The 112,938-nt window shown below is 42.2% G+C and overlaps 6 protein-coding genes across 14 annotated transcripts; 3 read left to right on the plus strand and 3 right to left on the minus strand.

The window, feature by feature from the left end:
• Positions 1-15,686: 15,686 nt before the first annotated feature.
• Positions 15,687-37,067, plus strand: LOC115035218 (interferon alpha/beta receptor 1b-like). 2 transcript variants are annotated; one of them, XM_029492942.1, is made up of 9 exons: positions 15,687-15,926; positions 23,191-23,356; positions 23,896-24,086; positions 24,650-24,810; positions 34,186-34,339; positions 35,302-35,459; positions 35,580-35,746; positions 35,827-35,962; positions 36,067-37,067. In XM_029492942.1, the coding sequence occupies exons 1-9, from the start codon at positions 15,872-15,874 to the stop codon at positions 36,127-36,129; spliced, it is 1,251 nt and encodes a 416-aa protein (XP_029348802.1). In that variant the 5' UTR covers positions 15,687-15,871; the 3' UTR covers positions 36,130-37,067. The 2 variants fall into 2 exon arrangements, with proteins under 2 accessions (XP_029348802.1, XP_029348801.1); XM_029492941.1 differs by having other exon boundaries at positions 35,827-37,067.
• Positions 37,068-38,176: 1,109 nt separating this feature from the next.
• On the plus strand, positions 38,177-44,721 carry ifngr2 (interferon gamma receptor 2). Of its 2 annotated transcripts, XM_029529806.1 has the most exons (7): positions 38,177-38,331; positions 38,870-38,990; positions 39,692-39,861; positions 40,152-40,297; positions 42,008-42,149; positions 43,522-43,664; positions 44,118-44,721. In XM_029529806.1, the coding sequence occupies exons 1-7, from the start codon at positions 38,292-38,294 to the stop codon at positions 44,346-44,348; spliced, it is 993 nt and encodes a 330-aa protein (XP_029385666.1). In that variant the 5' UTR covers positions 38,177-38,291; the 3' UTR covers positions 44,349-44,721. The 2 variants fall into 2 exon arrangements, with proteins under 2 accessions (XP_029385666.1, XP_029385667.1); XM_029529807.1 differs by lacking the exon at positions 44,118-44,721 and having other exon boundaries at positions 42,008-42,063; positions 43,522-43,658.
• A 916-nt stretch (positions 44,722-45,637) lies between these two features.
• LOC115061471 (transmembrane protein 50B) lies at positions 45,638-50,883 on the minus strand. 2 transcript variants are annotated; one of them, XR_003842335.1, is made up of 7 exons: positions 50,450-50,883; positions 50,070-50,175; positions 49,836-49,945; positions 47,603-47,670; positions 47,216-47,308; positions 46,860-47,082; positions 45,638-46,328 (listed from the first exon to the last, which is right to left on the minus strand). XR_003842335.1 is itself a non-coding variant. In XM_029529808.1 (7 exons), exons 2-7 carry the CDS (start codon positions 50,166-50,168, stop codon positions 46,283-46,285), a joined length of 474 nt encoding a protein of 157 aa, XP_029385668.1. In that variant the 5' UTR covers positions 50,169-50,175; positions 50,450-50,881; the 3' UTR covers positions 45,646-46,282. The 2 variants fall into 2 exon arrangements, 1 of the variants encoding a protein (XP_029385668.1); XM_029529808.1 differs by having other exon boundaries at positions 45,646-46,328; positions 47,025-47,082; positions 50,450-50,881.
• An 11,700-nt stretch (positions 50,884-62,583) lies between these two features.
• On the minus strand, positions 62,584-73,079 carry rrp1 (ribosomal RNA processing 1). Of its 2 annotated transcripts, none has more exons than XM_029530924.1 (15): positions 72,902-73,079; positions 72,524-72,603; positions 72,246-72,303; positions 72,063-72,148; positions 71,607-71,668; positions 71,399-71,528; positions 68,761-68,825; positions 68,376-68,578; positions 68,164-68,276; positions 67,847-67,944; positions 67,603-67,622; positions 66,997-67,140; positions 64,914-66,055; positions 63,509-63,575; positions 62,584-62,957 (listed from the first exon to the last, which is right to left on the minus strand). In XM_029530924.1, exons 1-15 carry the CDS (start codon positions 73,026-73,028, stop codon positions 62,743-62,745), a joined length of 2,610 nt encoding a protein of 869 aa, XP_029386784.1. In that variant the 5' UTR covers positions 73,029-73,079; the 3' UTR covers positions 62,584-62,742. The 2 variants fall into 2 exon arrangements, with proteins under 2 accessions (XP_029386784.1, XP_029386783.1); XM_029530923.1 differs by having other exon boundaries at positions 72,524-72,606.
• Positions 73,080-91,130: 18,051 nt separating this feature from the next.
• Positions 91,131-95,823, minus strand: nmi (N-myc (and STAT) interactor). Its single transcript, XM_029530466.1, has 10 exons — positions 95,709-95,823; positions 95,575-95,616; positions 95,453-95,500; positions 94,676-94,834; positions 94,475-94,591; positions 94,157-94,319; positions 93,348-93,454; positions 92,436-92,622; positions 91,704-91,807; positions 91,131-91,500 (listed from the first exon to the last, which is right to left on the minus strand). The coding sequence occupies exons 2-10, from the start codon at positions 95,602-95,604 to the stop codon at positions 91,297-91,299; spliced, it is 1,119 nt and encodes a 372-aa protein (XP_029386326.1). The 5' UTR covers positions 95,605-95,616; positions 95,709-95,823; the 3' UTR covers positions 91,131-91,296.
• A 412-nt stretch (positions 95,824-96,235) lies between these two features.
• ubxn4 (UBX domain protein 4) lies at positions 96,236-110,395 on the plus strand. Of its 5 annotated transcripts, none has more exons than XM_029530881.1 (14): positions 96,236-96,457; positions 96,912-97,014; positions 97,602-97,630; positions 98,129-98,247; positions 98,819-99,011; positions 99,948-100,035; positions 100,557-100,611; positions 100,829-100,993; positions 101,919-102,046; positions 103,538-103,640; positions 104,584-104,715; positions 104,908-105,113; positions 108,983-109,038; positions 109,242-110,395. In XM_029530881.1, the coding sequence occupies exons 1-14, from the start codon at positions 96,376-96,378 to the stop codon at positions 109,445-109,447; spliced, it is 1,665 nt and encodes a 554-aa protein (XP_029386741.1). In that variant the 5' UTR covers positions 96,236-96,375; the 3' UTR covers positions 109,448-110,395. The 5 variants fall into 5 exon arrangements, with proteins under 5 accessions (XP_029386741.1, XP_029386743.1, XP_029386742.1 ...); XM_029530883.1 differs by having other exon boundaries at positions 96,237-96,457; positions 108,983-109,152; positions 109,242-109,382; XM_029530882.1 differs by having other exon boundaries at positions 96,237-96,457; positions 108,983-109,378.
• Positions 110,396-112,938: the final 2,543 nt, after the last annotated feature.

Here is a 112,938-nt window from a genome sequence, read left to right on the forward strand (position 1 = left end):
CACTTACACTTTTCTAAATTTAGGTGGTCAGGGGACAGTCACAGTTTCTATAGACCTAGACATAGAAAGAGCCACTATTATATTTGTGTTGCCTTGTGTTAAACTCTCATTGAAGACAATCTCCTCTGTTTTGAGCATTTAAAAACGGGTGAGGACCGGCATCTACACCAGGATGGCATGGCTCCGGCGCATAGTCCTCCAGCAGTGTTAGCAGTGCCATGGTGCAGCATTGTGCACAGGGCTCACCGCTGTATTTATAGGTTTACAATAATTAGACTGACATTTAGTTTGTGCAAACCCCACCACGAAAAATATTCTTTAGACTGAAGTGTGTGAGCATGGCCCTTTTCTTTATGCCTGGTTTGTTATGAAAAGTATCAAATAGAGCTGACGAGCTGAGAACAGGAAAGCAAATAGCATTGTGAATGACTTTGTTTTCCACACTTAGAATTTCATTGGCATTTAATTATGTGTTCACAGTATCACAGGAAAATAATATATTATTTACCTCTGACTTCAGTAAATAAATACCTGGCAGTCCATGTTTTGTTGAAAGCCCTGCATTCAGCATCTACCTTTCTTTTTTAGTAGACATTCTGGGGGCTAAAGTCGTCGTGTGACCTGCTTGCGACAACGTCAATTCAGTAACATGCATTGCCTTACGTACCTGTACGTGCCATAAAATAAAAACACAACTTCAAAATAAAAGCAATGTACATTCAGTCCATTCATGAGGTAAAATAAGAAAATATGTTTATTTTGTAATTTCCTATTAACCTTATGCCGGCGGGTCAGAGTCAACCAAAGGGCCGCATGAGGTCCGCGGGCTGTGAAATGCCCAGGTCTGGTCTGAAGAGATGTTTCAGAAATAATTACTCAGTCCAATGTAAGGTAACACCATTGAATTAAATCATTCTGATGATATGGCTCTAACGCATGATACGGGTTGAAATTTAATGTGTGGAGGGCAGTAATAAAAACACAATCGTCCAGTTTATCTTAAAAAAAATAACCAAATTTATGATTTTCCTGGATTCTGACTGGGCAAAGCCATTGTCAATCAACATTCCATCCAATTGGAATTTTGATGTGCATTATTGCAGTCAAAGAGTGTTTGTAGTGGTCTCTTAATCTCAGGTAAGTTATCATTTATCAACCCTTTCTGTTAGATTACTCTGAAAAACCTGGATTTCACAGATAATCGTTTGTAAATGCTTATGAAACATATGAAACCTATGTTACCTAAAGTTATTTTGTGGTGGATGTAGGTAGCTAGCTTGTAGTTAGCAGTCAACTAGCAGTAATTTTTTTTAGGTATTCAGTCTTAATGGACAACAAAAACGCATATTCCGTATAATTTGGTGGAGGATCGTCGACATCCACACTCACCCACACTTCTGTGCTCTGCGCTGACATTTTCTGGCCTCAAGCTGCATGCACATTCTCGTTAGGGTTGGAATGCTTGTTTACAATGAAGGGATCATGAAGAGATGAGGCCCCCGGATCATTAACTGGCAGGGATTTGGACAGTACTCTAATATTCAATAATCTTATTATTTAAATCCTAATGGTGGTTGTTTTCATTTCAATTTGCTTTTACCTCCACTTTTGTTTAATAGATGTATTTAATTTAAGTGGTTGGGGGACAGACACAGCTTCTGTTCAATTCTGGGTAGGCAATCACTCTGAATTAGGCGCAGAGAAGAGTGCCAGGAGTCTACCAGTTGTCTATGGAGCCCATATTGTTGTCTTGTTTGTATTGTATTGAATTGTATTTTTGTTCTTTGATGTTTATTGGATTAAACCGGGCAGCAAGGTGGTGTAGTGGTTTGTGCTGTCGCCCAATAATAAGAAGGTCAGGGGTTCCTCCCACCGTCCAAAGACATGCATGTTTAGGTTAATTGGTGACAGTCAATTGTCCATAGGTCTGAATGCGAGGGTGAGCGGTTGTTCATCTCTGTTTGTCTTTGTGTGTCTTTGTGTGTATTTTTGGCCCTGTGATGGACTGGCAACCTGTCCAAGGTGTACCCCACCCTTGCCCAAAACGTTGGCTAAGATTGGCTCCAGCAGCCCCCCGCAACCTGGAAACGGAAAAGCGGTAGAAGATGGGTAGATGGATGGATTAAACCCTTGCTCCAGCATAGTGGGTGGGGGTGAAGTACAGTCTCCTACTGCTTCATGCGCAAGCCGGTAGGTGGCGGTAATATCATTCTACACTGGGTGCCACCAGTATTGGAATAGTTGAGAGCGGAAGTGAAGAGTTTTTTGTTTGTTTGTTTGTTTACCCAATATGCATATATACAAACATAAGACACCGCCCCCGGCCCGAAAAAAAAAAAAAGATTAAAAGAACAAGACACCAAAAAGACATGAACATAATATTACAAAAATTATTGCCATGGGTACCAGTGGAGGTATACACACACCTCATTAACTGGGATGAATATTAAGGCTTTCAAACACATGCTTCATTCTAATAGCTTTCTTATTTCTACAGTCTTTAATTGTAGCACACTATTGATGCAGTTATTGATGTTTTGGAATCTGTCCATTTTTTTATTGTGAACGTGAAATTTCCCAAGCATCAGGATTAGTAGTGCAAAAAAACTGTCTCATCCAGCTTTTCGTCAAAATAAATTAGAATATCCTTTTCTTGTAAAAGAACTACTTGTAAGAATTACTTGTACATCAGTCCAGAATGCTTTTGAGAATGCACATTGATGAAAAGATTAATAAATGGTTTCCTCTTCATTCCCACAGACTTTACACAACAGATCAATATCAATATTAAATCTTTTTGTGTGTGTGTGTTGGATTCAGTTTTGTGCTGCTGCTGTGGTTCTGACTCTGTGCTGCTGCCCATTAGCCACTGATAATGACTGTAGCTACTAGCTTGAAAATGCCAATTGCAGCCCTTGCTAGCTTGCTACAATCCTGGCAAGTCAGGTGATGGTCGACCTTTTTGGATAATATCTAGTTTTGCCTGTAAAGGCAATCTTGAACCAGGAGTCTCCAAAATATAAGCCAAATGGTCGTCTTCTTCACTAGCTCCCACCATTTCCCTCCTATCTAGATTGTCTTCTATCTCCCTTACTACCCGATTAGCAATGTCCTCTAGCTCTCTGTCTCCACTCTCTGTTCCTCCTTCTCCTCCTCCTCTCCTCTCCTGTTCTCTGTGCCTCATGCGTAATTATTCTTCTGCCTCCTTTTATGATAGCACCTCTTGTCATAGATGTAGGATGATGGTAGAAATGGAGGCGAAGATTAATGAGTTAGAATCCCGGCTCCGCACTTTAGCTAGCCCAACCTATGCTAGTGTAGCTAGCCCCCCTCTGTAGCCGGTGCGGGCCAACCTAGACGAGTTCACACGGCAGCTAAGATAGTTTCCTCCCCCCCAGTGGCTCCCGAGCAGCCGGGATCTAGTCAGGGCGGCTGGGTGACTATCCGAGACAAGAGGCATAGTCGTAGGCAGCAGCCCCCGGTTCACCACCGACCAGTTCACGTTTCCAACAGGTTCTCCCCTCTCAGCGATACACCCGCTGAAAAGCCAACTCTAGTGATTGGTGATTCTATTCTGAGGAACGTGAAGTTAGCGACACCGGCGGCCATACTGAAGTGTATCCCGGGGGCCAGAGCAGGCGACATCCAGTCTTATCTGAAACTGCTGGCTAAGGGTAAACGTAAATATGCTAATATTGTTATTCACGTCGGCAGCAACGACACCCGACTTCGCCAGTCGGAACTCACAAAAATTAATGTGGAATCGGTGTGTACTTTTGCTAAAACGATGTTGGACACTGTAGTTTTCTCCGGCCCCCTCCCCAATCGGACCAGTGATGACATGTACAGCCGCATGTCATCATTTAACTGCTGGCTGTCGAGGTGGTGTCCCGAAAACAACGTGGGCTACATAGATAACTGGAAGTCTTTCTGGGGGAGACCTGGTCTAATTAAGTGAGATGGTGTCCATCCCACCGTGGACGGGGCCGCTCTCATTTCTAGAAATATGGCCGATTTTATTAGAAATCCAAAACCCTGACAATCCCGGGTCGAGACCAGGAGGCAGAGCCGCAGTTTAACACGCTCCTCTGCGCCTCAGTCAGAGCGGTCATCTGCCGAGAATAGAATAGTCTCTGTCTATGTTTAGGTCTATAGAAACTGTGTCTGTCCCCCGACCACCTAAATTTAGAAAAGTTAAAAAAACCCAAATTAAACAGAACAGGAGCTAAAAACAAAAACCTAACTGTAATTAAAACAGCCACAAATTCCGTCTCAAATAACACTGCGATCAAATGTGGACTGTTGAACAATTGATCATTATCATCAAAATCTCTACTAGTTAAAGATCTCATAGCTGATCACCATATTGATTTATTTTGTATAACTGAAACGTGGCTGCAGCAGGATGAGTATGTTAGCATTAATGAAGCTACACCCCCAACTCATGTTAACTTTCATATCCCTCGTATCACAGGTCGAGGAGGTGGGGTGGCTGCAATATTTCAGTCAAGCCTATTAATCAACCCCAGACCAAAATCTGGCTGCAGGTCTTTTGAAAGCCTCACTCTTAGTCTTTCCCACTCGGACTGGAAAGGTGAAAAAACAGTTCTGTTAGTTACAGTATACCGTCCACATGGTCCGTACTCAGAATTCCTATCAGAGTTTTCTGAGTTTATATCAGAGTTAGTACTCAGTACAGATAAAATCATTATTCTGGGAAATTTCAATATACATGTTGATGTAGAAAGCGACAGCCTTAGTTCTGGGTTTCTTTCCCTACTAGACTCAATTGGCTTTTCCCAGCATGTGAATGAACCCACTCACTTTTACAATCATATCCTTGATCTTGTTCTAACTTATGGCATTGAAATTGACAAGCTAAAAATTCTTCCCCAAAATTCTCTCCTGTCTGACCATTACCTTATTACATTTGAGTTTACTTTAATGGGCTCCACAGCATTGAGGAATAAATTCAGCTATAGAAGATGTTTATCTGAAGCTGCTGTGGCTAAATATAAAGAGAACATTTGGTCATCATTCCCAACAATGCCATATCTAAATTCAAATGAGGATTTCTCCCATACGCAGGTTGATGACCTTGTGACTAGCACTATGGCCACACTGCGTTCGAATCTTGATAATGCCGCCCCTCTCAAAAAGATAGTATTCAATCCGAGGAGGATGGCTCCTTGGTATAGTTACCAAATCCGTGCCTTGAAGCAGACATCAAGGAAATTAGAAAGAAACTGGCGTTCCAGTATGTCAGAAGAGTCTCACAGAGCCTGGAAAGACAGCCTAAAAACGTATAAAAAAGCTCTCCGCAGTGCTAGAAGTTCATATTACTCAGCACTCATAGAAGAAAACAAGAACAACCCCAGGTTTCTCTTCAGCACTGTAGCCAGGCTGACAGAGAGCCATAGCTCAGTTGAACCAGTGATCCCCTTAGCTCTAAGCAGTAATGATTTTAATAGTTTTTTTTCAGACAAAATTCTCATGATCAGAGAAAGAATTTATCAGCTCTTGCCTACGTTAGATAAAAATCCCCTTCTGAAGACGGCAACTGCTGAATCAGCTGCGGCACCTCTTTTACATCTGGAATCATTCTCACCTCTGAATCTCTCAGAGCTAGCTTCTATAGTTTCATCATCCAGACCGTCAACCTGTCTATTAGACCCAGTACCAACTAGCCTCTTTAAAGAGATCTTTTATGTAATTGAGCCGTTCATTCTAGATTTGGTTAATCTGACTTTATTTCTGGGTTATGTACCTCAGGCACTTAAGACTGCGGTCATCAAACCCCAGCTTAAAAAGCCTAATCTTGATCCAGATGTTTTGGCAAACTATAGACCCATATCGAACCTTCCATTTATTTCTAAAATCATTGAGAAAGTTGTAGTAAAACAACTACACGAGCATCTGGATGGGAACAGTTTGTTTGAAGAGTTTCAGTCAGGATTTAGAGCCCATCATAGCACAGAAACAGCACTGGTTAAAGTCTCCAATGACATTCTAATGGCTTCAGACAATGGATCAGCCTCCATACTTCTCCTTCTAGATCTTAGTGATGCATTCGACACCATAGATCATAATATTTTACTACAGAGACTGGATTGGAATTGGAATTGGAATTAAAGGAACTGCACTAAAGTGGTTCAAATCCTACTTATCAGATAGACATCAGTTTGTTCATGTAAACAACAGCTCCTCCTCATGTACTGTCGTCAGTCATGGAGTCCCGCAGGGTTCGGTACTTGGACCAATCCTCTTTACGCTTTATCTGCTTCCTCTAGGCAACAGTATCAGGAAGCACAGCATCAATTTCCACTGCTACGCAGACGATACTCAGCTGTACCTATCAATGAAGCCAAATGAAGTCAGTCAGATAGTCAGACTGCAGGCATGTCTTGAAGACATAAAAGTCTGGATGACTGGAAATTTTTTACTTCTCAACTCTGACAAAACAGAAGTTATTGTACTCGGTCCTAAGCACCTCAGAAAAATAATCATCTAATCATCTCATCAGTTTGGACGGCATTACTTTGGCTTCCAGCTCCACTGTAAGAAACCTTGGAGTAATTTTTGACCAGGACATGTCCTTTGTCCCACACATAAAACAAGTTAGTCGGGCAGCTTTCTTCCACCTGAGAAACATTAGGAAAATCAGAAACATCCTTTCTCAGGATGATGCAGAAAAACTAGTCCATGCATTTGTAACTTCTAGGCTGGACTACTGTAACTCATTACTATCTGGATGTCCAAACAAATCTCTAAAACACGCTTACATGGTTTAACACGGCGTGCGAGTAACTCCGCCTCCTCTCAGCTGTACTTTAAAAAGAATGACGAGAACAAGAAGATAAAATCATGTCTTTCATACCCACAATGGTCCGCCCGCTGAGTCCTCTTCTTCCTAGGCCACTGACTTTGCGGTCTTGCAAGAAAAGATATCTGACCCGGATCGCTCCTTATCCATCGAGCAGATATCTCGCAATGCCGCCAAACTCCCTGACGGCTACGCAGATTGCTCCTGACACATCCCCTTCCCCGCAGGTGAGCCAATCTTCGACGGAAAGTGCACCAGAGAGAGAGGATGTGAATGATGGACGGCTGTCCGCCGCTCTTTTGAACACGGTGAAAGCCGTGGTGTCTCATCTGCTGAACCACATCATCTCCATTTTTCGTTCAGAAATCTGCTACGGCTGTATCACCGGCCACCCCAGTCAGAGGGAGCACGAGTGTCTGGAGGATGTGCCGCACTACTTCTACCTGAAGTACTTTGAGCAGGTGAACGAGAGACTTTGGACAGATACATTTATTCCCACCATCGCTGTGGCCTTGAAAAATCGCTCCATCCACGTGTCAGGTGAGAGGATCCAAGGTCTGGCAGAAGCCTTTCTCAACGATCTGAAATTCAAAAGACGCACGAACGAGAAAATTACCGACCTGCACGATAAACTGGTTGAAAAAGGAAACACTCTGGAGTTGAATAGCATCGAAGAACCCTTCACCCTGTGGAATGGCGGAGAAGAGTTGAAGAAATGGGGGATTATTGTGGAAAATTTATGGCGCATTTGGAGGATCACTGGACTACCGGCCGGTTAGTCTTTATTTTAGAAGGGGTGATTGAAAACACAACAAATGATAATCGTGTCAATGAAATGAGAAAGAGGTTGGACAAAACAATGTGCCTACACACGTCTCGAGTGAATTGCTGAAGCTGCATTGCGTTATTAGAGCCACCATTGGAGCCTCGGTGATGAGGACCGCCCTGTACAGCCTCGATGTTTAAATATTATAATGTGTGTGTTGATCCATCGTATATTTGCAACGTATTTCTGATGCGTTATGAAAAATAAAAGTTGTATTAAAAAACGTAGAGTCTCGCTGATTTTTTTCATAAACTCTGGAGAGGCGCTGGTGTTAACATATCTGAGAAAAGTGTCATGAAAAAAGCATATTATAAACCGGTTCACCCAGGCAGCTTTGGAGGAGCGGACAGACTCCGCAGAGCCTTGCAAGATGAAACAGGTAAAAAAGTAAATGTGGAAAAAGTTAAAGAATTTCTATCAGAGCAAGATGCTTATACTCTTCATAAGCCGGTCAGAGTAAATTTTCCTAGGAATAGAGTGTTTGTGCCATGACCGATGGTTCAATTTCAGGCCGATGTCTGCAATATGCAGGCTTTGGCCGAGCACAACAACGGTTATCGTTATCTCTTGACGGTCATAGATGTATTTTCCAAAAAGGCCTATGTGAGAACTTTAAAGAATAAAAGCGTCTCGGAGACTGCGAAGGCTTTTGAATCTGTTTTTAAAGAGAGCCGGACCCCCGAAAAGTTACAAATGGACTCTGGTAAAGAATTTTTCTACAAGAATTTCCAGAGGCTGATGAAGAAACACAAGGTAAAACATTTTGCCACGGCCAGCGATCTCAAAGCTTCGGTGGTGGAAAGATTTAACTGTACGTTGAAAACTAGAATGTGGAGGTATTTTACCGCTAAAAACACCCACAGATACTTGGATGTTTTATAGGATTTGGTGAAAAGTTATAACAACAGCTACCATAAAAGTATAAAAATGACCTCTCAGCAAGTGGCCGAGGAAAATACCTCTCAGGTTTTTCAAAACCTGTACGGTTCTTTTCCTCTCAGATACAAAGCCAGGTTCAAGATGAATTTGAAACAGGGGGACACGGTGAGAATATCCCGACTGAGGAGAAAGTTTGATAAAAAATACGAACAGAGCTTTACCGACGAGCTATTTACAGTGTCTGAATGCATACCATGTCTACCGCCGGTGTATGAACTCAAAGACTACGACGGCAAACCTATCGAGGGCACTTTTTATGAAACCAAGTTGCAAAAAGTAAAGACGGCTCCAGATAAGCTCTATAGAGTGGAGAAAATTTTAGCCAGGAGGGTAGTGGGGGGTGAAAAGCAAGCCTTGGTGCAATGGGAAAAATTGGCCCGAAAAATTCAACAGTTGGATCAGAACCGATGATCTGAAAAATGTATAAAACAAATCCTGCGAGCCGTCCGTGTACGCACTTCATTTTATCCCTTGTACCGTTTGTACAAAAAATCATGAACGGGATGGATAGCGAGGGTTTTTACATCACCCTTCCCTCAAACGCCAGCCGCAACATCTTTAAAAATAATATGGCCTCCGTTTTCCAGGTGGATTTACCTCAACACATTGATTTAGAGGGCCCATGGCAGGTGGCCTTGACGGAAATTTCATACCCGTACACTTGGTTTAACGTACCAAAAGGCGCGGAGTACTTTGATTGGAAAAAGAAACCTAAAGAGGATGAGGAAGCGGGAGAAGAGGCAAAGGCCGTTCTTCTCGTAAAGAGAAAAGGTGATGTGCAGGTAGCGGTGGTTGCAGGTGCGTCCAAGAAAGAGACGGGGGGGTCATCAAAGATTTTACGGAAGATTATTACAGAAGCGCCAAGCAATTTGCGGACGAGTTCAACACGTTTCTTAGATGTATCGATTTGGACATTAAACTAGTCTTTAAATTTCACAAGAAATTTGAATATCACGCCAGGGGTCAGTTTCATCTTCGCTGTTTTCCATCCTAAAGCCCGGAGAATGGATCAAGTTTGAATCGAAGACAGCTCCTTATCCCGCGAATATAAAAGTGGGGATATACCACCTCTACTGTTACACAGACGTGGTACAACACCAGGTGGTGGGTGACACTTACGCTCCTCTCTTGAGAATCGTCGATGTACAGGGAACGTACAGGGACGTGATCACACAATATTTCAACCCCGCTTACTATCTGTCAGTGGCCAAGAACCACATTGAAAACATTCGCACAGAGATTAAATTGGATCAAAACTTACCCGTCGATTTCACCTTTGGCAAGACTGTGTTGAAATTACATTTCAGACCCGTCAAAACTCTTTCCGGTGTATAAAAAATTATTCTCTCAAAACAGACCCTCACCGTTTTGTGAGTTATTATGAAAATCAAGTAGGAGGGGCACTGCCCGGCTTTTATGGGTCCCCTGTGATGTACGGGAGAGGTATAGGCTCTGTATTTAGTAAGTTATTTCGTTTTGTAGCGCCTTTGGTAAGAAAGGGCTTTATGGTCGCTAAACCTCACATCAACACGGTGGCCAAAAACATAGCCTCCGAAGCGTTTACCCGCGCCGTGGGTAAATTATCCGGTGGCGGCGGTGGACAAGAGAGCCCCAGTTCTCAAGAGGGCACCGAAGGTATCATGGTTTTGGCTAGAAAACCTAGGAAGAGACCTCCTGGGGAGAGTGTTGTTTCGGGAAGGCCAAGGGTAAAAAAACTCAGTCGGAAGAAACTGTCCAAAAGGAAGGAACTTGCGCAAAAGAGATATATTTCTTTAGGAAAATAAATGAATATATATAAAGGATGGCCTTATTACACCACAAATAGAGCGAATGCAGTATGGCGGAGCTGGATTTATTTTCAGCGCCTATGACGCAGCTGTCTATCGATGAAAAACTCTATACGAAGGTTTTGCCTTTGTCGGCAATTACAGACGGCGGCACCATAGAGACGGTGACAAATATCTGGATCTGAACAACACCTTGCTGCTCCAATGCGACATTATTCTGGGGGACAGATTGATATCGCAATCCAGCCCCACTCATCCGTACAGGGCCATGATAGGCTATTCAGAAGATACCTTAAAAAGTCAGTTCAGCGCCGGGTTATTCTACAAAGACATGGCCGGTGCTATGGACTCGGTGGTTGTCACCAACGGGCCCAACAAAGGCCTGTGCGAGAGGGCTGCTTTTACCTCCAAAGAGGCCCACCTGCTGGGACCTCTCCACGCTGACATATTTTTCAGCGAGAGGCTTTTGAACGCGGGGGATTTGAGAGTCAAGCTCATTAGAGCCAGCGATGCATTCAGCCTCATGTGCGCCGGTGACGCCACCTACCGTTTAAAAGTGCTGGGAGCCTCTCTGTTTGTGAAAAAAAGCCACTCTGGCCCCCGTGGTGCGTTTAGGACACGCTGCGGCCTTAGCAAAGGGAAACGTTCTCTATCCTTGGCCCAGGTAAACGTGAAAACTTATTCCATCCCGGAGAATTTTCGAATATGTAACCAAGAGAATCTATTTCTGGGGACCATGCCCAAATACGTTGTTTTGGCTACGGTGCACCACGAAGCTTTCACAGGTAGAAGAGACTTGTCTCCGTTCAATTTTATCCCCAACGACGTGGAATACATGGTCCTGTGTCGTGATGGGAGACAAATTCCGGGCAAAGCTTTTCAACCTCAATTTAACCAAGGTGTGTCCGTCAGAGAGTTTTACAACATGTTTACCGCCACAGGGAGACACTTGAAAGATTTACCTCTAAGCATCAACAGGGTAGAATTTGAGCAGGGCTACTCTCTGTTTGCCTTTAACCTCAACGCCGCTGAAGACGCCAACGCCTTATCCCCTGTTTCCAACGGAAATTTAGGGCTGGAAATGAGATTCAGGGTACCGTTACCTCATACCACCACCCTGATCGTTTATGCTTGCTACGAATCTATTTTGGAAATCAACTCCAAGCGACAAGTGTTGGTTGGCAAAAATTAATAACCTTCAGCTAGAAAGTCTCATGCATCGTTTACTGGGAAATGTTTTCTGCAGGGTTTGGGCCTCGGATCAGTTGCCTTTGCTGACGTCATCTTTCACACTTCCCGCTTACATGATTGTGAACGCGCATCCAGGACACAAGCAAGGAGAACACTGGTTGGCCCTTACTCTGGAAGAAGATGGAACGGGGACTTTTTTCAACTCTTTTGGATTCCCTCCTGATTTTATATATTGCCCTAAAGACATTTTAACATTTTTAGAAAAACGATGCAAAACCGTGTCATATCACGGCAGACAGCTGCAACACACTTTGTCTACAGCGTGCAGCCAGCATTGTGTTTATTATTTATGTCACAGAGCCTGCGGTTTAACTTTTGAAAATGTTAGGTTTCTTCATCTCTTTATATCTTTTCTCCACCAGGGGTGTTTCTTCTTCATCATCATCATCGTCTCTTCTCTCTTTGGGGGGTGTGCTCCATTGTGGGGATAGGGTGATTTTCTTCCGAGCGGTTTCAAAACCACCACCACTGCTCTCTTCCTCTTCCTCCTGTTCCTCACCCCCATTCTGAATCTGCTTTATTGTTTGCAAGCTTGAGGGTTATTCACGGAGGATAGGGGAATGTTGACCTCCGTTAGAATATAAAAAAAAAAAAAACATCCAACCCTTCGGCGCCGGTCTGTGGAATTTTTTATTATAAGCCGAGGACAAATGTTTAAACAGGTCCACTATATGAGAACCTCTCACAGTCTTTCCCTTATACACAAATTCACCATTTGGAGTCCATCCACCGTTGCTCTTGCTTAATTTCTTCATGATATAGGAAGCATTTTTACGATAGCGAGGAGCGAGGTTTTGCAGTCGTTTCACGCTGTCTGCGTAATACCTTTGACTTTGAGCACCGCTTTTTTCTTGTTCCTGGTTTGATAAGCATAGCTTTTAGGGTTAGGGTTAGGGTTTACATGACAATTTGCATACAGCAAATTCTTGTATGCTTTGCTACCCTGCATGACCAGGGATGGCTTTATGCTCAGCTCTATCATGGCGTTGAGGACCAAGTAGCTGTCAAAACCTTTAGAATTATGTGCTATAAAGACGGTTTTCTGATAAGAGGCTGTTCTGAAATGTCTGACAAACTCTTAACGCGCATGTCACGCCATGGGTGTTCCATCTGACGCCGTCTAAGGTTTTTGTGCACACCAGATATGGCACGTTCATGCCCTGCTCGTTTGTGAAGGTTTCAAAATCATAAAAGACTATTTTCTGGTTATGATCCGTGTCTGCCTGTAAAGGCTGCATGTAACACAGATGCTTCTCGCTCCCTGACACCTCCTACTCGTCACCAGTGACTTCCCTGCATATTCTGCATTTAAATTTTTGACACACGTGAGGTTTGCTCTTGCCATTCATAGCAACGTACCACAGTCTGTGACATTTTTCACACTGTTTATACATCTCACATTGACTAGCGTATGACCCAAACCCTATTCTCTCAACAGGCTCCTTGTTTACTCAGATAGTAAGCAGACCGACACGTTCTGTTACAATCTACACAAAGGACGGGCTCGAACCTGACTTTACAACACGAGCTGTCCAGACACACGGAGTACCGCCCTGGACAGCAGTGGCTGCAAACGCTGTCGAACCCTGTGTAACAGTACTCACACACGTGACGGGCTCCTAGAAAGGATTGCACATTTTTTATGCCATAACAGTGATTCTGGTGTAAAAACATAAACACAGTTTTGTCTTTTCTAGGGTTAGGGGTAAGGAATTTGGAGAGGGCTCATGTGCTTTTGTTTCTATAAAACACTACAATTTTACAATCCAAGGCCCTCTCAAACTTTGAAACATCATCAAACGTCACCTCCGTCTGATCATCAAAACCTACAATTGTCTGAATCTCTCTGGCCTTTCTCTCAGGCTCTCTATCGCAGAGATGGGGATGCAGCAGGTGTGCCAAATTAATAGCAAAGCACATTTTGTTGTGGAGATTTTCCACCACGTACAAAAATCTTCTCCTCTTTTTCAAAACCTCCTAACCTCCTTCAAAACATTTTATCTACGCTTCTAGGATTGCGAATCAACTGCACCACTAATTCAAGACCATCGTCCTTCATGACGTGTTGGACTGAACCAGTTCGTCCAGGAGATTCTGAAAGGCGGAGAGACCCCCGTCAGCGCTCTGAGCTCTTACTAGGACACGCCTTTAACCTTTAAACCGAAAATTACAAAGACCCTAGTGAGTGAAAACACAACTTTCAGATCATGTGAAAATCAATATATTGTGAATATCCTCCCTCTTTGTAGAGAGAGAGAAAGAGAAACACTCTGTGTACCATCTCATTTTTAAATATATATACTCAATCTGCTCTCAACACTAAGTTTTTTCCTTTCACCGTCAACCTCGACATGAATTTACTGCCATGCTGCTCATACCTGCCCTTGAACAATCTCATTGGTTCTCGCCTTTTTGCGAGGGCTGGATCAGTGGGTGAAAACCTACCTCCTCTCCACTCAACCCTGATTTGCAAAGACCCTCCATAGAGAGAAACACTCTGTGTCATGTGAAAATCGTCCTCTCCTTTCATTACAACAGAGGTTTGAACAACGTACGAAACCGAAAATTACAAAAGACCCTTCATAGGGAGAAAACACAACTTTCAGATGATTTAAAACTCTTTTTTCTATCTTGTTGTGTGAATACCATTGTATTGTCAATATCATTCCTCTTCGTAGAGAGAGAGAGAAACACTCTGTGAATATCATCCATATTTTAAATACATACTCAATCTGCTCCTTTCACGTCCTCCCTCTTTGCCTGTCAACCTGGAAATTAATTTGCCGCCCTCGAACGATCTGATTGGTTGTGACCTCATCGCCAGGGACGTGGAAACACTAGGAGAATGGTTAGGAGCGGGGAAACACTGTCATTGGTCGAGAGGGGAGGAGCCAAAAGGTCAACTAAGATCAAAGGACCTGTCAAGTTTGACGAGAAGGTGTACATATTACTCTCTCTCCTGTCACCAAGTGCTTGCTCTTGGAGGGATCTGTTGGGTCTCTTTAACAACTCCATATGCCATGTTATCAAAGCATCCCAGGTTGGACTCTGACCAGTTGGCCCTTTCCCCTTTTCCTACTTTCTGTCGGCCTCTCTGCCACATACTGATGTCGGCATAAAAGGCCAAAAAAGAAATATTATATATATATATATATATAATAATTTGACATCCAGCCATGTAATCAAAATTGCAACATGGCCATGGTCCTTATCCAAAATCACAGGACCTGCCATTTTTTGATGAAGGTAAAATGTGCCAGAATAGTGTTGTGGTGGTCCAAAAACATTGTGTTTTTCAATTGAAATAAAACACAAATATGATAATTGAAACAAATTTCACACTGCAGCTTTTGCCAACAGAATCACAATGTGACTTTATGCATTTTATGCAGCCCTTGCTGTGAGGCTGTAAGACTTCATGGAGGTATTTTAAATGGAATTATAGTTATATGAGTGTGTAGAGGAGAAAGAACGTAACCACTGAACCTGGAGGCACATCAAAGATTAGCTCTGCCCATGCTGAAACAAGAGCAGCAAAGGCTTCAAATCAGAGAGCTGCAACAAGTCACCTGCATAATAACAGATTCAGTATTGATTCAGTATTGAGCCTCACAAAAACCAAACTGAAATCTGTCAGTTGCTGTTGAGGACCTGAACAGGTCTTCAGATTTAGCTTTTTCTAAAATGTTGGAGGTAAAAGTTGGTTTTCATGGACTGTGTAGAATGTGTTTGTTTATAAATAATGGCATGGTGTCCTGTTTTTTGTATTCTCTGTTCAGTGGAGAGGAGAGGTGGAGGAATTCAGTGCTAAGAGCAAGGTGCTGCTTGTGGGATGTAAGTTGTTACAGCCCCGTGTATTCACTGAGGTGTAGCACTGCCCTCCCTGTCACACAAAGGTCATGTCACTCAATAAACACTAACCCCCCCCCCCCTCTACATCTGAGTATTCCGAATATTAGGCTGTCTCACTCACACTCCATACCAATGGGTGGCGGTAACGCACCGAATTTTCAAATATTTGTTTGGCAACTGGCCATTTAAACAGAAGAAGGAAGAGAACTCGAAGACGTGCACTGCATCTTGGGCCAATGAAACAGGATTGATAAGGACCCTCGGTAATAAATTAAATTCATGGAATTCGGATTAGCCTAGCTGCATATTGCCGAGACCTGTTTAAATAGAGGCGGACAATATGAACACGAGTATGTGGGAAGGCTAACGATTGTCAGCATTTGTCGGAAAAATATGTCCGCCCTTTTGAAAGTCTACCTCCTCTTCTGGATTCTCAAAAACATCGTCGGTGAGTTCCTGTGCATTCTATCATGCTAAAAGCGGTCATTCGGTGTTTGACAGTTTATTTAGCAGCATTTTTCCTATGAACTCGACAGTTAGCTAACTGGCCCACAGATTCACGATAACGACTCTCGCTTGTTTTCGTGTGCCTACATGCTATCGCAGGCGTGTATGTAGGTATGCAGTGAAGGTTCAACGTCATCCGTCACGACGAAGAAAACATACAGTGTAAACAAAATAGTGAGGTTTAATACAAGGTGTATTAAACGTGTTTTATTTGTATGAGGGGTAATGCAAACAGTAACACGAAAACTGTTAGAATCATATACATTTGAAGAATGAGTGAGAGGTTTCAAAGGGGATCAGACACCTCGAGGCTCCGGCGACGTATTTTCACGTAGTATTTCCTTCTCTCCCAATATTTCTTGTCTCTCTCCATTACTACGTTTCCAATGAAGTCATTACATGCGTAAGCGTTCGGGTGAAGTAAGAATTGTCAGTAATCCTAAGAATTGTTAAATTACTATAAATGAGGAAACTGTAATTGCTGTTTCTTGGCGTCTCTCTCTCTATCTGCCAGTCTCTCACATGTTCATTTCAGTAATGTATGGTGGTTACAACTGTCGCTGTACATTTGTGCGGATCTTACGTTACCCTGAGCTATTTTCCTCCAGGTGCTCGGCTTCATCCCACAGAGCAGAGACACATGTGACTTGGTGCTATTTCCATGTGTGTAGATATTAAAATCAATTAAAAATGAGAATTGAAATTAAAACTACAACTACCACCAATTGGGATGTAAATATTACAAAAATTAAATGTGGAGTATTGAATATTAAATCAGTATCATACAAAAACCTGTTAATGATTTTATGTTAGTATAGTTAAAATCTACACTTACATGTTAACTTAAATTTTCCTTATAGGTCAAGTGGGGGGGTGGCTGCAATATTTCATTACAGTTTATTTATCAATCCAAGACCAAAATCTTATAGATTGTTGTTGCGGAAAGCCCTACTAACAATGTTGTCAGAGACAGAAACACCCAGAAAAACATGTGACATGCTTATTATACCTAGGACAAGTTATGTGTGTGTGTTGTGTGGATAGCCTTCACCCTTATCTTGAACTTCAACCATAGTGATTTTGCAGCTAGTTCTCTTCCCTGGCACCCAGATGTTTTCTACTTATTGTTTTGACTTGTTAGGCGCCAGAGCAGGTCCTGATGACCTGACTCTCATATTGACACATGAACAGAGACAAGGCCTCTGAACCTTGTCTTTCTCCCACATATCCCCTCTGAAATCACTATAGTGATTTAGACTAAACGTGTTAATTATAAATGACAGAGAAAATAACATCGCAAAACTAAACTAAAAAACTAAAACACAAAATATATTATGTACTGAAACATACAAATTATGATATACTGAATCATAAAATTGATACTGAAACAAAAAAAATGATTTTGAAATACTGTATATTGTATAAGTCCAACATTACTGTGATAATGACAACATTCATCTGGATACACTTGGAATACATAACAGTTCACGACTTCAGAGATGTATGGGAGCGAAAAACCTTTCAGGAAAATTCTCTCATGGCCCCTTCCCCTCTGGCGACCAACTTCTCAAGTCACACTTTGAACCGTGAACCATCAACACATCATATTTTCATTAGAAAACTCACACTGAATAATGAAATTAAATGGACTTTGATATGACAATCAAAACTGTGGTGATTCTTACAGCTAATACCCACGTCAAGACTATATGATGAAAACAGCTATTACGTGTGAGGTGAGGTTTCTAGCCATATGTGAGCGACTATGTGTAAGCTGTTCGTCTCCGACTATACAGTGTTGATAGAAGAAAACAAGAACAATCCAGGGTTTTCTTGAGTATTGTAGCTAGGCTGACAGTCATAGCACAGCGGAACCCTTGATTCCTTTAGCTCTTAGCAACGATTATATGGGTTTTTTTAAACTAATAAAATTATAAGAAACAGAGCCATAATTCAACAGCTTTTACCTACAATTGGCAGTATTCCACTATCAAATGCAGCAGTTTCTCAATCAACTGTAACATCTGCTTTGTATTTGGAATCTTTTTCACATTTAAATCTCTCCAAACTAGTTTCTATACGTTCATCATCAAACCATCAACTTGTTTTTTATACCTATGTTTTAGCTAATTATAACCTCCCTTTCATTTCCAAAATTCTTGAAAAAGAAATTATGTGAACATCTGCATAGGAATGGCTTGTTTGAACAGTTTTAGTTAGGTTTTAGAGGAAATCATAGTAAACTAGACTACTGTATTTCATTATTATCGGGCTGTGCCAGTAATTCTCTGAAAAGCCTTCAGTGGATTCAGAATGCTGCTGCATGAATGTTAACAGGAATTAAAAAAATAAATTACATTTCTCTTGTGCTAGCTTCTCTTCACTAGCTCCCCGTAAAATTCAGAATAGAAGTTAAAATCTTTCTCCTAATGTACAAAGCTCTTAATGGCCAAGCTCCATCATATCTCAGAGAACTCATAAATTCTTGTCCCAGGAGGTCACTAGTTTAACTTGTGGTTCCTTCAGTCAGGAGCAGATCTTTCAGCTGTCAGGCTCCACTTCTTTTGGACCATCTCCCAGCATCGCTCCAGGGGGCAGACTCTGTCACAGCTTTCAAGATCAGGCTTAAAACCTTCCTTTATGACAAAGACCTACAGACAGTTAACCTAAACATGATGTCTTTGGATGGTGGGAGGAAACCAGAGTAGTACGTCATTATGTGATGTATTAAATAATTTGGTATGATTGTCTTACAAGGAGGAAAGTCATGCTTCTGCTCCAAGTCTGATTCACTGCACTTGTGCAAATTAGTGTGTGCAAATTCAGTCTGTCAGCATTTACAGGGGAGCAATGGCTCTTACACCTCTGGGAAAGAAGCTATCTTTGAGCCTTTTTGTTGTGGTGGGATGGGAGTGGTACAAACAGTGCGTTGCCTGGGTGGGTAGAGTCTGTGGCAATGCGTCTGGCTCTCCTCTGGACTCTGTGTGCGTAGACTGAGTCTAGGTCTGGCAGACAGCAGCCCACAATCCCCTGCGCTGTTTTTACCACCCAAGCGAAGTCCTTCTTATTCTGTGCTATGCAGCTGCCTTACCACACAGTCACACTGAGGTACAGGATGCTTTCAATAATGGCTCTGTAGAAGTTTGCGAGTAGTTGGGAAGAGAGTCCAGACCGTTTCAGTTTTCTGAGGAAGAAGAGCCGTTGTTTGGCCTTCTTTACCAGGTGTTCGGTATTTGTGGATCACGGGAGGTCAGAGGAAATGTGGATGCCAAGGAACTTTATGCTGTCCACACGCTCCACCACCTCTCTCTGTATCTGAGAGCAGCGTGCTCAGTCTTCCTTGACCTCCTGAAGTCCACAATGACCTCCCTGGTCTTGCTGGTGTTCATGATGAGGTTGTTCCAGGAGCACCACTGAGTCAGGTTCCGGACCTCTTCCCTGTAGTGGGTCTCTTCGTTGTTGGAAATGACACCCACCATGGTGGTGTCATTCGCAGCCTTCATGTCATGTTTATGGGATGGACAGCAGAGCAGTTGTGCGTGAAGAGGAAAGGGCTGAGCACACAACTTTGTGGCGTTACAGTGTTGAGGATCAGAGACGCAGATGTAGACCCCCCTAACATCCCCACTTGGGGCCTGTTGGTGAGGAAGTCATGGATCTAGAAGCAAAGTGGTGCTGACAGCCACAGGTTGTGGAGCTTGAGGGCCAACATGTCTGGGAGAACAGTGGTGAAGGCCAAACTGAAGTCCATTACTAGCATCCTGACATAGGTGTTGGAATGTTGCAGGTAAATCAGGGCTGTGTGAAGTGCTAATGAGACAGCATCCTCTGTGGAACGATTTTCCCTGTAGGCAAACTGCAGACTGTCTAACCTGGCAGGAGCGGCGTCCTTGATGTATTTTAGGAGGATCCTTTTTGAAGCACTTCATGACAACTGGAGTCAGAGCAACAGGGTGATAGTAATTTAAGCAGGAGATGGTTGTTTTCTTGGGCACAGGCACAATGATGGAGGACTTCAGGCATACAGGGACCGTGGACAGTTGTATGGACAGATTGAAGATGTCCAGGAAAACTGATGCCAGTTGGTCTACACATGATTTTAGGGTCTGAACCTCACACCTTATCTGGGCCTCCAGCTTTGTTGGTGTTGCTCCTCCTCAGAGCAGAAGTCACCAGGTGCAGCCACAGGATGATAGGCTGCTGCTGCATCTCCGCATCTCTTTGGGTTAGATGTGCAGTTACGTGGATCGTTACCATTGAAGTGCTCCTCCTGCATTATTTGTACCTGTGTTTGACCAGTTGGATGCCTTTTTTCCGGGAACTGCTATAATCCAGCCTGTCTCCTGATCTGTATGCTTTAGCAGGGGCCAGACGGTCCTGACCAACCAAGGCTTCTGGTTAGGAAAGGCTGTTATTGTCTTTGTGTGCAGGGCAGCATCAGTACAGAAGTTAAGGTAAGACAGCACAGATGACGTGTATTCCTCTAGATCAGCTCCGTCTTTGAACGCTCTCTTGTCTGTGTGCTCAAAGCAGTCCCATAAGGCTGAGGAAGCTCCCTCAGGCCAAAGCTGGATTGTTCTGGTGGTGGGTTTGGTTCTGCAGATCAGAGGTCTGTATGTAGTAATCAGCTCCACAGAGATGTGATCTGACATACCAAAGTGAGGAGCTGCTCCAGCCTTGTATGCACCTGGGATGTGGCAGTAATATGCTGCAGTTGCAAGAATATGTTCAAGCAGGCACCACCTACAACACCACCACCAAAGACCTCTAGGTGTAGACAGAAACTGTCATTGCTTACATCACCAAGTGCATTAATGATGTTACAGACACCAAAACCATCACTGTCTGGGTCAACCAGAGGCCATGGCTGACAAGGGAGGTCGACAGGCTCCTGAAGGCTTATAACGCTGCTTTCAGAGCTTATGACGAGGTAGACCTGAGAACCCCTAGGGCCAACCTATCCTGTGGTATCAAGAGAGGCCAAAAGGCAGTAATCCAGGAGGATCACCCAACAGTTCAGCAAAAGCAAAGACACTCTTATGTCTGTGGAAGTGGATATAGGCTCTCAAAGACTACAAGCCCTGCATCACAGATTTGCTATGGCTCCCACCCTCAGCAAGTTCACAGCTGAACTTGCTGCACAACTTCTTTGGTTCTTTTGAGGCACCGAAGACCCCTCCCCCTTCGGTGACCATGTGATGTCAATGTCCCCGGCATGTGTGAGGTGATCTCTGGGCAGGATTAATGCAAGCAAAGCTCCAGGTCCTGACAGCATACCTGGTTGGCTACTTGGAGTGCAGAGGAACTCACAGACATCTTCACAGACTTCTTTAACATCTCACTGAGTCAGGCTGTTGCCCCTACATGCTTCAATGGCTACCACCTGGTCGCTCACACTCATACTCATGAAATGCTTTGAGGGGCAAGAAGGAGTGATGTGAGATTGCTGTCCATAGACTTCAGTTTAGCATTCAACACAATCATCCCTCAACAACTCTTCCACAAACTAGACCAGCTGGGGTTCAGTACCTCATTGTGCAACTGGCTGTTGGACTTCCTGATGGGAAGACCACAGCCAGTACAGGTCGGTGGCAACACATTCAGCACCATTACCCTGAACACAGGGGCCCGCGAATGATATGTGCTAAGCCTACCTCCTCTTCATTTTGCTGACCCATGATTTTACACCAAGACGTAGCTCCAACCTCTTCATCAAGTTTGCAGACCACATTGGATTGAGGTTAGCTGCCTGGCCAAATGGTGCAGAAACATCAATCTCTCCTTGAATAGGGAGAAGATGAAAGAGATTTTTGTGGCGTTCCGGTGAGCACATACCTAGCAATCTCCTTCGACCACCAACAGTGCTATGAAGAGGGTGGGCAGAACCAAGTTCCTAGGTATGCACATTACACAGGACCTCTTGTGGTCTAGTAACAATTCATCACTGGCCAAGAAAACTTAACAGCGCATCAATTTTGTTTGCAAACTGGGGAGACCCAGAGCCCTCCCCACTACACACACTTGATGCTTATGACTGCCATCTCACCCGCAACATAGACACTCCCCAGTATAACGGGTGATCCCTCCCACCCAAAACACAGCTTCCTTAGTCTGCTGCCATCGGGGAGGAAAATGCAGTGCCTCTGGGCCAGGACCAGCAGACTCAAGGATAACTTCATTCACTAGGCTATCAGGAAACTGAATGTTCTCCCTGCAAATTTAACCATCATGAGTAGACTTGTACACCATACCTAAGATATGACTCTATAATTATGAAATTCAAGTGAACCTATGAGCAGGGAAACGTTCTATGATATATATATATATATATATATATATATATGACTGTTTCTCTTCACCTGGTCCTGTCGAGTCATGATTTGGTTTCTGTTTCATTGTGATTCATTCATTGTCACCACACCCTAATAAGCCAGAGGAAACTGTTTTCCTTCTCAGTCTCAAAGGACCAATAACTGAATGGGGACTTTCAGAGTTTTTCATCACCTAATGCCACTGTAAATGGGGTGAGGCAGGTATTGCCTAGTGTAGTGTTTTCCACCACAGGACGGCTCCAACTCTGACTTAATGTTTATCTGTAAGCTGTGCTTGAACCATGGGGCTGAGCAGTCAGTTGTAGGGTTGTGATGAAAGGTCCTCTGCATTTAAAGCATGTGATTGTTTTAGCAACTCAGATTTTAGTTTCACTTCTGGGACAGAATAGACAAACAGGAAATGGACTCAGATGTGGCGAGTTACTGAGGAAAATGTTGTAAGCTATTTGCTTCAGCAGTCCAGAGCCATGAAAAACCTACCTTCCTTTTGCAAGGTTTTTTTTATTCACAATGTGAATGACACTTTTAACTGTCTTTTTTTTTTTTTAATGGTTCACATCTCACAAAGATGTGAGAGTCTGAATCAGAAAAAAAACAGCAGTTGTAATAGATAATTTAATTTCTAATATACCTTCAGATGTATCCTTTTACTGGATCCTTCTTTGTTGAACCATTCCAAGATTCACTGCATGATTCCAGGATCATGAAATTTTAGCTGTGTAATTGCAATCAATTGCCACTATTATAGTATAAGCCTGAACATAGTTTAATAATACACATGCATGTACATACTTTTGTCATTTCACCTTCATATGAGAAACATGGCAAAGAGCTTTATGTGACTAATATTTGCATTTTTATGCTTTTAAACAGGATTTAATTTTACTGCTGTAAGATCATCAGTGGGGGTCCTGGAGAATCTGCCCCCTCCTCACAAGCTGATCATGATCACCCTGAACACCAACTACACTCTGAGCTGGACCTGGAACCAGTTGGATACAGAGAGTCTTGATGTTAGCTTCACCACACAATATGTAGGGTAAGACTGACTGACTTTCACTGACCGACTGTCTGCCAATATCTCTAAGAGTAACTGATTTCTTTCATATGAAACTTATAGACTCCCTGAACCATTCTCACGTTAAAGATAGATCTGTCAAATCCTTCTGTAGTTTGACATACCATAAATATATATGGTCCTCTGAGAACACTGAGGACCCTGAAGGCCTTCACTGTGATCCAGAAAAGTCTGGAAAGGGCAATATTGGGCTGTAAAGTCAGTCCAGTTATGTGAGGAGAAACAGAACATGGTGTCAGGTCAGTTTGTCTACAAATTGGTCTACATCAACTGCAGATAAGGGCTTCAAAAAAGAGCTGTAAAAAGGTAGGGCAAGGTCCCGTCTCAGTCTTAACTGGCAGAAGACCCAGAAGTAGAGCTGTACCCAGCAGGAACACAAGGGACCATGATTTATATATTTCTTGATTCAGACTGAAATGGTCTCAAACTTAACATTTAGCATACTTAATTGTTTTGAACAAGTAGTCACTTTGATCAACTTGTTTTTCTTGCCTCCACAGAAAATATGAACTGAAGTACAAGAGGAAAATTCCCAACTGGTCTATAGCATGTGAAGGGACAGCGCATAGGTCATGTGACCTTACAAAATTAGACCTGCACCACCTCGGCACCTATATGCTTCGTGTACGAGCCAATGTGAATGGGCATCACTCAGACTGGGCTGAGCTGGAGTTCTTCCCTGATAGAGATGGTAAGAAAGAAAGAAATGAAATGAAGCTGAGAGACATTTTTCTTTTCTCTGTTCCACAAGTACCAAGTACCAAAATGCACCAAGACCCACTAACATCTGGCTATCATCAGCAATAACTCTGGTGTTTTTAAACTTGCTTTTCTTCTTCAGATTTTATAATCAATTCTTCTTCTACAGTTCTAGTCTTAAACATGAATTTTCTTGTCTCTCCTACTGTTTTAGTTGTAAAATGTCTTAAACCCCCCCCCCAAATCCGGCTCTTCTTCCTTCTGTTCAACAGTTTGAAGAATGACAGAAAATGGGGGAGAGAAAGTAGGGAACGGCACTGGCTCGAACTGAACCTGTGTCACCAAGAAAGACCTTGTAGTTTCATGTTTATGGGGCACACACTCTACCCACTACTGTACCGGCACTAGTCTTATGAATCTTACTAAATTTTACCACTGGTCAGATAAAGATTCTAATCAAAATGTACAACAACCACAAACCTGAGGATCATTTCAGTTGAACACCTATAGTAAGTCAGAACCAGAAGAAACTCACTTCCTGTCTTCTCCCTCCAGCTGATTTGGGTCCTCCATCTAAAGTGCACCTCATTCCTGCAGAAAATAACCTGGATGTGGTTATCTCAGACCCCCTCACTAGCACCAACAGCACCATGAAGGATCTGCTGGGTGACTTGTATTACCACATCCTCTACTGGGAGCGCTCTGCAGACTCTCAGGTAGGACCTCATACCCTGACAGCCCAGACTCCCATGGACTGTGTTATGTCTGCCATGTTCCTGCCTACATCCCCCTCCAATGCCTATGTCACTCTCTCTCTCTCTCCCACTCTCAACCCAATCGGTCGAGGCAGATGGCCACCCCCCCTGAGCCTGGTTCTGCTCAAGGTTTCTGCCTCTTAAAGGAAGTTTTTCCTTGCCACTGTTGCCAAGTGCTTGCTCATCGGGGGATCTGTTGGGTCTCTTTAAATACATTTATAAAGAGTTTGGTCTAGACCTGCTCTATATGTAAAGTGCCTTGATGAAACTTTGTTATGATTTGGCGCTATACAAATAAATCTGATTTGATTTGCCCCCTGGATGTATCTGTTGGATCCCTTTTGTGTCACTTTTGTCCCAGGGATGGACTAGAATTTTTTTTTTTTATTATTATTATTTTTTTTTACGACCTTGTGTGATACAGTTATCTGGAGGATTTATTGACTGCTCTACACACTCCCCCTCTGCCAACTGAAAAACAGACATTACAGGAGCCACCAAAGTCACCGGTTTTATTTTAATAACTGGTTCATCAACAGGCCGGGGAAAATAGGGACATGCTTGAGTGGACCTATGTTGATTAGGAGTCAAAATCTGATAGTCTACATCTCACAACAGAATATGGGCCCGAAAACTGCGCCTGAAATGGAAATACAAGATCATTTGGGCTAAATCCAGTATTGTGTTGCTGTTAACATTAACCAGGGTAATCCCTTCTCCCAGTCACATCCCAACTCTATACAATAAGAGCGCAGGAGTGACTTCAGGGTTTGGTGGTTAGGGTTAGAGTTAGTGTTAGCTGCTCAATAGCTCCCTGGCTCTCTGGATGATAGGCAGTTGACAGAACATGTTTTATACGAAGATCTTTCAAAACATCTGCAAACGTGTCAGTAAAATTAGTTCCCTGATCACTTGGAATTAACTTTGGAATTCCAAACACAGAAATTAATTAGGTTAAGGCAATAGATCACAATAGATCTTGTTGTTATATTATACAAAGGGTAAGCAGCCGGATATCTGGTGGCTAAGCCCATCACAGTGAAAAGATAAACACTACCTGATTTGGACCTGGTAGCGGGCCAACACAGTCAATCTGCAAATGTTCAAAAGGTTGACCACTGGCTGCCAAGGAGTGGACTTGATGGACTTATTTGGCTTCCCTGTGAGCTGAAAAATATGACAGGATTTAATAAAGATAGAGATGCCTGTTTTTCATCCTAGGCCAATAAGAATACACAACACAAAATGATATGATATACTGAATATTGAATAAGTCCAACATCACTGTGATGATAACATTCATCCATATGCACTTGGAATACAGGAGAAAGTTCACAACTTCAGAGATGTATGGTGACCAGCTTCTCAAGTCACACCTTGAAACGCGAACTATCAACACATTTTCATCCTTCTGTTGCCTCACTACTGCATAGCCAGCATGATTTCAAACATAATCACAATAGCATGAACCATCTACAAAGTAGGTGACATCTGCTTTTTGAAAATGGGATGACTCTAGATCAGGCCTGAGCTTGGTGTATCTCATAGTTTCTGCTACACATTCATGGGGTTCACCTTCAAACTCAAATGGGATGGTTATTTCTGGATTTAGAGCTGAACATCGTTTAATGGTCACATCTTGATATGTTAGGAGTGGAGCGTACTGCAGACAATGTGCCTGAGATACCACAAATCATTCTTGATTGATCAGTTCAGCTATTTTGTGTGGTGTCGTCATGATAGTTGCATACCCCATCGTTATGTAGAATGCTTTTCTTTTTTTTTCTTTTTTTTTTTTTTTTTTTAATGCGTAATGGACTGCTGCTAGCCCCTGATAGCATGGAGGCCATCTTTGTGCTACATTGTCCAATTTTGTGCTGTAATAGGCCAGAGGTTGCTCTTTCCAACCCTCATGTATTTCTTGCAATCACCGCTGCAGACACATATTTATCAAATCAAATCAGATTTATTTGTATAGCGCCAAATCATAACAAAGTTACATCAAGGCACTTTACATATAGAGCAGGTCTAGACCAAACTCATTATAAATTTATTTAAAGAGACCCAACAGATCCCCCGATGAGCAAGCACTTGGCAACAGTGGCAAGGAAAAACTTCCTTTAAGAGGCAGAAACCTCGAGCAGAACCAGGCTCGGGGGGGGCGGCCATCGAGAGAGAGAGAGAGCGAGAGAGAGAGAGCGAGCTCAATCCTTCCCCCAGCAGCCTAGGCCTATAGCAGCATACCTAAAGAGTAGAGGACGTTTTAACTGTACGCTCTGTCATACAGGAAAGTTTTAAGCCTGGTCTTGAAAGTTACTAAAGAGTCCGCCCCCCGGACCAATGCTGGGAGTTGGTTCCATAGAAGGGGAGCCTGATAACTGAACGATCTGCCTCCAGATTTACTCTTGGAGACTCTAGGAACCACAAGTAAACCTCCATCTAGAGAGCGGAGTGGCCTACTAGGACAGTAAGGAACTATGAGCTCTCTGAGATACGATGGAGCTTGGCCATTAAGAGCTTTATACGTTAAAAGAAGGATTTTGAATTCTACTCTATATTTTACTGGCAGCCGATGAAGAGCAGCTAACACGGGAGAGATGTGATCTCTTTTCCTAGTTCCTGTTAATATTCGTGCAGCAGCGTTCTGAATTAACTGAAGGCCTTTTAGAGATTTGTTTGGACATCCAGATAGTAATGAGTTACAGTAGTCCAGCCTAGAAGTTACAAATGCATGGACTAGTTTTTCTGCATCATCCTGAGAAAGGATGTTTCTAATTTTCCTAATGTTTCTCAGGTGGAAGAAAGCTGCCCGACTAACTTGTTTTATGTGAGGGACAAAGGACATGTCCTGGTCAAAAATTACTCCAAGGTTTCTTACAGTGGAGCTGGAAGCCAAAGTGATGCCGTCCAAACTGATGAGATGATTAGATAGTATTTTTCTGAGGTGCTTAGGACCGAGTACAATAACTTCTGTTTTTGTCAGAGTTGAGAAGTAAAAAATTTCCAGTCATCCAGACTTTTGGGTCTTCAAGACATGCCTGCAGTCTGACTATCTGACTGACTTCATTTGGCTTCATTGATAGGTACAGCTGAGTATCGTCTGCATAGCAGTGGAAATTGATGCTGTGTTTCCTGATAATGTTGCCTAGAGGAAGCAGATAAAGCGTAAAGAGGATTGGTCCAAGTACCGAACCCTGCGGGACTCCATGACTGACTACAGTACATGAGGAGGAGCTGTTGTTTACATGAACAAACTGATGTCTATCTGATAAGTAGGATTTGAACCATTTTAGTGCAGTTCCTTTAATTCCAATTTCATGTTCCAGTCTCTGCAGTAAAATATTATGATCTATGGTGTCGAATGCAGCACTAAGATCTAGAAGGAGAAGTATGGAGGCTGATCCATTGTCTGAGGCCATTACAATGTCATTGGAGACTTTAACCAGCGCTGTTTCTGTGCTATGATGGGCTCTAAATCCTGACTGAAACTCTTCAAACAAACTGTTCCCATCCAGATGCTCGTGTAGTTGTTTTACTACAACTTTCTCAATGATTTTAGAAATAAATGGAAGGTTCGATATGGGTCTATAGTTTGCCAAAACATCTGGATCAAGATTAGGCTTTTTAAGCTGGGGTTTGATGACCGCAGTCTTAAGTGCCTGAGGTACATAACCCAGAAATAAAGTCAGATTAACCAAATCTAGAATGAACGGCTCAATTACATAAAAGATCTCTTTAAAGAGGCTAGTTGGTACTGGGTCTAATAGACAGGTTGACGGTCTGGATGATGAAACTATAGAAGCTAGCTCTGAGAGATTTAGAGGTGAGAATGATTCCAGATGTAAAAGAGGCGCCGCAGCTGATTCAGCAGTTGCCGTCTTCAGAAGGGGATTTTTATCTAACGTAGGCAAGAGCTGATAAATTCTTTCTCTGATCATGAGAATTTTGTCTGAAAAAAAACGAATAAAATCATTACTGCTTAGAGCTAAGGGGATCACTGGTTCAACTGAGCTATGGCTCTCTGTCAGCCTGGCTACAGTGCTGAAGAGAAACCTGGGGTTGTTCTTGTTTTCTTCTATGAGTGCTGAGTAATATGAACTTCTAGCACTGCGGAGAGCTTTTTTATACGTTTTTAGGCTGTCTTTCCAGGCTCTGTGAGACTCTTCTGACTTACTGGAACGCCAGTTTCTTTCTAATTTCCTTGATGTCTGCTTCAAGGCACGGGTTTGGTAACTATACCAGGGAGCCATCCTCCTCAGATTGAATACTTTCTTTTTGAGAGGGGCGGCATTATCAAGATTCGAACGCAGTGTGGCCATAGTGCTAGTCACAAGGTCATCAACCTGCGTATGGGAGAAATCCTCATTTAAATTTAGATATGGCATTGTTGGGAATGATGACCAAATGTTCTCTTTAAATTTAGCCACAGCAGCTTCAGATAAACATCTTCTATAGCTGAATTTATTCCTCAATGCTGTGGAGCCCATTAAAGTAAACTCAAATGTAATAAGGTAATGGTCAGACAGGAGAGAATTTTGGGGAAGAATTGTTAGCTTGTCAATTTCAATGCCATAAGTTAGAACAAGATCAAGGATATGATTGTAAAAGTGAGTGGGTTCATTCACATGCTGGGAAAAGCCAATTGAGTCTAGTAGGGAAAGAAAGGGAAAGAAAATGTATCACTTCTGTTCGCTATGTACAGGTTGAAAGGCTTGGTGTAGTGTGGTGTAGCTAGTGCTGGTGCGGTTTGCAAGTTCTGTTTTAGTGTTTCAAATGCTACCATAGCATCAGTTGTCCATTTAAGCCAGGTTGTCATTGTGGCATCATCAGACTGTTTGATTAGATCTCTGCGAGAAGCCACTTTTTCTGCATAGTCCTCTATCCACTCAGTTATAACCTGTCATCCCCAAAAATGTCATCTGTCCAACAGTCTTAGGCCGTGGAGATTTGCTCACACCTTCTAATTGTGATGATGAGATTGCAACTGTGCCACAGGAGAAATAGGCAGACGGGGTGATGTTATTGAGCTGGGGTTGAAAAGATGTGCTGTCCAAGATGACACCCCTGCTCTTAACTTGGGGGGAAGGTGAAACAGTGGAGTTGTCAATGGTGAGAGAAAAGCTGTCAGTTTTGGATAAGGTGGATTTGGTGCCAATGAGTCAGCTGCCATGAGGAGGTCGTTGGTGATTTTGATGAGTGCTATTTTGGTGCTATGAAGTGGGCGAAATCCGGACAGAAACTGTTCGTACAGGTTGTTATGGGATAGGTGCGAATGGAGTTGGGAAGCAACAGTTTTTTTCAAGGATTTTGGAGGGGTCAGCACCGGGTTTTTTTCGAAATCGGAGTGATGGCAGCAGTTTTGAAAGATGTAGGTACAGTTCCAGTGGTGAGAGAGGAGTGGGTGATGGCAGAAATGAGGGGGAGCAGGCTTTGACAAGTTGTGTGGGGAGGGGGGTCCAGTTGGCAGGTGGATGGCTTGGATTTCTGGATGAGTTCTGAGAGAGTTGGAAGATGGAAGGAGGAGAATGGGCATGTGGACAGGTGGAAGTTGGCTGAGGAGCTGAGGTGCTCGTGGATGTGCTTGTTTTTTTTTTTTTTAAAGTGAAGAATGACAATGGAATTGCAGGAGGAGGTTGTGAAGAAGTGAAAAGGAAGTGAGTCCCAGGGTTGATTGATATTGTTGAGTAGGGAGAAGAGTGACTTGGGGTTTCCTTTATTGGCAGTGATTGGAATCTCTTTATTCACATCGGCCCACAACATGTGACATACCTAAGACACACTATGTGTGTGTTGTGTGCATAGCCTTCACCCTTATCTTGAATTTCAACCATGGTGATTGTGCAGCACGGTGTGTGGCTTGACTTGTTTGGCGCCAAAGCAGATCCTGATGATCTGACCCTCATCTTGACGCATGAACAGAGACAAGGCCTCTGGACCTGGACTCTGGAAGTTTAAGTGGAACCACAACCTGAAAAGTTGCATCCCCAAGAAACCTGTCACCTTGAGGCAACCATTTCTGCACCAATAGCCCATTTTCGACGAAGTACACATGTGCAGTACTATGTATCTCCTCCTCTGGACGCATTTGCTGGAACAGCTCTGTCAGAGTTGGACCATCCTGCTGTTCCTCTATCAACTCAGAATGTGCCACAGTCATAGGAAAAATGGATAAAGGGAACACAACATGTGGAGCACCTCTTTTCACACTTTTTTCATTCATAATATTTGTGTGCACGAAGCCACCTCTCCATTTACCAGATCTGAAGACAAAGCAATTTTATGCAAGGGAACAGACAGCACAGTAAACCCCAGTCATCTGCAATGACAGCCACTTTGCTCAAAGTTTTAGGATTTCTCTCATCCGTTCCGACAGTGTTGTTAAACTGCTCCAACATGGCTAATTCACACAATTGTTCCCAGTTTTTAACATCAGAGGCTAGTTGCCATCGACTAAAGAGAGTGGACAATTCCCGTGCCTATTGAAATTTCTGTCCCTAACCCTAACCCTAACCCCGGCTCAGGAACAAATTCATATGCCTTTTAAAACTTCTTCTTTCATCTTCATATAACTACCACTATGTATTAAAGACAGTACAGAAAAGGCCTCCTGAGCCTTTCCTGTGAAAAGACACTGCAGCAGCAACGTCTGCTCAGAATCGCTCCAATTCCTGTTTTTAACCAGCATCTCAAACACCAGAAAATTTTGAAAAATTAAGAACCAAACGCAAGCAACTGGAAACATCAAACCTAGATGAACTGTTCTACACGTTTTACGTCACTAAATGCTGAGGAATCCAAAATCTTACCATCCCTCATCAAATCCAGTTTATAAAACAGTAAGTCTTGTCGTTCTGCCTATGCAGAACGAGAACTTCAGTTTCTCATCAACAGCTTTCTCATGCTCATGGGCAGCCTGTTCTCGCTCTATCTCCAATTTCTGCTGCAAAATCAACAGATCTCTTTGCTGCTCAAAAGACAGGGCTACACCAACCCCAGCTACAGGAGACACTGACTGCTTTATAATATTTTTAAGAATCAGTCTGAGGCGCAGCCACGTTAAGTCTGTATGCTTTTCCTAATCACACAAATTACCTGACTGGATCAAGCTTTACCTGTATAATATCTCTGTTATCCTTCCTACTTGAACTGGGAATCTGAATTCCAAAATGCTCAGCCACCTGAAGCAACTCCTTTTTAGTGCAAGTCTTCAACAGACCCATGCTTGGAGTACAAATTCCTCTGCACCAGACATAATCATAACATGAAAGTAGACAAACAGTATTAATCCCCAGTTACTATTTCAAAACACAACTCACTTTAAATTTAAATCAATTTATTAACAACCTGCATGTGGAACACAAATTCCCCCCGGCTAACTGCCTAACTATAAACTCGCTGACTGACACAACCCTAGTCAGCAAAAGCTGCGGTGGGTTATTTAAACACAAAGCCCAATGACCCGGCCTGGTAACCAGCATGTTGGTGCCCCCCCCCCCCCCGCTGACAGCTATGGAGGTGTACCCTCAGCCAAAATGCTTAGGCCATAAAGCAGTATTTAATGCCTCACAGGAAAGCAGCTGCACATGCACAACAGTTTTTAATTCACTGGCTGATAGGAAAACAACTTACTCAGGCAGGTACCCACCAATTTACTGTTGTGGAAAACTATGAAGGAATCTACATGCCAAAATCTCCATACAGGTTAAACCATAAACACTAGTGAGTTACAAATCAAGCCAAAGATCTGCGTGCCAGTTATCAGTAGTTTAGAGTATGTATGGATGGATGGATGGATGAATTAAGTGTTGAGTGTAAATCAAAAGAAAATAATAGAAATCAACTCAACCAAACGAATTTCATGTGGCATGCCTCCTGGCCATCAGGAACAAAAAAGAAAAGACTTCCAGGTCAGAGGCCATTTTAACCATTTAACCACACCCCCTCTCAGGTGCAGCCATTTTTCTTTTGATGGCCTCCTGGAACCTGGAGAACCACAGAATGTTGAGTGAATGAAGCAACTTGCAAGCACAACATGCTCAGAGCAAGGAGAGCGACACATATGCAGTATATCTCCCTCATACATACACACACACACACACACACACACACACACACAAAGCCATCACAGTAAATCTCCACTAACCGGATGAAGTGAATAGATTATTATTTGAAACAGATCAGTAAGTTTATGTGCTCTGTTTTTTGCTTTCTTGTCTTTGAGCATCATTGATGCAACTACAATGCAATTATATGTTTATGAAAGTTAAAGAGACACCACCATGAAAAGTCAATGTAATGAGATAAAATAAGTTGGATTCTCCTGATCAGGAAATTCAGTTCAGTTCTCTGTTATTTAGGGCCAGTCCCAATACACCCCTACCCCTACGTTTTAGCCCTACCCCTAAAAAATTGTGCATTCCCGCAGGGCAGCAGTGTCCCAATTCCTTTTTCCATGTAGGGGTAGTGGGCATAACGAGAGGGAGGTGCTATGAATCTAGCCTTTCAGATTGAGGGTTTCCCGATGCTGACTTCCCAAGGAAGGGCCAGTGAAAATTTCCCAGAATGCTTTCTGTCATAAATTGCAGACTGAATCAAACAACAATGGCAACCCCCAGAGAGTGAGAGGATGTGGAGAAGTCGAAGAAGAAAAACCACAAAAAATTCACGAGACAACAGACTTCGATGGTGTAACCCTCTGTGTACTTATTGGTTTATTAAATAACTGAAGCATGATGAAAGCCAAAAAAAAAAAAAAAAACTCGCAACCGTAGACTCCATGTTATTTTTACATTTTTTTTTTTCTCTTGACAAAATTTAAATTGACAGTATGAACAGGGTGAGGGGGTTACATACAAAAATAAAATAATGCCGATTTGAAATTTACATGAACCTTAGCCTCCATGTTGCTGCTGTGACTACGCAGTCGCTTGCGTGCCCGCACATAAACTACGCAGTGACATAGCGAGTGATGTCCCAATTCCTAGGGAAGATTACAAAGTCGTACCCCTTGTGGCTTCCTTGCCAGGGTGAAGGGGTAGTGAGTAGGGTGAACATTGGGATTGGGCCTTAGTGTCCTTACCTGTTTGCTTACCATGGTTATTATTGCAATGGTTAATTTTTCTTTGGGGGCTGTAATCAACCCATTGGATGGACATGAGTCCAGACTTGGACTCTATGGATGCTTTTTAGTCTAAATAAATTTAGAGTTCTGAGTTCTTGTCACTGTATAATAGAGGTACAGCAGTTCTATTCCACTGACCACTCTACCACACACGCACAGATTGAACGCTCTTCAGAACTTTGACTACATCATCTCATCTCTTATGTGTCCTTTAGCCCATAAGAACCCAGACGTTTAACAGCAGTGCAAATGTGGTGACTCTGCCCAACCTGAAGGCCTGGACCTGGTACTGTGTAAGAGTCCAATCCCGTACGGAGTACTACTTGAAGAGAAGCAGATTCACCCCTCCACAGTGCCTCCAGACTGAAGGTAATGCACCCTTGCCTGAAATTGGCAACAGAAAAACTAGATAAGCCATAGTCTGTGATACATGGAGGTCAAAGTGATCAGGTAAGCCATGCCCAAGTACAACTATGTTATGGCTCCACCAGGAGGGCCCATTTGTCCCTGTGGTTATTAGATCAGTTAACCTATAATTATAACCTATTGCTTTTATTAGCCAATAAATCTGTAACTATAATTTATAACTGTAACTCTAACCTATAACCTTAGTACCATGCAGGCCCTGGATGTCTTGTAAAGGTAGAGAGTAAAATAATCTAGCAATATCTAGGGATCACCTGGAGACAATTTGATTCGGTGTGGAAGATAACTAGTAGATAACTATGACTAGGGAGGAGAGTTATTTTATTTTCTTATTATATAGGCATTGTTTAACCTATTACCACAACCTATAATTAGTCTTCAACTATAACTTACCAATGTACACTTGCAATCAAAATCAGCTGCGATGAATGGGTCATGGCAACTCAAAGCGCCTCAAACTTGAGCTTTTTTTTTTTTTTATGTAAATCAATGAGGCGTGTCAACTTCCTGTGTGCAGTCAGTGGCACTCTGCATGTGACAGATAGTATTCAGGGTGGAACCCCTATCATAATGCATGTTCTTGTGATAAGGACTTCCTCTCTTATGGCAAAGCATCAAAATTGGCGCTTTGATAATAGGTTTTGATACTTATTCATTTTAGGGGTCTTGAGATGATACTGAGTGAATGTCAAGTCATTTGGATTGATAATTGCTCTGCCAAACAGTGGGCCTGTGAGGTCGGATAGAGTGACTTCTTGTGTCCAGTTGTTTGTGTTCTGAGTCGGACTTAATATTGATACAGAGACTTATTCAGGGTGTGAGTCTGATATTGTGTGGTGAATAATGTGAAGTTTAGACATAGGCTGCCAGTCTTTCTGACCTGAACTGTCTCTGCTTGTTTAAAGGAAACACTCCCTGGTGGCAAGTTGTCCTCTGCTTCATAGGTTCTCTGATCACCTGCTTCCTGGTCATAATGCTATTAGTCTATAGTACCGTTTGGTGCTATAAGACCCTCAAGGGAGTGTTGTACCCATCCAACCAGCTGCCTTCACACTTCCTGAGGGTAAAGTCCTAAAACCCAGTCTGGGTACTTTTGACCAATTTTGTTAATAACGTTAACAGAAAAGATTCATCTGACTATCCCCCCCCTCCTTCCCTTCTTAACCTTTTATCCTTCCTGCAGTATCAGTGTGACTCGCCTGGCTCAGATATCCCTCGCCTCCTCACTCCAGACTCACAGTCAGAGCTGCTTTGTGATAACGTGACCATCTGTCCAGAACCAGTAGTCCTGGAAATCCGCAGCCCTCCAGCTGTCCCCTCTTCCCCACCAGGCTTGGAGCCTGACAGCAGGTAGAGCTGGATCTCCCTTTATGTTCTCAGTAGAACTTTAACATGATGGTTTACCACTGCTTGTCCTCTGATGTTCCCAGACACAGTCGTCAGGATAGTGGCAGCAGTGGAGACTCAGGAGTTTACTCATCAGGAGGCAGCTCCAACTTGCAACCCAGCAGTCACGTCTCCAAAGGGGTCCCCAAACTATGGAAGGGCCCCTTTGACTTTGAACAGGTAAAGATGCAAGCCATAACTTCAGGACTCAAGACTGAACTTATGAATGCAGATGATGGCATTGTAGACATGTGCGTCTGAGGACATGTGTAATCTATGTAAAGACCCTGTTTGAGCTGTGGCTGATTGGACCTGAATGTCATCGCCACCACAACTACCTTCTGTGAGGTAAGGACTGGATGCTCTGTGACCCCCACCTGAGATCAACTGACATTCTGAAGAGAACCCTCAGCATCCACATGCAGATCCTTGTGTGACCTAGCCAAGGAAGTCCTGTTTAATGATTGTCTGAACCTGTCTCTGTCATTGGCTCTGATGATGGTCTCTTCTTTTTTCACACTCCTGTAACCACAGTCCTGTGCTGGTCAGCTGTAGACCTGATCCACCAGCAGCAACATGGTGAACCATGCTTTAAGTTTCCTGTATGTCATGTTTGATGCAAAAGAACCAGCCAATCTATGCCTGTGTCTGATCTTTTATACTAAATGGACCTGTGAAGACCTAACCTGTCCTGGAGGTTGCATGACAACTTGGGACCAAGAGAGGAATAAACTGGCTCTTCTGACAAGAAACTGAGATTTCCTGTACACAGCTGGAGCTCTGCACTGGTGGAGAAGAGTCACTGAAGTACTACTTTAGATTCCTTGGCATTACCTGAAGCATTTAAAACATTGCCATTCATTGTTTTATGATTCTTATAGAATCCAAGCTTTGTTCCTAGATCTGAAGCATGTCTGTCCCAGATCATTACTGCAATGTCTCCTATGTTTGTGAGCCTGTAAACTCTGTAGAGGTCCAGTCACTTTTATGTGGCCTTCACTCATTTACTTTGACAGAGGAAGGAAGTTTAAGAAGAAAATGTTTCTGTGCCACTGTCGTCAAATGCTTGCTCATGGAGAGATTTGTTGGGTCTCTTTAAATCATTTTATAAAGAGTTTGGTCTAGGCCTGCTCTATATGTAAAGTGCATTGATGTAACTTTATGATTTGGCACTATATGAATAAATCTGCTTCAATTTGCTTAGCAAACTGTTATGGTGAAATAAAATCATTTTTGTTGCAGAACTTCCTTTACACTGCTAACATGTTCATGAAATAAATACCTATGCCAAACCCAGATGTCTGAATTTGTGATGAGGGTGTACTCATTTTGTACACCCTCACCCCAGTGACCTGGTCAGATTCTAATCAGACCCTGGCTCAATGCGTTGTTTTCTGAGACCCACTTTTTGCTCATCAGGCTTTAGACCTTGTAGATGTATTTCCCTATCTCACCCATTCCCCAATAGCAGTTTCCTGCTTTCCTTGCTTCTTTCTCGTCAGTTCATTAGCTGGTTCTGCTACATCAATCACTTCATGTATTTGCAGAGTGTGCAGGTGGAAAAAAAAAAAAAAAAAAAAATATATATATATATATATATGTATATATACATATATGTATGTGTATATATATATATATATACATATATATATATATATATATACACACACACATACAATTTTTTTTTATTGCTCCCAATTCATTTTTGCTTCACCGGGGTAGCAACTGAAATAACGTTCAAATTGTCAAACAAACGCAAAAAATGTATATTATAATCCCGGGAATTAACACATTGACAGATTTGAAGTGTTTCCCAGCATTCTTTATTGCTTCTCGCTGCAGCAACTGTGTTACTCTTGTCTTGAATGACGGATTTGTAGTCCTGATATTTTCTGTATATCACTCTTTGCTCCTCCATCTTGAAATACACTGCTCTTTGCGTCCTCACCGGGGTCCGATTGGTTGTTTACAGAAGACCCCGCCCCCTTTTCTGTGAACCCGCGCTGAACTAGATTTGAACAAGGTGGGTTCTATTAGTAATCTAATAACTGACTTCGTGACACCAATTATCCAGATTGTGGATAGCTAGGTAAATGCAGTCACATTACTCCATTTTCGTGATACAGGCCCCAGGTCTGCATGACCGGTTGAACGCTGTCTACTGAATGAAATGAGACGTGTCTCAAAAGCAAATCAACAATAAGATGTGTCTCAATCTTTTAAGTTCACGTGAGGTTTTCCTTTTCCCATTAAGTGAATAAAACCGATTTTACTGCCAGGTGAACGTGTGGACTTCCTTATAATTTCTCGGTCACCGTCCTCCGTTGATCAATGACAACGTACTCCGAACAGTAGGAGGCGGCTTGTGCTCTGTACAACTGGTACAAAGGAAGAAGAAAGAGGAGGAAGCGTGTACGTTCAGGCCGAACGCTTAGGTAGGCTCAGAAAAAGCTTTCCATTAGCCCGTCGTTAAACAACACTCGTCGCTCCGTGGAATGACATCATCGCGATGTTTCTCATTCTGTTGTGGATTCCTGCCTTTGTCTCAGGTAACTAGTTAACAGGCACTTCCGTTTTGACGAACCAGTCTCTTGCTGTTCGACGTAAATTGGGTCCATACCCACCAATACACTGTTATGAAGTACCAACGTAAATTTCGGGCTATACGTTTTCTAACACGAGCTCAGCGCGTCTGTTCCCACCACTACATGCCGACGTAGTGCTCTGTAATGTCTCCGTGAAGTGTGTGTCTCATCACTATGCCAATGAGTGGCCTTGACAGTGGGCCCCTTGGCAAGCAGTGTTTATTAGGAGTGTGGACTGTTTCCTGAACATTACACTGAGCGGGGCAGCTGGATGGGACCAGATGGGACTGGTGAGAGACTCAGGTTGTGTTGTTCAGTGGTGTACCTCACTGGTTGTACTTTGTAGTAGTTCTGTAGTAAACTGGTAAATTAAGGTTGGGGACGCAGAAGGGGGGGCCGCATGCGTCTCACTTCTACTTCCTGATACAGCAGAGCTCATGGTTCCCTCACTCTGACAGGACTTGTTGCGGAGAAAATTCACCTCTTTGTCCACTTTCATCAGTTCCAGCTCTGTCCCAGGCGCCGCCACCACCACCACAGAACATCCACGTTGATAAGTGGCTGTTGATGTGGGCCCCGGCCTCACAGGAGAGCAACATCACCTACACCGTCGAGTATCAGAGGTGAAGCTCAGTCTCACTTTCAGTATTTGTGCATTTTACCGATTCATCTCACTACCTCTGTTGTGGCAGGGTGAACACATAGTGCCTCTACTTGATGAATGAAATATGACTCAACAGAAATTCATGTCTGCTTTTTATATTCACATTTGGGGATTTACTCCTTTTATTCACACACGAAGCAAATCAATGTGATCTACAACATGTCAGTGTCAGACACTTCAGAAATAATGGTCAGCATTCTATCCCCCCGGAGGCCCAGCTATGGACACTCCTGTGAGAAGGAGCAATCTCCTGATTAAAGAGCACAGTGAGTGCAGGAAAAGACAAACACTAGGTGATCACATCAGGTCATGCTGCTCAACACACTTCTTTTATGTAAGTTAATTAATGGTGACCTAATGTGGAAGGTACTTTGCAGCACATTAATAATATTGTATATTTCTTAAAGTCATGAATTGTATCACTGAAAATTAAAAGTAGCTAAAAGAAATATTAAACTATGGCATTACTATAATATCTTTATCTTCAACTGCTTATTGATTACAGTGCCAACATACCGACACACTAATCAAAGCCAGCTGAAGATAGTGGGTAGTAACCTGGTCTAGGACTAAACCCCCCACAAAGTCTGGTTTGTTTCAGTGCAACCATGCAGAACAGACCTGAAGATGAGTCAGACTGGTGTTTGTTTACGTCTTCAGCTTTGACCCCGGAAAATGGAAAGGTGTTCCTACCTGCATCCGCGAAGCTATCACTTCCTGTAATGTGGCGGTCAGCAAAGCTGAGAGTGTTAATGGCTGTGTTATGCTGCGTGTGCGAGCGGAGAGAGATGGGCTGAGTTCCATACCAGTCCAAGCCTGCAGCAGACATGGTAAGAGAAAGGACTAACAGTGTGACTGCAGCATGCAGCTGGTTTTGTTTTTCTCAGGTATTGAGAAAACTGTCTGTCTCTGAGCTTCACAAAGAGACTTCTCTTCTTATTGGCTGTTGTGACTTTTCATAACAGAGGAAATTAACTGAAAGTTTGTTTACAGCCACATAAACAACATTAGCATCAGCAACTGTGTATTGACTAGCCCCATGCCCCAAAACAATTGTCACAATTGTGACCAGTTTACCTTTTCAGGTACACAACCTCAGCGTCCTCTTTTGTGTATCCAGGTCACTCCTGCAGCCCTGAAGTCAGTCTGACCGTACGCCCACAATCCATGACCGTATATCTGAGCCGAAACCACAGTCTGGTTCAAGAACATGCAAGCCAGGTGAAATACAGGGTCTACTACGGCAAGGCAGGGGAGTTACTAACGGTGAGAATCCTCACAAGGGTCTGGACGCATAAGTGAGTGCGTGCACCCACAAGTAGTTAATAGGAAAAGAAAGTCCATTTGGTTTTGTCTGGTTTGGAGTCTCTGTCCGATTAAAATTATGTCAAATTTTATACACACACATACAATTAAGCCTGAAATTAATCACATCCCTGGAAAATTTTGACTTAGTTACTTTTATTCAATCAACAAAGCTTCTCCCAAAGATAACACTGTACAAGAGGCATCATTGTGCAAAAAAAAAAAAAAAAATCTTTCTCAGCCTTTATTTACATTTGAACAAAAAGACGAATGCCCAAAATATTCATACCCATTGCAGATTGTCACAGTCCATGGAAAAATCCAAGGTTCTACACCATTCCAAATAGTTCAAGCTATTCTAAAGCATCCTAATCAGCCTGAATCATTGGGGAAAGCTGTTTTAATCAACTAAACGGGTGAAAACTGAGGCTGCATGTTGTCCCTGTTCACAAGACAGGAAAGGGCTATAAGGCCATATCAAAATGTTTTTAAGTTCCAGTGGCTACAGTGGATCCAATGACCAGTGCAAAAGACTAGGGTTCCACAAATGCAGACCAAGGAGGATACCACTTCAGGCACAGAAAAGTTCTCTCTGCCTCTGTTTTATGGTCAGATTAAACAAAAATGTAATTGTTTGGCCACAATGATGTACCCTTCATTTGTCATAGAAAAGGAGAATCCTTCAACCCCATGAATACTATTCCCACTGTCAAACATAATGGTGGGGACCTAATTCATTGGGAGTGTTTTTCAGCCAGTGGTTCAGGGAACCTAATCAAAGTAAATGGCACGATGAAAAAAGAGGAAAACAAAACATCAGCCAGTCTGCAGAGAAACTTGGGCACAACTGGACATTTCAGCATGCCGACACAAAATACACAGCAAAAGTGGTGAAGAAATGTTTTGGAGTGGACTAGCCAAAGTCCTGACTTGAATCCAATTGAGAATCTGGAGGGAGCTGAAATTCAAGGTAATTGGAAGGAGACCCTCCGACCTGAAAGAGTTGGAGCTCATTGCAAAAGATCAATGGGCAAAAAGCCCATGTTCCTGCAACACCTGCTGGTCCCATATAGCATGAATTCTGTATTACAGCTCAACTCCATGAACTTCATGCAACAACATGTTCCTGCCTCCACCCCCCCCCCCCCTCCAATGCCTGCCTGCCTGTCTCTCTCTCTCTCTCTCTCTCTCTCTCTCTCTCTCTCTCTCTCTCTCTCTCTCTCTCTCTCTCTCAACCCAACCGGTCGAGGTAGATGGCCGCCCCCCCCTGAGCCTGGTTCTGCTCGAGGTTTCTGCCTCTTAAAGGAAGTTTTTCCTTGCCACTGTTGCCAAGTGCTTGCTCATCGGGGGATCTGTTGGGTCTCTTTAAATAAATTTATAAAGAGTTTGGTCTAGACCTGCTCTATATGTAAAGTGCCTTGATGTAACTTTGTTATGATTTGGCGCTATACAAATAAATCTGATTTGATTTGAAAGCTGTTCAGCAATTATGGGAAGCATTTTTTCTATTGATTATTGAGGATGGTATAAATAATTTGGAAATGCCACTTTTTGTTCAAATGTAAATGTTGAGAATTTCAGACAAAATGCCTTTTATACATTGCCTCAGCGTTTTTGAGAAGCTTGTCATTTCCAATTTATGAAAACTGATGTCCCATGTTGCCTCAGCAGAAGTCTTTGGATGCTGCCTCCTCTGTGTCCATCCCGAAGCTGGAGGAGGGACAGAGGTACTGTGCCAAGGTCCAGTTCCTTTACCACAATAAACCTTTTGGGCTGGAGAGCTGTACTCAATGTGAGGTCATCCCTGGGTCAAGTAAGACCATGATTCTGATTATTAAATCACAGGAACACAACAACCAAACACAAACAGCACAAGTATACAGTCAAAGAAAAAACACTAGTCCCTTAACTAGTCCGAGTCTGACAGATAGATAAAGTGCACAGTAACAATGTAATGATGAAGGCAGTGGGGACTGGTTTCAATTCCTCACATAGTCAAGTTGTGGTGTCAATGGTATTCCTTTTGGGTCAGCTTAAAACACCTTGGTAGAGATGTTCCAAAACAGAACCAGTTTGAACAACTCATTAATTAAATGATGTCCTTAATGTGCTTTCTTCTGCTACACCCTGCTGACTTTGACACTTACGTAATTTTCTGTGTTAAATTTGGACCAATAACGAACCATAGAAGTCAGGATGACATCAGAACCACAAACCTAAACTCTAAAGTTTTGAGATCACTTGCAAACATCTTGGTTTTCCAAAGAAAACATTTTCATGCAATTCACAAACTATATAGAGGCCTATTATCAGCAACTGGCAGTCCTCTCCTGGCATGCCTGCTAATACAAGTTCATAATTTTATAAGGTTAATCAATTATTATAAAACCCTTTTGCAATTGTGTAGCACAGTTGAAAACAGTTGTACTAGTGGGGGAGCACAAAAGTATTGTCATTGTTTAGATTAGTTTATCATCTGAAGCCTCAGCTGTTGTTTTTTTTACAGGCTCTAAATAGACAGAAAGACAGACTGAGACCCATCAGTCTGTTGTTGTTCTTAGAAAGGAATGCAAGGAATTTTCTTTACCACGCTGTTAACTATTCCCTTCAATGAGCAGCACAAAGTAGCTCTATAAAGGAATAAGAGGCTGTCATGAAAAACTATGCAAGAAGACATATGAGTGTAGTTTAAAGTCAGTGGAAAATTGGACAGAAGAACATTTGTGAGATGTAGAACAAATGGAAAGATGCAAGCGCAGTGCTTAATACCAAGAATCAAGAATTGTGAAGGCAACATGATGGTCTGGGGTGCCTTTTGAGGTGGTAAAATCTGAGATTTGTATGGTAGGACAGCTGTCGCAAGATTGTGCAAGGCCATGCCCTAGCCTGTGGACAGCAATTGATTGGACTCATTGTTATCACACAACAGGTTAATGTTAAAAAAAAAAAAATTGTATTATAATGCTGCACCTGCCAATCCATCTTGTGGGCGTTGCTCCAGGAGTAATGAGGTGACGATCTCTTCAGATTACCTTTTAAAATTGACAGAATGCCTAAGGTCTATCAGGCTGTAATTGTGGTAAAAGGTGTTTTTTATTTTAGGTTTGAACACAATAATTTCCATTGAAATCATTATCATGCCCTGTTCATTTGTTATATTTCGTGTGTGTGTCTGTGTCTGTTAGAGCCTGAACCGGTGCAGCCTGTGGTAATAGGAACAGTCGTATTTGCAATCTTCCTGGTTTTGTTTATTGTAATGGCATATGCCCTCATCTGCCATCGGGGGAAAATCAAGGACTGTCTGCAACCTGTGTGTCAGATGCCACATGTGAGCAAGCGCTGTTCACCACACACACACACGCACTTTTGACAGACAGAAAGTTAAGTATATATTCCAGAGTAGTTTGTAGAAGAACAACCAGGTGGGGTGTAACGGTACGTAAAAGTAACAGTTCGGTATATACTGTGGTTTGGAGATCATGGTTTGATATTTTTGGTAGTATGCTTTAAAAAAACAAAAAAAAAACCAAAAAAAAAAACCTAACACATTTTTCATCGTCAAACTGAAAACACATAACTGTAAAAAAAACACAAAACAAAGGATATTTCTAAATAAAAACATAAGTGGGTCTAGGTAGGAAAATAAGTAATATCAATTAAAGTGCGGCAGGTAGAAAATACTGTAAGCATTTCCAACTTCATACTCAAACTGCTTAATTAAACAAAATCTCACATTGTTTGGAACAATCAGCTGTTTGACGACTTTTCTTTATTCCTCCAGTTTCTCATGGAGTGTCACCCTGACTCTCAAAACCTCAGCTCCCCCACTGAGGAGCGCTGCGATATCCTCTCCCGAGAGGTCGGGCTGGAATTTCAGCAGACATCTTCCTCTACTTCTGCACCACCTACTTCCAACCACCCAGACCTAAGATTTGGCTCACCCTTCATTGCCCCCCAATGTCATGTCTCAAGCCACTCAGAGGATAATGTGACCTCAGCAAAGACAATGTGAGAACATTTCTTGATGTGCCTGAAATGACAAGGCTATTTCATATTTCTATGTGGCCACTCAGAGCACCAACACCGTATTAACGGGTGCTGGTTTGTTTGGTTTGACCCCAAAATCTCTAAAGATGCTCCATTTGGGAGGGAGGATTAAGAACTGAAATGGAATTTGTTACATCTCAGACCTGGGGTCTGTTTCACAAAGGGAGGCAACTCAAACAGGCGAAAGCAGGGGGTAACTCTAGCCTGTTTCACAAAGAGAGGAAACTTAACCTCTCGGTCAGTTACCGTAGTAACAGACTCTGAACCTAACCTGGTCATCTTAAGCTGCTGCTGCGGGATTCCACCTAAATGAAATAAATTAATAGGCTTCCATTCAAGCAGTTTTCTCCTGTAATAATATTTGTTGCAAAGGACTACATTTAAACTTGCACATTAACCCGAGCCGCAATGTTATCCAACACCATCTCCCTCTCTTTTGCAGCTGCAAAAGTGTCACTTCTCACGATCAAACTCACCGTATGAGCACAATAAAATGTCCATTTCTATTGGGGTAAAAAATGCAGCCCTTCTCTTCCCCAGTTGCCATGGTGACTCCTCAAATTGGGGCTCCATTGATGCTGTCTTTTTCTAGTTGTGATGCACACGCTTAATTCTGGGAGAAACTACTCCGTTGATCAAACTAACTCAAATCTGCTGTTCTGGAACAGAAGACTCCATTTCCTATCTCAGAGTAGATCAACTCAAAGAGTTCAGGGTTAGACTCAGTTTTTTGAACCTGCTTTGTGAAATGGACCCCAGGACTAGGACTTGTTTTGGGCCAGCTGTGATTTAATTCAGCAGATGGCTGAAGAATTTTTATTTGGGTCACTATCCAACAGCTCTCTGGAGTAGTTTCCAAAGTGAAACTACTGTATGATGCTGTATTATAATGCTGCACCTGCAATGTTTTGAATGGGCAGATGTGGTGGGGGAATATTCTGTGTTTTGCTGTTCAGCGTTGAAACACTGTTTCCAGTGTGTTACTTGTGGCCAGAGTTACTGCCGGTAAACCAATTTCTAGCACTTCTAACACTTAACCTAATACTACATACTGAATATTGGCCATTCTGTGGTAGTTACTTTGCACAAGGAATCAAATGTGTCACAACTGCTCAGTCTCAATGATTAGACCATGGATAACGATTTACATCATGGTCAGTGATGATTTGTCACCATTTATTTGAACACTGCTTTTCTTTTGGGTCAAGAGTTAAATTTAATAGGATAAAACCTCAATCAATAGATCAGTGTTTGTTAATGATCCTTTTGGTTCTATTATTGGCATTAAATGACTCAGAAATACTCAGAAAATTTTAAACATTTTACTAAAATCTTACATTGTCAAAAATGAAATATCACATTGTAAAAAGTATTCAGACACTTTACTGTGATTCTGAAGTTCATCTCTGAGATGTTTCTACACCTGGAATGGAGTTCAGCTGTGGGAAAACTCAGCTGATTGGAGTCCAGCTGGGCTCAGAGACTGAATTTTGTCAAGGCTCAGGGAGAGTTCATCAAATCATTCTGACATTTAGAAGTCTTGAACAATGGGATTCTTCCAGAACTGGACCAGACTGAGTTTTGATCATCATCTGAAAATATACTCCCAATAGCAGAACGATTGAAGGGGTCTGGATACTTCCTGAGTGCAGTCTATGTGGTACCAAAGGGCCAGAACAATGTCTTAAACAGTTATTACAGCTTCACTGCTTTGCTCTGTATTTGAATATTGGCTAAAAGCATGTGACTACTGACATAACTGTCACATGTTTGAGTAAAAAACTGACCCTGGGCAGACATGAGCCCAGTGTACTGACATTACATTAGTCCTCAATGAAACAGATTCAGCATGACATGCACAATATGTATCCAAACACTGGGGAGAGTGAACATATATTGCTAGGCCCATAGGTCTTCGGTCCGACCAAATTTGTAGATCAGAGTTCTACAGAGAGAAAGAAAAGAGAAATTGCATCACTAGAGTAAGCTTCACTGAGAAGCTTGGATTGCACAACCTATAACACCTAGAGAGGCACCAGGGTGATCGGTAACATAATAGACTCCTGACAGACTGACAGACTGACAGACAGACTGTGATACTGACTGATTGACTGACTGATGGCTCCATGGCCAACTCTGACTCCTCTGGCTCCAGGTAATGAACAAGTGACGGGCTCTCAGCTTCTTGAGACATGAAGTTTTGCAGTGAGTCAAGGTTTGGCACCTTGAGCTGCCTGTGTGAGTATGTATATGAGTTTACCTGGCTAAAATCCAAGAGAGATGTAGTTCAATGAGAGAAAGGTAAGATTATTTTAAGGGTCTTTGTCAAGATTAAAGATAAAAGAGATAAGCCTTTCAATTCCTCAGGTTAGGTTTGCAGCTGAGACTGCCGATTTTAAACTCTCCCCCAATATTATGAGAATCCCAGCTGAGTACACTGCACAATGATGTGTTCATGAGTTAAATGGTCACCTACCAATTACAAATCCAAATCTGTCTCAGTCAGTGTTCCTGGTCTCATCATGGATACATTTCTACATGATCCATCACTGAATCAGTGGAGTAGTCCTCCTGCATGTTGCTCTTTAAGTTGAGAAGGGTTTTTTTGTTTGTTCTTTAAAGAAAAGCTTCATGTTCTCACCCAAAAAAGATCAGGGCATTCTGAAAGAACACAGCCAGCCCTGGAGCCACTCCCACTTCTGAGGAGGAAATACAACAGTAAGAGGGATAGGGACTTAATCATCCAAAGGGGCTGCATTGATTGGTTACATTAAAGGTTTATTCAGTATAAGTACAAAGACACAACAATAGGACAACCATTCAGACACTCACCAGGCACCACATAGGCTCCAAAGAGGATCCAGATGGAAGCAATGAGCGAGCCAAACATCATCATGAAGCCAATGAAGAGCCAGATACGGGCTCCTGCCACAACAGACCAGTAGATAGACCAATACATAATCACTGACAGCTGAACACTGAACCCGAAACAGACCTGTCAGCAGGTTTGAGCCAGTCTGTAGGTCGATGATATGAATTAACTGACTGAACCCCCTAACCCTAACCCTAACCAACAAAAACCCGATTTGGTGGTTAACCATCGCACTAATATATGATGTCATATGTGGTGAAATCAACCCAGAAACAGACAGCAGAGTAATAAGACAACTTCCTTAAATTATGATAATGTATTATAATCCCATAATGTCAAAGACATACCTGTCCTGCCGAGGCAGCCTTCTCCATATGCATCTCCTCTTACCTGGCCATTAGAAACTGCATTAATCCTGAAAACAGACACAGAAAGCTGTAACTAAGAAGAGGATGATCAGCTGCGACCTGCAGTGGCAAACTCACATCATTAGCTGAGAACTTCTTGTGGTGAGTCAGCAGACAGAGTTGATTCTGCTCCATCTACTAGCTCTGATTTGGGCTTCACCAGCCTTGTCTTATCCTACGTTGCTTCTGTATTATAATTTTTTTGTTACATTGTTACAAAACAATGTGTAATATTAATTAGATTAATAATTTCAGCACAGTTAACATCCACCACGAAATATATAATGAGTAGCTCAAATCAAACAATCTGATTAGTTCATAGGTGTGGTAAAATGAGCGCAATCTACTGCTAAGACATCAAATTACTTTCCACAGACCCATCACTCCACAACTGACAAGTCACCAAAAAAAATAAAAAATAAACTTGCCATGTTTCGTAACCATTTCATAAAAGCAATGGCTCACTTCACTCACGGCCTTTCATAAGCTATTGCTTAATTGACCTTCTTTCCATTTACATAGCATGTCTTGACCTCCAACATCTCTGCTTCAATCTCTTGACTCTACTACTGCAAACCAAACAATTCCTACTGCTGCAACTTTACAATGAAAACAATTAACTAAAGGATCATGGCTTTTATACTGAATATCATTACAGGAAATGCAATGTGAGCTGATAGTTTAAGAGCAGCACATTTGTCAGATGGCCAGCTCCCATCACCATGTTGCTGTTCACAGAATGAAGGTAGCTCCGGCAAATGAAAAAAAAAAAAAACAGCAACACAGCCATACCCGTAATCAGGTGAAGTGTGTCCATCTTCAACTTGGTCCACTGAGGTGGATTTGTCTTGTTGAATTAGCAGCTTAAGATAGCAAAGCCAACTCAACATTGTCCTAGAGGAGACCATGATTAACCTGGAATGTTTTCCATAAACAACGCAGAGCTTTTCAGGTCCAAAACCTCATGGTCCCTCCACCTGGCGTTGCCTGTGCCAGTAAGTCACAGTGGCCGGCAGAGCCTGTTTCAGTCCACCATGTTACAGTCATTGCTGCAGTAGCTTCCTCTGATCTCCATGGCAGCACAAACCAATGCTCCAGGATTTGTGTGTTGGGCTCATGAACAAAAACATGAACCATCTTCTGTAAGTTCTTCAAGCCTGTGGCTGATCATTTGAGAAGTCATTGGGAGTCATCTTAACTGGACTCAGTCCAGGCTCTAAGGAGATCAACCTCAGAACTGAACCATGTCCATTTATTGACAGTCTAGCTGCAGACTGATAAAGGTCTAGACTCTTCAACTGTGCTCTCCAACGTCTTTGTTGTGAGGTTCATATAAACTGTCAAATTGACTCATACTCTAAACCTCTTGTCTGATTTTGCTGATTCCAGATCTGATAAAAACCTCCTGTCTGGTTTCACTGAAACTAGGTCTGATAAAAAACTCCATGCAACAGTTTCATTTTTTCCTTTTGTCACTTCATCCCTGATTGGCTCTTGTATTCACCCTGACCCCTGCGAATTTACTTAAATTAGTTCAACTAAGCTCCCTCCTTAACATTCAATGTTTGTTTCACCATTGCAAGCAGCTGCTGTTCAGCTAAGATCTTAATTACCTTTGTTTGTATATTATTATCATGTTAGTCCTGGATAAGGTTAAACTTTATTTATCCTTATGCTTCATGCTCCTTATTATAGGCTGATAGTTTATTTTCTATTGATTTTTAATGGTCTAATTTCAGATTCAGCAGTCCATGCAGATTTTTCTATCCTTGTAATTACACACATTTAAATTATATAAACATGTCAGCTTTTCCTATTCTTGGATCCTGATCCAATGTGCATGATACTTTCTTTGATTTGAACCTCCTCCTCCAAGTCCAAGTGTGATCAGTCATGGGTGAATGGGATTGTTTGTGACTGGGCTTGGAAGATGATGAGTCCAGAGCTTCTCTCTTCTAGTTTCATGGGCACATGATACTGACTTTGCACTGCAGCACTTCACCCAGGGGCCCTGTGAGACAGCTCATTTGATCTCTAAACATTAGTGCAGTCAGATGACAGACACTTGGCATTTTGTCATACCACCTGCCTTGTACCTTACACTCCATGAGACACCACATTCTCTGCTGTGCACCTGATTGTCTATACAGATAGAAAACAGCCACAAACCTACATAAAAAAGGCGATGGTGGAGAAGACGCCACATGTGTGAAACGCATGGTGCATCTCTGTGGATGTATATGCCACTGCTGCATCAATCATGATCCACCATCCTGTGAAAAACTGGGGAGACAAAACAAACAAACAAACAAAAAAAAAAAACAGGACAAGTATATGAACACACATTGGGCTACTGCACTGGATGATGGTGATGTGATTCAGTCACTGTTTTTGTAAGATGACTGACCAGAACTCCAGCCACAACAGAAGCCAAGGTGTTCCTCCTCTCCCCCAAGTCGAAGCATTCACACTCTGGCCATCGGAAGTTGTCCAGGAAGCCAGCCATTTGCAGTCTTTTGAAGGCAGGCATACAGGAAGAACATTGAGGAACACGTATGCTGCTGTACCGATGATTTTGAATGAAAATTAAAGGTTCTACAGGTTCTATATATAGATGTATAATGTAAGAAATAAAACACTAAATGAGCCACTTGGCGGGTATACTAACATAAGGAAAGTGCCATTACATGATGAGCGCTCGGTCCGAACATTACAGCTCAGTCATAACTCTTGGCTGTTCCCGGGCTAAATCGAAGCTATGATGTTAGAAAGATAACTGCCGCTTACCTGACTGAAGCTCAGCGAACGGAAGATAATGGCGGCTAACGGCTAGCAGATGTCAACCGATATCAAGTGGATTAAGTAAGTATTACGCGACTAAGGTTCACTGGCCCACTGTCACTCCAAATCGTGACTGCTTTCAGTTCCCCCGGATGCCCTTCTTCTTCCTCGTCTTCTTTTCCTTGATGTTTGAGTTTACAAGTAAACTTGCCGCCACCAGCTGTATCTGCACATGTTCTTCCACTCTCTTATCCTCTCCTATTGCTCCATTGGGGCCAGGGCTGTAAATTAACACCCGCCAACCCGTCAAATGCGGGTTAAAATTCACTTTGGCATGTGATAATAAATGAATGAAACAACCATTTTGGGTTGAGTCGCTGAAAACCGGCTGTCTCCAAGGCTCCAGGCAGTAGACCCACCATGCCTACATTTCCCATAAGCACTAGCTCCGGGAGTTGACGTCATACTGTTCCAGAATGCAATTCAGCGCGCAGCCATTTTGGCAGCAACGAAAGTTTTTGGCGGTTTTAGGCTAAGTTTACGCATGGCCGTCTATTTTCATAAACAGTGCACACGCGCTCGTATTCATAAAACCTTTCGTTTACACTAACCTGTGTATGTACGCCGTCAGGACATTCCTAAACTGCAGATTGCAGCGTAACGAGAAGCTCAAGTCCACGTTAGCCAGCCAGAATCCCAAAAATAGCAACAACAGCAACAATATAGAAGATCTTTAAAAATAAACACATAAAACCTGTACTTGTAAATGCAAACATATGAAAAAGGTCTGCACCAACATAAATGCGACTGCTACTCTGAATACATCCATGATCGCCATACCAAATGAAAATGTAAACAGAGGTCGCAATTTTGGCGCAGGTGCAAGTTCTGGCGCATGTTAAGTCGGATGTCAAACATGCAACCGAAGTTCTCCAAAATTTTCACTCTAGCCGGAAATTTCTCCGTTTAAAAAAATAATCGTGTACCTGTAAATGGGGCTGTAGGAGCTTTCAGTTTGTTAAAAGATTTTTTTGGTATTTGGTTTGCTAATTATTTGTTTTGTTTAATTTTTTTTTTTTTTTTTGTTTGGGGGGGGGGGGGGGGGGGGGGGGCGCATACTGTGGACTCCAAAGATTATATATGTGGGAAAGCAGATATGTGACCAGCATGCACATGTTTTTTTTTTTTACCAGAGCGAGAGAGGCATGTTAGAATTTCTTTGTTCTTTGTCTGCTTGCCTGCTTGCTTTTGGAAAAAATAGACATTTTGAAACGCTGAAATGTTGTGCAGTGGACAACAACATTATAATGGTAATATGTTTAATACCAATATACTATGTTTGTGATATGTTTAATACGAATACACTATAATTGTGATATGCTTAATACCAGTGCACTATGATCCTGCAATGCTTAATATTACAAGTTTAGACTGTGTGAACCATAGGACCAACAACCAGAGGAGTAAACTGTTAATCTCTAGGCTACACTCACACAGAGGAGGAGATGAGTCAGCATAACAAGAGAAGGGAGACCACTTTGAAGGGAAACATCCACGCAGGTGCAGAGCTGTAGGAAAAGTATCAAACTCTTACTGATAAAAACGCATGCTATGGCCTTGTCTTTGAGAATAGAAGCACTGAGATGAGACAAATGCATAGCCTTTGGAATGTCGTAGATATTGGGGGGGACTGAAAAAACAATTATAAAGCTGTGTTTGAAAAGGGTGAATCAGATCTCACTGGTATTGATGCAGAATTGACTCTGCATTGTGTGATCTCCAAAGATCATTGCTTTTAAATAAATCTAGATGACAGTACTTCAACGGCTCTGACTGATCTTCTTACATCAACCAACTCGGCGAAGTCTGGTGACTTCAACACTTTCTAATAAACTCGGCCATATTCCTAGATATGGGATATCCTATATGGCCCTGTCCCTAGTGGGATGGACACCAGCTCTCCTAATCAGACCAGGTCGCCCCCAGAAAGTCTTCCAGTTATGTATGTAGCTCACATTGTTTTCAGGACACCACCTCGACAGCTAGTGATGACGTGGCTGTACATGTCATCACTGGTCCAATTGGGGAGGGAGCTGGAGAAAACTACAGTGCCCGACATTGTTTTGGCAAACTTGCACACCGATTCCACATTAATTTTTGTGACTTCCAACTGGCCAAGTCGGGTGTCATTACTGCCGATGTGAATAACAATTTTACCATATTTACATTTATCCTTAGCCAGCAGTTTCAGATAAGACTGGATGTTGCCTGCTCTAGCCTCCGGGATACTATGGCCACTGGTGTCGCTAACTTCATGTTCCTCAGAATAGAATCGCCATTCACTAGTGTAGGCTTTTCAGCAGGTGTGTCGCTGAGTGGGGAGAACCTGTTGGAAATGTGAACTGGTTGGTGGTGAGCTGGGGGCTGCTCTCTACGACTATGCCTCTTGTCTCAGACAGTTACCCAGCTGCCCTGACTAGATCCCGGCTACTCGGGAACGGCTCAGGGGGAGGAAACTCTCTCGGCTGCTGTAGGAGCTGGTCTAAGTTGGCCTGCACTGGCTACAGGGTGGCTAGCTAAGGTGTGAAGCCGCGACTCTAACTCACTAATTTTCGCCTCCATTTCTACCATCTTCCTGCATCTATGACAAGAGGTGCTATCATAAAAGGAGGCAGAAGAATAGCAATAGAATGATTAATCAGGTGAATAGCAAAAGAATAGCAGAGACAGCACACGAGGTAACAGAGCACAACCACCAGTAACAGGAAATGTAAATAAAGAGTTTGGTCTCGACCTGCTCTATATGTAAAGTGCCTTGATGTAACAGCACTAAAACACCAAAATTTCTACAAGACCAATGACGCTTACCTAATTGCTCTTGAGAGTTAAGGCGGGAGACCCCCTTTATAGGAGGGGTACCCCCAAAAGTGAATGTAGGGGGCATTCATGTGAAGATCAAGCGCTTTCACTTTGGTTTGCATTGAATATGCATTTGACATCTCAACAGTGAGCTCCCTCAGGGTAGGAGGATACATCAGCAGGTTTGGTTTGTTTTATGCCATAGGCCACAAAATCCGGTAGATTGGATGTTGCTGGTCGTCAAGATCTTTTAAAAATCCTGTCCCTGTTTTGCTTATTTTGAAGGGCCTTTTTCTGTTTCTTATTGCGTGTCAGGTTCATTTTCATATGCGCATCCCCTTTTACTCCACTGTGGGGTTTCATTTTCCTCAGGGAGTCCCTTTTTTGGCTACACGCTGTGGGAGACTCACCAAATAGTGGCAATGAGCTTTCTTCATCACCAAATGCTGCAGGAATTAGAGGTGAGAGGGTGGGGCCATTGAAGGGACACAGAGGGTCTGGGAGTAGGTCTGAAAGATAAAATTTTCCTCATCCACCCGACAGCTCACTTCTGCTTCACTGTCAGGTTTAAGCCACCTAGAACATTATTAAACACACAGGGAAGAAAGACAAAGGACAACAGCGCTCATTTTTACTTGCAAGGAGAACAGACAGAGATATGTTCAGTTACACTCTCCAACTGCTCTGACGTATCTCTTCCATTCTCCCCCTTTATTTCCTAAGGGTTGTCCCTAGTTACAAGACGTTGCAGCTCTAAAGGGCGGGGAACACACAGCTGCAACGTAGTAGATGCTTGTTGTATAATCATATTCAAGTTGGCCTCCAGCTCCACTGTAAGAAACCTTGGAGTAATTTTTGACCAGGACATGTCCTTTGTCCCTCACATAAAACAAGTTAGTCGGGCAGCTTTCTTCCACCTGAGAAACATTAGGAAAATCAGAAACATCCTTTCTCAGGATGATGCAGAAAAACTAGTCCATGCATTTGTAACTTCTAGGCTGGACTACTGTAACTCATTACTATCTGGATGTCCAAACAAATCTCTAAAAGGCCTTCAGTTAATTCAGAACGCTGCTGCACGAATATTAACAGGAACTAGGAAAAGAGATCATATCTCTCCCGTGTTAGCTAAGCTTCATTGGCTGCCAGTAAAATATAGAGTAGAATTCAAAATCCTTCTTTTAACGTATAAAGCTCTTAATGGCCAAGCTCCATCGTATCTCAGAGAGCTCATAGTTCCTTACTGTCCTAGCAGGCCACTCCGCTCTCTTGATGGAGGTTTACTTGTGGTTCCTAGAGTCTCCAAGAGTAAATCTGGAGGCAGATCGTTCAGTTATCAGGCTCCTCTTCTATGGAACCAACTCCCAGCATCGGTCCGAGGGGCGGACTCTTTAGTAGCTTTCAAGACCAGGCTTAAAACTTTCCTGTATGACAAAGCGTACAGTTAAAAAGTCCTCTACTCATTAGGTATGCTGCTATAGGCCTAGGCTGCTGGGGGAAGGACTGAGTTTCTCTCTCTCTCTCTGTCTCTCTCTCTCTCTGTCTCTCCCTGTCACCCTCTCTCCCCCTCTCCCTCTTTCTCTCTAACTCCCTCCTTGCATGCGCTGATAAAAACCATCCTTCTTAAAAAAAAAAAAAAACAGTGTGACCCAGTTCTAAGCATTTATACTGCATTTACTAACCATGTTCTGCCAAAGCCTCTGTCTCTCCCAGTTCCTCTCCTCTCTCTCCCTGCCATCATCCTGCAGGTGGTGACTCATCTCCATCCCATGTTCCTGCAACACCTGCTGGTCCCATATAGCATGAATTCTGTATTACAGCTCAACTCCATGAACTTCATGCAACAACCTGTTCCTGCCTACACCCCCCCCCTCCAATGCCTGTCTCTCTCTCTCTCTCTCTCTCTCTCTCCCACTCTCAACCCAACCGGTCGAGGCAGATGGCCGCCCCCCTTAAGCCTGGTTCTGCTCGAGGTTTCTGCCTCTTAAAGGAAGTTTTTCCTTGCCACTGTTGCCAAGTGCTTGCTCATCGGGGGATCTGTTGGGTCTCTTTAAATAAATTTATAAAGAGTTTGGTCTAGACCTGCTCTATATGTAAAGTGCCTTGATGTAACTTTGTTATGATTTGGCGCTATACAAATAAATCTGATTTGATTTGATTTGATTTGAAGTTACACCTCTGAAACATGACACACGAATACATTGAGGAGCTAGTTCATAATCAAAGTAATCTGGTTTCAGCCTCCTCCCTGTCTTCATGTTCCCCTTTGAAGGTCGTTGCTTATCTCCCGTCAGGTATGATCTCAGTTCCTGTAAGAAAAACACAAGTTTCTGCATTCCTGCAGGGTTAGTAAAAGTAGAGCAATACTGTGATAATTTTATGTGAAAAATTTTATGTACATTTATTCTAACATTCACCATTCAGCAATCTGACAGGCAATTGGCCCGTTTCGCCTTGGTACTCTCTATCTGAGCAGTCGCTATCACAGTCAATTGCATCTTTTTCAATTGCAGGAATGACTGTGATGTAGCGTACATCACTTTGGGGTTCCTTAAGGTCTAGGAGATCCAAAATCTCTGATTTTTTTAAGATGTGTAGGAAAAAAAAAAGTAAGAATAAACACCTAATACCTAGCCTGTGACTATGTTTTATGTTAGCAGCAACAAATGTTGCCATGCTAATATTTTGTCTTCTTATGATCGAAATATGCATATCAGTAGTACACCCTTTAAAAGATGCATGTTGAAAATATTTTTGTTATATCTGTACATTAAGGTATTTTACTTACTTCCTCTTGTAAAGGTTTGAGGTAGACATCTCCTTCAGGAGGTGGAGGCAGGAAGAAAAGAGGCCTGGTCATGTGACCATTCACACTAGTTACATGATATTGAAATAATTTATAGGAGGCAACCTATTCTTCCATTTTAAAACTTACATTAGCTACTCTGAGTCAAACCAACACTTCAAGAGATTCCATAAATAAAAAGAAAACTGCGGCAACTATTGTTGCCAGTGGGATTAAACCGGTTAATATGTATGATCACTCCAGCCAGGAAACTGTTGACAAGTATGTGATGGACTTGAGAGTGCTGGCCAGAAGCTGCAATTTTGGTCAGCTCAAAGACTCACTGATAACAGATCAGTTCGGGTGTGGCACAAACAACTCTACGTTGAGGGAGAGACTGCTCAGGGAGGAGAACCTGACATTGTACAAATGCATGAAAATATGTAGAGCCTTGGAGCTGTCAAAGGAGAACTGCAAAACCCTACAAGGACAGATTGTGGAGGAGGTACATGCACTAAAACATACAGCAAGGAAAAACATGGACATGAATGCATGAGACAAACAAAAGTAAATGCCCAGCTTGTGGTAAAAGGTGTGGGAAAGAGAATCATTTTGCTGAAAAATGTAAAACAAAAATAGAGAGTCGCAAGAAATATAAGTCAGTGCATGCTGTTGCAGAGCAAGACACTGATGAATATGAGGACATTATGACCATAACAGAGGAAAAAAAAGACACAGTGAACCAAATGGCAGACAGCTGTAGACAAGAGAAGCTGCTCATTGACCAAACACCAGTCAAGTTTCAGATAGACTGTGGAGCAAGCTGCAATGTCATTCCTGTACATCTCCTGAACCCAGACACAAAGCTGGAGCACTCAGATAAAGTGCTTATAATGTATAATAAGACCAAGCTGAGTCCACTTGGCTTATGCAAAGTCAAGATCAGGAACCCCAGAAACAATAAATTGTATAGAGTGTTGTTTCAAGTTGTGGACCTGGTCAGTAGAATTCCAATCCTGGGCAGAAAGGCCAGAGAAGACATGAAGCTGATCAAGATACAGTATAAAAACATCATGGCTTTGGACAGCATCATGACTAAAGAACTGGGCCCTGTAAAAGAGGAAAACAGTGACAAATGCATGACAATGGAGATGCTTGGAAAAAGAATATGAGTATGTTTTTACTGGTGATTGCTGCATGGAAGGAGAATATAGAATCGAAATAGACGAATAGAAGTGAAACTTCCAAAATGCAGAGTGCCAGTTGCTATGATGGCGCAACTCCAGGATATGGAGATAAGAGATAAGAGAGATCATTGCACCAATGAAACAAGGCACTGGCTGTATAAGTAGCATGGTCTCAGTGAGTAAACCTTTTGGAAAGCTGAAGATCTGCATTGATCCTAAAGCAATGAATAGGGAACTCAAAAGGAGCCATTTCCCCCTCCCTATCAATGATATCGATGACATCCTGTCGTTTGTGATACAGAGCACAGCGGAGAACTGTGCGAACATGGAGAGACAGAAATGACATCCTGTCACCGAAATAAAATACATAACATATTACTACGTTGTTTAATAAAAGCACAAGGTAGATATAGACATGTTCTATAGGAAAATGTACCTTAAATGACGTCTGTTGTGATCTGGCGCTATATAAAAAATTCAATTATATTAAATTAACTTGACCTTTTGGTGGGGCGCCCCCCCCAATATAATAGTAGGGAAAACACTGGGGACTGATGGGTATGGTCAATTTCCTGTCTAAATTTTATGAACACTTGTCAGATGAGTGTGAGGTTTTGAGACAACTCACACACAAAGAGCACGTGGGAATAAACTGATGTAAAAGAAGAGGCATTTCAGAGGTTGAAGGACAATTTAGCCAACACGTCAGTCCTGAAATACTACAGCCAGCCAGAGGAGCTGATGCTGCATTGTGATGCATCAGTAAAAGGTCTAGGAGCTGCCCTTACACGAAGAGGTAAACCAGTAGCATTCGGAAGCAGAGCCCTTACACCTAGAGAGAGGGGCTATGCACAAATAGAGAAAGAATGCCTGGCAATTGTGTTTGTGGAGAAATTTCACCAGTATACGTATGGCAGGCAGGTGACTTTACACCTGACCACAAACCTTTAGAAAACATTCACAGAAAACCACTGCTCAGTGCACCAAAGAGACTGCAAAGAATGATACTCAGGTTACACAAGTATGATATCTGTGATTTATGTACCAGGCAGAGATATGTTGTTAGCAGATACACTGAGTAGAGCATACTTACCAGAGAGCAATAAAGAGGACATTGAGACAGAGGTGGAAACTGTAAATATGATCAACCACCTACCCATCTCTGCTGAGAGACTAAATTCAATAAGATCGGCTACAAAAGAGGACATAAAGTTACAAAAACTGATCAATGTGATCCTGACTAGGTGGCCAAAGAACAAAAGAGATATCCCAACAGACATTCAACACTATTACTCATTCCAGGATGAATTGAGTTATCAGGATGGCAGTCTTCAGAGGGGAGAGAGCAGTGATTCCTGATGTGCTCATAGCAGATATCATTGTATCTGCTCCTCTCATCTGAGTAGAAATAGAAGGATGTCTGTGACGAGCAAGGGACTGTGTCTACTGGCAAGGGATAAATGAACAAAGACTTTTATAATGAAATGTGATATATGCAGGTCAGTGGACCCCAGGCAACAAAAAGAGACACTACACCCTTATGACATAACCTTTAGGCCCTGGGAAAAAGTGGGGACTGATCGGTTTTCCTTTCATGAAAAAAACTACTAAATAACTGTACACTACTACTCCAACTTTTGGGAGATAGTGTCACACCGTGGTGAGGTTGTCTTGTCTGGGCTCACTGTCTCGTCATTTCCTGTTTTATTTTGAAATGCCTAACTCTCCTCTCGTTTCAGAACACTTGCCCTTCCTCATGTCTCCGGTGTGTCCTTCTGATTACCGATTGTCTCCACCTGTTCCCCATTTTCCCCCACAGTTCAAATAGCCTGTCTTTCCCTTGTCTTGCGCCAGTGTGTCGTCATTTCATGTCTCACACCAGCGTACGTCCTAGCCACAGTCCTTGTCTCCTTGCATATACCTTTGATCCTCTACGGAGTGAATTTTTGTTTGTAAATTTATATATCTGAGTTAGCTCGTTTTCAACTATAGCCTTTTGTTTTTTCCTCTTTATGAGTGATTTTTTGTTTGTACAATCTGTTATTTAGATTAATGTTTATAGCTTTTGTGTTTTTCCTCCTCGAGAGTGATTTTGAGTTTTTATACATTTTTATAGAGTTACCTTGATCCTCCGCTTAATAGCGCGAGTGAGTTTTCTTTTGTTTAGTCAGGTTTTCCTCCCTATGGAGAGTTTTGTGTTGTTCCCCTTTTTTCCTCGTGACTCCCCGCTACAGTTAAGGTTTCATAGCCTGGTTTCCTTTATTCACTCGGTTCTGAGGTCATTGCTACCAAGAATAAAGTCTGTGACTGACTAAACCTCTGCTCCTGAGTCCTGTTTGAGTCCCGGCCTGACAGATAGATTATCTACTGACACCAAGAGCAGCACAGTCATCAGAAACCTCAAAGCCCATTTTGTGCGACAAGGGATACTAGATGTGGTCATTTCTGATAATGGCCCACAGTATACCTCACAAGAATTTCAATGCTTCAGTCATGTATGGGAATTCAAACACAGTACATCCTGATATGCACTAAGTTATGGGAAAGTTGAATGTGCAGTGAAAACAGCAAAATGTGTCATGCAGAAAGCTGCGGCTGCTAGACAGGATCCATATCTAGCTATATTGGATCATTGCAACACACCAAGCCAAGGTCTCAACACTAGCTCAGCACAAAGACTTCTAAATAAGGATGAGGACCCTTCTTCCCATTAAGGACGCTCTGTTGGAGCCAGAGATAACAAGTAACATACAAGAACTGATGCACAACACACAACGACAGGAAAAATATTACAACAGCACAGCCAAGGACTTGGACACTATGAAAACAGGTGATAGGGTGAGAATACAGCCTTTTCAGCCACAGAAGGTAGTTAATTCAGAATGTTGCTGCACAAATATTAACAGGAACTAGGAAAAGAGATCACATCTCTCCTGTGTTAGCTGCTCTTCATTGGCTGCCATTAAAATACAGAGTAGAATTTAAAATCCTTCTGTTAACATATAAAGCTCTTAATGTCCAAGCTCCATCATATCTCAGAGAGCTCATAGTCCCTTACTCTCCTAGTAGGCCACTCTGCTCTCTAGATGGAGGTTTACTTGTGGTTCCTAGAGTCTCCAAGAGTAAATCTGGAGGCAGATCGTTCAGTTATCAGGCTCCTCTTCTATGGAACCAACTTCCAGTATCGGTCCGGGGGGCGGACTCTTTAGTAATTTTCAAGACCAGGCTTAAAACACTTTTGTATGACAGAGCTTATAGTTAAAAAGTTAAAGTCCATCTACTCTTTAGCTATGCTGCTGTAGGCCTAGGCTACTGTGGGAAATGCTGGGCATTATTCTTTCTGTCTCTCTCCCTCCCCTGCCCCTTGCATGCGATGACGATAACCACGCTTCTTAAAAATCACTGTTTCTCCCAGTTCTAAGCATGTGTACTGCATTTACCAACCATGTTTTCCTGAAGTCTCTGTTTCTCCCAGCTCCTCTCCTCTGTCTATCTGTCCTCAGCCTGCAGGTGGTGAATCATCGCCATCCCATGTTCCTGCAGCGCCTGCTGCCATATCTTCATGAATTCTGTAGTACAGCATCATCTCCATGAACTTCATGCAGCATCATGTTCCTGCCTACATCTGTTTTGAATATCCCCCTCTCCTGCTCTCATTCTCACCCTGCACTACAACCCCCCATGCCTCTCTCTCTCCCTCTCTACCACTCTCAACCCAATCGGTAGAGGCAGATGGCCGCGCCCCCTGAGCCTGGTTCTGCCTGAGGTTTCTGCCTCTTAAAGGAAGTATTTCTTTGCCACTGTCATCCAGTGCTTGCTCATCAGGGGATCTGTTGGGTCTCTTTAAATTATTTTATAAAGAGCTTGGTCTAGACCAATATGTATTTACACCTATAAGTGCCTTTGTTATGATTTTGCGCTTTGGTCAAGAGTGAAAGAAATTTATCATCATGTTGTCACACAGTGGTGAGGTTGTCTCGTCTTGGTTTTATTTTGAAATTCCTAACTCTCTTCTTGTTTCAGAACACTTGCCCTTCCTCATGTATCCTGTGCGTCTCACTGATTACCATTGTTTCCACCTGTTCCCCATTTCCCCCAAATCTTAAATAGTCAGACTTCCCCTTGTCTTGTGCTAGTGCGCCATTGATTAATGTCCCACACCAGTGTAATGTCTATGCCCCAGCCCTCGATTCTTTGGGTAAGTGTTTGGCCCTTGATTGAGTGAATTGTTATTGTAATTTCCATGCCTTAGTTTAGCTCTATTTCCATAGCTATGTGTGTGTGTGTCATTTCCCCCCCGAGGGCCACTGTCCTACATTACTTAGATGTTTCCTGCTCCAACACACCTGATTCAAATGATCAGCTCTGGTGAGGTCTGATAAGGAGCCACTCATTAAAAGCAGGTAACTGTAACCCTCTAACTAATCACCCTGCTGTGACGTGAAAGGAGGTCAGGTCCACAGTTATCTGGGAGCTGAATATCTCTGCTTCATTGCCACTATACCACCCATTCACACATCAGCTATTTCTTTCCTCTGCTGTATCTACTTCAATTAACAAAATGGGACCTACATAATGTTAAGTGAACATTATAAAGTCATGGCTAGTATGCATACTTAGCCACTATGTCTGCATTTATTTTACATGGATTTGGTTTTGATTCAGTGTTCAAGTATTGACTGAATTCTCTTGGTACATAGTATGGTCTCATACCAACTGCCAATAATTCATTATCTGAACAGCACATCTTCTCATTGACAGTAATAAAGCCAGCCCTCCTCTTCTTTCCACTAGCTTTAGTGTCTCTGTCAATCTGTATGAGAAGTGAAGTCAGGTAGTTCCACACAAAAAAATCAGAGCTATTTTGATTCAACCAGGCTTCAATAAAATACATAAGGCTACACTCACAGTATACCTTGAGTCTTCACCAATATCTCCATCTCATTTGTTGGGCAGGGAGTTGACATTTGATGGCAGAATGGGCTTATATCTCAATTGCCTGGCCTTCACCTTTGCACCATCATGGTGCCCACAAAAACACCTATTTGTCTCAGCTGAAATCAGGTGGTATCCTCTAGATTTGCCCAGTTTCAATGAAAGAAGCTCTTCTCCTGAGTTAACTCTTGTCCCCATAGAAATATCCATCAGCGATTGGTAGCTGTCAATTTTTACTAAATTTTACTTTATTTTCTGTCAGACTTCACTGCTTCATGGTGAAGCGCATGTTCTAGAATCTCATGTCAAAGACATTTTAGGTAAACATAATTCACTCAATTAATCAGAGGAAATTAACTTTTGACAAAATTGCAAAAGTTGGAATGAGTAGCTTTATTCAAAAATCAAGTAACCCAGAGGTCAAATGCAATGCTGAAATTAGATAAACAAAAAGATACCTCTTGCCAAAGACAGGATGCTTGAAGGAATCTATCAAAGATTTGAGTTTTAAATCTATCTACAGTCATGGAAACCTAAAAGAAATCTACAGCAGAAGGTCGTTGTTTAGGTGTACTTTTCGGCGCATTCAAACTTGTCTTCATGGTGTTGGGGGTCTTTCTGATGGTAGTGGAAAGTGTTCTTATAGGAGCCTTTAAGACCCCAAACTTGGGTCTCTGTTTTGGGTCAAAGGCCACTCTTGATGACCCATCTGGACTCACCAACAGGCTGCGATCAGTCTTTCTAAACTCTAAACAATGTAAAGAAAATAAAGTAAAAACACTGATACAAGCTACAACAACAGGACTTAACACTTGGGTGCAGATTGTTGTAATCCACCACCACCAGAGGCTGAATGATGTGAAAAAACAGGGTTTTGCACAACTGTTCAAAGTCAGTGAGGCAGCCACTAGGCAGCTGATGGCCATTAGGCACTAAACATGCAAAACAGCCCACAACTACAAGAACCATGAAGAACAGAACTATAGTTTTACTGGTGTTCTAATAAATCTGGCTGTAGATCTGTGTTGAATGATAGTCATCTTGGTAGCAAATATGACCTGTCAGCCACTTTATTATGCTCATTGCTAACTTATGTCACGCTACAGAGTGAAATATTGATAGGAAACTATTGTCCCTCAAAGCCACATCTGGATGTGTGTGCTCAAAGATGACAGTTTTTTGATTGTTTCTACCTACAGCATGTTTACCTTTTTTATAGATAAGTGTTATTGTCAAACGCCAGTTAATCATGCTGATTCAGGCTTTCAAATGCACATTTGAAAGTCATTAATATCTTACCAGTTGTTTTGTTGTTCTTGAGACCAAAGGTCACTTTTTTGGATTCTGAATTGGGTTTCTGAATCTTCTGTGGGGGGGGGGGAAACAAAACACAATCATACATCATTCCAACAACAGCTGCTAGATGACCAACTTTTGTTCTAACATTTCAGCACATTTTCTGAGAAACTCTGGGCAAGTTCTTTGTGGCAAGCTAACCTGGATCTAGAATCTGCCCTTGTAAGTCATGCTGTTAAAATGTTGGCTTCGGTGCAATTCTGTTTCAGTTCCCCAAATGGGCAGCGTAGCAGGTGTTGACAGAACAAAATGTGCCCTTCCCTTTGTATGCAATATTCTCTTTTTAAGCACAACATTGTGACTGGTGTTTTCACCATAGTCCAGCACAGATTTTTCAACTCATTAATACTATAACTGTAGAAAATAAGCTTCCCCAACTTGTTAACCTCTCCAATTCCCAAGATAAACAACAAATCATGACCTCAGCGTTTTAATGAGTTCTTTTGATATTTAAGTTTAATCAAGCACGAGAAGTGAAACTCAAGTTACTGAAGTAACTTGATTGCTTCAATTCTAAAAAAAAAAAAAAAAAAAAATTGAGGCTTTTCTTTTTTTTTTGTTCAAATTGCAGTTTAATTCATTTCACTTTTATACAACATGCGCTGGCTTGCGTTTAACACAAAGTTGTTAGTGACGCACAATGTTTTCAAATTCAGTGGCGCATGACGGAACAATGGAACACAAAGAAAGATGTTAAAGTCAAAGATGTGGGATAAACACATTTCAACTAGCATCACATGCCATGCTTGTAAAGGAGTTTTTTTTTTTTTTTTTTTTTTTTTATGTATTTAGTGACCACTGAGTAATGATGTAATAATGCACTAATGACCACTGAGCACTGACGTACGCTATAACAACTTAGCAGGAAGTTTTAATGTAGTGGCTGTCTAAGACATAATGCAACTGATGTATTATGTCAAAATTAAGCACGAGCTCAGATGCAGGAAAGCATTGTCAAACTGCAGTTAAATCGTACACCGTGACACTGAACAGTGAAGTATAACAGTTAATCCTCTTGTTGTGGTGTTTGAGTCACAGAATTTAGGTTTGATTTGTAATCTCTGAAACAGCCTCCTCAGGCTCAGTTTGAATTTATCAGGGTTGGTGGCGCTTCCTTTTACAAAATAGTGATGTTGGGAACAGTGTTTAATGATGAAATCATATGGTGAATGTGAGGCACATTGTGCCATCTTTAGAGATGTCTTAGTGCTCAGAGGGTTAGGGTTCTTCAACAATCTAAGGTGGGAACTGATTTAAGATAAGATAGGGTTAGATATTAAAGATATTTATGCCCTCGGATAACCTTACTTCATCTCTTCTAAACAATGTAACTAAATCATATACTCACATTTCCCAATTTTATTTTCTTGGTGGCAGTCCTTTCTGTGATGCCATTGGATGATGCAGCCTCCAGCTCATTGGCCTCAAACTCAAACACAACAGGGATTTTCCTCCTCTTCTTAGTAGGATTCCTGGAGGAAGAAACCACCTCAGGTTCATCAGTGCCAACCACCTGTAGTTGGGTTTCATCTCTGGTCTTAGTTTTCTGGCTTCCTGTCAGCTTTAGAGACTTTTTATTCTTTGGTGTTTTCATAGCAAACCCAAACAGTAGTTTCTCAGCATTCCCCACCTGAGGGGTTTCCTCTTCCACTGTAGTCCCTGGTTTGTTTAGATTCTTCTTAGTTTTATTCTTCAGTTGTGTGATGGTATTTTGACTGAAAGCTGATGAACCTTCATGCATGTTTGTGTTCCTCAGAGGTATTGCAGTGGCCAGTTGGGATTCTTTAGATGCAGTCTCAATGTATATGTGTTCTCTCTCTACGCTCACATCAGCCTTTGGCCTCTTTTTCTTACAATTCTTCTTGGCATGGGCTATAAATTCAATCTTTGAGGTTTTTGTCATGGGTCCTGAGGCCCCTAAACTTATTGATTTGATCTCTGCCTCTGTGATTGCCTGGGACTGAGTCTTGGTCCCACCTCTTTGAGACTTATCCCTCTTTCCAAAGACGAGAGTACCTCCTTCAGGAGTCTCCATCCTTGGGTCCAAGACATGACTGTGCCTCTTTTTCTTCTTTGATAGATTTTCTGACTGGTCCTTGTTATAGGAGGTGCAGTGCTTTGTCTGGCTGATTTCCTTTTGCTCTGTAACTAAAGGCAGATTCTTGCTCTCAGACAGGAGCAGACCTGACTGACCCTGTGAACTAGCTGCCTCTGTAACTTTTACGAAGGTGGTGGAGCTAAATGCTAACTTTTCTGAGCCTTTTTCTTGCGAATGCTGTGAAATTCGTTTAGCCTCTGAGGTTGCATCTTTAGATATAGTTTGTCCCCTCTCTGTATTTCCTTCACCATCTGAGATTTGGCTCTTCCCTGCTTTGTTCTTCTTCTTCTTCTTCTTCTTTTCATGATTGAAGTTCAGAGTGACATGGTTCCTGTCATCTTTTCCCAGTTCCTCAGTTTGCTGCTTTACCCTGGATGTTTCCTTTTTTTTCCCTAAAGTGACACAAACACAGATCGATTACTTCCCAATGATACACTAGTGATGACTTTAGTCAACCTATTGTCCACAAGAGTCTTAGTCAACCAAGTTTTGATTCCTATTTGGTGATGAAGCACCAGGATGGATACAGACACGTACCAAAGCACATTTAGCCTCATTTCATTGATAATGATCCTGCATATTTGGTCGAATTGGAGAGCAGAACACAATGAGTCATCTGACTAAGCTGTTTAACGCCTGGGTGAGCTCACATGACACATGAACCATGGCATGCTGAAACAAATAATATGGCACACAATTTACGCTTTGCAAACATTATGGAGAGCAGTGAGAAGATATAGCACTGGTTGCTGACTCAATATTCTCTCTCGCTCTCCTGTACACCACTTACTGCTCAAAACCGAGATGGCTGCTAACTTTTTGGATTTTTTTTTTTTTTAACATTTCTTTTACATCTTTCACCATTTTATGTTTTTTGAACTGTTGAAATAATGCTGTTCATTTAAACATATCTGAAGGCTATCTATTACATAGTTAAACTAAAGTTTAACTCTAACCCTTTGTGAAACTGGCCCCTGGGCTGAAAATTCAAAGGACTGCCTCCCACAGTTCTGTATTCATGTCAGCCACCTCAAATTAAAGCAGACATTGGCTCCATAATGTGGACTGATTTTATTTAAAACTGAATGAAGCTCATCAGCTGAACTGTCTGTCAATGGAAAAGACAGAAGTAACAATTCTCTTATACACATGAGACCCATATTCTGGTGGCAAGTTTCTAAATGTTACAACCTTCTTATATATGAAGACCAACAAAGTGAGAGAAGGAAAAACTAATAACCACAGACAGTCTGACAGTTAAAAAAAAAAAGACAAAAACCCTTCAACTAACAATCACATCTGTTGCTTATTTTTTTCACTTTTCACCTGTTACCTTTACTCTTTTTTGCTGCTGAACTCCCTTCTTCATCCTCTTCCATATGACCTCCTCGTCTCTTCAGCCTCTTCCTGCTACCAAACATTTCATCATCTTCATCTGTGGACACCTCCTCTGGATATTCATCCTGAGGAAAGATGCCTAAGAGGAGAGACATACCCCAGTGATGCAATTCTAATACTAAGACATGTTTTTTTTTTGTTTTTTTTTTTGTGGCCATCACTGATTTGTGCTTATTGGTCACAAATTCATTTTCAGATCCCTGAAGTAACCGGTCCAAAAAGAACCACGGTTATGAAGTGAGTCAGTGAGAAAGCAAGTGACACCATGTAGAGATGGGCTATCAATCTCACTAACTGGAGAGAAAGGCCACATTGAACCTGCTATAACTGGTACTAATTCAGGCTCACCTGTTCCTCACTTGGCAGTAGCCTTTAAGCTTCACACTCACTGTTTTATTGAAAATTATTTAATTTGTAACACAATGAGCAGATAACAGACAGCAGTGACCCACAATGCCTGTTTTGCTGATGACCAAGCTCTGCAGATCCCAGATCAACAGACATGTACTGCATCTGAAGACAAAAGAGCTGCAGTTCGTACCTTCACCAAGGTCCCGAAGCCTGTGGGTCAACACAATGTGACAGAAGAACACAAAGCTTTAGTCTGGATAAAAGCATAACATTATTAAAGGTAGTTTCATGTAAAATCAAGAGAACAACTAATTAAGTTAATGAATTACACTAATACAAGGTAAATAGAGATATTAGACCAGCTCTGGTTTGTGCTTCTTCTGAGATATTCAATAGACCAACGTGCCATGATAAACAGACATTTCAGTACTCACACTTTGATGATCTTGTACAGTCTCTGTCTGTTCTGACTCGATGTGGTGCTCCTACAAGACAACTCCAAAAGCTTTTCCGACAGGTCTGTGTAGTTGAACTACAACACACATCATCACCATCACATACCTCCACAAGTAACTGATGAAACATTTGTTGTTTAAAACTACTTGCTAATTATCTTTTACAAATTGATCTACACTGTAGAGAGTGTTGATCACTGTATCAGCATAGTCTGTTCAATTAATTCACTTTGTTTCTTCAAGTTTTAAACTTAACAGAACTGAAATCTGTTCCTTAACAAGAGAAGAGGTTTCACCTGAAGAACCGGTCCAATGTCTTCATCATCTGGAATCACTGTGTCCATACTGTCCAAGTGAAGAAGCTCCTGCTCATTATCATCTTCCTTCCCCTTTTTGTTAACTTGACGACCTGGAAACACAGCAGAAGAAATGCTGTGTATATGTAGATACTAGTCTTCACTACATGTACACACAACTGTTGAAAGGTCTCCATCAAAATGTTTCCTACCAATAATCTGCTTCACTGTCTTTTGCTTGTTGAATAGGTTGAGGGTTTTCTTTTTTATCTTGTCTTCGTGGTCTTCAGAGGATGCATCTGACTCCAAATCATTGGCTGTTTTCATCTCCTTCATCAAGTCTTCAATAGCAAAGGGGGCCTGATCAATGATGGTGCTGAAGATGCTGTTGCAGATGGCACTGAACAGAGTATGGCTAGAGAAAGAAGAAGCAGAAAGAATGTTTGCAGGCAGGAGAGGTGCGATTATCTCTGCTTAAGGGTCACTACAGACCTGGACCAACAGTCAGTCCACCTGTTTCAACAGTTGCGCGCGCGCACACACACACACAGGCGCGCACACACACACAGAGAGAGAGAGAGAGACAGACTCACTCACTCTTTGGTTCTGGCTGCTGTTTTACAGAACGGCTCGATAAACATCAGGTTCTGATCAGCTGTGAGCTGTGGAAAGAAAACAACCTCATCAGGATGAACATGCATTTCCTTAGTTGAAGCTACACTTCTACCCTGTGTCTATTTAACAGTCATCATCAGTAAAGTATACTCTCAGACCAATTAAGTCTATCAGGATTCATGTTTTTGTTAATTGGCACAATTTGAAAAAATAACCAAAGACCAGAGATGCACAACCAACCGCCATCAAAACGTAGCTATTAACCATTTGTTATGCTACATATTAGGGTTGTGCATCTCTGGTTTGTGGGTAAACCAATGACAACCGGTCAACAGATGACGCCATCATGACAGCGGGGGAAAATCACCAGCTCTTGCTACCTAAGCAGAGCCACCAAGATCATCAAGGACCCTCTCACCCCAGCAACCATCTGTTTGAGCTGCCGCCCTCGGGCCAGCGCTACAGATCACACAAAACCTGGTCTAATAGACTGACAAATAGCTCCTTTCCAAGACCTATCGCCACAATCAATAACAACATCTACTGGACACCTGCAAAATACTGATGCTAAGAGGAATATATCACATTACATTAACAACATGTACAGCATCTTACCAATGTTTAGCTTCTCTTTTATTATTTACTTTCACACTACCCATCCCAAAATACTTTTCTCTTATGTCATTTGCACTACCCAGAGCCTAATTTGTCAATACTCTTAATTTGTAAATACTGTGCCCTGTCCTTTCTTCTTTTTTTTTTTTTTTTTTTTTTAAAACCAATATTTATTGTTTGCCTTGTTGCACTCAACCTGAGAGCTACCTCAATTTTGTTGTACTTGCTACAATTAGGGTTGTGAAAAATAAACTGATACGACTGGATATTAATTTTGACAAGTGAGGGATACGTTTGTGTCGGTAGCTGCTTCCTGAATTGATACCAATTAGCCATGTAGCGATAGATTAATCGATTCTAGACTCATGGAATGGGTATGGCGAGACTAGCAAATCAGGCTTTACAGTTTGCTTCTCTAAAAACGCCGTGGCTGCCCACAAAACAACTGTTGCGCATGCTCTGTAGCTGGCATTACCATGACAGAAAACAGACAACGGTAATGTTAATAACTGCTGCTTACAGTTTTCAGTTTGTAACATGTTTACATTGAAATGTTGTACTTTTTTTTTTTTTTTTTTTTTTTTTTTTAAAACCTACCTCAGGCTGAAATGTTGCAGTTATTACTATTTTTGCTTACCTCCAATAAAATTATGTCTGTTCAGCAAATTTTTTTTGGTCCATGTCTAAAAATAAATATATTGACATGATTTTGTTGTTCTTAATTTGATTTTTGCCAGTGCTATACAGCAACAATGCTTGGGGATATGTGGTCTTTTACATATTTGAAAATACTGAAAGAACTTCCCTTTTATATAAGTGGCTTCTTTACTTTATAAGATTAAAGTCTACATCTACACCAGCAAAGGTTAACAGTAGAATCAAATTGTTATTGTTCTTACACACACCAAATTGTATCCAATCGTTCTGTAATAAAAATTTATCGTTTTTGAATCGTATCGTAAACCGTGAATCTAGATACGTATCAAATCGTCTATCACAGAGAGATGTGCCACCCTAGCTACAATGACAGAGATTCTGATTATTACACCTCATTAGATACCACATTAACAAAAGGCCAATGCATAAGCAGCAACTAGCAATGCAACATGATATTATTGAGCCACCAATTGTGATGAAAATTTTTGCTAATTGCATTTTTTTTGTTGAGTTGTCCCTCTTTCTAGAAAAACCTATAATGCAGTTTTAATGTAAAGTTAACTGGTCTGTGTATTTGCTCTATTTCTGCCATCCTCACTGGATACATGAGTTTTTTGTGACGTATTCCAAAAACTTCCTGAAGAAGCACCATCAGAGTCTGACACAGATTTGAAAGTTTATGGAGGCGGGCCTGACACAGCACGAATGGTTTGGCGAGTTGAGATTGTATTATTGAATGATGGAGTAAGGATGGTGGGTGTCACCAGTGAAGAACCTGAATGAAATTTTAGTGGTGTTTGTAATTTGCAAGGCTGAGCATTACAACACAAAAACTGACGGATCTTGATTTAATTCCCAAATAGCGTTTATTCACGGCTTCTCTACTGTTGCACTCACATTGTGCCCGCACATGCTTGTGTGTGGATACTGTGAACAAGATTAACTGTTGTCAACCCTTATGCTAGAGTTCTGTTGTAGAGTTCTTCTATAAAAAGCCAAGAAAAATTCAGTGTTCTGAGCCAGGGTGCAAATTTTTCCACTGATTCTACAGCCCCATTTAGCTGTTAAAGAGATTATTATTATTCATTTGTATTTAATAACTTTTTTTTTACCTTTTACATTCAGCCTTGATCTGACATTATATATGGCTGAGATGTACAGGTTGTTGTGGTTGTAAGGGAATAACAAATTTTCAACCCGCTGATGAAAAAAATCCTAGAGGAAACACTGCAATGGGCCAAGCAGTTTTTAACCAACTCATCAATAACTGGAACTCAGTAACAGATCAAAGGTATGAACAGGCTTGGCTGTTATGTCTCTCAGAAAAATGTGAAGAAACCAGTGGTACCTCTGCTGAGCCTACAGCTGCCAGTTCAGTCATGTACAGGTCCAGGATGTGGAACTGCAGCCCACTTGGTGCTGCACTGCCACTGTGGAGGAGCTGAGCCACAAGAAGCTGCAGGAACTTGGAGACCATACTGTGGGTATAGTCAGCCATTACTCAACCCGTTCGGCACACACATCATGAAGGTTTAATATAAGTAATAACCACATACCTCATTTCCCAATTGGTTTTCTTCAGCAACTCAAACGTTTGTCTGAACATGAAACGGACCAGCTGTTTGAGGAAAACAAGGAAATAATTTTATGTACATCGTGTTGCTCAATTCACATGTATTTGTTCCATGTAGGCTGAACCATGGTACAGGGACCTGGTCACTTCTGATTCATTTTTTAGTGAAACTGAAAGACACATAGGCAGTAATACAGTGAGGTAACGATGCAGTGAGACAATGAGACATTTTGGTAGTACAAAATGGAAACAGTTAAAATGGTCAGATAGTGACAATGCTACTAATCCTGCATTATAGCCAGGTGGAACAGTTTAAGGTAGCAGTGTAGTTATCAGGAGCTTGATAACTACACCGCTTACACTTACTAACGCAGTTGAATTAAGGGTCTGGCATCAACAGCCACTTTAAAAAGACAAAACTCTTGTCATTTTTCTTCACCTGGAAGAACTTGTCCATCCTCAGCCTGTCAATCCCTGTCCACTCTCTCTTGAAGGTTTGCAGGAAGCTCTCCAAGTACAAAAACTCTGCAGGGACAACAGGACATCACAGCTTATTTCATGCGATATTATTGCATGTTCCTAACTCGTACTAAATCAAAAGAGATTAAGTGATATGACTTACGTCCATCAGAATCATGGAAACTGTGGATCAGGGTAGAGATCTGCTTTGACAGCTCCGCCTAAAGAAGAAAAGAGAACTGAGCACAGTTACATCTCAGAATAGTCTGACAGGCTCAGATCAAAATCTTCTGATTCAAACGGGTATTCATTCCACACCACAAGGCTGCAACAAAATACATGTCTGTAGAGGCCAATAAGTAGTATGGTAAGTAGATACTAGAGCCAAATTTAAAAAGACTATTTATTGTTCGTTTCAAATGTTCTGTTCACACCCGCTACCTGCAGCAGAGGTTTGTCCTGCATCCACAGACAGTAGAACAGTCCCTTCCACAGCTTCAGCAAATCATCACTGGTAAACCCTCCTGGACATAGAAGAAAACCTTAGCTATGCATACAAACCGTTTATTGTCACCTAGAAATGAATTCACATCAAACTGTAACCTCTAACGTGATTAATACCGGGTTATCTCTGTTAAATCACAGCTAACTGCTACGTAGTGACACTGGTTGCCTACGAATAAACGGGCCTCTGACACATGAGGTGACTTAGCGCCATGCGTGTACACGTACTGACTTACACTACTTTAACACACGTGTGTACTTTGGATGCTGTTAGCAATTCGAAGCTAACTAACCAACGCACGCGAACTGGCTTACCTGTCGAATTCTGTGATCTCACATTAATGTATTTCCTCAGTTTCTTTATGGCCTTCGTCCGGACAGACTTCTCGTTGGAGGCTAATTTCTGAGCGAACTGTACCTCTGGCTCGGGGGTGGACGCCATGCTTACACAACTTCACGTGTAGCCACTTGTCTCCTCACTGTATTACAGCTTCCTCCCACGTTTCCTTCTTCTTCTTCTTCTTCTTCTTCTTCTTCTTCTTGGATCTGGCAAAAAACGTTATGGCGCATTACCGCCACTGACTGGTATGGAGTTTGGACCGAGTGTGACTTAATCATATGAACTAAGAAAACTCAGACAATTAAATAAAGCAAAATTATATTATTTTTTTTTATCAAACCTGTTCTTCGAAGATATTGTAGCAGAGCGTCATAACATTTTTCACCGGAAACTCTCTGTAGAATGTCTTTTAAATCTAACCTCAGCTTCAGTTTTGTGAGGCTCAAAATTAGATCTTTTCTTTCTTCATTATATTTTGTACAGTACTGTATGGCATGATCAATTGTTTCCTGTTGATCACAATAGTCTCATCTTCCTGAGGGATCCTTATTTTATGTGTGCTCTTAAGTCTTGAGTGACCAAATTCGTAACCTTACAGTTTCCTCTCTGTGGGATCTTGTCATTCTTGTGACTCTAACTCTTCTTTGAATTATGTAGCACCATCTGCCTGTTCTGTCTTCTTCCCATTCCCTTTTCCATCTTTCTTTTAACTTGTGCTTAATTTTGGTATTCATTTCACTTTTAATAAATGGAACTTGGATGTTGATGTGGTTGTTTCTTGTTGCTTCTTTTGCTCACCTGTCAGCTGTTTCATTCCCACTTCCTCCTATATGAGCTGGTTTCGAAACCAAAGTTATCTTCAGTCCCATCATTTGGATTCTGAATAATGCTTGTTGGATTTCCAGTAATATATCTTTTTGACTGTCTGATTTTGCGTATTTTATGCTCATCAAAGATGAGTTGGCGTCACTACTGTTTTCCAAGGTCTCACCTCTTCCACCCACTGGACTGCCACTAACAATGCCATCACCTCTCCTGTATACACTGATAATTCATTGTTGATTCTCTTGCATCCTTTATTGTCAAATTTTGGAATTATAAATGAAATACCTATTTAGTTGTCAGAACTTTTTGGTGCATCTGTGTACATTTGAATGTGATCCTTTATCCACTGTGGTTGTAGAATAGATCCCTCATAATGCTTCCTGTATAACATTGTGAGGTCCATGCTAGTTTCAGGAAATATCCAAAGTTGTGTCACTGAGAGTGAAACTGTTGGACTGATGTTCATTGCTGTTATATCAAGCTCTTTTGCTTTTCCCTCTATTGTCCGCCAAAGCTTTTTGTTTCTCTTCTCTCCTTTTCCCAACACGGCTTCAGTACTTCTTGTGTTGGGTGATCTTCATTATGCCCTTTTAAATTCAGCCAGTAACTAATTTGTCCTTTCCTTATTTCATGTTCCAGGCATAAAGCTGGGTCAATAGTATTTCTTCCTTTCCTAAATCTGCTCTGATATCTTCCTACATACCTTTTGCTTTCCATAAAAATGTGTTAATCTTTCATTTATCATCCTTTGCATTACCTTGCAAATATTAGGTGTTAGGGCAATAGGCCTATAATTTTCTGATTTAGGTTTAGATATATACAGCCACATTCACTGAGCTGTTTTGTCTTCATGTAGCCCGTGGAATAGGTGCCATCTAGGTAAACTTGAGTTGAGTTTTCTGAAATCGATGCATAACCTCAGACTACTCATCTGCCTTCCTCACCAGTACTATTGGAGAAGCATAGGCACTAGAGCTCTCTTGAATAACTCCTTTTTTCAACAGCTTGCACTGTGTGGGTGGCATTAATCTGTATGGCTGTGTTACAGGTATGTCATCTGTAAGATGGATCTAATATTGTGTAACTCAAATCTTCATCTTCAGTTGCAAACACAAATGAGTACTTCTCTAGCAACAAAGCCAGCTGTGCTTTCTGTTCTGGGCTACCACATACATCAAGCTTGTCACATCTGTGAAAATCTCAGGTTTTTTTGTCGATGCTCACTTGTTCAGTATTTGCTGAGATTTTCTGGAACTGTACTTCACGAAGCTCGTCACTTTCCACACTGTCCACCTGAGTCAAAACCCCTAACCTCGTCCTTGGCCTTAACTAGATGTCCTCATCAGACATGTTCATGACTTGGACTGGGTAAATGTGACTCTCAGATGAGACTAAAGTAGGTACAACAACCAAACCGCCAGGTAAGGGTGTATTCACAGGTTCTAGCAACAGCAAAGGGGCTTCCTCACCCACAGTCCTAAGTCCCTTGGCCACCACTGTAGCCGCCAATGAAGCAGGCAAGTTTCAAGGCCATGTAATTAAACACCCGACAGTTACAGAAGGGAGATGGATGATTCTGATTGTGGAGATTGATCATCAAAAGTTTTTTCATGAAAATGTATATGCCTCCAATAATAGTAAAAAAAAAAAAAAAATATATATATATATATATATATATATTTTTTTTTTTATAACAGAAAATAAGCCCAGTCACTTAATCACTTTTCCTGCAGCTAGCTTGTGGGGGGGTGACATTAACACATTGATGAATGAGAGTATGGATAGGTGGCTTCCCAAAGATAAAACTAATGAATTTGAAAATATATGTTGCAGGACAGGCTTAATTGATTTTGGAGACATACGCACTCAAATGAAAAAGCATATACTTGGAATAAAAATAAATAAAAACTCTGCAATCCCATATAGACTTTTGGTTCATATCAGATATTGTCACATTTGGGTGGGGGTGACGTGGGAATGAGGACCCAAAAACGGGAGCCTCGTTGAGGTGAAAAATACTTTTAATGAACAAAACCCCAGGCTGGCCAAATGAGACATCACCATGCGATAAAGAGAGACATGCAAAGACATAAGCAGAGACCCAGGCAGAGAGAGGCAGGAGTCAGGAAACCAGGCAGGCAGGTGCAGAGGGATCAACGAGCGGCGAGCCGCGGAGGAGTCGAGGCCAGGCAGAAGAGTCAAAACCAGGAGAGCAGGCAGAAGAGTCAAAACCAGGAGAGCAGGCAGACGAGGCAGAGGTACCGGTGAGGAGCGAGCTGCAGAAGAGTCGAGGCCAGGCGGGGGAGTCGAAACCAAAAGAGCAGGCAAATGCTGGAGATGCCAAGGCTGAACCTATGGTCAGAGACAGAAGGCAGGTCGGGAGCAGGCAAGGTCGGCACCAGGAGGTCATGCAAAGAAGGCACGCTGGAGAGTCTCTCATAGTAGAACAATCTAGCGAGAAGTGAGAGTGGAAGTCAGACTGGAAGGGTTGAATTAAATGGTTTTTTAACATCTGATACTGTCACGACTGAGCAAGGACTTGAACCCAAATGCACGACTCGAGAGGCAATTTCAAAATAAACAATCTTTTAATGACAAAGTGACAACTGAAAATCACTCTACAGAGGAAAAACTATCCAAAATGAAGAATCACTCACTAGGAGAGTAGGATGTCAAAATAAAGCAGGAAGCCACAGGACAACATAGACGAAGGACAAAAACTAAACATAACATAACCTCTTGGACATGACAGATACTACCCTAACCCTCCCCAGTTTTTCCAGGGGTATGGGGGGAAGAGATAACACAAGATAAGAAAACTGGGATTGAAAAGAAATACCAAACACCAAAGAAAACCCCTCGAGTGGCAGTTGCTAAGGTTACAGACAATGCTTTAAAAAAAAAAAAATCACTGGTCTTACCAGGATGCACTGTAAGCACTAAGATCTGAAAACGCTGGTCCACGTATAGCCTAAGGAACAACCAGGAGAAACAGACTGCAGGTAAGTATCCAAAAACCACATTTCCACAGAAAGGGACACAAATGGGCTGTAGTACCACCTTTCCACACGAATAGCCATCAGCACCAACACACACCACACACCGCGACTATCTCCGTGGCACACTGGCCCCTGGCTGTTTCGTCTCTCCCCGTTTTTTCCTCCTGGCACTGCTCCAGGGAATGGGAAACACTTGTATCGGGGTGGAGCCATCCACCTTGGGCGAGAGAGAGAGAGAGAGCTTGTCCCAAGGCCAGAGGGGTGACCGGGGGCCCGGGGTCAGATCCGCTGGCTGTTGGTGGGGGAGTCTGCCTCGGACCTGCTGGCTGGGAGGGCTGGTGCCCCAGGGCCGGAGCCTCTAGTGGCTGGAGTGAGTGGCTTGAATAAGAGCCAACCGACAGGCACAGCAGGAGACAGGGAGACAGAAGAGGGAACAGGTGAGTCACATTCACCTGGTTCGGTGACGGAGACACAAAATGAAGGAAGTGCAGATTGACAGACAGGGAAAGGTCAGGAGATGATGGAGGTAGAAGGGGAAACTGTTTCTGGACTGTTGGAGGAGATTGGAGGGAAGGCGATGACACGGATTTTAAGACCAGAAAAATCCTACCGACTCCCTCCAATGAGAAGGACAATGCTTCCCAAAAGAAAAAATGTACGGTCTATTCGTTTGAGAGGATAAGGAGCTTTTTAGTGGAGACCAAAGGTCAGAGGGCAGTGAAGCTGGAGGAGGAGTTTCCTGACCTCAACGGTTTTATAAAGTCTGTCAGCAGGCTGAGAAAGAAGCAGGTTTTCAGCAATCAGGAGGTGTATAGACTTAAAAAGCTGGTAACCAAGGTGAGATATGCCGTCTCAAATGACAACGATGATAATGACTGTTTTTAACTCCATTCTTTTTAGCTATCTGTGCTTCTTTTAGTGTGTAGTTTTATTACCTCCATTATGGCTAACATCCACATTGGCTCTTTTTGTCACAGCCCTGGCCGTGTCATTTGTTCCCTGTGTTTTTTCCCTGTCCTGTTTCCCCTCCCCCGTCTGTCTCTGTCTGTGTCTGTGGTGTGAGCATGGCAACTCCCTCTCTCCCCTGGGTTCCTAATTGTATCATTCAACTCACTTGTTCCCTGCTGCTCACCTAAGATCCATCCAGTATCAACCCCTGCAGTTTAAAACACTGCTGCTCTTCTCCAGATCATTATAACTACCACTGTGGATCTCCTACCTGCCTGCCTGCCTGCCTGCCTGCCTGCCTCTCTGCCTCTCTGCCACGCTTCCAGCCAGCTAAAATCCTCCACCCTCATCTCTGTACCTTGGCCATCAACCTACTCCCCTCAGCCTCCATCCCACAGACATCTTCCCCTCCTGCTACATTCATCATTCCTGCAATAAACTCCCATTCTTTCCTCCCTGCACTCCGGTTGTCTGTGTTCTGCATTTGGGTCCTCCTCATTGATTATAACAGAACGATCTGGCCACAATGGACCCAGCAGACATAGATCCCTCCCCCCGAGACCCTGTTTTTTCCCATGCTGACTCTGACTTACTCCGTCATGCCCTTGCTGCCCAAGGCACTCGTGTTGGTCACCACGAGCAGCTTTTCCAAGAAGTTATGGAAACCCTCAGGACTCTTTCAACTCAGGTAGTTCGAATTGGGAATCAGGTGGATTTTTTTTCTACTCACCTTTCCAACCCTGCGCCTGAACCCCAGCCCAGCCAGTCTCCACCGGTGGTCGCTGCAGCCTCTCCTGTTCTCCCAGCCAGAGAGCCTTATGTTCCAGCGCCGGAGCGCTATTCCGGGGATTTGGGAACCTGCAGAGCCTTCCTGATATAGTGTTCCTTAGTCTTCGAACAGCAGCCATCAGGGAACGTCAGGGAACCCGTAGTGTAGCAGAATATTCAGTTGGGTTTAGGACTATAGCTGCAGTTTCTGGCTGGAATGATGAGTTCCTCCAGGGAGTTTTTCTGAAGGGGCTTAATGCTGTAGTCAAGGATGAGTTGGCAGCAAGAGACGATACCAACAGTCTAGACTCCCTCATTTCCCTCCCAATCAAAATCGATAACCGCCTATGAGAACGTCGTAGGGAGGGAGTTAGCCGCCCACCATCGTGGCCCATTTCTCACAATCCATCACCCCCTCACATGAGAACTAACCCCAGTAATCCTCCTGCCAGTGGTGCCACCTCCTTTCCATCTGTTGAAGAGCCCATGCAGCTGGGCTGGGCACATTTGTCTCCATCAGAACATTACCGAAGAATAAGGGCAGGCATGCTCCCTCCGGCCAAAAGAGGGAGCTCACCCGTAGCTGTGGGAGTACTGGAGAGTCAAACTTCCTTTTTCCCACGTATGCAGTTCCAAGCCACATTGTGCTGGGGAGTTGAGATGTTGCCCTTGTCAGCCTTGGTGGACTCTGGTGCAGGTGAAAATTTTTTGGATGTTGGTCTTGCCTCCCAGGCTGGCATCCCTTTTGAACCACTTGTTAAACTCTGGAAACAACTGGATGCTGACGCTCTAGATGGGAGACTTCTGGCTCGGGTCACTCACAAAACTTGTCCCCTGCTTCTCATCCTCTCAGGAAACTACCGTGAGCAGATTCAGTTTCACCTTATCTCATCCCCTCTGGCCCCGATAATACTTGGACAGCCTTGGCTGAGACTGCATAATCTCCATATCGACTGGACAGCAGCAAAAGTGGTGAGCTGGAGTTCCTACTGCCATTCTACATGTCTACAATCTGCTCTTCCCCCCGTGGGCATTGATACTCCAACCTCATCATCCAAATCAGAACCTTCTGATCTTTCCCTTGTTCCTCCTGAATATCACAACCTCAGTGAGGTCTTCAGTAAACAACATGCCCTATCCCTTCCTCCTTACCGCCGGTATAACTGCGGTATTGACCTCCTCCCAGGAGCCCCCCTCCCTACCAGCCGTTTGTACAACCTCTCTCGTCCAGAGAGAGAATCCATGGAGAAGTACATCAAGGATTCTCTAGCAGCAGGTTATTCGCCCATCTTCCTCCCCTGTTGGTGCGGGGTTTTTCTTTGTGTCTAAGAAAGATCACACACTCCATCCCTGTATTGATTATCGTGGCCTGAACAACATCACTATTAAGAACAAATACCCCCTGCCTCTGATTAGCTCCACCTACCATCGCCACCGCCTACCATCTGGTTCGGATACGGGAGGGAGATTCCTTTGGGCTGACAAATGCCCCAGCTGTCTTCCAGGCCCTGGTTAATGACGTGCTTCGAGACCTGCCGCTCCGTCTTCGTTTCCCTAGATGACATCCTGATTTTCTCCCGAAGCATGGAAAAGCGCATTCAATCATGTTTTCCTAACCCTAACCCTAACCCATGGCATCCCTTTGGACATAGTATCAGACAGAGGCCCACAGTTCATCTCTCAGGTGTGGAAGTAATTCTGCTGAGCTCTTGGAGCATCAGTGAGTCTCTCATCTGGTTTTCATCCCCACACTAATGGTCAAACTGAGCATGCTAATCAGGACCTGGAAGCTGCCCTCCGCTGTGTGGTTGCAAAAAAATTCCTCTTCCTGGAGCTCACACCTTCCCTGGGTTGAGTATGCCCACAACTCGTTGACCTGCACTGCAAATAGCATGTCCCCTTTTGAGAGTTCTCTAGGCTATCAACCCCCGTTCCCAGCTCAGGAAGAGGAAGTCTCTGTGCCTTCAGTACAGGCACACCTCTGTCGCTGCCGCAGGATCTGGAAGGAGACTCGTGCTGCCCTGCTCCACACAGCTGACCTTGCAGACCGCCATTGAATCCCAGCTCCCATCTATCAGCCAGGTCAGAAAGTTTGGTTATCCACTAGAGACATTTCATTAAAGACTGATTCCAAGAAACTCTCACCCCGCTACATTGGCCCTTATGAGATCAAATCTGTCATCAATCCGTCTTTTGTTAAACTGAAGTTGCCCAGATCTATGAGAATTCATCCCATCTTTCATGTCTCTCAGTTAAAACCAGTCTCTCTCAGCCTGTCAGTCTGTGTCTGTGCTGTGGGCGTGGCAACTCCCTCTCTCCCTTGGGCTCCTAATTGCATCATTCGACTCACCTGTTCCCTGCTGCTCACCTGAGATCCTTCCAGTATCAACCCCTGCAGTTTAAAACACCAGCGCTCTTCTCCAGTCTTCGCCAGATCGTAGTGAGGTCAAGAGAGTCAAGAGAGCTGCTGTTTTTAAACAGTTTGAGATCAAAAAACTTGATGTGGTCTTTATTCAGGAGACTCACAGTAACACAGAGAATGAAGGGGACTGGAAGAAGGAATGGCTGGGGGGCATCCTCCTGAACCACAAAAGGTCCAACAATACCGGGGTGGGGATCCTGTTCTCCAGAACTTTTAGTCCTCACACAGTGGAGGTAGAACATGTTATGTCAGGACCCATTTTAAAAGTCATAGCTCTGTGTGAAAATGGCTTTTATCTGTATTTATGCTCCGGTTTTAAGCACAGAATAGATGGAGTTTTTAAATGTTTTATGTACCACATTAAGTGACTGTGCTGATGATTATTTATTCATGGGGGGTAATTTTAACTGCAACAGTTTAGACAGGAATCACCTGGAGCCTCATCCTACTTCCACTGCTATGCTCAGACGCCTGATGGAAGCCCATGAGCTGAAGAATGTGTGGAGAGGTTTTAACGTGAGGGACAAACAGTTAACCTGGATTCACTGTAAAAATAACTCCAACAGGTTGGATCGCTTTTTAAGCACTATTTAGCATTTTTAAAAGCTGTCACATTGTCCCTGTCGGTGTGTCTGATCACTTTTGCTCTCTGTTGTTTTTTATATCCAGAATATAAAGACCCCCAGCGCCTACTGGAATTTTAACACAGTTCTTTTATCAGATAGCGCTTTTAGAGAAGCTTTTAGGTTTTTATGGTTATCACATAGAGAGAGAGTCCATGTTTTCCTCAGTGCCACAGTGGTGGGAGTGGGGAAAGACCCTGATAAAGGGTTAGGGTTAGTTTAGTTAGTTAAGATTTGTCAACAGTATACTCTCAACATCACCAAGCACTTCACCAGATCCCTTCAGGACCTGGAGAATGAGGTACAGATGTTACTGACCAAGGGTGTGTTGAAGCCCTTAAAAGTGAAAAGGCTGTGTTAGCCAACCTGCTGGATGTAACAGTAAAGGGAGCTCTGGTCCGGTCACGCTTCATGAACGCCTCCCTGATGGGTGCACCCTCACAGTTCTTCTTTGGCCTGGAGCGCAGGAATGGTCAGTGAAAGATCATTCACTCTCTGCACCCCCGACGACGGTTCCTTAGCGGAGGATGCTCAGGAGATCAGGAGGTTCGCTACACAGTTTTATCTAGAGTTGCACCAGAAGGAGATGGTGGAGGACTCTGAGCTGGCTGCAGCCTTCCTCTCCAGCCTGCCGCAGGTGAAGGCAGCATCCAACACCATGCTGGATGCTCCCCTGAATGTAGAGGAGCTGAACGCAGCCCTGATGAGCCTCGCCAGCGGGAAGGCTCCAAGGATCGATGGTCTCCCAGTGGACTTCTACAAGGCCTTCTGACCTGTGCTGGCATCAGACATGCTGGAGGTGTTCCAGGAGAGCCTCTGAGCTGGACTGCTACCTCAGAGCTGCAGGAGAGCTGTCATCACTCTGCTCCCCAAAAAAGGTGACTTGGAGGCCTGTCTCCCAACTCCCAAGATCCTGGCCAAGACTCTGGCCCCGAGGCTCAGAGAGTTGATGGCTGAGGTTGTTCATGGCAGGCTCATAAGTGACAATGTCACTTTAATTCGGCATGGTTTGGAGCTCTCGAGCTGATTGGATGTAGATCAATATCAGATATACTTTATTGATCCCTGAGGGGAAATTGCCATCAGTTATATATGATCCCATTCAAAAGTCTTAAAGAAGTAGGAAAGTATAAACATATAAAATATATCAGTAAAGTTTAAGCATAAGTAATAAAATAAAATATATCTAAACACTAAAATATAAATTTGTTCCTGTATCTACAAAAGTGATACATAAAACAGCAGTTTACCAACATTTGAATATAGAATATTGCACTGGATTATTGCACATCAAGTAGTTATTGCACATTATTAATAGTCCAGAGTAAACAAGACTCAGAGTGACTCAGAGTGTCTGACAATCAGAGTGAGGAGTTGTGATGGCCACAGGCAGGAAGGATTTCTGGTGATGCTCCGTGGTGCATTTAGGTGTAATCAGCCATGTACTGAATGTACTCCTGTAACTGGCCAGCACGTCGTGGAGTGGGTGAGACACATTGTCCAAGATGGCTCGCAGCTTGGAGAGCATCCTCCTCTCGGACACCTCCGTCAGAGGGTCAAGCTTCACTCCCACAATGTCACTGGCTATATGGAGCAGTCTGTTCAGTCTGTTGGTGTCAGCTGCCCTCAGCCTGCTGCCCCAGCACACCACAGCATACAGGATAGCACTGGCTACCCCAGACTCATAGAACATCCTGAGCATAGTCCTGCCGATGTTGAAGGACCTCAGCTGCCTCAGAAAATAGAGGCGACTCTGGCCCTTCCTATAGAGGGTGTTTTTTTTTTTTTTTTTTTTTTTTTTTTTTTTTTTTTTTTTTTTAACCCAGTCCAGTTTATTGTCAATGTATATGCCAAGATATTTGTTCTACTCAACAATGTCCACACTGACCCCCTGGATGGAAATAGCGACCATCTGTACCTTAGTCCTTCTTAGGTCCACAACCAGTTCCTTGGTCTTTGTCACATTGAGCTGCAGGTGGTTCAGCTCACACCATGTGACAAAGTTGTCCACAGCAGCCCTGTACTCAGCCTTTTCAGCCCCGTGGATACATCAGAGAGTCATCCGAGAACTTCTGGAGATGAGAGGTCTCAGTGCAGTAGCGGAAGTCTGTGGTGTAGAGGGTGAAGAGGAAGGGAGAGAGGACAGTCCCCTGTGGAGCCCCGGTGTTGCTGACTGCTCTGTCTGACACACAGTGTCGCAGGTGCACAAACCATGGTCTGCTCGTCAGATAGTCCACAATCCAGGACACGAGGGGGGAATCTACCTGCAGTTTCTCACCCAGTAGAGCTGGACAGATGGTGCTGAATGCACTGGAGAAGTCAAAAAACATGACTCTCACTCGTGTGGCTGTCCCATGTCCCGATGAGCCCCCAGTGTCCATCCCTGGTGGTCTGGTGGGGGTCAAAGTTCAGGCAGTTCAGGCAGTTGGTCCGAGGTGAGGGGTAAAGTACTGCCAGTGCTCATGGTGGAGTGCCTGAACAGAAGGAAGCTGCAGGGAGCCGACTCCCCATGGAGAGCTCACCTGGGCCTAGGTGGGGAGGTCCAGCCTCAGTGGTGGAGCCTCGCCAAACCCCCACTCACCAAAAAGGTGACCGACCTTCAATGGAGGCTTCTACATGGGATCCTTTAGAAACAGTGTACTCCCAGTGTCCTTGGCTTGGCCCCCTGTTCTCCCTGCTGAAGAAACTGCTCAGGAAAGGAGGCTTCTCTCTCCAGACCTTCATCCTGGGCTTCAGGTACAGGAGGGCCACCAAAAACAAGAACCAGATAATCAACTTTGTCCTGGGAAAGTCAAAAATAGCCATCTACGTCTCTAGGAAGAGGAAGGTTGAGGACAATGTGAACACAATGTGACAATGTGAAAGCCAGAGTACTGATTGATTTTAAATATTACGGAGAGATACAGGACATGATTCAGTTCAAACAGATCTGGACTCAGGGTCTGAGTGCACTGCACTCAGGACCTCACTCAGTGTACTCACTTTTATTTGATTCAAGAATCTCATGCCTCAGAGACAGATTTATCATATTGGAGGATTCAGTGGGGAAAAGATTTATGGTTTTCATGAGGTAGAAACCGATCACCAGGGGTAGCTATTTTGCTTGGCAAGTTTCAAGCCCATGCAATTAAACACCTGATAGATACAGAAGGGAGTTGGATAATTCTGATTGTGGAGATTGATCACCAACAGTTTATTCTTGAAAATGTATATGCCAATCTTATGCCAATCATATGCTAGTCTTAGCCAATCATATTTCATTGAGTTGTGGGCGGGACCATAATGCTACATCTTTCTAGGTATTCGCAAATACCAAGGAGAACATATATAAGCCAAGCAACCCACTGAAACAGTGAGTGCGTGGAGGGAAGAAAGATAGAAGACGTTCTAGAGAGGAGGAAAATGGCGGGAGCTAGTGAAGAAGAAGACCATGTGGCTTATATTTTGGATACTCCTTTTTCAAGATTGCCTTTTCAGGCAAAAGTAGACATTATTAAAAAAGGTCGACCATCACCTGACTTGCCAGGATTGTGGCAAGCTAGCAAGGGCTGCCATTGGCATTTTCAAGCTAGCAGCTACAGTCGTTATCAGTGGCTAATGGGCAGCAGCACAGAGTCAGAGCCACAGCAGCAGCACAAAACTGAATTTGTAAGTATACTGTAGGCCTAAACCTACAATTTGCAGACAGTTTTATAGCCATTAAGGCCAGTGAAAAATGGCTGAGCATAACTTACAAAGCTTTTTCGTTTTCTCATTTCACCTCAGGAGGTGTTTGTGTTATACTTTTGGCAGAAATATTAAATCTACATTGAAAATCTAAGCTGTCTAAGCTGAAACAAACACAAAAAAACATTGGATCAGCTTTGGATCCATCTTCAGTTGTTGAATAGTAGCTAATGATTATTCTATACATTTTACTTTCATTCTAGCCAAACAAATGTGAGGTAAGTGCTTTTTTCATTTAGTTTTTGCAATTAAATGATGTCATGATAGCCAGCTTTGATTGTCTGTTTTTCCAGAATCACCTTGGTGTGTTGTTAAGCCAGTTTGGGTAAATAAACCTTTAATATGCTGAACATCCATGTGACAGGGCTCTGGCTATTATTTGTATTGCTATGTTTAATCTCTTATTGCTACATGTGGTCCAATTGAATAAATATTTATTTTACAGGAAGTGGTTTGATCATGGCATGATATATGTTAAGCAACTTGTTCAAGATGGAAGACATTTACTCTCTTACCAGGAATTTATAAATACATTTCAGTTTCCAGTTCCACCCAAAGAGTATGCAGTAGTGTTTGATGCTTAACCAAGGGGAGTACTGCAGCTTCTAGGAAGTTCTGGAACTCATGATTTTAGGTTTCTTACTGCTAGATCATTTAATAGTCAGATTTTTGTGGGCAAAATTGATATAACAAAGCAAAGATGCTCAAATAAATATATTAGAATTTTTTTGGCAAACCACATCTTTACCCTTTGGACAATCTTTCTGGAACTTTTTTTGAGAAATTAACTGGCAGAAAGCTTGGATGGTTGGTGAGAAGTGTAACAGCAAAGTTGTCTAGCAGTTTTGGCTTTATACATGCCCATGCACTGTTAATAATCCACTCGATGTCCAGGTTAAGTTGAAAAAATTGAGCATCGAAGCATCAATCAATCCCAAAATCAGCAAGCAACTGCAGGTCCTCGATCCAATCCAACCACTGTTGTGCAAGAAAATCCGGGAATCATGTCATCCCAGCTGAGCTTTAACCGACAGAGCTCTTGCAAGATCTTTTTTGCAGGCAGAACCACCGGAGCCAAGATCCCCAAAGGATCGTAGACAGAACCCACCAATGAGAGAATGTTTCTTCTGGTTGGAGGTTTACCTTGGATGTCAATCCTGAACTTGAATTGGTCGGATTCCATGCACCATTGTACTCCCAATGCTCTTTCCATGGGGAGTGACTCTTGATCCAGATCTTTTACTTCTTTTGCCTTTTCCGTCTCAGGTATGGCTGCCAGCACCACCCAACTGTTGCTACGAAGTAGCACCAAATAGGTGCACGACCATCCTGTATTCCTCCAGTGGTTTGTTCACGTCTCCACCAGGCCACCAAAGAAACCAAAGGAGGTCAGCGTCTTCTTGTGGGACCCATACCTGGTGGAACATGGCCTCCACATCAGCCATAATAGCCGCAGGTTCTTGGCGAAATCTGGTGATGACTCCAATTAAGGAACTCGTGAGGTCCGGTCCCTGAAGAAGTTCCTCATTCAGAGCGACTCCCTGATAAGACGCACCACAGTCGTACACAACATGCAGCTTGTGTTTTTTAGGATGGACATTAGGACATTCCATGGTGTGGAATGTACCAAACCTTTCCATCACTGCGGGTAAGCTCTTCATCAGGAACCGTCATAGCGAAGCCTTTGGTGATCATATCACCCATAAACATGATGTAGTCCTCACGAAACTAATTATTTTTGAGAAGCTTCTTCTTCAAGTCTATGGCCCACTGCTCTGCCATCACACGATTGTTTGTCATTTGAAGCTCCTTGTTCTTTAGCGGTAGGCCAATGCAGTAATGTCCCTCTACCAGTCTAGCAGACTGCGATACACTGTCCATGAATCGAAGGTCTTCTTGGGACAATTCCAGCTGTTCTTGGTTACTTTCCGGAAAGTCATATTTGAACTGTTGGTTCCATAGCTCATCCAATTTAGCCACTGAAATTCTGTTGGATGTAACATATTTCCCATCTCCAGTTGGTTCACAGTTGCACTCTCTCATCTCTCAACTCTCTTCAATGTCCATCCAAGGATAGTTCTTACGGTGTAAGGTCCATCGTTCACACTTCTGATGACCTCCTCTGGTTCCATAGCCTTTGGCACATTGGTCCCAATCAGCAGCCCTATTTCTGCATCGATGTGGGGAATTCTCACTGACTCCAGATGAGGCCACCTGTCCACGTCCTCTTGTAATGGAATGTTCCTTTCGTTGGCTGGGATGGTCTTTTGAGAGAAAACTTCCTGTAGCTCAATGAAGTTGCAACCTTGTAGGCTACACACCTCCAAGCCTGTTACAACGTGGCTGCGAACAGTCTTTTGTTCCCCCATGGTTGTTAGGAGAATGTTGATCTTCTTTCCACTAAGGTGGAGCTCATTCATAAGCTCTTCCGTGCAAAAGGTAGCCATACTGCCTGAGGCATACGACGTGACCACCTTGTTGCCTTTCTTGGCCTTTACCTTTACTGGAACAATGGCATGGTTACCTACGTGGTTCAGCACAACAGCAAAGGTCAAGTCCATATCGCATTTGTTATGGGAAAGGCTAGGGTTGCCCCACTCAAGCCCACAACCATCCCACGCCTGGAATTAACAGCGGCAACTATGGCAGTGCGCATGGACAGATTGTTAAGGAAGGAACTGGAGCTACAGCTCACGAATTCAGCGTTTTGGACAGACAGCACGGCTGCGCTCAAGTACATTAACAAAGAAACAACAAGATTCCGGACGTTCGTAGCCAATTGAGTGGCGGAAATTCGGAAGGTGTCTACAGGATCTCAGTGGAGGCAGGTCCAATACATGGTGGACCTTTTTTGGAATCATTGGGTGAGAGAATACTTGCCAGAGCTCCAGATGCACCATAAGTGGTCTCAGGTGTCTCGTAACTTCATGCCAGGGGACATTGTTTTGCTGGTGGATGGGTTAGGGTTAGGGTTACCTAACCCTAGGTGCAGTTAGGGTTAGGGTTACCTAACCCTAACTGCACCGAGAAACTCATGGGTCATTGGCAAAGTCCTTGAGGCAATGCCAGATGAACATGGACTTGTTCGCCGGGTTCGTCTAAAGACTAATACCAGTGAACTAGTAAGACCCATTACCAAAGTCTGTCTGCTCCTAGAAGCAGCGTGAGACAGAGGTAAAGACTGGCCTCCATCAGTATGTAAGTACCTTTTAAGACTTTTAACAACAGAAGAAAGAAGACAATACTTGGGTCTGTTCGTAAGAATTTAATTGCCCTATGGTTTTTTTGATGGACATGTTTGTAATTGTTTCTAAGTTTAGAGAACAATTGGGGACCGGATATGTATGAGGCAATAAATTTGCTAATATTTTCACTTTTCTTATGTCATTTAAACATACTTAGTAATGTTACGTTGGATTTAACTTTGGATTAAACTTTAGGTTTAATAGTTGTCTAACAGTCATTTATAAGTCAGTTTAATTGAATTTGGTTATTATTTGTTCATCTTTTCTGTCTATAACAGGCTATGTAAATTATGTTTAGTACTCGGGTACTGTAGCTTTAAGACTGCAGCCTCACACGTTGGCAGAGTGGGGTCGTGACCTGTAATTAGTATTGAACCCCAGTCTAGCAGTGGAGACATACGGTTTTCTTACCATGCTTGTGTAACCTGCTTTTCATGCCTTGTACAGGTTAGAAAGAAGAAAGGCATTTTTTGTGGATTACTGTGACACTTGTGGAATAAAAGGTTTTTAATTTTTTCAACTTAACCCGGACGTCGAGTGGATTATTAACAGTGCACGGGCATGTATAAAGCCAAAACTCTTGCTAGACAACTTTGCTGTTACAAGTTTTGTTTAAACAATAAATTTACAGAAGTCTCATTTAAGATATTACATAAGATTTATCCAACACACACACACACACACAAAACTGGCAAGATTTAATATTGATATTGATCTGTTGTGTAAACTCTGTGGGAATGAAGAGGAAACAATTTATCATTTGTTTTATCAATGTGCATTCTCAGAAGCATTCTGGACTGATGTACAGAAATGTATTAGGACAATAACAGGACAAGTAATTATTTTACAAGAAAAGGAAAACTTAGACGATGATATAGTTTTTTTTGTACAACTAATCCTGATTCTTGGGAAATTTCACATTCACAAGAAAAAATGGACAGATTCCAAACCAAACACTGATCTCTTTGTTTGGAACTGCATCAATCAATCAATCAATTTTTTTATTTATAGAGCGCATTTCATGCACAAGGCAAACTCAATGTGCTTTACAATGGTTAAAACACTTATAATGCAACAATGGTGCAAACAACAAAGAAGTGCCCAGCTTTTGAGATTTAAAACAACATAAAACAAAATCAAAATAGTATCACATTCATTTATTTCTACATACATGCTCAGGGTGGGCGTGACATGTCTCTCAGAGTAACAACACACTTTCAGCAGACCAAAGCTAAGAGCTGTGCTATCATGTAAGAGACTCACTGCTGAGAACAGAGCTGGAGTGGATTCAGCATGTGCACTGTCTATAGGTCACTGTGGGCAGGACTTATCTCAACACAGCAGGGGTGACCACTCATTTAGGGTTTCACCTACTACATGGTGCCTGTTAACTCCCTATACAGAATACTGTGACTCCCAGTGCAGAGGTCTCCCCCATAGAGACTGCAGGGACAGAATACCTACTCCCAATACTGATTGGACCTCTATGAACATCAGTTGCAGACAGATGTTTGTACAGGGATGCAGATGTGAAATCTTTCTTCACTATTTTGTTGCAGTCTAACAACTTCAGCCTCCTCACGAGGACTGCATAATGTAAGCAGGGATATGTACTTGTACTTGTATTCACCTACAGCAAGATTACTGAAACCAGTAAAAACCAGCAGGACATGGTTGTGGGCTGATTAAATAAATTCTTTGAAGACATGGGATCTTCATTATGCAGATACTATATTTTATGGAATATACAAGACACAATACTGCAGCATGTCTGCCACTGTCTGTCTCTTATTAAATCAAAACAGGTGATGAGAATCTGACTTCTTTGTGATTTCACATGGAGGATGGCTCCTGAGAAATGGACTAGTACTAAAATGACATTAGTTCTCATGGTATTTCCTCTGATGGTCAGTGTCAGGTGAATTAAATGAGGGAGATGCGATCATCAATCTTTGTCATAATGCAGGTAAAACATTATAGGTCACCTTCTTTGTGGAAATACCAAGTGATAATGAGAAGAAATGATGGCAAATATTTTGTATTTGTGTGACCTGAAGCTCCACTAAAAATAACATTAGCAATGACGCTGTGGAATAACTAAGCAGCTCTTTCAGCAACAGACTGCTGCGCCTATGGTGCAAGAGGAAGCGCTACTGCAGGTCATTCAACCCAACAGCAATCAGACTTTATAACTTTATGCAATAAAAATCGACACTCCAGACTAATTACATATTACATCAAATTTTTTGCACTAGAGGAGAGTTTCTTTTCTCATAGCCACCTTATCTTTATGACTGCCACCTTATATTTTGTGTTTTGTTTTTTTTTGTATTTTTGTTTATATTTTGTATATATTTCTTCATCTTCTTATATCGTCTTCATCTGTGGTTGTTGCTGTAACAAGAAATTTCTCATATGTAGGATAAATAAAGTACTCTTATCTTAATGCTGGGAATTCTGACCCAGAGACCTGATGAACATTTATAGTTCCCAGAACAAAACTCAAACTAAATGAAACCTGCTGTCATTGCAAATCTTTATGGAGGTTTGAGTCTCTTAGCTCAGATGATGGAGGAGTTACTTAGGCCACACCAAGGTGTCCTCTGTGATGAGAAATGCATTGAGAGTCAGTAACAACACACAATTCCTAGATTCAGGTTTTTTAATGAGCCCAAGGGAAAACAGTATTACACCCTGTACAGATGCCTTGATTAATGATTAAACAAACTGAAATGATTCCCTTCAGTTCAGGAGAAGGACCCTCAGGACCACAGACACAGGTGTGACTGAGGAATTGGCTCCTACAGGTGACACTCACTCCTCTCTGTGCTGCAGGTCCTCACAGAATATGGCCTGCACAGCCTTCCCTCTAGAGAGGTACTTAATGCTCTCTATCTCACCGCCACAGTTACTGGGCTTCTGGAAGTGGATCTCCAAATGGTCCTGCAGGTCGTCCTCATCTGTTACATCCTGAATGCCATCCAGGAGGAGGGTTCGCTTTGGGGAGCCGCTGAAGGTCTGAAACAGACCAGAATGTCAGCTTTCTCAGAATCCTGTTCACAGATTATTATCAGTAATGTTGATTCTTAATAAATGATTGATACCTGATGAGTATCTTTACTAACCACAAAGTCCTCCGCTCTGACAAATAAGCCTTGACAGTGCAACAGTTTTGATCAATACATCTACAGATGATAAATAATTTCATTCCTGTTTCCTACCTGAAATTTGCGCAGCTTGTGTTTGTAAATGGGTCCAACCTGCACATTCACCTTAGAGTCCAGGCCCACATAGTAGCTTCCTCTCAGGACCAAGCCTTCAGCAACTTTAGTCACACAAACACAGCTGAGGATCAATACAAATCCTGCCTGTACTGCCTCTTGAGTGACTTAATTTCCTTGTAGAGACTGAGTAAAGCATTAAAATGTTTCATGCTTCATCAACTGAAACAACACAGTTACCTTCAGTGGTGCATTCATCACAGCTCTCAGGATGTGTTTAACAACAGCTGGCTGTGAATAGTGGAGTGTTGTGCCAAGGCATACTAGACATACATATATGTATATATTGAGATATATCAATGCCTGAGGATATCTGAGCTGAGTTGAAGTTGCACCAGGAGAGGAGGCAGGGCCTGAAAGTAGTTCTTGGGGTTGGTTACAACTTTGGACACAGCTATGCAAGCTGTTGAATAATACTTTTTTCTGATCTCACCTCTTGCACCACAAGTGTCCGGAGCAGCCTGAACACAAATCTACCCTAAACCTTGAACGAACCACATTGATCCCACCATTCCAAATCCACTATGCAGGACCTGGAATACAACAAACTGAAGCCACCTACACGTGTACATGTGTGGAGTTTGAGGATCACAATCAGTGAAGTGTGTCTATGTCTAATGAGCTGCTGTAAATATTAATTGGGAGCTAAACATCAGTAAAAGAGAGCTGTACCTCCAGGGTGTAGAAAGGTGATGTGGCCTATCCCCGTGTTCGCATCGTAATCCACTCTCTTCACCTCACCTCCTCCTCTGCTGGGCCTGGAGAAACTCATCTCCAGTCGGTCCTTCATTCTCTCCTCTGGCATGGAAGGGGGAATATTGCAAACATTGAGATCCATTCTGGAAACATCAAGGTGGACCTATATTGATAAGACCACAGACTGATTACAGGGGCCTCTGCGTTAACACCACTATGCAATATGCAATATGCACAGACTGAAAGGGGATTACAGGATCAAATTGGAACCAGTGTTGTTTGTATTTATGTGCCCCTGGGCCACTGTCCCAGGTCATAGGTTTTTCTATTTTTTTTTATTTTTTATTTAAATTCTCATTATTGAAAATCACACCACAGCTACAGTAAAGGCCATGTCAGTAATAAAATTTCTCCTGCAGAATTATCTATTTGACTCAATATAATACCATGTACTTTTTGGAAACGAGAGAGAGGTGGGGTTTTGTCCAAATATAAATACATTATATATGGAGCATAAATAAACAACTAAAAAATATATTTGAAAATTTGACTCAAATGTAACTCTTAATTATTTGCAAAACCTTTGCCAAAATGTGATTTTAGCCGGAAAAAAACCAAAACAAATGTAAATGATTGGCTGGTCACAAGGTTTTTATGTCTCAGACTAACTCTGCTCTCACCTGTGCATTGTGTCACAGTGCTTAATCAGTCATGCTGGCTCCAGCTGAGCTGTGGATTGTATTACCAAAGCATTCAAATTACAGCTGTTCAGGTTTCTAGCACCTGGACTGGTTCATACAGGTTCCTGCACCTGAGTTATCGCCTCTGTGACAGTGTGACACCTTCATGCTGGTTTTCCCCCCTTGTGTCTGTGTGCAGCATGATTACCTCAAACTTGACAACAGGATCTATTGTTATTCTTTTTGGTTTAACTTCAACACTCTTGTTGTCACAGGACACAGAGCACTTTGCAATCTTCAGGATCTGAGAGGCCACTGGAGGAGAAAACATAGCAAAGCATTACAAGAAACATGAAAGAGAGGGAGTCATCTGAGAGAGGGAGGATGTTTACTTTTTAGTTGGGCAAGGTCAGTAATAACAAATTAAACTATAAAGCTGATCTTTGTGGTTCTTATCGTATGCTTGCTGACCTGAGTACAATTTTTTTCTTATGTGCAAACATGGAAATAATTACAAATCAACCTTGAACCTTGAACTTGTTATACCCACTTCTCTCTTTTCACTAAAGACCACACCGACAGTTCTTGACTGATATGAAATGAAGGAAAGTTCAGCTGTGACCTGTGGTTGTCAAAGTGTGCTGAAGCCAAGCTGTAGGCTGAAGTTCCTTCCACAGGCTGCCTCACTACTCCTCCTCTGCCCTCACCACAAACACCATTGCTGGTCTGAGAGGTAAGGACTAAAAAAGATGTTGCATTACACTGTATATCCATACATATATGTAAGGCCCAAGCACAGCTCAGAGAGAGATGCTCTTCCCATGCTCTTTCAAAAAATAAGCTTCAAGCTTCTTGAATTCAGTGCAATTGTGAGCCCGCCTACTTATAACACATACAATGAGTTTGTTACACAATGCTCAACTCACTATAAGCCCTCATTCTTTTGGGTTGAGTATAGTTGAGACAAAGCTCATGTCATCAACTCAGGTCTTTAACGCAGTGATGAAGTGTGTGTACCTTTCTCTTCTTCGAAAGTCACAAGGGCCTGTCCTCCCTGCAGAGGCACAGTTGACCTCTGACGGATGGTGAACACTCCTCTGATTGGCTGACTGTCATCATCACACTCCTTTTTGTCCTGAGTGTTGAACCTCACCTCTGTCTCTGGAATTTGGGCATAGATCTAGACAGAACGGTGTCTTATAATTGTTGATAAACTGTATGATATGTCATAGTGCTCTTACTATTGTCTCACACTGTAAAATATGAATGCAGTAACAGTCTGCTTTGGTAGGATATGGAGACTCTGTTGGTGCATAATCCTAAAAGTAACCTTACCTTGAATTTCTGCTCCAGTTTGGTGGACTCAGCCCTCTTAAGCTCCAGCTCAGCTTGATATCTTCTTAGTTTCTCGAGCAAATCTTGTTTGCATTTAGCAAATTTCTCAATTTTATCCTGAGTGAGAACAAGTTGAAATTAGTTCTTGGTTGTCCCATGTCAATTCTCCTGCAGATGTCTCAGGTGTGGCAATTACTGTACCTGCACTGAGCTCAGGCTCTGAGTGAAGTCCCCCTGAAACTTGTCTTTTTTTTCAATCCAAGATATCATCTCCTGTTTGGCTTTTGCCTTGGCTTCATCCTCGTCAAGTTTTTCCACAATGAGTCTGGATTTCAAATCATCGCCTTTCTCTACTTTAGACTGAGACACAAAGACAACTTAATAAGGGAGCATGCTACATGTCCTACCTCAAAGACATAAAGTGAAACAAGGTCTGAGATTATTGCTAAGCATGCTGTAAATACACTTTTAACTGTGCATTGTATGTTTATATATTGTTACTTTAAGTGTAAGTGTCTTTGTTTTTGTTGTATATTACCTGCCCAGTGAACACAGTAAACCTAGCACCTCTGCTTCAATGTAGCAAACACCCTGATCTGCCACAAGTTATAAGGGTCATTTTAAATCTGTCGCTTAGTAGAACTCAGAATGAGGGCAACAACAGGCTCCTCACAAAATTATCATGCCATTAGTCTGGTAAAATGGCCTATAGCTACTCTGAGAAAATATTTTTTACTGCTGAGTGTAAGGCTGGTGTATTAATGGGGGCCAGTGAGGTTGGTCCCAGGATTTTGTGCTCCACAAAAATTAGCTGATCAACAGTGTGAAAATATAACACTCATAGGAGAGAAGACCCAGGTCCCTGTTGGACTGACTGCAGCATCATTATAAGTAGGTATTTACATCTGAGACCTGGGTGACCTGGTTTTGCTCGGTGGCAGGCTGAACCCGTTGAGTATTATTGACTGGGTCTCTTACCTTCCAGGTCTCCAGCTCTTTCTTGGCCACCTCCACATCAGAGTTCACCTGAAAGGAACACAGACCTGTTTACAACCAGTCCGGGTCACATAACAGTCTCTAGAAACAAGAACGTATCTTACCTCGTCAGTATTGGGCCTGATACTGGACATGTTGGCCAGGATCTGACAAGAAGACGGAGCACCGTCAGCAAAGCGCATAAAATAAATACACAGGATAAACATCTTATTGACCCTTGAGGTTAAAGTGGGTATACCTTCTGTTAAGCACCGGGTTGATTTTCCTGTGAGGATAGATAATGGAGGACCCTCCACTGTAGCGTCGACAGACTGAATCAAAAGTGAAACTTTTATGATATGACATGGCGCGCTCGAGTGTAACAGCATATCGTAATTACACATTGAAAATTTAAATACACTGCAAAATCCAAGATACTGATAAACACTGGTTATGGGAATAACTAGTGTAATAAAAAATTACCTAACTATGGGATTTATCTTAAGTAAATAAATAAATAATAATAATAAATAAAAAAAAAAAAGTAAATAAAACAAACACTAAGACGTCATGAAATAAATCCAGATCCAACAAGACACCGGACACATCGACTGTATTTTCACGACTGAATAGAGATTTATTATTTTGTGTGTGTGTTTTCAGCTTTGTGTCCCTGTGTATGGCTTGTACAAAACACATTTCCTCGTCTTCTTAGGGTTGTGATTGATGCGAACAGCCGCGCAGTTTCCGTGTTTAAGTGTAATGACGGTTGGTCATGTGAGCTTCCCATAGCTGCTCGGGACCCTGCTCTGTGTTCAGACTCCGGTTAGGACAGACTGACGAAGCTACATGAGCCGATGTAATCGTTAGCTCGGCTGCTCAAAATTATCAATAAAAGGAGAGGAAAAAAATCACAGCCTAGAAGCATGCGTTGGTTCGAGGGCTCCATTCCCAATGCCATTACCTCTGCGAAAGAGCGGAGTTTCGTTTTTGTTGTCGTCATAACAGGTAACGCAATGTCGGTTCATTAGATAGCATGCTAACGGTAGCCTGCATAGGTAAAGGGTAATAGTGCTAGCCAACTAGCGGTGGGTAAATCGCTTGCTTAGCTATTAGCCAGCAAGCTTAGCCTGTCCGCTGTCAAAGACACGTCATGACACCGATATTCCGTACTAATAACATGGACATGAAGCTAGCTAGAGCCGCTGGTTGCTGACCTGTGTGACAATGTAAGGAGAAGCTGAGAAGCTAAGAGGCTGACTAAATTAACTAAGCACTCCAAAGTCCACTGGGTAGTGCCAAGCTAGCTAATCTATTAGATGCTCACCAATAGATTAGCCAGATAATCAGCCTGGGGGAGTCACGTTGTCTCTCAGACATAGGTATCAGTTTTGCTGCTCTTTAATTCACCATGGTCTGCCAGGTGAGTTTCATGCCAGTGAGTAGGTGTCTCTGTCCTCAGGGGAAGACGAACAGTCAGCACAGCTGATGTCGAGTTGGGAGGATGACCAGGTCTCAGAGGCAGCACTCAACTGCTGCGTGGCCATCAGAGTCGATGCCAAGAGGTACTGATGTGTTCAGTGACACAGAGTACTGTGCTATTGTGCAGCATTAGGTGAGGTCACTGATAAGATATTATTGAAGGAGCCTCTTTCTAGTAAATGTGTCTCAGCTGAAATGGCCTATACTAACTTTATAATATTGCTACACATTAATGAAATGTAACGTGGAACTCCAGGGCAAAAGGGTTTAGTTGCAATTCATATAATTTAGTGGGGTGACTCTCATCAAACGTGGACAAATATAGGACTGATTAAGTTCAACAGAGGTGGCATGTAGAGAAAGCTAAAGTTTCAGGGTGGCTGAGCAAACAAAACCAATATCCCTAACTGACAAGGCAATCTAAATAAAAGCAGAGTTGCTTTCACTTTTGACTGAAACCTAATTAAGTATAAATTGATAAAGCATTTTACCCTAATTTGTTCTTTCAAATAGTATTTCAAATGTTATTTCAAATGTCAACAATCTAGTCAATGTCCGTCTCGTTTGCAGCAGCAGCAGTCAGTCTGGTGTGTTTGCTGTCATACATTTAAAGAAAAAAATGTTGTGTACGAGTTCAAACACTTGATGCTGTGCCATTTTTTTTCCACAGTGAAACATGTATGCAGTTCTCCCAAATCTGTATCCTCTTTGCACTAAATGTTTGGGCATTTCTTCATTTGGTAAACTAATGTGAGTACAAAAGAAAATGTAATTGAGGAAGTTATTTATGACTGATTAATCTTGAGGAAAACAATTTCTTCATTTGTTACCTTGCAGCAGGGTTAGGGTTAGGTGCAAGGTGCATCTCTTAAAATCGGGGCAAATGAACTACCTTAGACACACAAAAGGGTGCAGTAAAGAAATTAAAGAGTTAAAGATGGAGAGATGGGACTAGATCCGGGGATGAAGCTGATCATGTTCCGATCCAGGAATTTTTAATTTATTTTTTTTTTTAAACAAGTTTTTATTCCTCTCATAGGAAATAATGTTTTAATCTAGATAGAAATTTTTAAAACATTAATGGAGTAGATGTGCATGAGTTTGTACAAATCGGTGCAGATACAAATAATAATGTGGATATTTCTTACCAAATGTCACTTGTTGGGAACTTGTTCCTTGACCTTTCCCTGTGTGAAGACCCAGTGGTGTGCATACCCTCTAGCTTCTTCATCGGTGAGAATGGGACTCCCCTGGAGGTCATTGCTGGTAGTGTGTCTGCTGAAGAACTGAAGAAGAGAATCAATAGAGTGAAGCAGGTACTGCGAAAAAGTTTTGATTGTTTGGAATTGAAAGACTAGGGAGCTGCTGTTCTATTTAGATCCATTAAAGCAGTGAGACGTTCAGGGTTGCCTCAGAAAATATACGCTGGTGATTCTGTGGCCGCACCATGAGTGTCACATTTGAGTTTGGTTCAGCACCACACACCTGCAGAAGATTGACTTGACAATCACAACTACTACTTTGTCACACACAAGTCACTGTTCTTGTATGACTGAGACAATACGGTGTGTGGTTTTCTGTGGCATCTTCAGCAGAAGCCTATGGAACATAGTTTATTGTTACCTCTGTGACAGTATTATGTTTTAACTTATCATGACAATGTTTTTGGACTTACGGCAACCAGATTGTCTCTTTGTCTTATTAAGATGTCCTGTCTTTTTGTGATTCTGCTTGTCAGCTGCATGAAGGAATGCAGGATGTGTTGCGTAGCCAGTTTAACTGAAAGAGAGCATATGACAGTAAAAGAAGATGGTTCTTCAATACCAGCCCTTGCCACTGAGGCGACTGAATTTACAGCTGGTCATGTTACTGCCCGTTTTCTGACAGATGCATGCTCAGCAGATTGGAGGTGTGACAGTGGCCCCAGAGGGAAATCCTCCTCTGGTGAACAGCCCACATAACAGGACTGAACCTGTGATAGCCTCAGCTCCTGAGCCAGCTGAAGACTCAGCTCCAGTGGTTCCAATTAAGTCTGCCGCAGAACTCACGATGCCCACGGCAGTGCCAGAATCAGAAAGAGGTGAAGTCTCATATTGGAAGATCACAACTTGAGTCAATCCAATGATGAGTATTGATTTTACTTCGATGTAGCCTTTTCAGCTATCTAGATTTGTTGAAATTGTTTAATATGAATCGCTGTTAAAATGCAATAACTTTCATTACAGTTAAATATCCCCATAATCCCATGTTTTGACTAATAAAATCATGATCATATGACTACAGTTTTAAAGTAGTGAAGGACATGGAGAAACAGTACATCACACTCAAAATTACTAAACAAGCTGACTGATTGTCTGACTGTCTAACTGTTCCTGACTGTCTGAATGTTATGACAGACTAAATAATACTGACTGTGGATCTTGTAGTGAACAGTTGGTATACGTTACCATGGGATGTTACAGTAGATCTACAATTACTACATTTCCCTATAAAGTTGGAAGGGCCTGTATTTACCAGCAGAAGGTAACAGCATTTTAACAGAGACAGGTTTTTATCATCCATTGTTTGACATGAACTTGTTACTGTTTTGAATTAAACATCCTTTAATGTTACAGTGGACAGAAGCCCTTTATTTCTTAACAGGCTGTAATTGCATGCACTCAGTCTTCCATGGGTTCAGGCATATTATATGATGAGTATTTTATTTATCCCATGTATTGGAAATTCCTTGTTGCAGCAACAACCATAGGTATAGAAAACAAATGAGAATATAAAACAAATATAGACAAAATATAAATTAAAAATACAAACTAAAAAAATATAAAGTGGTGGTGGTAAAGATAAAGTGACAGTGAGAAAGAAAAATACTTTGTAGTGCAAAAAGAAAAGTGATGTTGATGTAATAAGTCTGGAATGATTTTTGAAGCACATAAGTAGTCTTTGTGACTGTTTCATTGTGTCCTGGCTTGCCATCACACAGCAAGTTAATCTAAAGCTTTCCTCTTCTTTCCTGTAGCATCTTTGTCAAGTCCAGCAGATGGTGACTGCCCCTCTGCTGCTCAGTATTCTCCAAGAGAAGAAAACCTGGATGCAAAGGTGGAAAGGTGGATAAGCGCACATACATGCTCTTGACAGTTAGTGTTCTGTGATGAGGTGTTGGTACTCAAATGGAAATCACATGGCAGCCAAAAGGAAGACCACAACTAAACGCATTGTAGTTTACCAAATGGACTAGAGCTCAACATGGATCAAAGTAATTACAGCGGGAAACCAGCATTAAATCCCCAACTTGCCCTCACATCAGCAGCTTTACAAACAGGACATTCATCTAGAAAGTAACTTTGTGTACCATAGACAGTGACAATTACAGTTGAATAACATGAGTTTCATGAAAGTGAAATTTATCTGTGCACTGACTGTAATCACTCCTCTACAACTTCCTGAAGCTCTAAATAAATTCATCTACTGCGGAAAGCTGCATCAAGCAGTCTACCACTACTCAATCAGCTGGTAGTTCAGTGTACTGTAGTTAGGAAAAATCAACAATAGAGTCAGAAATATCATGCAATGATGAAACGGTTACTAATCCAGATGAATGTGATGATGTATTATCATATTCTGTCAGGTTAACCAAGAAACTGGAGGAGAGACGAGAACAAAAAAAGAAAGGCGAGGAGGAGGTGAGGAGACATTGTGTTAAATTGTGTGTGTGTTGCTGAATTAAACTGTTACAGTGTGGTCACAGAGTAACAAGGAAATGCAGCAGCTGCAACCCTGTAGCCACCCAAAGAAGAGAATGCCATTGCTAATAAAAATACAAAGACAGGCCCTGTGCTTAATATTTTTTTAATTTTATGATTAACCATTCAACTCCTATTTGTGCTGCCTTTGATTCAGAATGAGATCAGAAAGGAAATGGAGCGACGGAAGGTCGGCAAGGACATGCAGGACTTTAAGAAGAAACAAGAAGAAGAGAGGACGAAGCGTCTCCTGGAAGAGAGGAACAGGGAAAAGGCTGAGGAAAGGGCTGCCAGGGAGCGGGTCAAACAGCAAATTGCCATGGTAACCCCTTTAAAAATGAAGGAACTGAAAAACAGTGGGGCTGCTATGCAATCTATACATGTATCATTACAGCTTTTTAGAGCCAACCAAATTTTAAAACTGAAACCTCAAGTAGATGTTCCTGCCATCATTGAGAACAGTGGTAATTTTCAAATAGAATTTGGTGGCAGATTCAATGGCTGAACACTAATGAACACAGAACCCTAAAAATGGCATTCTAATATGACAAAGCAGCTTTTGTAAACTTCAGTAAACTTCAAAACTTTAGACACATCAGCCCCACATCAGTATCCACTCTGTCTGGGATTACAAGACAAAAGGTCGACATTCAAATTTAAGGTCATCACTTGAGCCACTATGAAAACGTACGGGCAGTTTTCCCCCTTGAATCAATCATCATGTATTTATAAGAAAAGTGTTTTTTGTTATTACAAACAATTTGATGTATACTTATTGTGAACTGCACTGACGACAGCCTAATTATTCAATGAAAAATGTACATTGGTGATAGAAATCTATTTCAGATCTGTTTGATATTGACAGTGTAATCCTGCTAAAAGATGAACAGACCAAAAGAAACAAACTTCTTATTAAAGCCTAAACAACAACCCAATTTGGTTAAGGCAAATCAAGGCCTTGCTTGCATTTTCTGGTACTGGGTTAGGCGAACCACTTCCTCATATAAAAATAATGATCAGTGCCACCTAACATATATATATATATATATATATATATATATATATGTATGTATGTATATATATATATATATATATATATATATATAGTACAAAAAAAAAAACAAACCTCAAATGTCTGTGTGACACACCTCCTGGACAAATGACTTAGATTGCAAGATAAAACATCAGACACACAGACATAAGACTTGTTGCTTTTGTCCACAGTTCTCATCCCCTCTGTCTCACAGGACCGAGCTGACAGAGCAGCCCGCTATGCCAAAACCCAGGAGGAGGAGAGGGCTGGCAAGGAAGCCCTTCTGCAGTCCAGACAAGCTGACCAGGATGCCAGGAGGGAGGCATTGGCCAGGGAGAGGAGGTAAGGAGACCATTGAGATATGCGTTGTACGCCTATGGGTCAGGTTTAGTAGATTCAATTGTTAGAGACTGGCAAACAGCACATACTGAAGGATTGCTTGGAGGGTCTGATCTGCAACAAACAAATAAATAAATAAATGAAATGAAAAGCTGTCCACATTGTAGGCGAATACTAAACTTATTTTAGACATCCATGTCAAACTAGGGCAGCACGGTGGCATAGTGTTTAGCACTGTCATCCCACAATAAGAAGGTTGCAGGCTTGGTTCCTGGCCTTGGGCCTTTCTGTGCTGAGTTTGCATGTGAACAATAGGTTACCTGACTCCCTGATGAAACCTGTGCGTCTTATTTCTGGAGCTGTTGCGGCGGTAATTAAAGAATATAATAATTTTTAGAATTTTTATATTTTCAAGTTTGTAGAGTTCCGAAAGTGATATCACGCGTTCATTTGAAGGATGCAGTAGACATCCAAATCAATTTCATATATTTTATTTGAACACTAACAGTACTGCAAAAAAGAGATTGTTCACAGAGCTCTGGACCAGACTACGTTTCCCTGACAAGCAGACAGGGTCCAGTTTATGTTATGATTATACTAAGGAAATGAGGTATGTGGGTGTTGTCTTCTCCGGGTTGCACACTTCGTCTTTGTATTCTCTGGCTCCATTCCCGCGATCAGCCCTCAGTGGCTGTTAACGGTCCCTGTTTTCTGTGGATGAGGAAGGAGAACAGACACAAACCACAAAGTCCAGAACCCCAATATATCTCCTTCATTTAGTAATAAAAAGATCATGTTTATAATATACTGTATATGGATATTTCATTTAAAAACATGTAAAAGATATAAAATTAGATATTAAACAATACGTAATTTATTAGGTTAAAACAGCATGATTATCAACCGTACAAAAGTATGTAAATAGCATAAGGTCAGACATCCCAACAAGTTTTCACCAGCATGTTCATATTTTGACATTTTCATGGGAGATATTTTTTTGGAGAGTAAAATATTTTTAAGTTTATTTATTACTGGGGACGTAGGTCAGTGGGAGAGCTGCATACTTTACATGCAGAGGCACTGGGTTCAAACCATTGCTTGTGGCCTGGATAAATGGGGAGGATTCTGACAGGTAGGGCATCTGGCATAAAAACAGTACCCAAGTCAACCATGCAAATCATGGAGCAGAATGACTGTGGCGACCCCGAACGGGGGGAAAAAAAATATGTATTGTTCTGTCTGTTTCAATTCATAGTTATGTTCAAAACATGGTTAGTTTGAGTCTGTTCAGAAAATGTCATTCCTGTTTGGCCTGTGACTTAAAGTCGGCTTACAGTTTTGGCACCCTTGACCTCAGAGAAAATGCTGATTAATAGCATCAAAGCCAGTGCTTTTCAATAAGGTAGTAGTATGCAAACTGCATGACCTCTGGTTAGCAATAGAATAACAAAGTGTGTTTATGTGTGTGTAAATCTGGATTTGTGTGTGTCTCAGTGCCATAGCGAGGATACAGTTCCGCCTTCCAGACGGCTCGTCTTTCAGCAACCATTTTCCATCACAGAGCAGATTGCAGGAGGCTCGGCTCTTTGTGGTTCAGGTCTGTGACTGTATGTTTAGAATTTCAAAAGTGGATCTGCTCATAGCACTTATGCCAGTTATTTATTCTAAGGCACATTCAGCCATTTTGTAAGTATGATGGGACATGTATTTACACCATTTGGACAATACACAAACAATTCTGTGTCTGAAACTCCAGAGTTTCATTAATCTGGTGACATGTTTAAACGTTGAACACGATTTATTTATAAAACATTGCGTAGAATCTGCACTAAAAGTGTAAGTGCACTCAAAAGCCGAAAATGGTGTATGCCAAAACGTTAGCAGTATTCCCTTTATAAATCACTGTCCACCTGGAAGTTTGCTCAGCTGGCTTCACCTCATATTCTGCCCTCTACACAATGCAAAGCTCATGAATGTTGATGCATACAAATGAGCATGCTGATCAATGGTATCATGCACTGAATCATGGCAACTGAGAAGACTATGTACATCTTTAATATATGTACATGTATGAGCTAATGTACCAGTGCAAACATTCTCCAGCCAAGTGTGTATTTATAAATACAATTTGTGTTGAAAGTAGCTCCTTTTCCAGGCCCCATTTTCAGCATCAGGTGTTTGGTTATCACTGGTGGCATAACAACACAGAGATTTTTGCTAGATTTTTATGTTGCATTTTGTGTGACCTAAAAAAGAAATTGTTGGGAAACAAGGTTCTCATCTGTGGTTGCTGGTTTGATTAGTTGCAAGATATTTGATCTTAAAGTTCTTAAAGCCATAATCAGATAGCACCACGTTTATATACAAGAATGAACAATGAACTACCAGTCACTTCACAGGAGACATAACAAACTAATGAAAGTGTTCAGAGCGCTGTTCTGATGATGATGAAGGTGGTGTACTGAAGTGCATCCAAGGTGACAGTTTAAATCCAATCACTTAGAACCATGGTCAAAGGTTTTATGTTGGTCCTGTCTCAGGAAGTCGGGAATCGCTATGGCAACTTCTCCCTGGCAACAATGTTCCCTCGGCGAGAGTTCACCAATGAAGATATGGATAAGACTCTGCTGGAACTGGAACTGGCTCCTAGTGCTTCCATCGTGCTTTTGCCAGTGAGTAAAGCAGAGACCTCTTTCCATGTGTTGTACCTGTGTCTGAGATAGACTAGTATGGTGAGCTGCTTGCTACCCACCTGCTGATCTCCAGAGATAATTTAGGGCAGGGTTAACTTATTTTAGGAAATAGGTGTTTGTAAATAGACTGGGTCTGTCACATCAGTGTCATAGTTGAGTTTTCCCTTCCAGAACTCAGGTAGGACTGCGGACGCTGTGGTCCAGTTGTCAGAGGGTGGTATCTGGGCCATCCTTGGCACGCTTCTCTACCCTCTTCTGGCTGTATGGAGGTTCCTCAGCTCCTTCTTGTTTCCAGCACCATCCCCCTCTGGAGCAGCATCCCCGCCACCCCCCAAGCAGTCTAGCTCCTCTTCATCAGCTTCAGAGAAGACAAAGAGGTGAGGGATAGTACCTGTGTAACTCAGCAACTCAAGGAGGGCTACACATGTATAACTTCAACACCAATACAAGGAGGGCTGTACATTTTACAACAACAGCAGCACAAAGAGGGCCACACATTGATAGCTACACCAACAACATAAAGGATGACAACACATTTATGACTACAATACAAAGTCAAGGGGGGGGCCATGAATTCAATCAAATCAAATTCATTTATACAGCGCCAAATCCTAACAAAGTTACATCAAGGCAATTTACACATAGAACAGGTCTAGTCCAAAGTCTTTATGGAGTTGTTAAAGAGAATCAATATTTCCTTCTAAGAGCAAGCACTTGGCGACAGTGGCAAGAAAAAGCTTCTCCTTCTAAATCCTAAAACGGCTTAAGAGGCAGAAACATCAGGCAGAACCAGGCTCAGGGAAGGCAGCCATCTCGGTGGGGGGGGGGGGTTATCAGTCGTTCCCCCAGCATAGCTAAAGAGTAGATGGACTTTAATGTTTTAACTATAAGCTTGAAGCCTGGTCTTGAAAATGGAGTCCGTCCCCCCAGACCGATAGTGGAAGTTGGTTCCATAGAAGAGGAGCCTGATAACTGAGAGTTCTGCCTCCAGATTTATTCTTGGAGACTCTAGGAACCACAAGTAAACCTCCATCTAGGGAGCAGAGTGGCCTACCAGGACAATAAGGAACTATGAGCTGTCTGACATATGATGGAGCTTGGCCATTAAGAGCTTTATACATTAACAGAAGGATTTTAAATTCTACTCTGTATTTTACTGGCAGCCATTGAAGAGCAGCTAACACAGGAGAGATGCGATCTCTTTTCTTAGTTCCTGTGTCACGAGTGGTGGTGTGAGAATGAGGACCCAAATGCAGGAGCCAGGTTGAGATGAAAGTGGATTTTAATTGTAAAAAGCAAAAACTACAAAATAACAGACAGAGGGACAGCCTCACCAATGACAAGCGACAAGGATCTGACACGGACTAAACAGAAACCAGGACTTAAATACCAAGTGAACAAAACAAGACACAGGTGAACTACATTAGGGCAGGGAACGCAATCAACAGGAGAGAGCAACCAGGAAGTAAAGCAACGGGCGACACGACATAACCCAGACTTCAAAATAAAACATTAAGAGACAACACAGAATGAACACGCTAGACAGAACCCGAAATATGACAAAACCATGAAACTCAAATCTTGAACAGTGTAACAAAAACCAGACCGAACTCAAATCATAACAGAAAAACTCAAACCCCCGACAGTGAAACCAAAACCATGACATTCTGTTAATATTGGTGCAGCAGCATTCTGAATGAACTGCAGGCGTCTCAGAAATTGCTTGGACATCCAGATAGTAATGAGTTACAGTAGTCCAGCCTAGAAGTTACATATGCATAGACTGACTATTCTGCATCATCTTGAGAGAAGATGTTTCTGATTTTGCTAATGTTTCTCAGGTGGAAGAAAGCTACCCTACCAACTTCTTTTATGTGAAGGACAAAGGACATGTCCTGGTCAAAGGTTACTCCAAGGTTTCTTACAGTGGAGCTGGAAGCCAAAGTAATGACATCCAGACTGATTAGATGATTAGATAGCGTTTCTCTGAAAATTCACAAGGTCATCAATCTGTGTAGGGGAGAAGTTCTTTATTGACTTTAGACATGGCAGTTTAGCATATGATGTTTGAGTATTATCCTTAAATTTGGCCACAGCATTTCCAGATAAACATCTGCTATAGCTGAATTTATTCCCAGATGCTTTGCAGCCATTTATTATAAATATTATTCATTGATCAATTTTGTTGATCAAATTGGTGTTAATACCAGATCAAGGGTGTGATTGAAACAGTGAGTAGGTTCATTCACACACTGGAAAAAGCCAGTCCAGTAATGACTTAAATGCAAAACTAAGGCTGTTACTGACAACATCTACATAAATACTGAAATCACCCACTATCATGATTTTATCTGTACTAAGTATTCATTCCGATAGGAACTCAGAACTCCGATAGAAAATGTCAATAAGGACCAGGTGAACAATATACGGTAACTACCAGAAGTGGTTTTTAAATTTTCCGGTTTGAATGGGAAAGACGGAAGGTAAGGCTTTCAAAAGATCTATAAGGAGTTTTTGGTCTAGGATTGATTAATAAGCTGGAATGAAATATCACAGCCATCCCTTCTCCTTGACCTATGGTACGAGGAATATGAAATTTAACGTGACTCGGGGGTGTGATTTATTTATACTAACATACTCATTCTGCAGGAGAACAGTGATACAGGATAAATCCATAATATGATGAGTAAATAGATCTAACTAACAGGGATTTGGATGATACTGATCTAATATTCACTACTCCACATTTAATTTTTGTAATATTTAGATCCCAATTGGTGGTAGTTTTAATTTCAATTAAGTTCTTGATTTTAGCTCCTTTTTTTTTTTGTTTTTTTTTTTACCAGCTTTAGGAAGTCGAGTGGACAGACACAGTTTCTGTACATATTGGTTCTAGTGTATCCTGATGAACCTCTCTGACTGAGGTGCAGAGACAAGCGTTGAACTCCAGTTCTTCCTGGACAGCATCTCTCCAATCAGACCAGGTCTACCCTAGAAAGTCTTCCAGTTACCTATGTGGCCCACATTGTTGTCTGGACACTACGTCGACAAACAGCGGTTAAATGACGACATGCAGCTATACATGTCATCACTTGTCAAATTGGGCAGGGGTCCAGAGAAGATTACAGTATCTGACATAGTTTTTGCAAGTTTACCCGCCAACACCACATTCATCTTTGTGATCTCCGACTGCCATAGTTAGGTGTCATTACTGCCAGCATATATTGCCAATTTACCATATTTACGGTCATCCTTAGTCAGCAGTTTCAGATGAGAGTGGATGTCACCCCCTCTGGCCCCAGTGACACACTTATCTATGGCCACTGGTGTTACTAACTTCAGGTTCCTCAGAATAGAATCGGCAAGTTGGTTTCTCAGTGTGTGTTTCACTAAGTGGGGAGAACCAGTTGGTAATGTGAACTGGTTGGTGGTGTACCAGGGGCTGCTACCTATGGCTATGTCTCTTATCTCAGACAGTCACCCAGCCACCCAAAGTAATTCCCGGCTGCTCTGGACTTGACGGCGGATAGGAAGTATCTCTCTGGGTTTCTCTAGGAGCTGCTCTTGGTTGGCCCACACTGACTACAGGGAACCGTCTAGCTCCACTAGAATGAGTTGGACTGGCTACGGTGCGGAGCCGCAACACCAACTCTTTATCTCTTCTCTATATTTGTCAACTTGCAGAGGTGACTCAACATGAACTCAACATGAAGCACACAAAGCAGGAGAAAGTGAGAGCAGAAGAAGGAAAGAGGAGAGCAGGAGTACATTGCTAACCGTTAAGCTATGTTAGCAGAGCTAAGGAATCGCCTGAGTGATTTAGAAATCAGTGAAAATGAGTTTAAATTAACTAATTAATTAATTTAAATGACATAGCACGCTTACCGCCAGGATAGGAGGGGAGTTGTATTCATAACAACAACACATTTGGGCTACACATTATTAACTACAAAACAACTGCAAGGAGGGCCGTACATCTATAACTACAACAACACACCATCATTCGGTGGGCTATGGTGTCTAAACAGTGATACGTCTCTCATATTTCTGTTCAACTGCTTTGTACCTTTCAGCAGGACCAGACTGGCCAGCACTCAGCTGCTCATGTGGCCACTGTGGGCTTATGCTGCAGCTCATGTTGACAATAGTCTTGGCATCCAATGCTGCTGCTGTTGTGTGTAAACCACTTTAACAGTTCCAGACTCTGTGTACCTTCACTAACTGACTGATTGTTGTGTGTCCTTAGGGAAACACTCTCCAAAAACACTGTTGAGAAGAGACCCAAGCACTTCAAGAAAGAGGGTAAGATCTGCAGGCTGAGAACTCAGGAGGACAATGAGGACGACAACAACACCTGGAATGGGAACTCCACCCAGCAGATGTAGCACCTTGATGCCCGCCCCACCCCCCTCTGCTGTAAATTAGTTGTGACCAGCTGAAGGGTATCTGCTGCACATAGAGCTGATCTGCTGATGTCAAGTTTCTTCTGTCTCACTGTGCTCCAGGTCTTGATCCACCAAAGACCAGATCTTCACTTACCAACAGAGCTGGAGCTGAGTGTGACTGTCCTGACTTGGGCTCACATCACAGCAGTGACATGGACAGCAGCGTTAACTTCACATGTGAAGCCTGTTCCCGCTGGTTACAACGCTGTGGTCTGAGTCCAGGTTCACGTTTATGTCATGGACTCCTTCAAGAAGCTGAAGCTTGATTATGAATTGGCAGTGAATCATCTGGAATCTTGTGTAACTGCAAAGTGAAATGTATCAAATAATTCATCTGCTTTCAGGTCTGCATACACACCACAAGGGTGTCTTATTTGGCACATCACGAGGGTTTCGCTTGATGACATTTGGCCATCTTCTGTAGTTCTCCTCTTTAACAAAGAAAATTAAAGCCGCCTGTTTTTCATGAACCTTGAGTCGTTTACTCGGTGCACATCCTGTCACATTGTGCCATGAAGTAGCTTCACCTATCAATTTCTGACCCAACAGATCTGATTCGTCTATTCATATCAACACTTTCAGAAGGCTTAGTCGAGGCAGTCTTTGCCCAGTGGTCATGGCACACCAGACATATAAGAAAGAGGAAAAAAAAAAAAAAAACTGGACGCAACTGTCACTGGCTTCATTCTGATTTTCCAGAAACCATCTGATCCAATGAAGCAGTGATTCTCAACTGGTGGGTCGAGACCCAAAAGTGGGTTGCTAACCCGTTTTCATTAGGGTTCTTTGCTTGGAAGCAAAATCACGTTTGAAAATCCTGTGCGTTATTTATTTTGTGGAGTGCCGTGCTGTCCATTCACCCTCCAACAGTAGCTGGCGATGGTGTGTTGTAATGCTAATTGGCACCCAACATTTCACAGCATAGAAGAAGACCCCTAAAGTTTGTATTCAAATACAAAACAAAATACCACTCTCACAAACCTGTTGAATACTTTTGAAAACGGCTTCAAAACCTGAGGACAACACAAATGTCCCTTACTTCTTAGTGCTTGAAATAAGAACAGGCACGCTGCATCTTACCAGCCTGCACTGGCAAATTATCAGCAGTTGCACTTGTTTAAAATTGAAATCCTTTTGCATGAAAACCAGAGGTGGCAAAAGTATTCATATTCTCTGCTTAAGTAGAAATAATAATAATAAAAAAAAAAACTCTAGTAAAAGTAGAAGTACTGATTCAATTCCTTTACTCAAATAAAAGTAAGAGAGTACAGGCTCTGAAATGTACTTTCAAAGTAAAAGTAAAAATGAATTTTTGCAGTTAATGAAACACAATACATCCTTTGGTAATTTCTGCACCAGTACAAGTTCTCGGTTTTCTCTCTACCGTCTCCTCACTCACAAGACTTCTTCCCACAGTTACCTGACCCCCCTCCTCCTTCTTCTCCCCCTTTCTCTCTCTCATTCATCACGTCTTTTATGTATGCTTTTACTGTCATCTATGGAGGTTTATGAAAAAAGCAATGATCCTGTTTTTACAATGTAAGGAGTAGAAACAACATATTTTTGTGTATAAATGTAGGGAGTAAAAGTAAAAAGTCGTCAGAAAAATAAATACTCAAGTAAAGTACAGATACCTGAAAAATCTACTTAAGTATAGTAACAAAGTATTTGTACTTAGTTACTTGTCACCTCTGATGAAAACAGTGTGTTAAAATGGCTGTTACTGAAGTGTTGATTGATTGTTCATGATTATGATGAATTTAAATGTTTAGTTGAAATGTAACTGAATGAGTGTCAATGGGAATAATTCCCTCTTTAGCAATCACCACCTGTTGGTCATTTGCGTTTATCATTAAACTTAAGTGTTGGCATACTGTGACATTCTGTAGAAATTGCATAATCTGGTCTGGACCAGGTTATGTTTGCAGCATAAGTTACCATGGTGATATGGTCATCTTAGAAGTGAGCCACCTTCGTGACTCGGAAGTCTGGCTTTATGCTCAACATACCTCGCTAACACAGTAATCTCGCTTCGTAGTACACCCCTCAGGAGAAATGGAGAAGAAATCTGATGTGACAATTTCCCGCCTCTTTGAAATAGGTGGTAAAAGTTACAGGATGTTGTAAGGGGTGTACCAATTCGATTCGAATCACAATTCATGGTTGCCGATTTGATTCAAGGACGAGCTTGGTTCATTTAGAGTGATTCGATATGCGAAACACACAACTTTTTAGCCAAAAATTCAACCAGTGTGACTCTGAAATAAATACCTGGATACTGGACAGTGTAGGTGAAGGTTCAGAGATGCCTGCTATATGTTTAAGGAAATCAGGTTTAAGTTATGGATATTATAAACAAGCAAACAAGTGGCAGTAATGCACCAAGTTTTTAGCCAACTGCCAACAAACCCAACAAGAAGAAGAAGAAGGCTTCGGGCCTGGTGAGAAACAAAGAGTAATGGTAAACTAGAAAATTCCAGGGAAATTTTGAAGTGCCACGGGACCCGGGACCCGTCGTCCGTCGCCCGTCGTCCGTCGCCCATCGCCCGTCGCCCCTCACCTGGACGAGCAACCCACGTACCGTCATGCTGTCGAAAGCCTTCCTGCTGAAATTTCCGTTCGGAGAACCGATTGAGCTCGATTCAGTGAGTGTGTCTGCATATCTGTCTCTTTGTATGTCTGTGTATATGTGTGAGTGCGTGTCTATATCTGCCTCTATTTGTGTCTGTGTATATGTGTAAGTGCGTCTGGATATCTGTCTCTGTGTATGTCTGTGTATATGTGTGCGTGCATCTGTATATTTGTCTCTGTGTATGTCTGTGTAAATGTGTGAGTGCATCTGTCTGACTGTGTGTATGTCTGTGTATATGTGTGAGTGCGTCTGTATATCTGTCTCTGTGTATGTCTGTGTATATGTGTGAGTGTGTCTGGATATTTGTCTCTGTGTGTGTCTGTGTACATGTGTGAGTGCGTCTGTATATCTGTCTGTGTCTTTGAGAAGAAATCATTCAAATTGATGGCCATAGCCCACAGACAGAGTGAGATGAGACCAGCATGACAATTGATCTATGATTGTGTAGGATGCGTAGGAGCTATCATAAAGCCTGTTGTCACAAATAGAGTTCAAGCGGCTCCACTCTAACTTTGAGGAAAAAGTGAATCGGACTGCTCCTTTGAGAGGTCATAGTTCGAAAACCGCACAATTTAGAAGAACACGGTTAGTTGATGTTCTGGAAAGAGCACAAGATTTCCTCCTGACGGAATAATAATAACTAGAAAATTCCAAGAAATTTTGAAGTGCCACGGGTCGGCGTCCCCTCGCCCGTCGTATCCTCACCCATTGCCCCTCGCCTGGACGAGCAACCAACGTACCGTCATGCTGTCGAAAGCCTTCCTCCTGAAATGTCCGTTCGGAGAACCGATTGAGATTGATTCAATGAGTGTGTCTGTATATCTGTCTCTTTGTATGTTTGTGTATATGTGTGAGTGCATCTGTATATCTGTCTCTGTGTGTGTCTGTGTAAATGTGTGAGTGCGTGTCTATATGTGTCTCTGTGTGTATGTTGTGTATATGTGTGAGCATGTGTCTATATCTCTCTATTTCTGTCTGTGTATATGTGTGAGCGTGTGTCTATATTTCTCTATTTCTGTGTAGAAGAAATAGTAGAAGAAATAGAGAAATATAGACACACGCTTCTACTGTGTAGAAGTAGTGGCCTCTGAGCTATAGCCCGTGGCACTAAATAATAAATCAAAT

The sequence above is a fragment of the Echeneis naucrates genome, chromosome 21, assembly GCF_900963305.1.
Source record: "Echeneis naucrates chromosome 21, fEcheNa1.1, whole genome shotgun sequence".
NCBI lineage: Eukaryota > Metazoa > Chordata > Actinopteri > Carangiformes > Echeneidae > Echeneis > Echeneis naucrates.

Excerpts from the sequence above, each read along its gene's own strand:
- LOC115035218 (XM_029492941.1), top strand. The coding sequence starts at position 15,872 with ATGTCCGCCCTTTTGAAAGTCTACCTCCTCTTCTGGATTCTCAAAAAC. Across the intron at positions 24,811-34,185 it reads AGCGCTCTGCAGACTCTCAG|CCCATAAGAACCCAGACGTT; the intron begins GTAGGACCTCAT and ends TGTGTCCTTTAG. Across the intron at positions 35,460-35,579 it reads TGCCTTCACACTTCCTGAGG|TATCAGTGTGACTCGCCTGG; the intron begins GTAAAGTCCTAA and ends TCCTTCCTGCAG.
- ifngr2 (XM_029529806.1), top strand. The coding sequence starts at position 38,292 with ATGTTTCTCATTCTGTTGTGGATTCCTGCCTTTGTCTCAG. Across the intron at positions 40,298-42,007 it reads AGGCAGGGGAGTTACTAACG|AAGTCTTTGGATGCTGCCTC; the intron begins GTGAGAATCCTC and ends TTGCCTCAGCAG. Across the intron at positions 42,150-43,521 it reads TGAGGTCATCCCTGGGTCAA|AGCCTGAACCGGTGCAGCCT; the intron begins GTAAGACCATGA and ends TGTGTCTGTTAG.
- LOC115061471 (XM_029529808.1), bottom strand. The coding sequence starts at position 50,168 with ATGGCTGGCTTCCTGGACAACTTCCGATGGCCAGAGTGTGAATGCTTC. Across the intron at positions 49,946-50,069 it reads CTGTTGTGGCTGGAGTTCTG|TTTTTCACAGGATGGTGGAT; the intron begins GTCAGTCATCTT and ends TTGTCTCCCCAG. Across the intron at positions 47,083-47,215 it reads TGGAGCCTATGTGGTGCCTG|AAGTGGGAGTGGCTCCAGGG; the intron begins GTGAGTGTCTGA and ends TTTCCTCCTCAG.
- rrp1 (XM_029530923.1), bottom strand. The coding sequence starts at position 73,028 with ATGGCGTCCACCCCCGAGCCAGAGGTACAGTTCGCTCAGAAATTAGCC. Across the intron at positions 68,277-68,375 it reads GACAGTGAAGCAGATTATTG|GTCGTCAAGTTAACAAAAAG; the intron begins GTAGGAAACATT and ends CTGTGTTTCCAG. Across the intron at positions 66,056-66,996 it reads AGCAGCAAAAAAGAGTAAAG|GGAAAAAAAAGGAAACATCC; the intron begins GTAACAGGTGAA and ends GTGTCACTTTAG.
- nmi (XM_029530466.1), bottom strand. The coding sequence starts at position 95,604 with ATGTCCAGTATCAGGCCCAATACTGACGAG. Across the intron at positions 94,835-95,452 it reads AAGAGCTGGAGACCTGGAAG|TCTAAAGTAGAGAAAGGCGA; the intron begins GTAAGAGACCCA and ends TTTGTGTCTCAG. Across the intron at positions 94,320-94,474 it reads AACTGGAGCAGAAATTCAAG|ATCTATGCCCAAATTCCAGA; the intron begins GTAAGGTTACTT and ends CGTTCTGTCTAG.
- ubxn4 (XM_029530881.1), top strand. The coding sequence starts at position 96,376 with ATGCGTTGGTTCGAGGGCTCCATTCCCAATGCCATTACCTCTGCGAAA. Across the intron at positions 98,248-98,818 it reads GAATCAATAGAGTGAAGCAG|ATGCATGCTCAGCAGATTGG; the intron begins GTACTGCGAAAA and ends GTTTTCTGACAG. Across the intron at positions 104,716-104,907 it reads CTTCCATCGTGCTTTTGCCA|AACTCAGGTAGGACTGCGGA; the intron begins GTGAGTAAAGCA and ends TTTCCCTTCCAG.